The sequence below is a fragment of the Oncorhynchus clarkii genome, chromosome 7, assembly GCF_045791955.1.
Source record: "Oncorhynchus clarkii lewisi isolate Uvic-CL-2024 chromosome 7, UVic_Ocla_1.0, whole genome shotgun sequence".
Taxonomy (NCBI): domain Eukaryota; kingdom Metazoa; phylum Chordata; class Actinopteri; order Salmoniformes; family Salmonidae; genus Oncorhynchus; species Oncorhynchus clarkii.
In genome coordinates this window covers 13385470-13529648 of record NC_092153.1, presented here as the reverse complement: position 1 = coordinate 13529648, position 144179 = coordinate 13385470, and the positions used below count along the sequence as shown (strand labels likewise).

The window sequence follows — 144179 nt, the reverse complement described above, 5'->3', positions numbered from 1 at the left end:
GTTTGTCAGTCTCTCGGTTCCTGCTTTGATGCACCTGTACTGACCTCGCCTTCTGGATGATAGCGGGGTGAACAGGCCGTGGCTCGGGTGGTTGTTGTCCTTGATGATCTTTATGGCCTTCCTGTGACATCGGGTGGTGTAGGTGTCCTGGAGGGCAGGTAGTTTGCCCCTGGTGATGCGTTGTGCAGACCTCACTACCCTCTGGAGAGCCTTACGGTTGTGGGCGGAGCAGTTGCCCTACCAGGCAGTGATACAGCCCGACAGGATGCTCTCGATTGTGCATCTGTAAAAGTTTGTGAGTGCTTTTGGTGACAAGCCACATTTCTTCAGCCTCCTGAGGTTGAAGAGGCGCAGCTGCGCCTTCTTCACCACGCTGTCTGTGTGGGTGGACCAATTCAGTTTGTCCGTGATGTGTACGCTGAGGAACTTAAAACTTACTACCCTCTCCACTACTGTCCCGTCGATGTGGATAGGGGGGTGCTCCCTCTGCTGTTTCCTGAAGTCCACGATCATCTCCTTTGTTTTGTTGACGTGGAGTGTGAGGTTATTTTCCTGACACCACACTCTGAGGGCCCTCACCTCCTCCCTGTAGGCCGTCTCGTCGTTGTTGGCTAGGGTACACAGCTGTGTCCAGGGAATCCTCATCGGCTCCAGGTGGATTAAAAGGATCAAATAAATGACATATATGGTATTCTTTCATTTCACCCCAATGTCTCTTTCCCTAAGATTGCCTTCCGATCAATCTGTCCCTCACAGACAGCCAGACAGACAGACAGACAGAAGACTCACAGACAAGTCAGCCAAGACAAGACCAGACCTGATTCACACAGACTCTCTCTTTACAGCTATAAAAACTCCTCCAAACTAGAGAGCAGCTCATGTACTCTTCATCGCAGGCTAAACGAGCATCATTATCATAGGGACCGTCTTCTCTTCTCTCCGCAATTGATAGATCAGCAATCAGCCCCTGAACAGTCGACTCCCCTCTGGCTCCGGATCATTTTGTACCTTTTAACCTCGGAGCAGAGCAGCCCCAGCTTTTAGTTTGACAGGCAGTAAGAGCCAGGAGAGTCTGTGTAATGGGATGCTCACAGCAGGGTGGATCTGCCTGAGTCTGCCTGACTGTAGCAGGGGAACAGGGGAGAGGAGAGCGGACAGGAGAGAGAGGTAAGAGAGAGGGAGAAAGGGAGAGAGGGAGAGAGGACAGGAGAGAGGGGTAGGAGAGAGGGAGAAAGGGAGAGAGGGAGAGAGGACAGGAGAGAGGGGTAGGAGAGAGGGAGAAAGGGAGAGAGGGAGAGAGGACAGGAGAGAGGGGTAGGAGAGAGGGAGAAAGGGAGAGAGGGAGAGAGGACAGGAGAGAGGGGTAGGAGAGAGGGAGAAAGGGAGAGAGGGACAGAGGGCCCTGGCTGCATAATGTCATCTGACTGCAGGAGAATATGGATCAGAGGGAAGATGATAGAGTGGATAGGTCGAGAGCTTAAAACTGGCTCCTGTGGATGGTGAATGGAAGGGCTAGATGAGATGGAGGGAGGGAAGAGGGAGAGAGCGAGAGCTGTCTCACCTCAACTCAACTCTGTGGGGCCTCCAAGCCCAGAGATGACACGGCTCTTTTGTAGTTGAATATAAAAAGTGAGAGTGTACGCTAACCTGTCTTTCTTTTATTCGTTCTTTCTTCCTGAAGGAAAGGAGACGAGCAGAAGGATCCATTTCACACTATTGAGATGAACCGTGGGTAGAGAGAAAGCACTGTAACAGTTCCCATGTGCTGTGAAGTAACACTATCCCCTCTTGAGTGAAGAACCCATGAAATGTACCTATGGAGAACCACGACACAGGATGTCACCTAAGGTATTGAAACTGGCCAGGGAGTTGGAGACAGTACAGATATGGAAACGTATAGATCGCCCAACGTCAAGACTGATGTGTTACTCCACAATTGGCGTCTTCATAGTGCAGTGACTCTGACTGGGTAAACTCCCAGCCCCCGGCTTCTCTCTCTCTCTCTCTACACAACACTGGATCTGAGAAAAAGAGAAATATCTTTGTTTTGAATCTGATGATAACTGTTTATTTTCCAAGCTGTCGAGAAAAAGTCTCCCTCCTGACTTCCTCTTGGGGGTTTTTAGACACTCCTAAAGCGGTGCTATAAAACAACGCCTCACTTTCCTCTCATCACGGTGCTACTAACACACAGCCTGACAATAATGTGTGTGTTCACTGGTGATAAAACAACGCCTCATCACGGTGCTACTAACACACAGCCTGACAATAATGTGTGTGTTCGCTGGTGATAAAACAACGCCTCATCACCGTGCTACTAACACACAGCCTGACAATAATGTGTGTGTTCACTGGTGATAAAACAACGCCTCATCACGGTGCTACTAACACACAGCCTGACAATAATGTGTGTGTTCACTGGTGATAAAACAACGCCTCATCACCGTGCTACTAACACACAGCCTGACAATAATGTGTGTGTTCGCTGGTGATAAAACAACGCCTCATCACCGTGCTACTAACACACAGCCTGACAATAATGTGTGTACGCTGGTGATAAAACAACGCCTCATCACCGTGCTACTAACACACAGCCTGACAATAATGTGTGTGTTCGCTGGTGATAAAACAACGCCTCATCACGGTGCTACTAACACACAGCCTGACAATAATGTGTGTGTTCACTGGTGATAAAACAACGCCTCATCACGGTGCTACTAACACACAGCCTGATAATAATGTGTGTGTTCGCTGGTGATAAAACAACGCCTCATCACCGTGCTACTAACACACAGCCTGACAATAATGTGTGTACGCTGGTGATAAAACAACGCATCATCACCGTGCTACTAACACACAGCCTGACAATAATGTGTGTACGCTGGTGATAAAACAACGCCTCATCACCGTGCTACTAACACACAGCCTGACAATAATGTGTGTGTTCGCTGTTGATAAAACAACGCCTCATCACCGTGCTACTAACACACAGCCTGACAATAATGTATGTTGGTGATAAAACATAAAGCCTCCCGGTACTCCCCTGTGACTTCCTGACTAACACAGACAGCCAGAAGAGTCACATTCCACACAACGCTATCAATGAAATCATGTATTCTGCTTCTGTTTATCTTGTTTTGTTCTACTGCGCAATTTTGCATTTTTCTACTCCAACGTTAATTCCTAAGAAGATTAAAGAAAGTTAATTTAGTACATTTACCTTCTAGATATAAATTAGGACCACAGGAGGTTGGTGGTTCCTTAACTGGGGAGGACAAGCTTGTGGTAATGACTGGAGTGGAATCAGTGGAATGGTATCAAATCCATCACACACCTGGTTTCTATGTGTTTGATATCATTCCATTCGCTCCGTTCCGGACATTATTATGAGCTGTCCTCCCCTCAGCAGCCTCCTGTGATTAAGAACTAAAAGGTACCCATGCATCCATTCTTAAAAAAAATTAAAAAGGTTGGACCAACTGACAAAGAGGACTTAGGGTCTACTTGGACCTGCACTAGGCCTAGGTCCTACATCAATACATCAACACAAAGGAGTGGTCATTACATTAACTTTGAGCAGGGCCACTTCCTAATTAGTGATAAATAAGACCTAGGCATTCCCATACAGCCTTCTAATCAAGCGCTCCCAGTTGACGGTGTTATTGTTCGATGGTAGGACCGCCGCTTGGCTTTACTGGGTTCTGTTGTTCCACCACGACTAATTGCCTGATCGACGGCTCAGATAAACTCACGTTATCGGGACGTCGGGGGTGGCTAGGCTAACTACAGCCCACTCCATCTAATGAGCTAGAGGCCAGGTTAAAAAGACTTATCGGGGCATCGGGGGTGGCTAGGCTAACTACAGCCCACTCCATCTAATGAGCTAGAGGCCAGGTTGTAAAGAGAGAGTGAAGAAAGGGGTTTTATACTCCTAGACTTTATTTAGTGTGGTTATCAATTCTAATACTTATAAAGGGACAAAGACCTCCTCACCAATGTTTAGCTGACATTTTTATGTTAGGTTATATCACAGTTTAATTCACTTAGATTTGTTGATTTAGTCACTCTTCAACTACAGTATTTATTTGTGTAATAAACTTATATATAATGTTGTGTTGTTTCCGGTGGGTTGTTTCCGGTGGGTTGTTTAATCTGAGGTTTACCTGCCTGACTTGCATGACATTTGATGGTGATTGGCCTCACCTGTCCAGGTATCCCAGAGTTCCTGCTGTGGCCCTGGGACCGGGGCCAAGGCCTGTCAATCAGCTGTAATTTAATCCCGTGGGCCCGGTCTGGGCGGTGGATCGTGTTCAAGCTGGTGGGGATCTGCGCGGGGATCGGCGTGGCACCAAACCGCCAACACTATTTACAAGGCCAAACTTCAACAGGCTCATATTCACTGTGCTGCTGATGGGACTAGATAAAGCTGTTCTCCCTCCCAGCAGCCCAGCAGGTCAGCACTGAGACACACAGCCGCCCTGAAGGAAACTGACCCTCTAAGCTCATGTTGCTCAACAATATACTCTATACCCCACTCAGTGTTTTTCTCTCTCTCACTCACACACCCTGCTTCTCACTGTATCGCTCTCTCTGTCCTCTCTCTCCTTTATCTTCCACCTCTCTCTATGTCCTCTCTCTCCATTATCTTCCACCTCTCTCTCTGTCTCTCTCTCTCCTTTATCTTCCACCTCTCTCTACGTCCTCTCTCTCCATTATCTTCCACCTCTCTCTGTCTCTCTCTCTCCTTTATCTTCCAACTCTCTCTCTGTCTCTCTCCTTTATCGTCCACCTCTCTCTCTGTCCTCTCTCTCTCCTTTATCTTCCACCTCTCTCTATGTCCTATCTCTCCTTTATCTTCCACCTCTCTCTGTCTCTCTCTCTCCTTTATCTTCCAACTCTCTCTGTCTCTCTCTCTCCTTTATCTTCCACCTCTCTCTGTCTCTCTCTCTCCTTTATCTTCCACCTCTCTCTGTCTCTCTCTCTCCATTATCTTCCAACTCTTTCTCTGTCTCTCTCTCTCCTTTATCTTCCACCTCTCTCTGTCCTCTCTCTCCTTTATCTTCCACCTCTCTCTGTCTCTCTCTCTCCTTTATCTTCCAACTCTCTCTCTGTCTCTCTCTCCTTTATCGTCCACCTCTCTCTCTGTCTCTCTCCCTCCTTTATCTTCCACCTCTCTCTGTCTCTCTCTCCTTTATCTTCCAACTCTCTGTCTCTCTCTCCTTTATCTTCCACCTATATCCCTGTCTCTCTCTCTCTCCTTTATCTTCCACCTCTCTCTATGTCCTCTCTCTCCTTTATCTTCCACCTCTCTCTCTGTCCTTTTTCTCCTTTATCTTCCACCTCTCTCTCTGTCTATATCTCTCCTTTATATTCCACCTCTCTCTATGTCCTCTCTCTCTTTTATCTTCCACCTCTCTCTCTTTGTCCTCTCTCTCCTTTATCTTCCACCTCTCTCTCTTTGTCCTCTCTCTCCTTTATTTTCCACCTCTCTCTCTCTCTGTCCTCTCTCTCCTTTATCTTCCACCTCTCTCTCTGTCTCTCTCTCTCCTTTATCTTCCACCTCTCTCTCTGTCTCTCTCTCTCCTTTATCTTCCACCTCTCTCTATGTCCTCTCTCTTTTATCTTCCACCTCTCTCTCTTTGTCCTCTCTCTCCTTTATCTTCCACCTCTCTCTATGTCCTCCCTCTCCTTTATCTTTCACCTCTCTCTCTGTCCTCTCTCTCCTTTATCTCCCACCTCTCTCTGTTTCTCTCTCTCTCTCTGTCTCTCTCTGTCTCTCTCTCTCTCTGTCTCTCTCTGTCTCTCTCTCTCTCCTTTTTCTTACACCTCTCGCTGTCTCTCTCTCCATTATCTCCCACCTCTCTCTCTGTCTCTCTCTCTCCTTTATCTTCCACCTCTCTCTGTCCTCTCTCTCCTTTATCTTCCACCTCTCTCTGTCTCTCTCTCTCCTTTATCTTCCAACTCTCTCTCTGTCTCTCTCTCCTTTATCGTCCACCTCTCTCTCTGTCTCTCTCTCTCCTTTATCTTCCACCTCTCTCTGTCTCTCTCTCCTTTATCTTCCAACTCTCTGTCTCTCTCTCCTTTATCTTCCACCTATCTCCCTGTCTCTCTCTCTCTCCTTTATCTTCCACCTCTCTCTATGTCCTCTCTCTCCTTTATCTTCCACCTCTCTCTGTCTCTCTCTCCTTTATCTTCCAACTCTCTGTCTCTCTCTCCTTTATCTTCCACCTATCTCCCTGTCTCTCTCTCTCTCCTTTATCTTCCACCTCTCTCTCTTTGTCCTCTCTCTCCTTTATCTTCCACCTCTCTCTCTCTGTCCTCTCTCTCCTTTATCTTCCACCTCTCTCTCTCTCTGTCTCTCTCTCTCCTTTATCTTCCACCTCTCTCTATGTCCTCTCTCTTTTATCTTCCACCTCTCTCTCTTTGTCCTCTCTCTCCTTTATCTTCCACCTCTCTCTATGTCCTCCCTCTCCTTTATCTTCCACCTCTCTCTCTGTCTCTCTCTCTCCTTTATCTTCCACCTCTCTCTATGTCCTCTCTCTTTTATCTTCCACCTCTCTCTCTCTGTCCTCTCTCTCCTTTATCTTCCGCCTCTCATTTGTCCTCTATCTCCTTTATTTTCCACCTCTCTCTCTGTCTCTCTCTCTCCTTTATCTTCCACCTCTCTCTATGTCCTCCCTCTCCTTTATCTTTCACCTCTCTCTCTGTCCTATCTCTCCTTTATCTCCCACCTCTCTCTGTCTCTCTCTCTCTCTGTCTCTCTCTGTCTCTCTCTCTCTCCTTTATCTCCCACCTCTCTCTGTCTCTCTCTCTCCCTGTGTTTACACTAGCCTATGCTAACACGACCTGTGTTTACCCTAGTTGATGCTAACAAGACCTGTGTTTACCCTAGTTGATGCTAACACGACCTGTGTTTACTCTAGTTGATGCTAACAAGACCTGTGTTTACCCTAGTTGATGCTAACACGACCTGTGTTTACCCTAGTTGATGCTAACAGGACCTGTGTTTACCCTAGTTGATGCTAACAGGACCCGTGTTTACCCTAGCTGATGCTAACACGACCTGTGTTTACCCTAGTTGATGCTAACAGGACCTGTGTTTACCCTAGTTGATGCTAATAGGACCTGTGTTTACCCTAGCTGATACTAACAGGACCTGTGTTTACCCTAGTTGATGCTAACAGGACCTGTGTTTACCCTGGTTGATGCTAACAGGACCTGTGTTTACCCTAGTTGATGCTAACAGGACCCGTGTTTACCCTAGCTGATGCTAACACGACCTGTGTTTACCCTAGTTGATGCTAACAGGACCTGTGTTTACCCTAGTTGATGCTAATAGGACCTGTGTTTACCCTAGCTGATGCTAACAGGACCCGTGTTTACCCTAGTTGAGGCTAACATGACCTGTGTTTACCCTGGTTGATGCTAACAGGACCTGTGTTTACCCTCGTTGATGCTAACAGGACCTGTGTTTACCCTGGTTGATGCTAACAGGACCTGTGTTTACCCTAGTTGATGCTAACAGGACCTGTGTTTACACTAGTTGATGCTAACAGGACCTGTGTTTACCCTGGTTGATGCTAACAGGACCTGCGTTTACCCTAGTTGATGCTAACAGGACCTGTGTTTACCCTGGTTGATGCTAACAGGACCTGTGTTTACCCTAGTTGATGCTAACAGGACCTGTGTTTACCCTAGCTGATGCTAACAGGACCTGTGTTTACCCTAGTTGATGCTAACAGGACCTGTGTTTACACTAGCCGATGCTAACAGGACCTGTGTTTACACTAGCCGATGCTAACAGGACCTGTGTTTACCCTAGTTGTGTCACAAATGACACCCTATTGCCTATGGGCCCTGGTCATCTGTAGTGCACTACATAGGGAATAAGCTCCTATTTGGGATGCAAAGCCTCAGTTTTTCTAGATGTGATTTGTGTTCCTTGTTAACAAGGTGATGTGGATGATTTGGTTAAGAGGGACATAATGGAAATAATTATTTGGATCATGAACAGGAGTTAACTGATAAAGCATTGTGTGTAATATTTTGAAATGAAACTAAAGTGAACTAGCGAACTAACTACACTGTCTAACCACAGACCAGGTCTAGTTCCCAGGTCAGCCCTTAACCCCCTACTCTGAACCACTCCAGCCTCACAGTCACCTGTGTTTCGTGTCGCGGTGATCCACCATGGCAACTTAAAGGCTCTGCTAGAGGGCGTGGGCCATATCAATGGTCCCCGAAGTCAAAACCTTTAATTCAGCTGTATTGTTCTCCTAATCCTCTCCTGTCCATCATGGCTCAGTAAGTGTCTCTGCTGCTGGCCGCCCGCAAGAACGGGAGGAGGAGGAACTTTCATCTTGGATCGAGTGACTGGGAATGGAGGAATGCTCGGCCAAGGTACGGTGGCTGTGTGGCTGTCCCTGGGCTATAGGCACCCTCAGGACCCTCCCTCCTCCTCCCCTCCAGCGCTGGCTGCCTGCTGCCCGCTGCCCAGACAGACAACAAACTGAATTATCAGAGGTATCAGTGACTGTCGTCTGGACAATAGCCTGTGACCCCTCACCACCACAACTACAACAATCACCACCACAACTGCAACAATCACCACCACACACACACACACACACACATACACACACACACGCACGCACGCACGCACGCACACACACACATGCACACACACACACACACACACGCACGCACGCACGCACGCACGCACACACGCACACACACACACACACACACACACACACACACACACACACACACACACACACACACACACACGAAAACACAGTTTACATGGGCATAATAAAACAAATCAAAATATATATATATATAAAAAGGGGGATTAAATATGATGCTGCTAGTGTTATTTGATATTCTCCAATTCTATCTGCTAATGTCATAGCTGATCTATCCCCTAAACCACACAATCTACAGTATAGATACATCTTTACATCATCGTAGCCATGGATATAGAGCCCTGATATATTGTCTAAGATGGTAACAAACTAGATTTATGCTAGGATAACCTCTGCTGAATTCAGCCATTGTGTCTCTAGACTGAATCATCTTAAGTCCTCCAGAGCTCTGTAAAGTCTCTCTCACTCCCTCTCGCTCTCTCACCATCTTTCTCTCTCTCTCTTCCCCCTCTCTCACTCTCTCTCTCCCCCTCTCTTTCTCTCTCCCCCCTCTCTTTCTAACACTTTCTCTTCCCTCTCACTCTCTCTCTCTCTCTCTCTCCCCTCTCTTGGCTCCCTCTGTCCCTCTCTCTCTCTCCACATCCTCGCTACATCACTCAAGAGAGTACTGGATCGATGAGTGGATACTGAATGCACTGTCCAAGGCTGCTAGCAGATCAATCAATAGAGACCTTCTCTGGTTTGGCATCTCCTCCAGTACAAACAGAAGTCTTTATGATATTGTGGGTGCGAAGAGAAATGTCGGCTGTGTGTGGGAGAGGTGTTGGGGAACTTTCATCCTCGGAAGATGCAGAGATTCAACCTTGAGAAGGCGGAGACACGAAAGAGCGAGGGAGCGATGGAGAGAGCGAGAGAGAGAAAAGATCCAGGCCTTTGTCTTCAATTAAAAGCGGTGGAGCGCTAGCTGAAACCTGGCATGAATAGAGGGAAATAGCTCAACATGCCTCTCCAATCACAACAACTAGATATGAATGTAAAATATGTGCAAGGTTAGTAAACAGTGTCATCGTGTCTGGGCCGTGAATGTCTTGTATTATGCTGCTAAAGTCACATTTAGAAGTCTGGATTTCCTGGCTAATGAGTTCAGAACCTCTCCTCCTCCTCCACCTCTCATCGATCCTCTCTGTCGCTCCTGTTGTTCTTCAGCCACTTCTTCTTTCAGGGCAACAGGAGAGAAAAGGTTGTGGCCTCAGATGCCGTGGCCTTGCTCTCTGTTTCCCTCTCTTTCTAGCTGTTTCTCTTCCTGAAACGGACGGATGAGGGGCTCTTTGGGAAACAACGCTCAACATTGAATATTCAGTACAGACTGACTGCTTGGAGATACAAAATACCCATGATGATTAAAAGAAAGAAGAGATTGTACATCTTTGAGGTCCAGACAGACTGCATATACAGCTAACTAACCCCTCAACCTGGCCACTGTTCTAGCTTGTCAGTCAAAGATTGTGCGTTCAATAAGGTCCTCCTGGATTCCACCGCAATTATGTTTTTGTCAAATATCTGCCATCTCAAAGGTTGAATAAAGGTTAAATGAAACAGAATTGAAATAGAGCATATGCCACAAAACTGTTCTTCCTAAACACACCAATATCCACTCAGGTCAGATGTCAACTGCTACAGGATGTGATGGAAAGACGAGAAAAATCTTCAATAGTAGGGTGGAAGAGAAGGGTGCTGGAGAGGGGTGGGGGTTGGGGGGTGGAAAGGGCTGGGGGAATTTAGGGGAGCTGGAGAGGGTTGTTGGGGGAAGGGGGGTTACTCTCAGCACCTGGTAATTAAAATATCTAATCACAAGCAATTAGCGATGCCAGAGAGACTTCCCCGTGTCCTAACTGGGCGCCCCAACAACCCTTCATTTTGGGGAGGTGAAGAAGAAGAAAAGAGAGGAGAATAATTGTGGTTATCTCCTGAGGAGGAGCATTCAGGAGGAGAGAAGCCACCCAGTGTTTAGTCCTGAAGAGGAGCAGAGCCACAAAGGAGGAAGAACATCTGCTGGAGGTTTCTGGTGGAGTGTGCCAAGAGAGCACCGGGGCCAGGTGCAAATGTTTAGGAGGGGGGAAGAATCTGTACTGGGATGGAGGTCCTTTTTCTCTCTGTCTCTCTCATTGTTTCTGTGTGTCTCTGTCTCTCTCTCTCCCTCGCTCTCTCCCTCTGTCTCTCGCTCTCTGTCTCTCGCCTCTCTCTCTCTCTCTCTCTCTCTCTCTCTCTCTCTCTCTCCCTCTCTCTCTCTTGCCTTTCTCTCTTTTGCCTTTCTCTCTCTCTCTCTCTCTCTCTCTCTCTATCTCTCTCTCTCTCTCTCTCTCTCTCTCTCTTGCCTTTCTCTCTCTCTCTCTCTCTGTCTCTCACTACTCTCTCTCAACACATTCTCATCATCCTCTTTTTCTTTGTTTCAGTCAGACTGAGCATGTAGGCAGCCCAGGTGGGATATGCATCCTGCCCTGGCCTCTGCTGTGTGCGTGCCAAGCACAATTTGTAAGTCATTTCTTACATTTATGAATAGTCAAAAATGAATGAACTCTCAAGCGCTCAGTGTGAAGCACATAGTGTAGACTACTGGTGTCTACAAACCCCTGGGGGTCTGCTGACAGATCTCAACATGCAGTTGAAGTTGGAAGTTTGCATACAGGTTGGAGTCATTAAAACTCATTTTTCAACCACTCCAAAAATGTCTTGTAAACAAACTATAATTTTGGCAAGTCGGTTAGGACATCTACTTTGTGCATGACACAAGTAATGTTTCCAACAATTATTTACAGACAGATTATTTCACTTGTAATTCACTGCATCAGAAGTGTACATGGGTCAGAAGTGTACATACACTAAATTGACTGTGCCTTTAAACAGCTTGGAAAATTCCAGAAACTTATGTCATGGCTTTAGAAGCTTCTGATAGGCTAATTGACATAATCTGAGTCAATTGGAGGTGTACCTGTGGATGTATTTCAAGGCCTACCTTCAAACTCAGTGCCTCTTTGCTTGACATCATGGGAAAATAAAAAGAAATCAGCCAAGACCTCAGAAAAAAATTGGAGACCTCCACAAGTCTTGTTCATCCTTGGGAGCTATTTCCAAACGCATGAAGGTACCATGTTCATCTGCACAAACAATAGTACGTAAGTATAAACACCATGGGACCACGCAGACTGCTCAGGAAGGAGATGCGCTCTGTCTCCTAGAAATGAACGTACTTTGGTAAAAGACCTTGTGAAGATGCTGGAGGAAACAGGTATAAAAGTATCTACAGTGCCTTGCGAAAGTATTCGGCCCCCTTGAACTTTGCGACCTTTTGCCACATTTCAGGCTTCAAACATAAAGATATAAAACTGTATTTTTTTGTGAAGAATCAACAACAAGTGGGACACAATCATGAAGTGGAACGACATTTATTGAATATTTCAAACTTTTTTAACAAATCAAAAACTGAAAAATTGGGCGTGCAAAATTATTCAACCCCTTTACTTTCAGTGCAGCAAACTCTCTCCAGAAGTTCAGTGAGGATCTCTGAATGATCCAATGTTGACCTAAATGACTAATGATGATAAATACAATCCACCTGTGTGTAATCAAGTCTCCGTATAAATGCACCTGCACTGTGATAGTCTCAGAGGTCCGTTAAAAGCACAGAGAGCATCATGAAGAACAAGGAACACACCAGGCAGGTCCGAGATACTGTTGTGAAGAAGTTTAAAGCCGGATTTGGATACAAAAAGATTTCCCAAGCTTTAAACATTCCAAGGAGCACTGTGCAAGCGATAATATTGAAATGGAAGGAGTATCAGACCACTGCAAATCTACCAAGACCTGGCCGTCCCTCTAAACTTTCAGCTCATACAAGGAGAAGACTGATCAGAGATGCAGCCAAGAGGCCCATGATCACTCTGGATGAACTGCAGAGATCTACAGCTGAGGTGGGAGACTCTGTCCATAGGACAACAATCAGTCGTATATTGCACAAATCTGGCCTTTATGGAAGAGTGGCAAGAAGAAAGCCATTTCTTAAAGATATCCATAAAAAGTGTTGTTTAAAGTTTGCCAAAAGCCACCTGGGAGACACACCAAACATGTGGAAGAAGGTGCTCTGGTCAGATGAAACCAAAATTGAACTTTTTGGCAACAATGCAAAACGTTATGTTTGGCGTAAAAGCAACACAGCTGAACACACCATCCCCACTGTCAAACTTGGTGGTGGCAGCATCATGGTTTGGGCCTGCTTTTCTTTAGCAGGGACAGGGAAGATGGTTAAAATTGATGGGAAGATGGATGGAGCCAAATACAGGACCATTCTGGAAGAAAACCTGATGGAGTCTGCAAAAGACCTGAGACTGGGACGGAGATTTGTCTTCCAACAAGACAATGATCCAAAACATAAAGCAAAATCTACAATGGAATGGTTCAAAAATAATCATATCCAGGTGTTAGAATGGCCAAGTCAAAGTCCAGACCTGAATCCAATCGAGAATTTGTGGAAAGAACTGAAAACTGCTGTTCACAAATGCTCTCCATCCAACCTCACTGAGCTCGAGCTGTTTTGCAAGGAGGAATGGGAAAAAATTTCAGTCTCTCGATGTGCAAAACTGATAGAGACATACCCCAAGCGACTTACAGCTGTAATCGCAGCAAAAGGTGGCGCTACAAAGAATAATTTTGCATGCCCAATTTTTCAGTTTTTGATTTGTTAAAAAAGTTTGAAATATCCAATAAATGTCGTTCCACTTCATGATTGTGTCCCACTTGTTGTTGATTCTTCACAAAAAAAATGCAGTTTTATATCTTTATGTTTGAAGCCTGAAATGTGGCAAAAGGTCGCAAAGTTCAAGGGGGCCGAATACTTTCGCAAGGCACTGTATATCCACAGTAAAACAAGTCCTATATCGACATAACCTGAAAGGCTGCTCAGAAAGGAAGAAGCCACTGCTCCAAAACCACCATAAAAAAGCCAGACTACGGTTTGCTACTGCACATGTGGACAAAGACTGTACTTTTTGGAGAAATGTCCTCTGGTCTGATGAAACAAAAATAGAACTGTTCGGCCATCATTATGTTTGGAGGAAAAAGGGGGAGGCTTGTACGCCGAAGAACACCATCCGAACCGTGAAGCACGGGGTTAGCAGCATCATGTTGTGAGGGTGCTTTGCTGCAGGAGGGACTGGTGCACTTCACAAAATAGATGGCATCATGAGGTAGGAAAATTATGTGGATATATTGAAGCAACATCTCAAGACATCAGTCAGGAAGATAAAGCTTGGTCGCAAATGGGTCTTCCAAATGGGCAATGACCCCAAGCACACTTCCAAAGTTGTGGCAAAATGGCTTAAGGACAACAAAGTCAAGGTATTGGAGTGGCCATCACAAAGCCCTGATCTCAATCCTATAGAACATTTGTGGGCAGAACTGAAAAAGCGTGTGCGAGCAAGGAGGCCTACAAACCTGATTCAGTTACACCAGCTCTGTCAGGAGGAATGGGCCAGAATTCACCCAACTTATTGTGGGACGCTTGTGGAAGGCTCCCCAAAACGTTTGACCCAAGTTAAACAATTTAAAAGCAATGCTACCAAATACTAATTGAGTGTATGTAAACTTCTGATCCACTGTGAATGTGATGAAAGAAATAAAAGCTGAAATAAATCATTCTCTCTACTATTATTCTGACATTTCTCATTCTTAAAATAAAGTGGTGTTCCTAACTGACCTAAAACAGGGATTTTTTACTAGGATTAAATGTCAGTTATTGTGAAAAACTGAGTTTAAATGTACTTGGCTAAGGTGTATGTAAACTTCCGACTTCAACTGTATGTTTTAAAAAATATGATTTTTTTTGTACTTGTCATTACTTTGTAATGAATATTGCCAGGACAGATTAAACATGTTTTGGACACAGGATCCGTGGTAAAAGATTAGACGGTGCAATGTAATATTATTCATCCACAGTTTATGCTCTTATCTCTTAGATGCACCACATGGGCCTGGGATAACAAGGATATTGGTATCCAAAGTACTCCATGTTTGTATTCCCCCAAATTGTTGTTTTGAACATAAATGTACTGTAATTAAAGCTTCAAATCTGCAAATGGTACACTCTACCCCATGGCAAAATGTGTAGAATAGCAAGAAATGTGCTTTAAAACTGCAACATTTTCTCTCTGCCTAATGCTAAATGTGTAGAATTTCAGGAAATTCATTTTAAAACAGACTTATTTTATTTTTTATCTCTGATGCCAAGAGGAGGGCCTTTAAAATGTTATTTCCCAGGGCCCAAAAGTTGATTGTTCCGTCCTACAGAAGTCATAGTAAAACTGCGTGTATGATATTTGTATCGCCCTAATAAAGTAAGAGTTGTGTTCTGACAATGAGGGGGTCCTTGATGGATTTGCTATCACAAACGGGGTCGTTGACACAAACAAGTTTGGCCCCGGTCTACTGGACCTACAGGTTGTCGCCATACAGACAACAAAGCAACAGAAGTAGCCTATGTAGCTTCATGCAGACATGGACAGGCAGAGTGTGGAGATGTTAGAGGAGGTTGGAAGGGCCTTGTGTAAGGGTTGAGTATGGGTTGTGTAAGGGCTTTGTAAGGCTTGAGTAAGGGTTGAGTAAGGGTTGTGTAAGGGTTGAGTAAGGGTTGTGTAAGGGTTTTGTAAGGGTTGAGTGAGAGTTGAGTAAGGTTTGAGTATGTTGCATTTGGGGGGCGTGACGGGGCTAGACTGGGTAACAATCACTCCCGCTGTCCCTCAGAGCCCCAGCCCGTTGACCTGGCTTAATTAGCCGTGTAATGATCTCGACCCGAGGGGGCCCGCGAGAGAGAGAAAGAGAGAGAGAGAGAGAGAGAGAGAGAGAGAGAGAGAGAGAGAGAGAGAGAGAGAAAGCTGTCCCGGTTCCCACAGACGCGAGCGGACAGTGCCAATCTAGCCTCTCGCTGAAAGACTGGTGTAAAGAAAAGCGACACCAGGCACAACGGTATGGAGAGACGTGGGTAACATATTTCACCCACTAATTAGGCAAGACCTGTTTCCATAGCTACACATGGCCCAGCGGGCAGCCAGGACCGGAAGAGAGGGGTGGAGAGAGAGAAAGGTGGAGAGAGAGAAACAGAGAGTGGTGGAGGTGGAGAGAGAGAGAGAGGTGGAGAGATAGAGAGAGAGAAAGAGAGGGGGGGGGGGGGGTTGAGGTGACTGAGGCCTGGCTGGACCAACTGTGCATGGTGCTGATTATGGCATTGTTCCTCTATGTTGTTATTGCTGTATAATTGTAATGGCCACTGTGCCCCATCCTCCCTGTGTAGGTCAGTAGGATCTCTCTCTCTCTCTCTCTCTCTCTCTCTCTCTCTCTCTCTCTCTCTCTCTCTCTCTCTCTCTCTCTCTCTCTCTCTCTCTCTCTCTCTCTCTCTCTCTCTCTCTCTCTCTCTCTCTCTCTCTCTCTCTCTCTCTCTCTCTCTCTCTCTCTCTCTCGGATAATTTGTTTCCATGGTAGATATTATTTATTCATGAGTTATAAGATCCAGTTTGTGAGGGACATACTAATGAGTTGTTTGGTCCTGACTTTGGAGAGAGGTTGGTAGAACAGTGAGGGTGATGAACTGTACTGGGAGGTCAAGGCTACTTTTAGATGGGGGATTATGTTCCCATCAATCAACTGCACTTTATATTACAATTGCATAGTAAATGGTGATTTACCAATTCATTACACAATATTTGCATAGTAATAACAATCATCATTTGTTTCTTATAAATTAATAGGAACAAGCACCACTCTGGTGTATATCAGATTTCACTAAACTGGGTTTGCCAAAAAAGTTGTCTCTTTTTCTCTGTCCTTAGTTATTTCTGGTGCTGGTTTAGCTATACCTGCCATCGAGTAAAACAACGCCCCCCACTGGCAGAGGAGAGATGGCAACCATCCCCCCATCCCTCTATCCCTCCATCCATCATCAGGCCTTCAGGGGTCAGGGCTTTGAACAGTGAGGCGAGGAGGACAAGGTAATTGATGATCGATAGCATCAAATATGAAACCATGCAAGGCCAGGCTCCTGAGCCATCCAGCCGTGCACCCAGCCATGCACCTAGCCACCCAGCCCCCTACCTACAGAGCCACCCAGTTACCCAGCCACCCAACCCCCTAACTACAGAGCCACCCAACCCCCTAACTACAGAGCCACCCAACCCCCTAACTACAGAGCCACCCAACCCCCTAACTACAGGACCACCCAGTTACCCAGCCACCCAACCCCCTAACTACAGGACCCCCCCAGTTACCCAGCCACTCAACCGCCTAACTACAGAGCTACCCAACCCCCTAACTACAAAGCCACCCAACCCCCTAACTACAGAGCCACCCAACCCCCTAACTACAGAGCCACCCAACCCCCTAACTACAGAGCCACCCAACCCCCTAACCACAGAGCCACCCAACCCCCGAACTACAGGACCACCCAGTTACCCAGCAACAGCAGGACCAGGATGGAGAGAGGAATGACATACCAGATAACCCAGGCAAATGAGACCCATGTTAACCTATACCATGATTGTAGGAGGGACGCATATTACAGACATATTACAGACATATTACAGATATATTACAGATATATTACAGACATATTACAGACATATTACAGATACATTACAGATACATTACAGATACATTACAGATACATTAGAGATATATTACAGATATATTACAGATATGTTACAGACATGTTACAGACATTTTACAGACATATTACAGATATTTTACAGACATATTACAGATATATTACAGACATATTACAGATATATTACAGATATATTACAGATATATTACAGACATATTACAGACATATTACAGATATATTACAGACATATTACAGACATATTACATATATATTACAGATATATTACAGATATATTACAGACATATTACAGACATATTACAGATATATTACAGATATATTACAGACATATTACAGCCATATTACAGATATACTACAGATATATTACAGTACCATAAAGACTCTCTAATGAATTGTTGAGCAAAACCATTGTGGCGTGTTAACATTGAGATACAACGTGTGTGTGTGTGTGTGTGTGTGTGGTTATCATTGAGATATAATGTGTGTGTGTGTGTGTGTGTGGTTAGCATTGAGATATAACGTGTGTGTGTGTGTGTGTGTGGTTAGCATTGAGATATAACGTGTGTGTGTGTGTGTGTGTGTGTGGTTAGCATTGAGATATAATGTGTCTGTAGGCATTTGTGCATGTTTACACACACCAAATGGTCTAGATAACCTGGATAAATCAAAGTTAAAAGTATGGAACCCTTTTGATCCCTCTTTGAGTTGTTGATCTGAGGAACACCGTGCAGGTCTTCCCTTATTGTTCCCTCCTGTCTGCTGTCTGTACACTGTCTGATCCCTGTCTGTCTGTACACTGTCTGATCCCTGTCTGTCTGTAAACTGTCTGATCCCTGTCTGTCTGTACACTGTCTGATCTCTGTCTGTCTGTACACTGTCTGATCCCTGTCTGTCTGTACACTGTCTGATCCCTGCCTGTCTGTACACTGTCTGATCCCTGTCTGTCTGTACACTGTCTGATCCCTGTCTGTCTGTACACTGTCTGAATCCTGTCAGTCTGTACACTGTCTGATCCCTGTCTGTCTGTACACTGTCTGAACCCTGTCAGTCTGTACACTGTCTGATCCCTGCCTGTTTGTCGGATCCCTGTCTGTTTGTACACTGTCTGAACCCTGTCTGTCTGTACACTGTCTGTCTGTACACTGTCTGATCCCTGCCTGTTTGTCGGATCCCTGTCTGTTTGTACACTGTCTGAACCCTGTCTGTCTGTACACTGTCTGTCTGTACACTGTCTGATCCCTGCCTGTTTGTCTGATCCCTGTCAGTCTGTACACTGTCTGATCGCTGTATGTCTGCACATTGTCTGATCCCTGTCAGTCTGTACACTGTCTAATCCCTACCTGTCTGTACACTGTCTGATCCCTGTCTGTCTGTACACTGTCTGATCCCTGCCAGTTTGTCTGATCCCTGTCTGTCTGTACACTGTCTGTCTGTACACTGTCTGATCCCTGTCTGTCTGTACACTGTCTGATCCCTGCCAGTTTGTCTGATCCCTGTCTGTCTGTACACTGTCTGATCCCTGTCTGACTTTACACTGTCTGATCCCTGTCTGTCTGTACACTGTCTGAACCCTGTCTGTCTGTACACTGTCTATCTGTACACTGTCTGATCCCTGCCTGTTTGTCTGATCCCTGTCTGTCTGTACACTGTCTGAACCCTGTCAGTCTGTACACTGTCTGATCACTGTATGTCTGCACACTGTCTGATCCCTGTCAGTCTGTAAACTGTCTGATCCCAAGCTGTCTTTACACTGTCTGATCCCTGTCTGTCTGTACACTGTCTGATCCCTGTCTGTCTGAACACTGTCTGATCACTGTCTGTCTGAGCACTGTCTGATCCCTGTCTGTCTGCACACTGTCTGATCCCTGTCTGTTTGTCTGATTCCTGTCTGTCTGTACACTGTCTGATCCCTGTCTGTCTGTACACTGTCTGATCCCTGCCAGTTTGTCTGATCTCTGTCTGTCTGTACACTGTCTGTCTGTACACTGTCTGATCCCGGTCTGTCTGTTACACTGTCTGATCCCTGTCTGTCTGTACACTGTCTGAACCCTGTCAGTCTGTACACTGTCTGATCACTGTATGTCTGCACACTGTCTGATCCCTGTCAGTCTGTACACTGTCTGATCCCTACCTGTCTGTACACTGTCTGATCCCTGTCCGTCTGTACACTGTCTAATCCCTGTCTGTCTGCACACTGTCTGTCTGTACACTGTCTGATCCCTGCCAGTTTGTCTGATCCCTGTCTGTCTGTACACTGTCTGTCTGTACACTGTCTGATCCCTGTCTGTCTGTACACTGTCTGAACCCTGTCAGTCTGTACACTGTCTGATCCCTGTCTGTCTGTACACTGTCTGATACATGTCTGTCTGTACACTGTCTGAACCCTGTCTGTCTGTACACTGTCTGTCTGTACACTGTCTGATCCCTGCCTGTTTGTCTGATCGCTGTATGTCTGCACACTGTCTGATCCCTGTCAGTCTGTAAACTGTCTGATCCCAAGCTGTCTTTACACTGTCTGATCCCTGTCTGTCTGTACACTGTCTGATCCCTGTCTGTCTGCACACTGTCTGATCCCTGTCTATTTTTCTGATTCCTGTCTGTCTGTACACTGTCTGATCCCTGTCTGTCTGTACACTGTCTGATCCCTGCCAGTTTGTCTGATCCCTGTCTGTCTGTACACTGTCTGTCTGTACACTGTCTGATCCCTGTCTGTCTGTACACTGTCTGAACCCTGTCAGTCTGTACACTGTCTGATCGCTGTATGTCTGCACACTGTCTGATCCCTGTCAGTCTGTACACTGTCTGATCCCTACCTGTCTGTACACTGTCTGATCCCTGTCTGTCTGTACACTGTCTGATCCCTGTCTGTCTGCACACTGTCTGATCCCTGTCTGTCTGTACACTGTCTGATCCTTGTCTGTCTGTACACTGTCTGATCCCTGTCTGTCTGCACATTGTCTGATCCCTGTCTGTCTGCACACTGTCTGATCCCTGTCTGTTTGTCTGATTCCTGTCTGTCTGTACACTGTCTGATCCCTGTCTGTCTGTACACTGTCTGATCCCTGCCAGTTTGTCTGATCCCTGTCTGTCTGTACACTGTCTGTCTGTACACTGTCTGATCCCTGTCTGTCTGTACACTGTCTGATCCCTGCCTGTTTGTCTGATTCCTGTCTGTCTGTACACTGACTGATCGCTGTATGTCTGCACACTGTCTGATCCCTGCCAGTTTGTCTGATCCCTGTCTGTCTGATCCCTGTCTGACTGTACACTGTCTGATCCCTGTCTGTCTGTACACTGTCTGTCTGTACACTGTCTGATCCCTGTCTGTCTGTACACTGTCTGATCCCTGTCAGTCTGTACACTGTCTGATCTCTACCTGTCTGTACACTGTCTGATCCCTGTCTGTCTGTACACTGTCTGATCCCTGTCTGTCTGTACACTGTCTGATCCTTGTCTGTCTGTACACTGTCTGATCCCTGTCTGTCTGCACACTGTCTGATCCCTGTCTGTCTGCACACTGTCTGATCCCTGCCAGTTTGTCTGATCCCTGTCTGTCTGTACACTGTCTGATCCCTGCCTGTTTGTCTGATTCCTGTCTGTCTGTACACAGTCTGATCCCTGTCTGTCTGTACACTGTCTGATCCCTGCCAGTTTGTCTGATCCCTGTCTGTCTGATCCCTGTCTGTCTGATCCCTGTCTGTCTGCACACTGTCTGTCTGTACACTGTCTGATCCCTGCCTGTTTGTCTGATCCCTGTCTGTCTGTACACTGTCTGAACCCTGTCAGTCTGTACACTGTCTGATCGCTGTATGTCTGCACACTGTCTAATCCCTGTCAGTCTGTAAACTGTCTGATCCCAAGCTGTCTTTACACTGTCTGATCCCTGTCTGTCTGTACACTGTCTGATCCCTGTCTGTCTGAACACTGTCTGATCCCTGTCTGTCTGCACACTGTCTGATCCCTGTCTGTCTGCACACTGTCTGATCCCTGTCTGTTTGTCTGATTCCTGTCTGTCTGTACACTGTCTGATCCTTGTCTGTCTGTACACTGTCTGATCCCTGCCAGTTTGTCTGATCCCTGTCTGTCTGTACACTGTCTGTCTGTACACTGTCTGATCCCGGTATGTCTGTACACTGTCTGATCCCTGTCTGTCTGTACACTGTCTGAACCCTGTCAGTCTGTACACTGTCTGATCCCTGTCTGTCTGCACACTGTCTGATCCCTGTCTGTCTGCACACTGTCTGATCCCTGTCTGTTTGTCTGATTCCTGTCTGTCTGTACACTGTCTGATCCTTGTCTGTCTGTACACTGTCTGATCCCTGCCAGTTTGTCTGATCCCTGTCTGTCTGTACACTGTCTGTCTGTACACTGTCTGATCCCGGTATGTCTGTACACTGTCTGATCCCTGTCTGTCTGTACACTGTCTGAACCCTGTCAGTCTGTACACTGTCTGATCCCTGTCTGTCTGCACACTGTCTGATCCCTGTCTGTCTGCACACTGTCTGATCCCTGTCTGTTTGTCTGATCCCTGTCTGTCTGTACACTGTCTGAACCCTGTCAGTCTGTACACTGTCTGATCCCTGTCTGTCTGCACACTGTCTGATCCCTGTCAGTCTGTACACTGTCTGATCCCTGCCTGTTTGTCTGATTGCTGTCTGTCTGTACACTGTCTGATCCCTGTCTGTCTGTACACTGTCTGATCCCTGCCAGTTTGTCTGATCCCTGTCTGTCTGTACACTGTCGGATCCCTGTCTGACTGTACACTGTCTGATCCCTGTCAGTCTGTACACTGTCTGATCGCTGTCTGTCTGTACACTGTCTGTTCCTTGTCTGTCTGTACACTGTCTGATCCCTGTCTGTCTGCACACTGTCTGATCCCTGTCTGTCTGCACACTGTCTGATCCCTGCCAGTTTGTCTGATCCCTGTCTGTCTGTACACTGTCTGTCTGTGCACTGTCTGATCCCTGTCTGTCTGTACAATGTCTGATCCCTGCCTGTTTGTCTGATTCCTGTCTGTCTGTACACTGTCTGATCCCTGTCTGTCTGTACACTGTCTGATCCCTGCCAGTTTGTCTGATCCCTGTCTGTCTGATCCCTGTCTGACTGTACACTGTCTGATCCCTGCCTGTTTGTCTGATCCCTGTCTGTCTGTACACTGTCTGAACCCTGTCAGTCTGTACACTGTCTGATCGCTGTATGTCTGCACACTGTCTGATCCCTGTCAGTCTGTACACTGTCTGATCCCTGTCTGTCTGTACACTGTCTTATCCCTGTCTGTCTGTACACTGTCTGATCCCTGCCTGTTTGTCTGATTCCTGTCTGTCTGTACACTGTCTGATCCCTGTCTGTCTGTACACTGTCTGATCCCTGCCAGTTTGTCTGATCCCTGTCTGTCTGTACACTGTCTGATCCCTGTCTGACTGTACACTGTCTGATCCCTGCCTGTTTGTCTGATCCCTGTCTGTCTGTACACTGTCTGAACCCTGTCTGTCTGTACACTGTCTGTCTGTACACTTTCTGATCCCTGTCTGTCTGTACACTGTCTGATCCCTTGTATGTCTGTACACTGTCTGATCCCTGTCTGTCTGCACACTGTCTGATCCCTGTCTGTTTGTCTGATTCCTGTCTGTCTGTACACTGTCTGATTCCTGTCTGTCTGTACACTGTCTGATCCCTGCCAGTTTGTCTGATCCCTGTCTGCCTGTACACTGTCTGTCTGTACACTGTCTGATCCCTGTCTGTCTGTACACTGTCTGAACCCTGTCAGTCTGTACACTGTCTGATCGCTGTATGTCTGCACACTGTCGGATCCCTGTCTGTCTGTACACTGTCTGATCCCTGCCAGTTTGTCTGATCCCTGTCTGTCTGATCCCTGTCTGACTGTACACTGTCTGATCCCTGTCTGTCTGTACACTGTCTGTCTGTACACTGTCTGATCCCTGTCTGTCTGTACACTGTCTGATCCCTGTCAGTCTGTACACTGTCTGATCCCACCTGTCTGTACACTGTCTGATAGCTGTCTGTCTGTACACTGTCTGATCCTTGTCTGTCTGTACACTGTCTGATCCCTGTCTGTCTGCACACTGTCTGATCCCTGTCTGTCTGCACACTGTCTGATCCCTGCCAGTTTGTCTGATCCCTGCCTGTCTGTACACTGTCTGTCTGTGCACTGTCTGATCCCTGTCTGTCTGTACACTGTCTGATCCCTGCCTGTTTGTCTGATTCCTGTCTGTCTGTACACTGTCTGATCCCTTTCTGTCTGTACACTGTCTGATCCCTGCCAGTTTGTCTGATCCCTGTCTGTCTGATCCCTGTCTGAGTGTACACTGTCTGATCCCTGCCTGTTTGTCTGATCCCTGTCTGTCTGTACACTGTCTGAACCCTGTCAGTCTGTACACTGTCTGATCGCTGTATGTCTGCACACTGTCTGATCCCTGTCAGTCTGTACACTGTCTGATCCCTGTCTGTCTGTACACTGTCTGATCCCTGCCTGTTTGTCTGATTCCTGTCTGTCTGTACACTGTCTGATCCCTGTCTGTCTGTACACTGTCTGATCCCTGCCAGTTTGTCTGATCCCTGTCTGTCTGTACACTGTCTGATCCCTGTCTGACTGTACACTGTCTGATCCCTGCCTGTTTGTCTGATCCCTGTCTGTCTGTACACTGTCTGAACCCTTTCTGTCTGTACACTGTCTGATCCCTGTCTGTCTGTACACTGTCTGATCCCTTGTCTGTCTGTACACTGTCTGATCCCTGTCTGTCTGTACACTGTCTGATCCCTGTCTGTCTGCACACTGTCTGATCCCTGTCTGTTTGTCTGATTCCTGTCTGTCTGTACACTGTCTGATCCCTGTCTGTCTGTACACTGTCTGATCCCTGCCAGTTTGTCTGATCCCTGTCTGTCTGTACACTGTCTGTCTGTACACTGTCTGATCCCTGTCTGTCTGTACACTGTCTGAACCCTGTCAGTCTGCACACTGTCTGATCCCTGTCAGTCTGTACACTGTCTGATCCCTACCTGTCTGTACACTGTCTGATCCCTGTCTGTCTGTACACTGTCTGATCCCTGTCTGTCTGCACACTGTCTGATCCCTGTCTGTCTGTACACTGTCTGATCCTTGTCTGTCTGTACACTGTCTGATCCCTGTCTGTCTGCACATTGTCTGATCCCTGTCTGTCTGCACACTGTCTGATCCCTGTCTGTTTGTCTGATTCCTGTCTGTCTGTACACTGTCTGATCCCTGTCTGTCTGTACACTGTCTGATCCCTGCCTGTTTGTCTGATTCCTGTCTGTCTGTACACTGTCGGATCCCTGTCTGTCTGTACCCTGTCTGATCCCTGCCAGTTTGTACACTGTCTGATCCCTGTCTGTCTGCACACTGTCTGATCCCTGTCTGTTTGTCTGATTCCTGTCTGTCTGTACACTGTCTGATCCCTGTCTGTCTGTACACTGTCTGATCCCTGCCAGTTTGTCTGATCCCTGTCTGTCTGTACACTGTCTGTCTGTACACTGTCTGATCCCTGTCTGTCTGTACACTGTCTGATCCCTGTCCGTCTGTACACTGTCTAATCCCTGTCTGTCTGCACACTGTCTGTCTGTACACTGTCTGATCCCTGCCAGTTTGTCTGATCCCTGTCTGTCTGTACACTGTCTGTCTGTACACTGTCTGATCCCTGTCTGTCTGTACACTGTCTGAACCCTGTCAGTCTGTACACTGTCTGATCCCTGTCTGTCTGTACACTGTCTGATACATGTCTGTCTGTACACTGTCTGAACCCTGTCTGTCTGTACACTGTCTGTCTGTACACTGTCTGATCCCTGCCTGATTGTCTGATCGCTGTATGTCTGCACACTGTCTGATCCCTGTCAGTCTGTAAACTGTCTGATCCCAAGCTGTCTTTACACTGTCTGATCCCTGTCTGTCTGTACACTGTCTGATCCCTGTCTGTCTGCACACTGTCTGATCCCTGTCTATTTTTCTGATTCCTGTCTGTCTGTACACTGTCTGATCCCTGTCTGTCTGTACACTGTCTGATCCCTGCCAGTTTGTCTGATCCCTGTCTGTCTGTACACTGTCTGTCTGTACACTGTCTGATCCCTGTCTGTCTGTACACTGTCTGAACCCTGTCAGTCTGTACACTGTCTGATCGCTGTATGTCTGCACACTGTCTGATCCCTGTCAGTCTGTACACTGTCTGATCCCTACCTGTCTGTACACTGTCTGATCCCTGTCTGTCTGTACACTGTCTGATCCCTGTCTGTCTGCACACTGTCTGATCCCTGTCTGTCTGTACACTGTCTGATCCTTGTCTGTCTGTACACTGTCTGATCCCTGTCTGTCTGCACATTGTCTGATCCCTGTCTGTCTGCACACTGTCTGATCCCTGTCTGTTTGTCTGATTCCTGTCTGTCTGTACACTGTCTGATCCCTGTCTGTCTGTACACTGTCTGATCCCTGCCAGTTTGTCTGATCCCTGTCTGTCTGTACACTGTCTGTCTGTACACTGTCTGATCCCTGTCTGTCTGTACACTGTCTGATCCCTGTCTGTCTGTACACTGTCTGAACCCTGTCAGTCTGTACACTGTCTGATCCCTGTCTGTCTGCACACTGTCTGATCCCTGTCTGTCTGCACACTGTCTGATCCCTGTCTGTTTGTCTGATCCCTGTCTGTCTGTACACTGTCTGAACCCTGTCAGTCTGTACACTGTCTGATCCCTGTCTGTCTGCACACTGTCTGATCCCTGTCAGTCTGTACACTGTCTGATCCCTGCCTGTTTGTCTGATTGCTGTCTGTCTGTACACTGTCTGATCCCTGTCTGTCTGTACACTGTCTGATCCCTGCCAGTTTGTCTGATCCCTGTCTGTCTGTACACTGTCGGATCCCTGTCTGACTGTACACTGTCTGATCCCTGTCAGTCTGTACACTGTCTGATCGCTGTCTGTCTGTACACTGTCTGTTCCTTGTCTGTCTGTACACTGTCTGATCCCTGTCTGTCTGCACACTGTCTGATCCCTGTCTGTCTGCACACTGTCTGATCCCTGCCAGTTTGTCTGATCCCTGTCTGTCTGTACACTGTCTGTCTGTGCACTGTCTGATCCCTGTCTGTCTGTACAATGTCTGATCCCTGCCTGTTTGTCTGATTCCTGTCTGTCTGTACACTGTCTGATCCCTGTCTGTCTGTACACTGTCTGATCCCTGCCAGTTTGTCTGATCCCTGTCTGTCTGATCCCTGTCTGACTGTACACTGTCTGATCCCTGCCTGTTTGTCTGATCCCTGTCTGTCTGTACACTGTCTGAACCCTGTCAGTCTGTACACTGTCTGATCGCTGTATGTCTGCACACTGTCTGATCCCTGTCAGTCTGTACACTGTCTGATCCCTGTCTGTCTGTACACTGTCTTATCCCTGTCTGTCTGTACACTGTCTGATCCCTGCCTGTTTGTCTGATTCCTGTCTGTCTGTACACTGTCTGATCCCTGTCTGTCTGTACACTGTCTGATCCCTGCCAGTTTGTCTGATCCCTGTCTGTCTGTACACTGTCTGATCCCTGTCTGACTGTACACTGTCTGATCCCTGCCTGTTTGTCTGATCCCTGTCTGTCTGTACACTGTCTGAACCCTGTCTGTCTGTACACTGTCTGTCTGTACACTTTCTGATCCCTGTCTGTCTGTACACTGTCTGATCCCTTGTATGTCTGTACACTGTCTGATCCCTGTCTGTCTGCACACTGTCTGATCCCTGTCTGTTTGTCTGATTCCTGTCTGTCTGTACACTGTCTGATTCCTGTCTGTCTGTACACTGTCTGATCCCTGCCAGTTTGTCTGATCCCTGTCTGCCTGTACACTGTCTGTCTGTACACTGTCTGATCCCTGTCTGTCTGTACACTGTCTGAACCCTGTCAGTCTGTACACTGTCTGATCGCTGTATGTCTGCACACTGTCGGATCCCTGTCTGTCTGTACACTGTCTGATCCCTGCCAGTTTGTCTGATCCCTGTCTGTCTGATCCCTGTCTGACTGTACACTGTCTGATCCCTGTCTGTCTGTACACTGTCTGTCTGTACACTGTCTGATCCCTGTCTGTCTGTACACTGTCTGATCCCTGTCAGTCTGTACACTGTCTGATCCCACCTGTCTGTACACTGTCTGATAGCTGTCTGTCTGTACACTGTCTGATCCTTGTCTGTCTGTACACTGTCTGATCCCTGTCTGTCTGCACACTGTCTGATCCCTGTCTGTCTGCACACTGTCTGATCCCTGCCAGTTTGTCTGATCCCTGCCTGTCTGTACACTGTCTGTCTGTGCACTGTCTGATCCCTGTCTGTCTGTACACTGTCTGATCCCTGCCTGTTTGTCTGATTCCTGTCTGTCTGTACACTGTCTGATCCCTTTCTGTCTGTACACTGTCTGATCCCTGCCAGTTTGTCTGATCCCTGTCTGTCTGATCCCTGTCTGAGTGTACACTGTCTGATCCCTGCCTGTTTGTCTGATCCCTGTCTGTCTGTACACTGTCTGAACCCTGTCAGTCTGTACACTGTCTGATCGCTGTATGTCTGCACACTGTCTGATCCCTGTCAGTCTGTACACTGTCTGATCCCTGTCTGTCTGTACACTGTCTGATCCCTGCCTGTTTGTCTGATTCCTGTCTGTCTGTACACTGTCTGATCCCTGTCTGTCTGTACACTGTCTGATCCCTGCCAGTTTGTCTGATCCCTGTCTGTCTGTACACTGTCTGATCCCTGTCTGACTGTACACTGTCTGATCCCTGCCTGTTTGTCTGATCCCTGTCTGTCTGTACACTGTCTGAACCCTTTCTGTCTGTACACTGTCTGATCCCTGTCTGTCTGTACACTGTCTGATCCCTTGTCTGTCTGTACACTGTCTGATCCCTGTCTGTCTGTACACTGTCTGATCCCTGTCTGTCTGCACACTGTCTGATCCCTGTCTGTTTGTCTGATTCCTGTCTGTCTGTACACTGTCTGATCCCTGTCTGTCTGTACACTGTCTGATCCCTGCCAGTTTGTCTGATCCCTGTCTGTCTGTACACTGTCTGTCTGTACACTGTCTGATCCCTGTCTGTCTGTACACTGTCTGAACCCTGTCAGTCTGCACACTGTCTGATCCCTGTCAGTCTGTACACTGTCTGATCCCTACCTGTCTGTACACTGTCTGATCCCTGTCTGTCTGTACACTGTCTGATCCCTGTCTGTCTGCACACTGTCTGATCCCTGTCTGTCTGTACACTGTCTGATCCTTGTCTGTCTGTACACTGTCTGATCCCTGTCTGTCTGCACATTGTCTGATCCCTGTCTGTCTGCACACTGTCTGATCCCTGTCTGTTTGTCTGATTCCTGTCTGTCTGTACACTGTCTGATCCCTGTCTGTCTGTACACTGTCTGATCCCTGCCTGTTTGTCTGATTCCTGTCTGTCTGTACACTGTCGGATCCCTGTCTGTCTGTACCCTGTCTGATCCCTGCCAGTTTGTACACTGTCTGATCCCTGTCTGTCTGCACACTGTCTGATCCCTGTCTGTTTGTCTGATTCCTGTCTGTCTGTACACTGTCTGATCCCTGTCTGTCTGTACACTGTCTGATCCCTGCCAGTTTGTCTGATCCCTGTCTGTCTGTACACTGTCTGTCTGTACACTGTCTGATCCCTGTCTGTCTGTACACTGTCTGATCCCTGTCCGTCTGTACACTGTCTAATCCCTGTCTGTCTGCACACTGTCTGTCTGTACACTGTCTGATCCCTGCCAGTTTGTCTGATCCCTGTCTGTCTGTACACTGTCTGTCTGTACACTGTCTGATCCCTGTCTGTCTGTACACTGTCTGAACCCTGTCAGTCTGTACACTGTCTGATCCCTGTCTGTCTGTACACTGTCTGATACATGTCTGTCTGTACACTGTCTGAACCCTGTCTGTCTGTACACTGTCTGTCTGTACACTGTCTGATCCCTGCCTGATTGTCTGATCGCTGTATGTCTGCACACTGTCTGATCCCTGTCAGTCTGTAAACTGTCTGATCCCAAGCTGTCTTTACACTGTCTGATCCCTGTCTGTCTGTACACTGTCTGATCCCTGTCTGTCTGCACACTGTCTGATCCCTGTCTATTTTTCTGATTCCTGTCTGTCTGTACACTGTCTGATCCCTGTCTGTCTGTACACTGTCTGATCCCTGCCAGTTTGTCTGATCCCTGTCTGTCTGTACACTGTCTGTCTGTACACTGTCTGATCCCTGTCTGTCTGTACACTGTCTGAACCCTGTCAGTCTGTACACTGTCTGATCGCTGTATGTCTGCACACTGTCTGATCCCTGTCAGTCTGTACACTGTCTGATCCCTACCTGTCTGTACACTGTCTGATCCCTGTCTGTCTGTACACTGTCTGATCCCTGTCTGTCTGCACACTGTCTGATCCCTGTCTGTCTGTACACTGTCTGATCCTTGTCTGTCTGTACACTGTCTGATCCCTGTCTGTCTGCACATTGTCTGATCCCTGTCTGTCTGCACACTGTCTGATCCCTGTCTGTTTGTCTGATTCCTGTCTGTCTGTACACTGTCTGATCCCTGTCTGTCTGTACACTGTCTGATCCCTGCCAGTTTGTCTGATCCCTGTCTGTCTGTACACTGTCTGTCTGTACACTGTCTGATCCCTGTCTGTCTGTACACTGTCTGATCCCTGCCTGTTTGTCTGATTCCTGTCTGTCTGTACACTGTCTGATCGCTGTATGTCTGCACACTGTCTGATCCCTGCCAGTTTGTCTGATCCCTGTCTGTCTGATCCCTGTCTGACTGTACACTGTCTGATCCCTGTCTGTCTGTACACTGTCTGTCTGTACACTGTCTGATCCCTGTCTGTCTGTACACTGTCTGATCCCTGTCAGTCTGTACACTGTCTGATCTCTACCTGTCTGTACACTGTCTGATCCCTGTCTGTCTGTACACTGTCTGATCCCTGTCTGTCTGTACACTGTCTGATCCTTGTCTGTCTGTACACTGTCTGATCCCTGTCTGTCTGCACACTGTCTGATCCCTGTCTGTCTGCACACTGTCTGATCCCTGCCAGTTTGTCTGATCCCTGTCTGTCTGTACACTGTCTGATCCCTGCCTGTTTGTCTGATTCCTGTCTGTCTGTACACAGTCTGATCCCTGTCTGTCTGTACACTGTCTGATCCCTGCCAGTTTGTCTGATCCCTGTCTGTCTGATCCCTGTCTGTCTGATCCCTGTCTGTCTGCACACTGTCTGTCTGTACACTGTCTGATCCCTGCCTGTTTGTCTGATCCCTGTCTGTCTGTACACTGTCTGAACCCTGTCAGTCTGTACACTGTCTGATCGCTGTATGTCTGCACACTGTCTAATCCCTGTCAGTCTGTAAACTGTCTGATCCCAAGCTGTCTTTACACTGTCTGATCCCTGTCTGTCTGTACACTGTCTGATCCCTGTCTGTCTGAACACTGTCTGATCCCTGTCTGTCTGCACACTGTCTGATCCCTGTCTGTCTGCACACTGTCTGATCCCTGTCTGTTTGTCTGATTCCTGTCTGTCTGTACACTGTCTGATCCTTGTCTGTCTGTACACTGTCTGATCCCTGCCAGTTTGTCTGATCCCTGTCTGTCTGTACACTGTCTGTCTGTACACTGTCTGATCCCGGTATGTCTGTACACTGTCTGATCCCTGTCTGTCTGTACACTGTCTGAACCCTGTCAGTCTGTACACTGTCTGATCCCTGTCTGTCTGCACACTGTCTGATCCCTGTCTGTCTGCACACTGTCTGATCCCTGTCTGTTTGTCTGATTCCTGTCTGTCTGTACACTGTCTGATCCTTGTCTGTCTGTACACTGTCTGATCCCTGCCAGTTTGTCTGATCCCTGTCTGTCTGTACACTGTCTGTCTGTACACTGTCTGATCCCGGTATGTCTGTACACTGTCTGATCCCTGTCTGTCTGTACACTGTCTGAACCCTGTCAGTCTGTACACTGTCTGATCCCTGTCTGTCTGCACACTGTCTGATCCCTGTCAGTCTGTACACTGTCTGATCCCTGCCTGTTTGTCTGATTGCTGTCTGTCTGTACACTGTCTGATCCCTGTCTGTCTGTACACTGTCTGATCCCTGCCAGTTTGTCTGATCCCTGTCTGTCTGTACACTGTCGGATCCCTGTCTGACTGTACACTGTCTGATCCCTGTCAGTCTGTACACTGTCTGATCGCTGTCTGTCTGTACACTGTCTGTTCCTTGTCTGTCTGTACACTGTCTGATCCCTGTCTGTCTGCACACTGTCTGATCCCTGTCTGTCTGCACACTGTCTGATCCCTGCCAGTTTGTCTGATCCCTGTCTGTCTGTACACTGTCTGTCTGTGCACTGTCTGATCCCTGTCTGTCTGTACAATGTCTGATCCCTGCCTGTTTGTCTGATTCCTGTCTGTCTGTACACTGTCTGATCCCTGTCTGTCTGTACACTGTCTGATCCCTGCCAGTTTGTCTGATCCCTGTCTGTCTGATCCCTGTCTGACTGTACACTGTCTGATCCCTGCCTGTTTGTCTGATCCCTGTCTGTCTGTACACTGTCTGAACCCTGTCAGTCTGTACACTGTCTGATCGCTGTATGTCTGCACACTGTCTGATCCCTGTCAGTCTGTACACTGTCTGATCCCTGTCTGTCTGTACACTGTCTTATCCCTGTCTGTCTGTACACTGTCTGATCCCTGCCTGTTTGTCTGATTCCTGTCTGTCTGTACACTGTCTGATCCCTGTCTGTCTGTACACTGTCTGATCCCTGCCAGTTTGTCTGATCCCTGTCTGTCTGTACACTGTCTGATCCCTGTCTGACTGTACACTGTCTGATCCCTGCCTGTTTGTCTGATCCCTGTCTGTCTGTACACTGTCTGAACCCTGTCTGTCTGTACACTGTCTGTCTGTACACTTTCTGATCCCTGTCTGTCTGTACACTGTCTGATCCCTTGTATGTCTGTACACTGTCTGATCCCTGTCTGTCTGCACACTGTCTGATCCCTGTCTGTTTGTCTGATTCCTGTCTGTCTGTACACTGTCTGATTCCTGTCTGTCTGTACACTGTCTGATCCCTGCCAGTTTGTCTGATCCCTGTCTGCCTGTACACTGTCTGTCTGTACACTGTCTGATCCCTGTCTGTCTGTACACTGTCTGAACCCTGTCAGTCTGTACACTGTCTGATCGCTGTATGTCTGCACACTGTCGGATCCCTGTCTGTCTGTACACTGTCTGATCCCTGCCAGTTTGTCTGATCCCTGTCTGTCTGATCCCTGTCTGACTGTACACTGTCTGATCCCTGTCTGTCTGTACACTGTCTGTCTGTACACTGTCTGATCCCTGTCTGTCTGTACACTGTCTGATCCCTGTCAGTCTGTACACTGTCTGATCCCACCTGTCTGTACACTGTCTGATAGCTGTCTGTCTGTACACTGTCTGATCCTTGTCTGTCTGTACACTGTCTGATCCCTGTCTGTCTGCACACTGTCTGATCCCTGTCTGTCTGCACACTGTCTGATCCCTGCCAGTTTGTCTGATCCCTGCCTGTCTGTACACTGTCTGTCTGTGCACTGTCTGATCCCTGTCTGTCTGTACACTGTCTGATCCCTGCCTGTTTGTCTGATTCCTGTCTGTCTGTACACTGTCTGATCCCTTTCTGTCTGTACACTGTCTGATCCCTGCCAGTTTGTCTGATCCCTGTCTGTCTGATCCCTGTCTGAGTGTACACTGTCTGATCCCTGCCTGTTTGTCTGATCCCTGTCTGTCTGTACACTGTCTGAACCCTGTCAGTCTGTACACTGTCTGATCGCTGTATGTCTGCACACTGTCTGATCCCTGTCAGTCTGTACACTGTCTGATCCCTGTCTGTCTGTACACTGTCTGATCCCTGCCTGTTTGTCTGATTCCTGTCTGTCTGTACACTGTCTGATCCCTGTCTGTCTGTACACTGTCTGATCCCTGCCAGTTTGTCTGATCCCTGTCTGTCTGTACACTGTCTGATCCCTGTCTGACTGTACACTGTCTGATCCCTGCCTGTTTGTCTGATCCCTGTCTGTCTGTACACTGTCTGAACCCTTTCTGTCTGTACACTGTCTGATCCCTGTCTGTCTGTACACTGTCTGATCCCTTGTCTGTCTGTACACTGTCTGATCCCTGTCTGTCTGTACACTGTCTGATCCCTGTCTGTCTGCACACTGTCTGATCCCTGTCTGTTTGTCTGATTCCTGTCTGTCTGTACACTGTCTGATCCCTGTCTGTCTGTACACTGTCTGATCCCTGCCAGTTTGTCTGATCCCTGTCTGTCTGTACACTGTCTGTCTGTACACTGTCTGATCCCTGTCTGTCTGTACACTGTCTGAACCCTGTCAGTCTGCACACTGTCTGATCCCTGTCAGTCTGTACACTGTCTGATCCCTACCTGTCTGTACACTGTCTGATCCCTGTCTGTCTGTACACTGTCTGATCCCTGTCTGTCTGCACACTGTCTGATCCCTGTCTGTCTGTACACTGTCTGATCCTTGTCTGTCTGTACACTGTCTGATCCCTGTCTGTCTGCACATTGTCTGATCCCTGTCTGTCTGCACACTGTCTGATCCCTGTCTGTTTGTCTGATTCCTGTCTGTCTGTACACTGTCTGATCCCTGTCTGTCTGTACACTGTCTGATCCCTGCCTGTTTGTCTGATTCCTGTCTGTCTGTACACTGTCGGATCCCTGTCTGTCTGTACCCTGTCTGATCCCTGCCAGTTTGTACACTGTCTGATCCCTGTCTGTCTGCACACTGTCTGATGCCTGTCTGTTTGTCTGATTCCTGTCTGTCTGTACACTGTCTGATCCCTGTCTGTCTGTACACTGTCTGATCCCTGCCAGTTTGTCTGATCCCTGTCTGTCTGTACACTGTCTGTCTGTACACTGTCTGATCCCTGTCTGTCTGTACACTGTCTGAACCCTGTCAGTCTGCACACTGTCTGATCCCTGTCAGTCTGTACACTGTCTGATCCCTACCTGTCTGTACACTGTCTGATCCCTGTCTGTCTGTACACTGTCTGATCCCTGTCTGTCTGCACACTGTCTGATCCCTGTCTGTCTTTACACTGTCTGATCCTTGTCTGTCTGTACACTGTCTGATCCCTGTCTGTCTGCACACTGTCTGATCCCTGTCTGTTTGTCTGATTCCTGTCTGTCTGTACACTGTCTGATCCCTGTCTGTCTGTACACTGTCTGATCCCTGCCTGTTTGTCTGATTCCTGTCTGTCTGTACACTGTCGGATCCCTGTCTGTCTGTACCCTGTCTGATCCCTGCCAGTTTGTCTGATCCCTGTCTGTCTGATCCCTGTCTGTCTGTACACTGTCTGAACCCTGTCTGTCTGTACACTGTCTTATCCCTGTCTGTCTGTACACTGTCTGATCCCTGCCTGTCTGTACACTGTCGGATCCCTACCTGTCTGTACACTGTCGGATCCCTACCTGTCTGTACACTGTCTGTCTGTACACTGTCTGATCCCTGTCTGTCTGCACACTGTCTGATCCCTGTCTGTCTGTACACTGTCTGATCCCTGCCTGTTTGTCTGATCCCTGTCTGTCTGTACACTGTCTGATCCCTGTCTGTCTGTACACTGTCTGAACCCTGTCTGTCTGTACACTGTCTGTCTGTACACTGTCTGATCCCTGCCTGTTTGTCTGTACACTGTCTATCTGTAAACTGTCTAATCCCTGCCTGTTTGTCTGATTCCTATCTGTCTGTACACTGTCTGATCCTGATCCCTGTCTGTCTGTACACTGTCTGAACCATGTCTGTCTGTACACTGTCTGATCCCTGCCTGTTTGTCTGATCCCTGTCTGGCTGTACACTGTCTGATCCCTGTGTGTCTGTACACTGTCTAAACCCTGTCTGTCTGTACACTTTCTGATCCCTGCCTGTTTGTCTTATCCGTTTGTCTGATCCCTGTCTGTCTGATCTCCATCTGTCTGTACACTGTCTAATCCCTGCCTGTTTGTCTGATCCCTGTTTGTCTGTACACTGTCTGAACCCTGTCTGTCTGTACACTGTCTGAACCCTGTCTGTCTGTCTGATCCCTGTCTTTCTGTACACTGTCTGAACCCTGTCTGTCTGTCTGATCCCTGTCTGTCTGTACACTGTCTGAACCCTTTCTGTCTGTACACTGTCTGTCTGTACACTGTCTGATCCCTGTCTGTCTGTACACTGTCTGAACCCTGTCTGTCTGTACACTGTCTTATCCCTGTCTGTCTGTACACTGTCTGATCCCTGCCTGTCTGTACACTGTCGGATCCCTACCTGTCTGTACACTGTCTGATCCCTGCCTGTCTGTACACTGTCTGATCTCTGCCTGTCTGTACACTGTCTGATCCCTGTCTGTCTGTACACTGTCTGATCCCTGCCTGTCTGTCTGTACACTGTCTGATCCTTGCCTGTCTGTCTGATCCCTGCCTTTCTGTACACTGTCTGATCCCTACCTGTCTGTACACTGTCTGATCCCTGCCTGTCTGTACACTGTCTGAACCCTGTCTGTCTGTACACTGTCTTATCCCTGTCTGTCTGTACACTGTCTGATCCCTGCCTGTCTGTACACTGTCGGATCCCTACCTGTCTGTACACTGTCTGATCCCTGCCTGTCTGTACACTGTCTGATCTCTGCCTGTCTGTACACTGTCTGATCCCTGTCTGTCTGTACACTGTCTGATCCCTGTCTGTCTGTACACTGTCTGATCCCTGCCTGTCTGTACACTGTCTGATCCTTGCCTGTCTGTCTGATCCCTGTCTGTCTGTACACTGTCTGATCCCTGTCTGTCTGTACACTGTCTGATCCCTGTCTGTCTGTACACTGTCTGATCCCTGCCTGTCTGTACACTGTCTTATCCTTGCCTGTCTGTCTGATCCCTGTCTGTCTGTACACTGTCTGATCCCTGCCTGTCTGTACACTGTCTGATCCCTGTCTGTCTGTACACTGTCTGATCCCTGCCTGTCTGTACGCTGTCTGATCCTTGCCTGTCTGTCTGATCCCTGCCTGTCTGTACACTGTCTGATCCCTGTCTGTCTGTACACTGTCTGATCCCTGCCTGTCTGTACACTGTCTGATCCTTGCCTGTCTGTCTGATCCCTGCCTTTCTGTACACTGTCTGATCCTTGTCTGTCTGTCTGTCTGTCTGTCTGTCTGTCTGTCTGTCTGTCTGTCTGTCTGATCCCTGCCTGTATGTCTGATCCTTGCCGGTCTGTCTGTCTCTGTCTGTGAGAGGGGAGGCGTAGCCCCTCAAAGACAACATTGTTATTTGACGACGCCTGCTCCTCTTGATAAGAGGAGGCGTAAAATCAATCAACTTGATTGGGGGCCAAGAGGGAGAGGGAAGAGAAGGACGGAAGAGATGGGAGAGGGTTTGAGACAGAGGTAAGAGAAGGAAGGAAGAGGAGGGAGAGGGTTGGAGACGGAGGGAAGAGAAGGAAGGAAGAGGAGGGAGAGGGTTGGAGATGGAGGGAAGAGAAGGAAGGAAGAGGAGATAGAGGGTTGGAGATGGAGGGAAGAGAAGGAAGGAAGAGGAGGGAGAGGGTTGGAGACGGAGGGAAGAGAAGGAAGGAAGAGGAGATAGAGGGTTGGAGATGGAGGGAAGAGAAGGAAGGAAGAGGAGATAGAGAGTTGGAGATGGAGGGAAGAGAAGGAAGGAAGAGGAGATAGAGGGTTGGAGATGGAGGGAAGAGAAGGAAGGAAGAGGAGGGAGAGGGTTGGAGATGGAGGGAAGAGAAGGAAGGCTGTCCTTATTCCTAGCAGACAGCCTCATTCTAATCTTTGAAGAGAGAGAGAGGAGAGGAGAAAGAAGAGAGCACACTTAAGATGTTGGCGGTCCAGCATGAAAAAAATATGTACACTACCGTTCAAAAGTTTGGGGCCACTTAGAAATGTCTTGTTTTTGAAAGAAAATCACTTTTTTGTCCATTAAAATAACATCAAATTGATCAGAAATACAGTGTAGACATTGTTAATGTTGTAAATGACTATTGTAGCTGGAAACGGCTGATTTCTTATGAAATTTTATTAAATGTTTGATAGCTCCTGCCTCGACCTGGTCTCACTTGAAAAACACATCAGGAAAACACATTCTTTACCACATTTAACCAGAAAATATAATTGAGATAAAGGTTAAGTGAATATAAATGCATGGGTCTCCCGTACGCAGAACTCTGTCATCATTTATTTAATATCCAGGTCTGGCTCTTCTGATTTCAAAGTGTCCTTTCTGATCGGTGTGATTAGAACTGAATTGGCATATTACATTTTCAACGTGGTCTCATAACTGTAGAGCTTCTGAAAAAAATGCTTCCAAATCGCGTGGGCTTTCATCTTGATCCTCCCTGTCTTCTTACATTACAGTAAAATAGTCCCCTAACATGATTAACAATAGAAATTGCATGTCTTTTTCTCCTTATTAGAATGGGAATAAATAGCAATATGTTGCTACTGGCACTTGGAAGTCATTCAACATTCTGGAATGGAACTAAATACAAATAGGATTTAGGGAGTTGTGATTCTAATAGAACACTTAGAAGGGACGAACAAACTCCTCGTTGGGTAGAGTTGAGGGAATATTGTCATCCTCCGTTTGTCATGAATAACCCCCATGGTTCTTACCATTCAATCAACCCACTGATCTAACTTTGAATAGAGCCACAGTACGCAGCCTCCTGTCTCCTTTCCCCTGAGACATGTATCAGCCTCATTGAAATACTGATTATTTCATTCGGATCATAATATCTTTCAGAATGTGTAATAATGATGGCATAGTGATATACAGAACAACAGGGCTGTGTTTTGTAGAAACGTGTTTTGTCCAGCAATGTAAAACTGATGCGGCTAAATCACGTGTCAAATGACAAAAGCTCTGTATGGTTATTGTCAAATTGTATTAGTCCTTATACAGTACATCTCTCACATTCGTGGTGAGACAAAGGGGATGTCATGGTATAATATAGAATTAATGAACAGTATGGATGTATCTATAGGCTTACATAGAGTGAGAGGCATGCACAGTACAATGAGGACGTATGGACTGTAATTGTGCTATTTTGCTCTCAACGAGTCCCTCTTAAATTGCTCCTTATAGGGGAATAATAAAGTTGTATTGTGTTGTATTGTGTTGTGTAGTCACATCGAGATGAGCTCCCAAAGGCTATGGAATGGAATTTCTGCACAATTGACTCCATCAAGGCGGGAGGTTAGAGGTGTTGTGAAGCTTTCTGCTCCTGCTCCCATTCTAGTCACTTCCTGATTTGAGTAAGCGTTCAGGGGCCATCGTGTCGGGCTCTCAGAATCACAGGTGTCATAGTAACTGTCAGAGGCTCCGCCTTAATGGCTCCTGGGGTGAGACGGGTCATACAGCTTCATCTGGAGTCAACACACCCAGGCCGCATCAGGTCACCCTCGTTTGGGTGGAGGTAGAGAGTTTGGATTGGAGGGACTTTATTCAAATGCAAACCATTACTGCGATATACTACTGTGTTGCTTGTCTGGTGTTGGGGAAGAGTGTGGTCTGGATATCTGGTTTTATATAGAGCGTCATTTAACCTTATCTCAATGATTTGGGTTTGTTTTATTTACTGAACGGTGTGTTGTGCTCGCTTCACATAGACTCAATAAGTCAATCGTGTTTGCATTGAATAAAAATCCCCCCTCCTACAAAATAAAAAATAAAAATAGTTTCTCTAGTAGCTGAAGGTCTTATAACAACTGTCCCTAGATGTATACACTAAAAGTGGAGTTCTGGTAAAACCCACCGCACCACTACTCGACTCAGTGTGAACTGATCCGTTATTAAAACACCATTAGAAGTCAGTAATGAACAGGCAATTCCACAGACAAAGAACAAAAAGTCTAATGATTCATAAACAATCTTAGCAAATAACAGCAATTTCAGACCTAATTCTGAGATTTCACGTCTGAATGCCTCGGCAGTACACACTCCATTAAACATTGTGAATAGCAGCCTTGCTTTAAGATCTCTACCTCAGCAAGCCTCTAGAACTGAGATAGCACTGTAGATGGTCCTTCAGTGCTTATTAGGATTAATTACTTTAATCCAGTATGTTACAGAATAATCAAGTCTACCCGCGGTGAATGGTGTGCTTTTACAACAGGTGACAAAATGTTTGTCAAAAACAGCTGAGAATTCATTAATCAAATGCCTGGCTTGTCAAGTCAGTTCGACTCTGTTATTAGCATGGATACACACAGGCTGACAACTCTAAGGGCAGAACATGTGCTGTATTATAATGTACCCATGAAACTTCGACAGGCTATAAAGGCTCCATTAGTGATATTCCAAGATGGGTATTTGGGTAGATGCTAAAAGATGCCATGGTTTTGTACTAACAAATGTCAGACAAAAAGCAGAGACTTCTATAGATGCAAGTCACCAATCGTTCATTACTACCTTAATTTTCCTGGACTCCAGGAAGAGTAGCTGTTGCCTTGGCAGGAACTAATGGGGATCCTTAATAAACTCCAGGAAGAGTAGCTGTTGCCTTGGCAGGAACTAATGGGGATCCTTAATAAACTCCAGGAAGAGTAGCTGTTGCCTTGGCAGGAACTAATGGGGATCCTTAATAAATACAAATATATGACATGCTAGATCGCTATGTTGCAATTAATCTGGGTTTATTCTCATGTACTGCAGCAGGAGGTCTCTCCCTTCTACCTGAAGATCTCCTAAGGCTCAGGTTGTTCTTTACCCCTCCACACACACACACACACACACACACACATATGCAGGTTATCAAGTATTCACACACGTGTGCAAAACACACAAACACACGTGCATACACACACATGAGCACACACGCACACACTTCTCTAATCAGAGGTATTACACCATGTATACTGGGACGTGAGAGCCACTCCAAACACCCCCTGATCACGATCCACACACCCCGATCACATGTCATATTACCAGACATCTGATGCCATTTCAATAATTACATAACATGGTCTACAGATTGAATAATACACATGGAAGTTTTTACAGGCCTACTGGGAGTCCAGCTTTCTTCTCTCTACTCTTTCCATCGCTCCTCTATTTATCCCTCTCTCCTCTATCTTTCCGTCTCCTTCTCCCTTACTCTGGCTTCCTCTCCTTCCACATCCCTCCATCTCCATCTCTCAGTTCTGGGTAAATCCTATTTTCCGCCAGACATCCATCCTCAGGGATGTGAGGAGCTGAGAGCGTTTTTAAGTGTACGTTAAAACCTTCTCCTGGCACACAGCGGCGCAGGGACCGCTCTAAAGAGGACAACCCCTCCGCCTGCACATAGCCGTGTTCATGTTCAGCACATTCAAAAACACCACAAGTGTTTCCCCCAATACCACTTACAAGGGACGAAATATAAGGGTCCTAGGAATAATGTGCTGGATAATTCATGTTTGAAGTGTGAAAATAAATGTAAGGATATAGACTTAGTTCACTGTGTCTTTTTCCTCTTTAAATTAATATGAGCCTAACAGCTAATTTCAACAGCATAAAAGCATCACAAATACAGGATTCTGGAAGTCTTAAATTCTGCCATAAAGCACGCTGGCCTAGATACTCTTTATCCGTGACAGACAGATTGACAGATCTCAGATCCAGAAGCCCGAGGACGGTAGAGGATACACAATTGACGGAAACTGAAAAGGATGTCCAAATCAAATCAAATCAAATCTCACACAGTCGTTCTAATCATTATGACATCTTGAACATTAATGAGTTATCCCAGTCTCTGTTCAACGCTAAGGGTGGTCTTGGGCATACAGCCCATAATAAGGCATACTGCAGCACCACCATCTGGCTGTTGGGTGAAGTGTAAATGTTGTGCATGATGGAAAAATGTCTGAAAGTTGAATATAATATTATAATAGTAAGGCTAATAACACGGGACGATTAATGGTTCTTTCATAATCTTCTTTCAAAAACAACAAACTCATGTTTCATTTTTGGTTTTATTACAAGCACATGTACAATTAGTTGTTTGCCATTGATAGCTACAGAAAGGCTGGCAAAAATCCACATATATCTACAGAATTCAATCTGTTAAAAACTGTATAGAAAAAGACCCCAAAACTGTACATGAATTACCTTTACTGCATACAGTAATATATATATATACACCTTAAAGAGTGTACAGAAGTATACATATATGTAAATATAGTCAAAGTTATGAGTGATGTCATAACGCTATGTGCCGATGCATTGTAAAAGAGAAATACACATTCTGTTAAACTGTAAAGGCTGGCTGTAAAGTTCAAGCCTCACTAAGTCAGTAAAGTTATATATTAGAACAATAAACATCTACTATAGTTATTCATTTGGTCACACCTTAAACCATAGTCATGGCTTTCAAAGTATCTTTAAAAACAAACCCATATTTCATGCGAGAAACATGTATTATTTCAGTGCAGGAACACAGAAGAGACAATTGTACTTGGATATCTTAGTATATTAATTGACAGAAAGCAGAATTGTAAAGCTATATTGTTTCATTTGCGTGATGTCTCTCTTCCCCGTGACAGTTGCAAAGATGGTGGCTAAATTAAGATAGTTCACTCAGGCTGTTTACCGTTGGAAAAAAAAAGTAACAAAACAGGATTTTTCCAAGATATACAAAAATACCTAAATGAGAGAATTCTGATCAGAACAGGGTCGCTGCCTGAAAAACACTACATTCTTACTACGTGTCAGTATTTGGTGATCGTTTCCGTTCTGGATCATGGAAATGTTCTGATGTACTGCAGTGGTTTGTCCAACATAATTCTAACAGCAACAAGCCAGCTCACAGTTGAACACGTGGGAGTTTTGTTCAATAGCATCCATCCTTGTTTGCTGATATTACTAAGATCCTAAAACACAGATATCTGTCATAATGACAGGCTTTAAGGAGTAGGCTTCATATACATTCAATATTCTGAAGCATAGCCAGCAACACCTACAGGACTAAAACAGTAAAATGCACATACTCTCTCTTTCTCCATCTTTCTGAGGGTTTGTCGCTCACAAAACCAACATTTTCCTCCAAACCAACTGACATTTGAGTTGAGCTCTAGGCCTTTACAAACAGGAAACCAAACAGAGACAAAATGCTACACAGAATATCAAACAAAGAATCTCAATACAATCAATTCTAGACAACACAGTCAACTTATAATAGCGTAGTTTGCTTCAAGTTTTCAAGCTTTTATGGAATAGGTTTTGACTGGACTAGACCTCAAAGCAATTAAGAGAGAGAGAAGTCATATTTCAGTTTGGAGAGTGTTGAACTGTCAGAGAAAGAGAAGTTATGCTTGTTTGATTCATAAACTCACAGAGAAGCTCATTACATCCAGTGGTATGACAGAGGCAGAGCATGCAAACAAGTCAGTCAACATTATAAACAATCCTAAACGACTGTCTAAGTACCAGTCTCATTCATCCTCTAACTAATTAACAGATGACCGCAGAAGTGCTGATAAAAACACTAGTTCTCACCATTTTTGGAGTCATCCACTTCCTTACAGCCGGTCACTCATCATTTAGTCATCCATTGTAATCATTCATTCATGAATCATTCACTAATTCATTCATTATTTGTACACCTTGTCATAGCAATGTCCAGTGTTATAGTTCTGACTGTGGTGTAATGTCCAGTGTTATAGTTCTGACTGTGGTGTAATGTCCAGTGTTATAGTTCTGACTGTGGTGTAATGTCCAGTGTTATAGTTCTGTCTGTGGTGTAATGTCCAGTGTTATAGTTCTGACTGTGGTGTAATGTCCAGTGTTATAGTTCTGACTGTGGGGTAATGTCCAGTGTTATAGTTCTGACTGTGGTGTAATGTCCAGTGTTATAGTTCTGACTGTGGTGTAATGTCCAGTGTTATAGTTCTGACTGTGGTGTAATGTCCAGTGTTATAGTTCTGACTGTGGTGCAATGTCCAGTGTTATAGTTCTGACTGTGGTGTAATGTCCAGTGTTATAGTTCTGACTGTGGTGTAATGTCCAGTGTTATAGTTCTGACTGTGGTGTAATGTCCAGTGTTATAGTTCTGACTGTGGTGTAATATCCAGTGTTATAGTTCTGACTGTGGTGTAATGTCCAGTGTTATAGTTCTGACTGTGGTGTAATGTCCAGTGTTATAGTTCTGTCTGTGGTGTAATGTCCAGTGTTATAGTTCTGACTGTGGTGTAATGTCCAGTGTTATAGTTCTGACTGTGGTGTAATGTCCAGTGTTATAGTTCTGACTGTGGTGTAATGTCCAGTGTTATAGTTCTGACTGTGGTGTAATGTCCAGTGTTATAGTTCTGACTGTGGTGTAATGTCCAGTGTTATAGTTCTGACTGTGGTGTAATGTCCAGTGTTATAGTTCTGTCTGTGGTGTAATGTCCAGTGTTATAGTTCTGACTGTGGTGTAATGTCCAGTGTTATAGTTCTGACTGTGGTGTAATGTCCAGTGTTATAGTTCTGACTGTGGGGTAATGTCCAGTGTTATAGTTCTGACTGTGGTGTAATGTCCAGTGTTATAGTTCTGTCTGTGGTGTAATGTCCAGTGTTATAGTTCTGACTGTGGTGTAATGTCCAGTGTTATAGTTCTGACTGTGGTGTAATGTCCAGTGTTATAGTTCTGACTGTGGTGTAATGTCCAGTGTTATAGTTCTGACTGTGGTGTAATGTCCAGTGTTATAGTTCTGACTGTGGTGTAATGTCCAGTGTTATAGTTCTGACTGTGGTGTAATGTCCAGTGTTATAGTTCTGACTGTGGTGTAATGTCCAGTGTTATAGTTCTGACTGTGGTGTAATGTCCAGTGTTATAGTTCTGACTGTGGTGTAATGTTTAGTGTCTTTACATTTCAGTGAAGATTCATAATACCACCTAATAACAGATGACCATCTTAAATATCATTGCTGCTTTCAAATAAACAGATATCTGCACACACACACACACACACACACACACACACACACACACACACACACACACACACACACACACACACACACGCACACACACACACACACACAGTGTATTACAACATCCCTTTCTATATATGGGACATCAATATACTTTTGTTCCTCTTGGTTTGAACAGATCCCACAATGCACCACAGGACCACAAGAAATCTAAATGTGTCTAGAAAAATCTTGGTTTTGGTACAGTCCCCCCTCCATCTCCCTTTCTCGTTCTCTTTCTCCTTACACCCACCACACAGACTGTGTTCTTAGGAGACGGATGGAGGGATGCATGACCGGATGAAGGAGTGAATGGATGAATGGATGAGAGGAGGAGAGGAGGATGAGAGGAGGCGGCAGTGAGGAGGAGGAGATGTAGTGAGGCTCGAGAGGACAGATCCACACGAGCATCACTTCAAAAGGAACAAGTGGAGAAATGGTAGAGGTAAAAAAAACACATGAAGAAAGAAAATGAAACATAAAAGCATCAGAGAGGATCTGAGGGAGGGAGAGAGCACACATTGACAGATGAGATGTTAAGACCCCTGACAGACTCTTGTGATAGAATTATAACACACTTATAACACCTTCATGAGGCTCTCACGCATCGTGTGAGACTTCTATGGGTATGTTCTATATTATTTATGCCAAGGGACAGAGCAAAGCAGCTGAGCATAATGTCTACATTCTACATGTTGTATTTCTCTAACAGAGATCCACTGCTCTTTAAAGGCTTCAGATCTGAGTGTGAGAGATGCTAGATATCTACATGGACAATGTTAAAGCCCAGAAACAAAGTAGGTTCTCTCTCCTATCTAATACTGTCCACCAATCCTGGTGTGGTGTAAGGCAGAATTTCTCTTCCTCTGTCCCACCCAGTCTCAGTGTAAGGCAATAACCAGCAAGGCAAGACATTGAAAAAGTATTTTCTGAGCCTTTGGTTCCAGACTACTGTGTATTTCAAAGGAAACACTGTGTAGATGTTAAGGCGGAAAAGGATTCCCATGCATACTGGTTTCCCACTGTGGGTCCTTAGCACTACGTGAGGCAGGATGCCTCAGCTTCCATGTCAGGAAATGGGACGGTTACAAGGGGGAATGGAGGTATAATCACATCACTCCACAGTAGACACAAGGACAGTCTATGACACGGGATGCTACACACACAGAACTGTCTCTAGTCCAGTAGAGATAAACCACTATCACGGCCTAGCCACTTACAACTGAACTGGAAAAGACTAGTGTCTTATGCCGTGTTCCTGGATAAGAGATATGCACAGAGGCAACACCAGTTTGTTCTATAGAAAGCAGGACAGAAAGAGAGAGGAAGAGAGGAAAAGACAAGACAAAAGAAAAACAGGAAAGTGTGGTCAGTTAAAGCACATGCAATACCTCTGAACATCTTCCATTCATACTGGGCATCCCTGCTTTATGACACTTCAAATGAAATCATCACTGACAGACAGTTGACAGTCGGCCGGGAGATACGGGGGAGTGACATCCTTCATGACAAACACTTTAAATGACATCATCACTGACAGACAGTTGACAGTCGGCAGGGAGATACGGGGGAGTGACATCCTTCATGACAAACACTTTAAATGACATCATCACTGACAGACAGTTGACAGACAGATACGGGGGAGTGACACACACACACACACACACACACTGCAGGGTGGGTCTGAGGGTTCGGACCCACAGTAGACATTAATGGGTGGAGCCAAGGCCCTTTCCACCAATCCACAGGCACTGCTTGCCTGGAGCCAAGTCTGTTCAGTTCACTCAGCTCCTTGTGCTAACACAACACAGCAGTAGGACTGTGGATCATGTGGATCGTCCTTCTGTGTGTATTTGGTGTTTGTTTGCTTTTTCACAATGACATTGGTAACTGTACGCGTCTAGATTAGGTATCTATTGTCTAGAGGACAGATTGTTCCAGTGGTCAATTGCTCAACACTGAAATCTTGGTCTAGACTTCCAGTGTAAATCAGACTAAACTCCATTCTAGACTACACCGAGGTCTCAGGCCCTGCCCCATTGTGGGCATAGCCAGCCCCAGAGTGACGGGAGTTGCCGGCGAATCGGAGGAGTGGGGTGAAAGTGCAGTAGTCGGGCCCGCCCCTCCAGTGGGTGAACATGAGTTTTTTGGTGAAGGGTTCAGACCTTCTGGGAATGGGGTTCTGGTGGTCGGCCCTCCTGCGCGTGGGCGCGTGGAGAGATGCCAGCGGGGTGAACTCCGATAGCTGGCCGTTATACAGCTTGTCTGCATTCTGTAAGGGAGGGATGGAGAGATGGGAGGAGAGAGAGGAAAGAGGGAGAGAACAGAGGAGTTATTATCTGGATCAAGGGAAGTGGTAGCCAATTCAGGTCCTCAAAGGTGTGGTGTGTGAAGGGTTTTGTTCCAGCCCAGCATTAACCTGATTCAACCATTTCAACTTATCGTGGTCTTTAATTTAAAAAACATTTTATTTAATCCAGTGTGTCTAAACTGGGTAGGAACAAAAGCCTGCATACGACACTCTGCTGTCTGCCAGAACCAGGATTGACCACATGGTGGACCCAGAAGACGACAAACCCCACCACTACCCCTACCCCAAAACAACATCAACACAAACACACCAGACCCTGTTAGCAAAAGATGTCAGGGAGCAAAACATAAGCAAACTGAAGAAGTGAACGGTCGGTCGGTCAAAGCATGCAGCATGTCCTCAGTGAACATCAAGGTGAATACGGCTGTTCAGTCTCAGACAAACACTCTGCCGAGCTTATAACTGGATTCACTAAACATCAATCAAACCTATTGTGGATTGGTGAAAGCTAGATTCTAAACCTCGCTTTCACCTATCCAGCCATACACAATTCAGTGCTTACTACCTCTAGGCGGAGGAACAAATTCAGGATGTATTCGAAATGTATAGGAACAGGGCCCAAGCCAGACCATATGGTGTTAGGCAGGGGAGGGAGATCCTAGCAGTATGAGCCTTCTGCTTAACTCAGTTGGGACTTTGGGATAGATTGAGAATTGGTCTGGTCAGGACAGGAGTCTAGCCTCACAGGCTAAACAGACGGACTACATGGTTTAATTAAGGAGAGGTCTGGCCCAGAGACTTAGTACACTACAGGGGAGCCACGCATCTCCTGACATCCTACTCATTTAGCTGATGCCGATTGTGTTACCTTGAGCTCGTTACTAAACACAGACTGCAGTACCTTCTGTAAACACTGGAGGGGGTAAGTGCTCTACTTTAAAATAGTACAGCCCTTCACCCCACTCTTCACCCCACTCTTCACCCCACTCTTCACCCCACTCTTCACCCATCCCTTCACCCCACTCTTCACCCCACTTTTCACCGCACACAGAGTCGGTCCCTCCTGTCTTTACCGTGGTGAGGCTAGGCCTCTGAGGTGGACAGGGCAACCCCCCCATCTAGCAGGGAGTCCCGGCTGTAGGTCATAACTCCATCAAAGTTTCTATCAGCCCTCATTCGCTGTGGACAGCAAGATACACACGCTCAACATAGACAGATCTGCACAAACACACACATACCAAGACTGACACTTGCCATTTTGAAGGGGCTTCAAATATCTGTTTCATGTCAGATACGTTGTTTCTGTATTTATGAATGAGCATTCTAACCAACGCTCTTTCAAGGTACACTTAATGCACGGCATGGACATGCAAGTCAACAGGCACCTGTAAGCATTCACCACTACATGTCCATGCAGAGACACAGAGGGAGGAGAGGGCATGCGGATAGGTTGAGAGAGGGTCACCTGACCTCCTAGTCAGGTGGTTGGGTTAGAAACTGAGTCTGCTTGAAGTCTGGGAGAGCATAAAGATGGTGGACTGCTCAGAGGTAAGACATGGCCGCTTTGTCTGCCGTTCCCAAGGAGACAGGTCAGAGGGGTCAGAGGGTAGAGGTTAAAGGTCACACAGACCAGTAGAGAGGGCAGGCAGGGACAGAGGAGAGGAGAGAAGGGTTAAAAGGAACACTTTGTATCTTAAAAAACACTTGATGTTCACCATCAATCACTATTTCAGGAAGAGAAATTAGAACGGTGTTGGAAGCTCTTCCAGGTCATGGGGAGGTGAACCGAGGTCAGTAGGGAGAGGTCAGAGGAATCACTGCACACAGTAGAGACAAATGGCTCATTCAGTAGTGAGAGAAATGACAGAAATACAACTCTCAGCCTTTCAGAATGGGTAACAGGTTATACAGTGTTTCCCTCCAGATGAGTTGTTTGAGAAGAAGAAGTGAACACTACACACTGATTCAACAGCTCACTTACTTGAAGAAGACCTGGAATATATCCACACGCAGCATACAGCTAAAGTCACAGTGATACATATATATATGATATACCATATATACAGAATGCACATTTAATCCTCTGATTTTAAACATACAACCAAGAGTGTGTATTAGAGGTCGACCGATTAATCGGAATGGCCGATTAATTAGGGCCGATTTCAAGTTTTCATAACAATCGGAAAACGGGATTTTTGGGCGCCGATTTGCCGATTAAAAAAAATATATATATTTATTTTTTTTACACACCTTTATTTAATCTTTATTTAACTAGGCAAGTCAGTTAAGAACACGTTCTTATTTTCAATGACGGGCTAGGAACGGTGGGTTAACTGCCTCGTTCAGGCGCAGAATGACAGATTTTCACCATGTCAGCTCTGGGGATCCAATCTTGCAACCTCACAGTTAACTAGTCCAACGCAATAACGACCGTTGCACTCCACAAGGAGACTGACTGCCTGTTATGCGAATGCAGTAAGCCAAGGTAAATTGCTAGTTGGCATTAAACTTATCTTATAAAAAACAATCAATCATTCATAATCACTAGTTAACTACACATGGTTGATGATATTACTAGTTTATCTAGCGTGTCCTGCTTTGCGTATAATCTGACTGAGCATACAAGCATACAAGTATTTAAGCATCTGACTGAGCGGTGCGCGTAAACACTCATTCAAACAGCACTTTGGTGCGTTTTGCCAGCAGCTCTTCGTTGTGCGTCAAGCATTGTGCTGTTTATGACTTCAAACCTATCAACTCCCGAGATGAGGCTGGTGTAACCGAAGTGAAATGGCTGGCTAGTTAGCGCGCGCTGATAGCGTTTCAAACTTCATTCGCTCTGAGCCTTGGGGTGGTTGTTTCCCTTGCTCTGCATGGGTAACGCTGCTTCGAGGGTGGCTGTTGTGTTGCTGGTTCGAGCCCAGGGAGGAGCGAGGAGAGGGATGGAAGCTATACCGTTACACTGGCAATACTAAAGTGCCTATAAGAACATCCAGTAGTCAAAGGTTAATGAAATACAAATGGTATAGAGGGAAATAGTCATATAATTCCTATAATAACTACAACCTAAAACTTATTACCTGGGAATATTGAAGACTCATGTTAAAAGGAACCACCAGCTTTCATATGTTCTCATGTTCTGAGCAAGGAACTGAAACATTAGCTTTCTTACATGGCACATATTGTACTTTTACTTTCTTCTCCAACACTTTGTTTTTGCATTATTTAAAACAAATTGAACATGTTTCATTATTTATTTGAGGCTAAATTGATTTTATTGATGTATTTTATTAAGTTAAAATAAGTGTTCATTCAGTATTGTTGTAATTGTCATTATTACAAATACAAATACGATTAATCGGTATCGGCTTTTTTGGTATCGGCTTTTTTGGTCCTCCAATAATCGGTATCGGCGTTGAAAAATCATAATCGGTCGACCTCTAGGGTGTATGCAAATGTAAGCATGTACTTCTGTGCATTGTGTGTGTGTGTGTGTGTGTGTGTGTGTGTGTGTGTGTGTTCGCCCACCTGGATGCGTTCTGTGGTGGTGGGCCACAGGGCCCTGCAGACGACCTTCTTGACCACGTCAGGCAGCAAACTGATGACGATGAGCAGGATGATGCTGAGCCAGGCCGGACCGCTGGACAACATCTGAATAAACACATAGTACATTCTCTGGTAGTTCAGGAAGGGCCTGAGGAGAGGAGAGAGGATCAATGAACACATAGTACAACCTCTGGTAGGGAGACCGAGAAGACAAGATCTATTTCACCTATATCTATGTTTATAAAATCTGCATAAACACATAGTACTTCCCCTGGTAACATGGAGAACAGAAAACAATAAGATATACTAATACATACCAAATGATGCCTCCCCAAAGCAGAGAGAAGATGACGAAGAAAAGCAGCGAGCCCCAGATGACAAAGTGGTTGATCCACGTCCAGTAGTGTGTGTCCAGGGCGAGCTGTGAGATGGAGAGAGACAGAGACAGAGACAGAGAGAGAGAGAAAGAGAGGTGGAGAAAGACCATCGACTGGTAATTAATTCAAACAGTAGAATTCACTCTAATATCGAGTCCCTTTAACATCTAGCATAAAGTAGTGCCTTAGAGGTAGTGATGAGTAGGATGTTACTGTAAAGTAGTGCCTTAGAGGTAGTGATGAGTAGGATGTTACTGTAAAGTAGTGCATTAGAGGTAGTGATGAGTAGGAGGTTACTGTAAAGTAGTGCCTTAGCGGTGGTGATGGGTAGGATGTTACTGTAAAGTAGTGCCTTAGCGGTGGTGATGAGTAGGATGCTACTGTAAAGTAGTGCCTTAGCGGTGGTGATGGGTAGGATGTTACTGTAAAGTAGTGCCTTAGCGGTGGTGATGAGTAGGATGTTACTGTAAAGTAGTGCCTTAGCGGTGGTGATGAGTAGGATGTTACTGTAAAGTAGTGCCTTAGATGTAGTGATGAGTAGGAGGTTACTGTAAAGTAGTGCCTTAGAGGTAGTGATGAGTAGGAGGTTACTGTAAAGTAGTGCCTTAGCGGTGGTGATGGGTAGGTTGTGACTGTAAAGTAGTGCCTTAGCGGTGGTGATGGGTAGGATGTTACTGTAAAGTAGTGCCTTAGCGGTGGTGATGGGTAGGATGTTACTGTAAAGTAGTGCCTTAGCGGTGGTGATGGGTAGGATGTTACTGTAAAGTAGTGCCTTAGCGGTGGTGATGGGTAGGATGTTACTGCAAAGTAGTGCATTAGCGGTAGTGATGAGTAGGATGTTACTGTAAAGTAGTGCCTTAGCGGTGGTGATGGGTAGGATGTTACTGTACCTTTAAGGTGACTGTGAACACCAGCACTGTGAAGACCAGAGTCCCAAACGTCCAGTTACCAAACATCTGTGGAGAGGAAGGTATTACAGAGAGAAATCTCACTATTAGATATGCAGCCATTTCAGAGGACAGTATGCTACTGTAATTACAGTCAGCCTGGACTAACTCACTTCCTTTGCATTACTACATATGTTTGTTGCTATGTTTAGCTTTTAAAATGAGCAATTATCCAGGATTAATCAATACAAAAATCACACAGTTTAGTTGTATTTTCCAGAGATGTTTTTTTCATTCAGTTATATGAAGTCAAACCAGTGCAGAGATGGAAAATGGATATTAAACTATTTTCAAGCTGCTTCAAACAACAACAATATGTGCACTATTTCTCTTAATTCTGCATTTAAAGTACAGAATAACCTGAAATGACCTACATGTGTCTCTAAAATAAATATTCTTTACAAATAAAACATGTTCTGTACGTTCAAATAGCTTGTGATGTTGATGGAATGCTAATACCCAAACCAACGGTGATGAGGGTCAACAACATGAAGATACCTACCAACACATAAACCCACCTGCTTTCCTCAAGGGGCCTTAAAGGGGCAAATCACCCCAATGTATGAATACACCAGACAAACTTTGACTGAGGGAGAACTATCCTTTTAAAATGAGCTGCTTCTTTAAAACTACTGCAAGGGCCAATGAAATTCAGTGATAGAAGAGAACCTTGAAAAACAGACTCCTTCTGTCTGTGTTGTTTATACTTCCTGTTTTCACCCTTTCCTTTTTTCTGCCAAATATTCCACCAAAACAATAAGTTAGATAGAAGTCTAGTCTGCCCACAGAGGGTCATTTTGTTTCAAATTGCATAACTATGAAATATCCAACCTGACATGTCCTATACAACAATATCCGTCAAATGTACTTGGCCATTCATTTCCTTTGTCACATACTGTAGTCTATAGTGTACGGGTGGAACAGTGTGAACCCTGAGCTCTAATACCCTGATGCCTGACCCAGTCTTACAGTCTTCAGCCTTGCGTTCTGACAGGAGATGACATCTTAGAGTAGGGGTAGCCAATCCTGGTCCTGGAGGGTTGCGGCGTGTACAGGCTTTTGTTCCAGCCCAGCTCTAACACACCAGATCAATTGTGTTATAGATCAATACCATTTGTTGATTATCTACAACAGGTGTGTTAAAGCTGGGCGGAAACAAAACCCTGACCTAAAGACTCAATATGAGCCGTTCCCTACCACCCACCATGGTGGATGTCTACTAGCAGAAACCACTGTTGTACCGGACACACAAACAACATGAGGAAGTCTGGACTACGGCAACTACACAACGAGACAAGAGTGGAGTTGGAGTATGGGTTTACTATTACTACACTGATATACCTACAGCTCATTGGCCTATACAGGCAGTAGGGGTTGGATATGAGGGGATACCTATTGGATGAGATGATGACGGGCGGTTTGGTTACGCAATGTGACGGGCAGTGGAGGGGGGGGGGGGGGGGGGGAACAGTCCAACTAAAACTAAACCAGGGTGACAGACAGATAGGGACAGGCTTACCATCTGTGTGTTGGTTGTCATTAGCTGAGGAGAGGACGAGAAGCATAAAGAACAAGCAACATAAAGGTAAGAGGAGAAGAAGAGGAGGAGGAAGAAGAGGAGGAAGAAGAGGAAGAAAATAAAAGAAAGAACTGGAAGCCAGAAAACTAAAACATCTGATATTCAAAGGAAATAAAGCAAAAACAGGCAAATCAAAGCAATCCAACAGGTTAAAGTGATATAAAGGAAGAGATATAAAAGGAGAAACAGACAGCACAGAGAAAGATGTCTGCAGACTCAACATGCTTTCCTTTCATAGATATGAATGGGAGATCCGGTCATGGTTTTATGCAAAGGATCACAGGTGAATCTGCAGGCCAGGAGATCTTATGTCATCCATTTACCTAAAATCACCACACCTTCCACAGACGACAGCTGTTCTGACTGAAGTTTTAGAATGTTGTTCACTAACATGAATTCAATGTCAAATGAACTCAAAGGTCCATGTTGAATTGTGGGTAAAAGCTGGGTCAAATGTACATTGATGACAATTACGTTTTCCACGTTGACAAACCGTGGAAACAGCGTCGATCCAACCTGTGTGTGACCAGTGAACTCACTCATAACCCACAGTCACAATCAGCCACTCCACATCACAATCCCTGGACACTCCTTCACGGCGGGAACATAAACACTTGACATGGGCTTAGAGAAGTGCGGTATGATCAGACGATCATTATATACATCACACCAACATATACTCTTTAACGCAGTACTCCAGTAGCCACGGCGACGGTGTCTTTACCTGTCCATTGCTGGTGAAGGTGCTGTTGTTGAACAGGAAGTAAGAACCAAAGAAGAAGACGACGGCGTCGAACACCCCCAGGAAGGTCCAGTAGATGAAAATGGGCCAACGCAGGAGAGAGTTCTTAGCTATGTCCCTGTAGAAAGGAAACATTACAGTACACATTATATACAGTAAATATAGGAGGGAGTTCTGAGCTATGTCCCTGTAGAGAGGAAACATTACAGTACACATTATATACAGTAAATATAGGAGGGAGTTCTGAGCTATGTCCCGGTAGAGAGGAAACATTACAGTACACATTATATACAGTAAATATATGAGGGAGTTCTGAGCTGTGTCCCTGTAGAGAGGAAACATTACAGTACACATTATATACAGTAAATATAGGAGAGAGTTCTGAGCTATGTCCCTGTAGAGAGGAAACATTACAGTACACATTATATACAGTAAATATAGGAGGGAGTTCTGAGCTATGTCCCTGTAGAGAGGAAACATTACAGTACACATTATATACAGTACATATAGGAGGGAGTTCTGAGCTATGTCCCTGTAGAGAGGAAACATTACAGTACACATTATGTGTACCGTAACTGTCGTTCTGCCCCTGAACAAGGAAGTTAACCCACTGTTCATAGGCCGTTAATTTGTTCTTAATTGACTTGCCTAGTTAAATAAAGGTAAAATAAAAAATAAATAAAAATATACAGAAAATATAGGAGGGAGTTCTTAGCTATGTCCTTGTAGAGAGGAGACAAGAGAACCATGTTATCTGATGACCAGACACCTGAGCATAATGCTTGCATTACATTAGTCTATATACCATGTATTTTTGGATTTAATTAGATGGTTATGTTTTCCCATTCATCTATAGATTCCTTTCAATTCATTTTGGGGTGAATTGTCCCTTTCACCAGAAGAATTCCAAGCTACCATCAATCTCACTTTCTATTAGTCTCCAGAGCTAAAACAGCATTCCTCCACCACAAACGTTAGCAAGGCAGCATTGATTTAACAGTTAGCTGACAAATCCAGGCATGGAGGAATGACCTGACACCAGTCAGATGCCTTTCTGCCTGCTGCATTGTTAGTCTAAATTTTCCACACAATTACCCATAGGTAGCTAGCAGGAAAATGGACTATTGATTGTCACCAGGCAGAGAGAGGAAAAGCAAACAAAAACATCAAGCATTTACTGGCAACACCACTGAACAATGTGAGCTTTACACTGTATATATGGATTCACAAACAAGTGTGTCTACGTGATTCTATTATTATCTTGTAACGTCTTACAACATCTTGAGAATGTGAATGTGGCTGTTGTTTAGTAACAGAGTTCATATGAGGAGAGAGATGGCAGTCACAGTTTGCCAAGAGCTGATAGGATTTTACAATTATCTGCTCAGTATGATCTGAGGAAACGCTGTGGAAGAGATCAACTGAGGAACATTCCCAATGTGAGATTTTCTAACAGTCAACACAAATGTATCACATCACACTATTGCATGCTGGGACAGGCAGTTGATGGGTAGCACCTACACTATATTTACAAAAGTATGTGGACACAACTTCAAATGAATGGATTCAGCTATTTCAGCCACACCTGATGCTGACAGGTGTAAACCGGAGTACACTACCGTTCAAAAGTTTAGGGTCACTTAGAAATGTCTTGTTTTTTAAAGAAAATCACTTTTTTTGTCCATTAAAATAACATCAAATTGATCAGAAATACAGTGTAGACATTGTTAATGTTGTAAATGACTATTGTAGCTGGTAACGGCTGATTTTTTATGGAATACCTACAAAGGCGTACAGAGGCCCATTGTCAGCAACCATCACTCCTGTGTTCCAATGGCACGTTGTGTTAGCTAATCCAAGTTTATAATTTTAAAAGGCTAACTGATCATTAGAAAACCCTTTTGCAATTATGTTAGCACAGCTGAAAACTGTTACTGATTAAAGAAGCAATAAAACTGTCCTTCTTTAGACTAATTGAATATCTGGAGCATCAGCATTTGTTGTATATTCCATTTACAACATTAACAATGTCTACACTGTATTTCTGATCAATTTGATGTTATTTTAATGGACAAAAAAAAAGTGATTTTCTTTCAAAAACAATACATTTCTAAGTGACCCCAAAGTTTTGGACGGTAGTGTATATAATCAAGCACACAGCCATGCAAACTCCATAGACAAACATTGGCAGTAGAATGGACTTACTGAAGAGCTCAGTCACTTTCAACGTGGCACCGTCAAAGGATGCCACCTTTCCAACAAGTCAGTTAGTCACATTTCTGCCCTGATGGAGCTGCCCCGGTCAACTGTAAGTGCTGTTATTGTGAAGTGGAAATGTCTAGGAGCAACAACGGCTCCGTCACAAAGCGGTAGGCCACACAAGCTCACAGAACAGAACGGCCGAGTGCTGAAGCGCGTAGCACATACAAATAGTCTGTACTCGGTTGCAACACTAAGTACCGAGTTCCAAACTGCCTCTGGAAGCAACATAAGCACATTAGCTGTTCGTCAGGAGCTTCGTGAAATGGGTTTCCATGGCCGAGCAGACGCAAGATCACCGATTGATGGTAGCTGAAGGATGGGATTAAAAACAAACTAAATATAACTATTGTAAAATACATTGTGTCCGTATAATTGATATAGTATGTATAACCTGGAAGTAGAAGCCTAAGTGTTGTTGTCCAATAGTTTACTCCAATTAAGGTAGGGGTGGTAGGGTTAAGGGAAAATAATAAAGGAAAATATATTTTGAAAAATATGTATACAAAAATATATATGGGGGGTTTGAAATGACGCAGACAATTACATTGATAAAAGCTACAATCTGCAGTATTACAGCTGACATCACCGATTACCAAGCATCGGCTGGAGTGGTATAAAGCTTGCCGCCATTGGACTCTGGAGCAGTGGAAACACGTTCTCTATAGTGATGAATCACGCTTCACCATCTGGCAGTCCAACGGAGGAATCTGGGTTTGGAGGATGTCAGGAGAACGCTACCTGCTAGAATGGATAGTGACAACTGTAAAGTTCAGTGGAGGAATAATGGTCTGGGGCTGTTTTTCATGGTTTGGGATAGGCCCCTTAGTTCCAGTGAAGGGATAACTTAACGCTACAGCATACAATGACATTCCAGAGGATTCTGTGCTTCCAACTTTGTGGCAACAGTTTGGAGAAGGCCCTTTCCTGTTTCAGCATGACAATGCCCCCGTGCACAAAGCGAGGTTCAAACAGAAATGGTTTGTCGAGATCTGTGTGGAAGAACTTGACTGGCCTGCACAGAGCCCTGACCTCAACCCCATCAAACACTTTTGGGATGAATTTGAACGCCAACTAATACTCTGGCTGAAAGGAAGCAAGTCCCTGTAGCAATGTTCCAACATCTAGTGGAAAGTCTTCCCAGTAGAGTGGAGGCTGTTATAGCAACAAAGGGGGGACCAACTCCTATTAATGCCCATGATTTTGGAGTGAAATGTTTGACAAGCAGGTGTCCACATAGTTTGGTAATGTAGTGTACCTGTAGAGGGAGGGGTCTTTCTTGAGGATGTCCATGTTGATGTGCTGCTCGATGAGGCTGAAGAGCAGGATGGGTAGAGAGGTAAAGCTGATATTGTACAGTGTCAGATAGGCTGTGTCATACAGCGGCTGGAGAGAGACAGGATGGTAGAGAACAACCAAGATCAGTCATTTAAAACAATATTTATATCTTACTCATTTGTCATGCATTCTTAACCAGAGAAAAACAATTCAAACTTCTCCACAACGTCATGGTTTAAAGTACTACAATTTTGGGCACATATTTTATGTACCTGTTGGGAGAAGCCACAGAAGAACTGGTAGAGGAACTGAGGGAAGATGAAGGCGACATTCTGAGGAAAAAGAAAATAATGTTTTAATGCTTAATCATCAGTAGTCCTAAGTTACATTTAGTGAGAAAACACTCACTTTGTAGAAGAAGTACTGGACAAGCTCTGAGATGCGGATGTAGTAGTAGTGTCCGTGAACCAGCAGCATCTTCTTCAGGTGTTTGAACTTTGGGATGGCATAGTCGCTGTTCCGCGCTGCCTGGCGACCCTCTTTACCCATGATGCCTTAGGGGAGGACATGACTGAGCGCTTTTACCATTTGTTATGCAAGTCATATTCAGTGCCTTGCGAAAGTATTCGGCCCCCTTGAACTTTGCGACCTTTTGCCACATTTCAGGCTTCAAACATAAAGATATAAAACTGTATTTTTTTGTGAAGAATCAACAACAAGTGGGACACAATCATGAAGTGGAACGACATTTATTGGATATTTCAAACTTTTTTAACAAATCAAAAACTGAAAAATTGGGCGTGCAAAATTATTCAGCCCCTTTACTTTCAGTGCAGCAAACTCTCTCCAGAAGTTCAGTGAGGATCTCTGAATGATCCAATGTTGACCTAAATGACTAATGATGATAAATACAATCCACCTGTGTGTAATCAAGTCTCCGTATAAATGCACCTGCACTTTGATAGTCTCAGAGGTCCGTCAAAAGCGCAGAGAGCATCATGAAGAACAAGGAACACACCAGGCAGGTCCGAGATACTGTTGTGAAGAAGTTTAAAGCCGGATTTGGATACAAAAAGATTTCCCAAGCTTTAAACATCCCAAGGAGCACTGTGCAAGCGATTATATTGAAATGGAAGGTGCATCAGACCACTGCAAATCTACCAAGACCTGGCCGTCCCTCTAAACTTTCAGCTCATACAAGGAGAAGACTGATCAGAGATGCAGCCAAGAGGCCCATGATCACTCTGGATGAACTGCAGAGATCTACAGCTGAGGTGGGAGACTCTGTCCATAGGACAATAATCAGTCGTATATTGCACAAATCTGGCCTTTATGGAAGAGTGGCAAGAAGAAAGCCATTTCTTAAAGATATCCATAAAAAGTGTTGTTTAAAGTTTGCCACAAGCCACCTGGGAGACACACCAAACATGTGGAAGAAGGTGCTCTGGTCAGATGAAACCAAAATTGATTTTTTTGGCAACAATGCAAAACGTTATGTTTGGCGTAAAAGCAACACAGCTGAACACACCATCCCCACTGTCAAACATGGTGGTGGCAGCATCATGGTTTGGGCCTGCTTTTCTTCAGCAGGGACAGGGAAGATGGTTAAAATTGATGGGAAGATGGATGGAGCCAAATACAGGACCATTCTGGAAGAAAACCTGATGGAGTCTGCAAAAGACCTGAGACTGGGACGGAGATTTGTCTTCCAACAAGACAATGATCCAAAACATAAAGCAAAATCTACAATGGAATGGTTCAAAAATAAACATATCCAGGTGTTAGAATGGCCAAGTCAAAGTCCAGACCTGAATCCAATCGAGAATCTGTGGAAAGAACTGAAAACTGCTGTTCACAAATGCTCTCCATCCAACCTCACTGAGCTCGAGCTGTTTTGCAAGGAGGAATGGGAAAAAATGTCAGTCTCTCGATGTGCAAAACTGATAGAGACATACCCCAAGCGACTTACAGCTGTAATCGCAGCAAAAGGTGGCGCTACAAAGTATTAACTTAAGGGGGCTGAATAATTTTGCACGCCCAATTTTTCAGTTTTTGATTTGTTAAAAAAGTTTGAAATATCCAATAAATGTCGTTCCACTTCATGATTGTGTCCCACTTGTTGTTGATTCTTCACAAAAAAAATACAGTTTTATATCTTTATGTTTGAAGCCTGAAATGTGGCAAAAGGTTGCAAAGTTCCAGGGGGCCGAATACTTTCGCAAGGCACTGTACATGAATAAAAAACTATAAAACTATATTCAAATATACATATAAAATCAACCAATCTAAATTGTATTCAAATAACTTCATTGAAAAGGGGTCCATTTACGAGGGCCTCCCGGGTGGCGCAGTGGTTAAGGGCGCTGTACTGCAGCGCCAGCTGTGCCATCAGAGTCCTGGGTTCGCGCCCAGGCTCTGTCGTAACCGGCCGCGACCGGGAGGTCCGTGGGGCGACGCACAATTGGCCTAGCGTCGCCCGGGTTAGGGAGGGCTTGGTCGGTAGGGGTGTCTCATCGCGCACCAGCGACTCCTGTGGCGGGCTGGGCGCAGTGTACGCTAGCCAAGGTGGCCAGGTGCACGGTGTTTCCTCCGGCGCATTGGTGCGGCTGGCTTCCGGGTTGGACGTGTGCTGTGATAAAGAAGCAGCGGCTTGGTTGGGTTGTGTATCGGAGGACGCATGACTTTCAACCTTCGTCTCTCCCGAGCCCGTACGGGAGTTGTAGCGATGAGACAAGATAGTAGCTACTACAACAATTGGATACCACGAAACTGGGGAGAAAAAGGGGTAAAAAAAAAAGAAAAAAAAAAAGAAAAGGGGTCCATTTACAGTGAACAGGATAATACTAACCGATCCCCACGTGAGCCTCCAGGATCATGCTAACATCATTAGCCCCATCTCCAATGGCTAGCGTGATGGGGTGTTCTGGAGACGATTTGATCAGCTTCACAATCTGGTAACACAACATTTCAGGATCAGTGAGATAACCGTTTTTTAAAATCTGTAATTCATCAAAGAAGATATGTCTAATACAGACAATCTTTGTAAAGAGAGTTAGAGCTAAACCTACAGACATTGTTATATGAACCTAACCACTGTATATTAACGTGACAGAGAGGATGCATGTAGTAGTAAGACTTCCTATGTGAATGTCAGTACATATTACATCACATCCCATATTCCTCTGCCTCCTAGCACAGTGGAGGAGAACTAGACGGAATAGTGGTATTTTGCAGTAAGAGATAGTGACGGTCATATCAGACAGAGCTCAATAGAACTCCTCAGTATGAGATAGTGACAGTCATATCAGACAGAGCTCAATAGAACTCCTCAGTAAGAGATAGTGACAGTCATATCAGACAGAGCTCAATAGATCTCCTCAGTATGAGATAGTGAGTCATATCAGACAGAGCTCAATAGAACTCCTCAGTATGAGATAGTGAGTCATATCAGACAGAGCTCAATAGAACTCCTCAGTATGAGATAGTGAGTCATATCAGACAGAGATCAATAGAACTCCTCAGTAAGAGATAGTGAGTCATATCAGACAGAGCTCAATAGAACTCCTCAATATGAGATAGTGACAGTCATATCAGACAGAGCTCAATAGAACTCCTCAGTAAGAGATAGTGACAGTCATATCAGACAGAGATCAATAGAACTCCTCAGTAAGAGATAGTGAGTCATATCAGACAGAGCTCAAAATAACTCCTCAGTATGAGATAGTGAGTCATATCAGACAGAGCTCAAAATAACTCCTCAGTATGAGATAGTGAGTCATATCAGACAGAGCTCAATAGAACTACTCAGTAAGAGATAGTGAGTCATATCAGACAGAGCTCAATAGAACTACTCAGTAAGGGATAGTGAGTCATATCAGACAGAGCTCAATAGAACTCCTCAGTAAGAAATAGTGACAGTCATATCAGACAGAGCTCAATAGAACTCCTCAGTATGAGATAGTGAGTCATATCAGACAGAGATCAATAGAACTCCTCAGTAAGAGATAGTGAGTCATATCAGACAGAGCTCAATAGAACTCCTCAGTAAGAGATAGTGAGTCATATCAGACAGAGCTCAAAAGAACTCCTCAGTATGAGATAGTGAGTCATATCAGACAGAGCTCAAAAGAACTCCTCAGTAAGAGATAGTGAGTCATATTAGACAGAGCTCAATAGAACTCCTCAGTATGAGATAGTGAGTCATATCAGACAGAGCTCAATAGAACTCCTCAGTATGAGATAGTGAGTCATACCAGACAGAGCTCAATAGAACTCCTCAGTATGAGATAGTGAGTCATACCAGACAGAGCTCAATAGAACTCCTCAGTATGAGATAGTGAGTCATATCAGACAGAGCTCAATAGAGCTCCACGGTATGAGATAGTGAGTCATATCAGACAGAGCTCAATAGAACTCCTCAGTATGAGATAGTGAGTCATATCAGACAGAGCTCAATAGAACTCCTCAGTATGAGATAGTGAGTCAAACCAGACAGAGCTCAATAGAACTCCTCAGTATAAGATAGTGAGTCATACCAGACAGAGCTCAATAGAACTCCTCAGTATGAGATAGTGAGTCATATCAGACAGAGCTCAATAGAACTCCTCAGTATGAGATAGTGAGTCATATCAGACAGAGCTCAAAATAACTCCTCAGTAAGAGATAGTGACAGTCATATCAGACAGAGCTCAATAGAACTCCTCAGTAAGAGATAGTGACAGCCATGTCAGACAGAGCTCAATATAATATACTGTAACTCCTCAGTACCAAAAAATGTCTGCTATGACAGGTGGGGTCTAATGTGAGCGAAAGAGAGCGAGAAGAGAGGGAGACAGAAAGATAATAGGTCGGAGAGAAATAGAGTGGAGAGAGAGCGAGAGAGGGAGAGAGGGGCAACAGTCTGGAGTGGCACTAATTGGTGACCAGAGAACAGAGGTGTGGGGAGGGGGGAGGTAGTGGAGTCCAGTAGAGAGGTGAAACATCAACCAGCTCAACACTCCATCAGACTGTGTCAGTGCTTCCTTCACTTAACCTAGCCGTGACGGATCACATGACACCAAAGTCATGTTGGTCAGAAATAGGTGTGTAAACGTGTCGTTTGAAATAACTCGGCCTGTTAGGCTACCTGTGCTTTCTGGAGGGGAGCCATGCGGCAGCAGAGCACAGCGCTGCAGTTCCTACAGATCTCCAGGAAGATCTCCTTGTAGTTCCCCTGACTGGAGTCCTCCTGACTGGGCTTCAGCACCGCAGACAGGGTGGCCCCGTCGATGATCAGACCGTAGTCCACACAGTCAGCAGAAAGACTGGGGACACACACACAGAGATACACACGTTAACACACACAGTCTTTAACTAACCTTGTGGGGACACACAATTTATAACCATTCAAAATCCTATTTTCCCTAACTCCTAAAACTAAACCTAACTCTAACCCTAACCCTAACCGTAACCCCAAAACCTAACCTAACCCCTAACCCTAAACCTAATTCTAACCCCAATTATACCTTAACCCTAAACTCCCTAGACTAACAAAATGTCCCCAGTTGGTAAAATGTCTGTATGTTTACTATTCTTGTGGGGACTTCTGGTCCCCACAAGTATAGTTAAACACATCCAGGTGCACGTGTGTGTGTGTGTTGGGATCCCGGCACCCACCCTGAGAAGGTGTCTCTGGTCATGCTACCATGCTGTCTGAGTACAGTTTTACTCAGGTCAAACAGAACGTCATGTAGACTCTGTTCCTCGGTGCGTTTGGTGGTCAGCTCCAGTATCTGTGTGGAACGGCGGAACAGCTTGCTAGCGTAACAAGTAGCCGCCGCCGTCTCCATCTTGTCTCCGGTCAGCACCCACACCTTCATCCCAGCCTTCTGGAGAGACTCGATGGTGTCTGCTGCCTTGTCCTGGAGCCTGGAGAACAGGCAACATAAAGTCAGGCAGCAGTCAATGGAGCAACGCTGTTCATGGTCATCAGCAGTCAATGGGGCAACGCTGTACATGGTCATCAGCAGTCAATGGGGCAACGCTGTACATGGTCATCAGCAGTCAATGGGGCAACGCTGTACATGGTCATCAGCAGTCAATGGGGCAACGCTGTACATGGTCATCAGCAGTCAATGGGGCAACGCTGTACATGGTCATCAGCAGTCAATGGGCAACGCTGTACATGGTCATCAGACTGAATGCTGCATTCTGTCAATCTTTCAATAGTTTTTCTAAATCTCTAATTCTACCACATCCATACAGAGCAGAGATGATTTGTTCAGGTTTACAATAAAAGCAGAATGGAATGGTACAGACACAAACAGTTTAGAATAAAAGTAGAATGGAATGGTGCAGACACAAACAGTTTAGAATACAAGTAGGATGGAATGGTGCAGACACAAACAGTTTAGAATAAAAGTAGAATGGAATGGTGCAGACACAAACCGTTTAGAATAAAAGTAGAATGGAATGGTGCAGACACAAACAGTTTAGAATATAAGTAGGATGGAATGGTGCAGACACAAACCGTTTAGAATTAAAGTAGAATGGAATGGTGCAGACACAAACAGTTTAGAATAAAAGTAGGATGGAATGGTGCAGACACAAACCGTTTAGAATTAAAGTAGAATGGAATGGTGCAGACACAAACCGTTTAGAATTAAAGTAGAATGGAATGGTGCAGACACAAACCGTTTAGAATTAAAACAGAATGGAATGGTGCAGACACAAACAGTTTAGAATACAAGTAGAATGGAATGGTGCAGACACAAAGAGTTTAGATTAAAAGCAGAATGGAATGGTGCAGACACAAACAGTTTAGAATACAAGTAGAATGGAATGGTGCAGACACAAACAGTTTAGAATAAAAGTAGAATGGAATGGTGCAGACACAAACAGTTTAGAATAAAAGTAGAATGGAATGGTGCAGACACAAACCGTTTAGAATTAAAGCAGAATGGAATGGTGCAGACACAAACAGTTTAGAATACAAGTAGAATGGAATGGTGCAGACACAAACAGTTTAGAATAAAAGCAGAATGGAATGGTGCAGACACAAACAGTTTAGAATAAAAGCAGAATGGAATGGTGCAGACAACAAACCGTTTAGAATAAAAGCAGAATGGAATGGTGCAGACACAAACAGTTTAGAATAAAAGTAGAATGGAATGGTGCAGACACAAACCGTTTAGAACACAAGTAGAATGGAATGGTGCAGACACAAACAGTTTAGAATAAAAGCAGAATGGAATGGTGCAGACACAAACCGTTTAGAACACAAGTAGAATGGAATGGTGCAGACACAAACCGTTTAGAACACAAGTAGAATGGAATGGTGCAGACACAAACAGTTTAGAATAAAAGTAGAATGGAATGGTGCAGACATAAACAGTTTAGAATACAAGTAGAATGGAATGGTGCAGACACAAACCGTTTAGAATAAAAGCAGAATGGAATGGTGCAGACACAAACTGTTTAGAACACAAGTAGAATGGAATGGTGCAGACACAAACAGTTTAGAATACAAGTAGAACCAACTATCACCAGTAAGATACCGTTGTCAAAATGTAGTGTTGTTCTGTTTTACATTGTAAAAGTATCACTCACTATCTAAATGTAGTTAAGTCCAGTATAGTCGTGGCCAAAAGTTGAAAATGACACAAATATTAATTTTCACAAAGTTTGTATGATGGCAATTTGCACATACTCCAGAATGTTATGATGAATTCAGATGAATTGCAATTAATTGCAAAATCCCCAAAAAACATTTCCACTGCATTTCAGCCCTGCCACAAAAGGACCAGCTGACATCATGTAAGTGATTCTCTCGTTAACACAGGTGTGAGTTTCGATGAGGACAAGGCTGGAGATCACTCTGTCATGCTGATTGTGTTCAAATAACAGACTGGAAGCTTCAAAAGGAGGGTGGTGCTTGGAATCATTGTTCTTCCTCTGACAACCATTTTTACCTGGAAGGAAAAATGTGCTGTCATCATTGCTTTGTACAAAAAGGGCTTCACAGGAAAGGATATTGCTGCCAGTAAGATTGCATCTAAATCAACCATTCATCGGATCATCAAGAACTTCAAGGAGAGCGGTTCAATTGTTGTGAAGAAGGCTTCAGGGCGCACAAGAAAGCCCAGCAAACATCAGGACCGTCTCCTAAAGTAGATTCAGCTGCGGGATCGGGGCACCACCAGTGCAGAGCTTGCACAGGAATGGCAGCAGTGCATCTGAGTGCACAGTGAGTGCATGAGTGAGTGCATCTGCATGCACAGTGAGGCAAAGACTTTTGAAGGGTGGCCTGGTGTCAAGAAGGGCAGCAAAGAAATCACGTCTCTCCAGGAAAAACATCAGGGACATACTGATATTCTACAAAATGTACAGGGATTGGACTGCTGAGGACTGGGGTAACGTCGTTTTCTCTGATAAATCCCTTTTCCGATTGTTTGGGGCATCCGGAAAAAAGCTTGTCCAGAGAAGACGAGGTGAGTGCTACCATCAGTCCTGTGTCATGCCAACAGTAAAGCATCCTGAGACCATTCATGTGTGGGGTTGCTTCTCAGCCAAGGGAGTGGCCTCACTCACAATTTTGCCTAAGAACACAGCCATGAATAAAGAATGGTACCAGCACATCCTCCGAGAACAACTTCTCCCAACCATCCAGGAACAGTTTGGTGACGAACAATGCCTTTTCCAGCATGATATAGCACCTTGCCATAAGGCAAAAGTGATATCTAAGTGGCTCGGGGAACAAAACATCGATATTTTGGGTCCATGGCCAGGAAACTCCCCAGACCTTAATCCCATTGAGAACTTGTGGTCAATCCTCAAGAGGCGAGTGGACAAACAAAACCCCACAAATTCTGACAAACTCCAAGTATTGATTATGCAAGAATGGGCTGCCATCAGTCAGGATGTGGCCCAGAAGTTAATTGACAGTATGCCAGGGTGGATTGCAGAGGTCTTGAAAAAGAAGGGTCAACACTGCAAATATTGACTCTTTACATCAACTTCATGTAATTGTCAATAAAAGTTTTTGACACTTATGAAATGCTTGAAATTATACTTTAGTATTCTGTAGTAACATCTGACAAAAATATCTAAAGACACTGAAGCAGCAAACTTTGTGAAAATTAATATTTGTGTCATTCTCAAAACCTTTGGCCACAACTGTACACAGGAGGCTGGTGGCACCTTAATTGGGGAGGACGGGCTTGTGGTAATGGCCGGAGCGGAATTAGTGGAATGGTATCAAATACATGAAATGTGGGGTTTCCATTCTCTCTGTTAGAGCCAATATTATGGGCCGTCCTCCCCTCAGCAGCCTCCGCTGGCACAGTCAATTGGCTTTGGGGTGTTGAGCTGGAATGGGTTTGGGGAGATGGTTTGTTGCAGCAGCAGTCCAACGTCACCGAGCAGGGAAGTCTATAACGAAGCTGCAGTGCAGTTAGGATTCACAGCTCCCTACACCGCTGCTGCCTGCCAACCAGCTAATTACTACCACAGCCCAGGAGTCACAGACAAACACACAGACGGACGGAAAAACAAACGGACAGAAAGCTAGAAAAACACACACGTGCACGCATCAACATGCACACACACACACACACGTGCACGCATCAACATGCACACACACACACGTGCACGCATCAACATGCACACACACACACACACACACACGTGCACGCATCAACATGCACACACAAAGACAGATGTAAAGGAAGATGGTGAGACTAAAACACTACACACTCACTAACACACAGATAGACAGATAGAGAAGTGTGTGAGAGAAAGGCAAAGTGATGGGCTGTGACTGACTCTATTAAATGGGGCAGAAGCCGACCTGACACCAGAGTAAAACCTCTGGTGCTTCAGCATGACGTCTGTGCTGACAGACAGAAGAGCAGCAAGAGACCCCACTTCATCAGCTGCTATGGATGTCTGGCAGAGATCAATAACAGTGGAACTCTAATGTGGTTATCTGCTCATTAGCTGGCTGCACTGGGGACTGACACACACAACATATTGACTGACTGATTACTGAAGCTACTGTTCATGTTAAGCCTGAGAGACTGCAGCTAACTAATATTACTGGTTCACAGGCTGCTTTGGGAAAGAACACGAACCATCATTACAGGAATGGTCAGCCCTATAGTTCAACAATGCGATTCGTTCAATAGCTAACATCATTACTGGAATGGTCAGCCCTATAGTTCAACAATGTGATTCGTTCAATAGCTAACATCATTACAGGAATGGTCAGCCCTATAGTTCAACAATGTGATTCGTTCAATAGCTAACATCATTACTGGAATGGTCAGCCCTATAGTTCAACAATGTGATTCGTAAAATAGCTAACATCATTACAGGAATGGTCAGCCCTATAGTTCAACAATGTGATTCGTTCAATAGCTAACATCATTACTGGAATGGTCAGCCCTATAGTTCAACAATGTGATTTGTTCAATAGCTAACATCATTACAGGAATGGTCAGCCCTATAGTTCAACAATGTGATTCGTTCAATAGCTAACATCATTACAGGAATGGTCAGCCTAATAGTTCAACAATGTGATTCGTTCAATAGCTAACATCATTACAGGAATGGTCAGCCCTATAGTTCAACAATGTGATTCGTTCAATAGCTAACATCATTACAGGAATGGTCAGCCCTATAGTTCAACAATGTGATTCGTTCAATAGCTAACATCATAGACCGGGTCAGTGAGTCCGATTGTCATTCATTAACTATGCAAACCAGGGCTTGGAGAGTGAGGTTGACTTTCAGTTGAATCAAATCAAATTGTATTAGTCACATACAACAGTGAAATGCCCCTAACCAACAGTGCAGTTTCGAAAAATATGGAAAAGAATAAGAGATAAAAGTAACAAGTAATTAAAGAGCAGCAGTAAAATAAATACTCTACAGTTGCTAATCTACTCCGTCTCTCTAGCCCCATACATTGTTAGCTCTAAAGAGAGTTACCATTAATATAACTCTTCTGTCCAGAATATAGAAATATAATTAGTAGAAGCAATAGATCTAAAATCCACAAGATAGTGGTTCTGATTCTACATTGTGATTCTAGATCGGTACCTGTCCTCGACAGCGGTGGCCCCATGAATATATAAATAGAATTGGGTAGAAAAGACAATGTAGATTGTATGATTCTATGCTGCTGTGGTTCCAGAACGTTACCTGTCCTCCACGGCGGTGGCCCCCAGCAGTACGAAGTCCTTCTCAATGAGGTCATAGGCCTCGGCCAGCTTCCTGTCTCGGTCCTGCAGGGCCAGCTTGGCGCTGTTCAGCAGGTGACACGTCTCCTCATACTGAGCCACGCTCAACTTTCTGTACGCCACACACAGTGTCCGTAGGCCCTCCTGAAGAGAGAGAGAAATAGAGAGAGCGAGAGATAATTATGTTATGCTTTAATATGATTACTGGACACTGATGTTGCAGTTGACAATCCGATAATAACAATTATTCCACTGTTCTGTTAGCTTTTTTCCCCCATTAAAAACCGTCAATGACATCACTGACAGAGCAGTGGGTTATAAAAAGCTGCAGTTTGCACAGACTGGCATCGAGGGATGTCCCACTGGGCAGAGTTTACATACCACTTTAGTCTGTGGCAGTAGATTTTTTATCCGTACACACATGCATACATATACACATATATACAGACACATACCTATATAGACATACATACCTTTGTAAGAATGTACCTTTATTATTATTCCCTGCAAACCCTACCACCCTTCCCCCAATTGGAGTAAACTAATAAACACTTCGGCTTTTACCTTCAGTTTATTCATCTTATACACATTTTACAAAAATCTACAAAAATCTCTGAAACTGGAAACACTTATCTCCCTCACTAGCTTTAAGCACCAACTGTCAGAGCAGCTCACAGATTACTGCAACTGTACATAGCCCACCTATAATTTAGCCCAAACAACTACCTCTTTCCCTACTGTATTTTATTTATTTATTTATTTTGCTCCTTTGACTATGGCTTTTCAAATCACCCAGTATTGCTGTCTGTAGTGTTAGTTCTAGGCAAATGTTGCTATTATTCAGCCATTCATGGACCTGTGACCAAAAACGAGCTACATATGGAGAATACCAAAATAAATGATCTAATGACTCCTACCCCTCACAGCAGAATCTGCAGAGCTGGGAAGATTGTATTCCCCATATATATAACATTCTATTAGTTGCAAGAATTTTGTATAGTAATTTAAATTGAAAAATGTGAAGTTTTGCATCCGGCGTTGTTTTGCGTATCAATTCATAAACCATGTGCCATGGAATGGGTACATCGATAATCTCTTCCCAACTATTTTGCAATTTATACGGCACAGCTGTCAGTTTTTTGGTCCTTAAATTAAATTGGTATATGTTTTTATTTATCACACTTTTCTTTAACCATTTATATTCTGTAATACATGGCCGACATACAAGTTCCTTACTTTTTTCCCCTTCTACTTGCCTCTTCCATTTTTGTGGTAATGCTGCAATTAGTTGGTTGTAATTTTGGGTAGAGCAGACATTTCCATATGTCTGTGTTAGCTGCATGTGTGACATAACTCCACCAGTCCTATTTATGATATCATTCACTAAAATTATACCTTTTTAAAAATGTATTGGAAAAATACAGTTTTTTTTATCAATTAGTATATTTGAATTTAACCACAATATTTGTTGTATTATTTGTTCTGTCTTTTCAGGTGGATTAAACTGAAATTGCAACCAACTTTCTAAGGCTTGTTTAAAAAATAAAGTTTTTGGAGATTATTTCCTTAACCAACATTTGAAAGTGGGCCAGTGTAATCTGAATAAAGGGGAAAAGGCCCTTCTTGAACATAGGATGAAACATTCGTACCAATTTACTAGAGACCCAGTTTGGATTTAAGTATAACTTTGTATGACTGAAGCCTTTAGTGAGAGGTCTAATGCTTTAATATTTAATCATTTCTGCCCACCGAGTTCATATTCATTATATAAATAGGCCTGTTTAATTTTGTCTGGTTTATCGTTCCAAATAAAATTGAATATTTTTTTGTTCATATAATTTAAAAAGCAGGTCACTAGGTGTAGGCAAAACCATAAGCAAATAGGTAAACTGTGATATAACTAAGGAGTTAATCAGGGTGATTTTTCCACAAATAGACAGGTATTTTCCTTTCCATGGTAGCAAGATCTTATCTATTTTTACTAACTTTCTATAAAAATGTATTGGAGTGAGATCATTTCTTTCTTTTGGGATTTGTATACCGAGTATGTACACATCTCCGTCAGACCATTTTATTGGTAAACTACATGGTAATGTAAAATTTGATTTTTTTTAGTGATCCAATACGTAATATTAGCATAATTTGGTTTTAATGCAGAGAGAATAGCAAAAGTATCTAGATCCTCAATGAGACCGTGGAGAGACTCTAATTGTGGTTTTAAAAGAAAACACAAATCATCAGCGTACAATGACACCTTGGTTTTTAAGCCACAGCTTTCTAATCCCTTAATATTATTGTTTGATCTAATCTTAACAGCTAACATTTCGATGGCAATAATAAATAGATATGCAGATAGTGGACTACCTTGTTTTACTCCTCTAGAGAGTTTAAAACTTTCTGAGATGTAGCCATTATTTACTATTTTACACCTAGGGTTACTATACATAACCGTAACCCATTTTACAAGAGATTCCCAAAAATTGAAATATTCTAGGCATTTATATATAAACTCCAGTCATACTTTATCAAAAGCCTTTTCAAAATCAGCTATGAAAACCAGTCCTGGTGTCCCCGATATTTCATAGTATTCTATTGTTTCCAGTACTTGTCTTATATTATCTCCAATGTATCGTCCATGTAAAAAACCTGTATGATTAGGATGAATAATATCTGACAATACGTTTTTAATTCTATGCGCCAAGCATTTTGCTAGGATTTTTGAATCACAACACTGAAGTGTATGAGTTCTCCAATTTTTTAAATGAACTGGATCTTTATACATTGGGGAGAACAAGTATTTGATACACTGCCGATTTTGCAGGTTTTCCTACTTACAAAGCATGTAGAGGTGTGTAATTTTTTATCATAGGTACACCTCAACTGTGAGAGTTCTAAAACAAAAAAACGGAATCTAAAACAAAAATCCAGAAAATCACATTGTATGATTTTTAAGTAATTAATTTGCATTTTATTGCATGACATAAGTATTTGATCACCCACCAACCAGTAAGAATTCTGGCTCTCACAGACCTGTTAGTTTTTCTTTAAGAAGCCCTCCTGTTCTCCACTCATTACCTGTATTAACTGCACCTGTTTGAACTCGTTACCTGTATAAAAGACACCTGTCCACACACTCAATCAAACAGACTCCAACCTCTCCACAATGGCCAAGACCAGAGAGCTGTGTATGGACATCAGGGATACAATTGTAGACCTGCACAAGGCTGGGATGGGCTACAGGACAATAGGCAAGCAGCTTGGTGAGAAGGAAACAACTGTTGGCGCAATTATTAGAAAATGGAAGAAGTTCAAGATGACGGTCAATCACCCTCGGTCTGGGGCTCCATGCAAGATCTCACCTCGTGGGGCATCAATGATCATGAAGAAGGCGAGGGATCAGCCCAGAACTACACGGCAGGACTTGGTCAATGACTTGAAGAGAGCTGGGACCACAGTCTCAAAGAAAACCATTAGTAACACACTACGCCGTCATGGATTAAAATCCTGCAGCGCACGCAAGGTCCCCCTGCTCAAGTCAGCGCATGTCCAGGCCCGTCTGAAGTTTGCCAATGACCATCTGGATGATCCAGAGGAGAATGTGGTCTGATGAGACAAAAATAGAGATTTTTGGTCTAAACTCCACTCACCGTGTTTGGAGGAAAAAGAGGGATGAGTACAACCCCAAGAACACCATCCCAACCGTGAAGCATGGAGGTGGAAACATTATTCTTTGGGGATGCTTTTCTGCAAAGGGGACAGGACGACTGCACCGTATTGAGGGGAGGATGGATGGGGCCATGTATCGCGAGATCTTGGCCAAAAACCTCCTTCCCTCAGTAAGATCATTGAAGATGATCACAGCATGACAATGACCCGAAACACACAGCCAGGGCAACTAAGGAGTGGCTCCGTAAGAAGCATTTCAAGGTCCTGGAGTGGCCTAGCCAGTCCCGAAACCTGAAGGATCTGGAGAAGGTCTGTATTGAGGATTGGGCCAATATCCCTGCTGCAGTGTGTGCAAACCTGGTCAAGAACTACAGGAAACGTATGATCTCTGTAATTGCAAACAAAGGTTTCTGTACCAAATATATATCTGCTTTTCTGATGTATCAAATACTTATGTCATGCAATAAAATGCAAATGAATTACTTAAAAATCATACAATGTGATTTTCTGGATTTTTGTTTTAGATTCTGTCTCTCACAGTTGAAGTGTATCTATGATAAAAAATTACAGACCTCTACATGCTTTGTAAGTAGGAAAACCTGCAAAATCGGCAGTGTATCAAATACTTGTTCTCCCCACTGTATATACCACTTGGGTCCTGTTTCAGTAATAATGATATCAGACCTTCTTGTTGCGTGTCTGATAATCTACCATTTATATAGGAGTGGTTAAAACATGCCAATAATGGTCCTTTGAGTATATAAAAAAAGTTTTGTATACTTCCACTGGTATGCCATCCAGCCCTGGAGTTTTCCCAGCGTTAAAGGCCCCAATTGCATCAAGCAGTTCCTCCTCTGTAATTTGGCCTTCACATGAGTCTTTCTGTACAGATGTTAATTTTACAATATTATTAGGAAAAAAATCCATACAATTAGTTTCAGTTAGTGGAGATGGAGGAGCCTGAAATGAAAACTTATTCTTAAAGTACTTTACTTCCTCTTTCAAAATATAATTTGGTGAATCATGCGTGACTCCATTTGTAACAAGTTTTAATAAAAGAAAATTGGTAGCATTTCTAAATTGAAGATTGAAAAATAATTTGGTTTATTTTTCCCCATATTCCATCCAGTTTGCTTGATTTTTATAATATATTACACTGGATCTTTCTTGAATAAGTTCCTCCATTTCTTTTTGTTTTTCCTCTAACTTATTCTGTGCCTCTATGGTACAGTTTTTATTGCCATCTAACTGTACTGTTAGTCCTTCAATTTCCTTTGTTAATATGGACTCTTGATCTAAATTGCTTTTGTTTTATAGATGAGTACTGTATTGCATTGCCTCTAAAGGCACACTTAAAAGTGTCCCATACAGTAAGGGGATCTGCTGTACCTATGTTATGTCTGAAAATGCCCGTTATAAATTCTTCTGTCCTAGATCTAAACAATTTATCATCTAGTAGGCTTTGATTAAATTTCCAATATCCTCGCCCACGTGGAAATTCTGTAAGAGTAATATATATGCCAATTATGTGATGATCCGACCGCATTCTGTCCCCTATCAACACTTTTTAAAACTTTTGGTGCCAGAGAGAATGGCATAAGAAAGTAGTAAAGACGACCAGCTTGATTAAGCCTCCGCCATGTATACCTCACTAGTTCAGGGTATTTAAGTCTCCATATATCCACTAATTCCAATATATCCATGACATTCATGATTTCCTTAAGTGCCTGAGGGTGATAGTTTGTAGTGTGATTTCCTTTCCTGTCCATAGAGGTATTTAAGACCATATTAAAATCTCCCACCATAATAATAGAGTCTAGTGTTGCTTGTAGAGTTGATACATTTTGATATATATATTCAAAGAAGCTTGGATCATCATTATTCGGACCGTATAGGTTAATAAGCCATATCTGTTTATTGTCCAATAACATATTTAAAATAATCCATCTACCTTGAGGATCTGTTTGGACAATTTGCACATTTGGATCAAAATTACTGTTAATTAAAACCATCGCCCCTTTTGAATTTCTTTGCCCATGGGAGAATTACGGTCCCCCGTATTGACCATATTCCCAAGCATATCCATGCAGTCAGACTTTTGATTTTGTGCCACCAGGGTCACAATAATATATCCCCTCTCTGAATGTCCGAGTGTGACCCCCTCCCCATGGGTTACTGCAGCTAGTGTTGCCAGCACTGCCACTGCCTGGGTGGAGGCACCCCACCGGAATCCCCACCGGCGAGGTACAAGGTCGTCAAGGTTCTCATTAGCAGCTTTGAGAATGTCCTTGTGTAGTATGCTCTCCCTTTAGGGGGCTTTGGCTTTGCAGGACCAACCCTGCCAAGCAGGCTCAGAATCTAGAGTGGGCGGTGCTGCTCTTGGTCTCTGACCGCATTTTGGCTGCATACATACCGCTTTCAGCAGGCCATAAAACAGTTAGGTACTTCTCCTTAGTATCCGGATCATTCAGGTGGGTGTCTAGGGTATAGGGTTGTGGACCGTACCATTAAACTAGGATCATAAATAAATAATTAGATATCATTTATTTTAAAAATGTAGTTCCCCATGATAGAACAATAAATAAATCAAATGTATAATTTAATTTTAAAACTGTTCCACCATGATAGGACAATAAATAAATAAGACGTATAATTAATTCTAAAAGTACATCCATCATCTGAACAACATTGAAAGCTCTCTCATACCCCGGCTCACAGCAATACATTGGTTCTGGGATATGTGGCAGTAGAATTATGACCTTGACCTTTCACATAAGCAAACACACGCACACACACACACACACAAACACGCACACAAACACGCACATGAACAGTGAGACCTCAGTTCTGACATTCTCTCAGCGCCAGTCTGGTTCACACCAGCATCACCGCTGGCCATCCCATTGTAACGTAACCAGGGAAACACATTCTCCCTGACAGTCAACAGAAACGGGTCGGCACCGCTGCCAACGGCAACCCAAACTGCATCCACAATTATGTCATCCTTGGCAACCAGCCTGTCCTGATTCTGTCAGTGTGGCGTTGGAGAGATTGGGCCAGAGCCACGGACACACAGGAATCAGTAGACTACCCCCACGTTGGCACCAAACACTCCATAATGACAGTCAATCACCATCTCAGTTACATTCCATATACAACTTGGAACTTTTGGTGGCCAACATCTTAAGTAAGGACACTACCACTAAAGGATACAATAATCAGTTAGCATTTAACAGGGTCTACCATACAGCCATATGACAATATACACCTCAAGCAAAGCAAAAATGAAAGTCAAAAATGCATTTGAGGTCAGAAACTCTGAAAGTCTGATTTTGGAGCTACTTTATGACAACGGCCTCTAGTGTCTGATAGTGGCTGTATGTATGTGTGTGTGTGTGTGTGTATGTGTGTGTGTGTGTGTGTGTGTGTGTGTGTGTGTGTGTGTCCTTACCACAGCGTTGTGCTCCACTCTGGCTTTGACCTGCTCCACCTTGCCAGAGATCACCCTGGGGAAGATGGAGGAGTCGGCCCCTTTACAGAACAGGTAGTACTCCCCTGTGGACAAACACACAGTTAAAACAGGTTCCTCATTAGCAGAGAGAAGCATCATTAGTTTGCAGCAGTGTGTGGCAGACAACACTAGAGATGTTCCTCAGTGAGACTGACTCTACCGTCATTAGTATGCCTTCTGCCTGTTGACCTCCTAGCACATATACACACACGCACACGCACAGAATAATGACTGGGTTACCGTAGTAATGACTGCTTTCATCTATAAAAAGCACCAGCCACTCCCATACAGATACATCTAGTTTCTGTGTTCTAGTATCATAATGGTAGTAATTGTACTATAGTACAGTAACATCTAGTTTCTGTGTTCTAGTATTATAATGGTAGTAATTGTACTATAGTACAGTAACATCTAGTTTCTGTGTTCTAGTATTATAATGGTAGTAATTGTACTATAGTACAGTAACAACTAGTTTCTGTGTTCTAGTATTATAATGGTAGTAATTGTACTATAGTACAGTACCTGTGGTGGACCTGACGATAACACTCATTCTCCTTCTCACAGAGTCAAAGGTCAATACCTCCAGCAGCTCAAACCTAGATGCAAGAGAGAGAAAGGGAGAAAGAGGTTGGGTTACTGACCACACACACACACACACACACACACACACACACACACACACACACACACACACACGAACACACACACGAACACACACACGAACACACACACACGTACACACACACACGTACACACACACGTACACACACAAAGATAAACTGATGCCCACAGGCCATGGCTGGAGTAATGGACACACACTGACCTCTCGACCTCATCCTCCCTATTAAGAATCTCCATGTGACTGTCCTTCAGCCGCAGATAGGTGAAGCCAAGCCTGAGGGAAAGAGGAATATACCATTACTGTCAGAACAGGGGAGCAGGTTAAACTGCAGTTAAATGTATTCTGTACAGTGCATTCTGGAAAGTAATCATACCCCTTGACTTTTTCCATATTTTGTTTCGTTACATACAGCCTTATTCTAAAATAGATTACATTTATGTAAATAAGGTATTTTTGTTATTTATTTATAATAAAAACCTGTTTTTGCTTTGTCAGTATGGGATATTGTGTGTAGATTGATGAGAAAAAACTATTATTTAATCAATTTTAGAATAAGGCTGTAACATAACAAAATGTGGAAAAAGGGAAGGGGTCTGAATACTTTCCAAATACACTGTATATTATCTATCTATCTAGTTCATTTCAAATGGCTGGGAGGAGGAAAGACGTTCTGCCTTTGTGTGTGTGTGCACAAGTCAGTGAGTGATTGAGCGACAGTGATTGAGTGAGTGAGTGATTGTGATTGGGTAATTGGGTGAGTGAGTGATTGATTGAGTGAGTGGGTGATTGAGTGAGTGATTGAGTGAGTGGGTGATTGTGATTGGGTAATTGGGTGAGTGAGTGTGTGATTGAGTGAGTGAGTGATTGAGTGAGTGGGTGATTGAGTGAGTGATTGAGTGAGTGGGTGATTGAGTGATTGAGTGAGTGGGTGATTGAGAGAGTGGGTGATTGAGAGAGTGAGTGATTGAGTGGGTGAGTGATTGAGTGAATGAGTGAATGAGTGATTGAGTGAGTGATTGGGTGAGTGATTGAGTGAGTGATTGGTGAGTGATTAAGTAAAAGAGTGAGAGTAATTGGGTGATTGAGTGAGTGATTGAGTGAGTGAGAGTGAGTGATTGGGTGAGTGAGTGATAGTGATTGGGTGAGTGAGTGAGTGTCAAGCCAGTCACCTCTTCATGCCCTCCACCAGTGCCACCTCGTCAGGAGAGGATGATATGTAGAAGGAGGTGGCCTTGTTCTGGTGGATACCCATCTTGATGCCATCCACTGTCTCCTCCTCCTTCACCTGTACCGTGTGGCACAGACACAACGCCCGGAAGAACAACTCCTCAGACTCCTGACAAGCCAAGCACAGAGAACACGTCACACAACACACACACACGTATCAACACATAAATACAGGAAACATACATGTTTGAATACATCATTTGGATCCATAGTAAAACACAATGCATGTTTCCTGAAGGTCATGTTTCTTAGTCCCCGTACACACAGACACACAGAAGACAAAGGAATGGCACAGGCTGGTCACCGGAGTGAAGCGGCCCTCTCTAGTCCTGGCACACAATGTGTGTGTGTGTGTGTGTGTGTGTGTGTGTGTGTGTGACACTGGATCCCTGGGTGGATGAATGTGTCATCCTTAGAGAAGGTATCAGTGTCACTCTGAGTTTAGGGTTCACCCAGGACATCCAGGTAAAAGCTGTTAGTATCCAGCTGGTCTTCATAGGGTTAGGGTTCACCCAGGACATCCAGGTAAAAGCTGTTAGTATCCAGCTGGTCTTCATAGGGTTACGGTTCACCCAGGACATCCAGGTAAAGACTGTTAGTATCCAGCTGGTCTTCATAGGGTTACGGTTCACCCAGGACATCCAGGTAAAGGCTGTTAGTATCCAGCTGGTCTTCATAGGGTTACGGTTCACCCAGGACATCCAGGTTAAAGCTGTTAGTATCCAGCTGGTCTTCATAGGGTTACGGTTCACCCAGGACATCCAGGTAAAGACTGTTAGTATCCAGCTGGTCTTCATAGGGTTAGGGTTCACCCAGGACATCCAGGTAAAGACTGTTAGTATCCAGCTGGTCTTCATAGGGTTACGGTTCACCCAGGACATCCAGGTAAAAGCTGTTAGTATCCAGCTGGTCTTCATAGGGTTAGGGTTCACCCAGGACATCCAGGTAAAGACTGTTAGTATCCAGCTGGTCTTCATAGGGTTAGGGTTCACCCAGGACATCCAGGTAAAGACTGTTAGTATCCAGCTGGTCTTCATAGGGTTAGGGTTCACCCAGGACATCCAGGTAAAGACTGTTAGTATCCAGCTGGTCTTCATAGGGTTAGGGTTCACCCAGGACATCCAGGTAAAGACTGTTAGTATCCAGCTGGTCTTCATAGGGTTACGGTTCACCCAGGACATCCAGGTAAAGACTGTTAGTATCCAGCTGGTCTTCATAGGGTTAGGGTTCACCCAGGACATCCAGGTAAAGACTGTTAGTATCCAGCTGGTCTTCATAGGGTTACGGTTCACCCAGGACATCCAGGTAAAAGCTGTTAGTATCCAGCTGGTCTTCATAGGGTTAGGGTTCACCCAGGACATCCAGGTAAAGACTGTTAGTATCCAGCTGGTCTTCATAGGGTTAGGGTTCACCCAGGACATCCAGGTAAAGACTGTTAGTATCCAGCTGGTCTTCATAGGGTTAGGGTTCACCCAGGACATCCAGGTAAAGACTGTTAGTATCCAGCTGGTCTTCATAGGGTTAGGGTTCACCCAGGACATCCAGGTAAAGACTGTTAGTATCCAGCTGGTCTTCATAGGGTTAGGGTTCACCCAGGACATCCAGGTAAAGACTGTTAGTATCCAGCTGGTCTTCATAGGGTTAGGGTTCACCCAGGACATCCAGGTAAAGACTGTTAGTATCCAGCTGGTCTTCATAGGGTTAGGGTTCACCCAGGACATCCAGGTAAAAGCTGTTAGTATCCAGCTGGTCTTCATAGGGTTAGGGTTCACCCAGGACATCCAGGTAAAGCTGTTAGTATCCAGCTGGTCTTCATAGGGTTAGGGTTCACCCAGGACATCCAGGTAAAGACTGTTAGTATCCAGCTGGTCTTCATAGGGTTAGGGTTCACCCAGGACATCCAGGTAAAGCTGTTAGTATCCAGCTGGTCTTTATAGGGTTAGGGTTCACCCAGGACATCCAGGTAAAGACTGTTAGTATCCAGCTGGTCTTCATAGGGTTAGGGTTCACCCAGGACATCCAGGTAAAGCTGTTAGTATCCAGCTGGTCTTCATAGGGTTAGGGTTCACCCAGGACATCCAGGTAAAGACTGTTAGCATCCAGCTGGTCTTCATAGGGTTAGGGTTCACCCAGGACATCCAGGTAAAGCTGTTAGTATCCAGCTGGTCTTTATAGGGTTAGGGTTCACCCAGGACATCCAGGTAAAGACTGTTAGTATCCAGCTGGTCTTCATAGGGTCACGGTTCACCCAGGACATCCAGGTAAAGCTGTTAGTATCCAGCTGGTCTTCATAGGGTTACGGTTCACCCAGGACATCCAGGTAAAGACTGTTAGTATCCAGCTGGTCTTCATAGGGTTAGGGTTCACCCGGGACATCCAGGTAAAGACTGTTAGTATCCAGCTCATCTTCATTGGGGAATGAAACAATGTCTGACTCTGCATCAGTGGTTAGGGAGGGGTAACTTGTCCTGTACATATTCGTACAGTCCATCAAGTGACAGTGAGGCTCTCTGTCTCACCTTGCCCCCTGGTCCAGGTGAGGAGTCGATCATGTCCATGCTGGTTGACCCTGGCATGACCTGCCCATTACAGATGGCATCAGGGACGTAAACATAGCCGTCCACACAGCACTCTATAAACTCCATGTTGTTCTCTGTCAGGGTGCCTGTCTTGTCTGTAAACACGTACTCCACCTGGAAAACACACACATTCAGGTAAGAGTGGTGAGTGTGTGTGTACTGTGTGTACTGTGTGTACTGTGTGTATAGCCTACCTGTCCCAGTTCTTCATTGAGGTCAGATGTGTTAACCTGAGCCCTCTCTCCCAGTTCCTCGTCAAACATCTCATCATCCCACATGATGAAGTAGGACCCCAAGAACTTCTGCATCTCCACGGTAACGTACATGGACACAGGGATGATGTAATTAAACAACACCATAAAGGCCAGGAAGTCTGTGAACGCCCGGATCAACTGGAGAGAGAGAGGAGGGAGGTATGAGGAGGGAGAGGGGGAGGAAGGACAGTCAGAGGTGACAGGGAGAGAGAGAGGAGGGAGGGAGGTATGAGGATTGAGAGGGGGGAGGAGGGACAGTCAGAGGTGACAGGGAGAGAGAGAGGAGGGAGGTATGAGGAGAGAGAGGGGGAGGAGGGACAGTCAGAGGTGACAGGGAGAGAGAGAGGAGGGAGGGAGGTATGAGGAGGGAGAGGGGGAGGAAGGACAGTCAGAGGTGACAGGGAGAGAGAGAGGAGGGAGGGAGGTATGAGGAGGGACAGTCAGAGGTGACAGGGAGAGAGAGAGGAGGGAGGTATGAGGAGGGAGAGGGGGGAGGAGGGACAGTCAGAGGTGACAGGGAGAGAAAGAGGAGGGAGGGAGGGAGGTATGAGGAGGGAGAGGGGGAGGAGGGACAGTCAGAGGTGACAGGGAGAGAGAGAGGAGGGAGGGAGGTATGAGGAGGGAGAGGAGGGAGGAGGAACAGTCAGAGGTGACAGAGAGAGAGAGAGGAGGGAGGGAGGTATGAGGAGGGAGAGGGGGTGGAGGGACAGTCATAGGTGACAGGGAGAGAGAGAGGAGGGAGGGAGGTATGAGGAGGGAGAGGGGGAGGAGGGACAGTCAGAGGTGACAAGGAGAGAGAGAGGAGGGAGGGAGGTATGAGGAGGGAGAGGAGGGAGGAGGAACAGTCAGAGGTGACAGAGAGAGAGAGAGGAGGGAGGGAGGTATGAGGAGGGAGAGGGGGAGGAGGGACAGTCATAGGTGACAGGGAGAGAGAGAGGAGGGAGGGGGGTATGAGGAGAGAGAGGGGGAGGAGGGACAGTCAGAGGTGACAGGGAGAGAAAGAGGAGGGAGGGAGGTATGAGGAGGGAGAGGGGGGAGGAGGGACAGTCAGAGGTGACAGGGAGAGAGAGAGGAGGGAGGGAGGTATGAGGGAGAGGGGGAGGAGGGACAGTCAGAGGTGACAGGGTGAGAGAGAGGAGGGAGGGAGGTATGAGGAGGGAGAGGGGGAGGAGGGACAGTCAGAGGTGACAGGGAGAGAGAGAGAAAGGGAAAGTGAGAGGTAAAAAAACATCAGCTATTGCATAAAAATGATTGTAGTTTTATAACCTACTATATGGCGTTGCCTCTCTGTGTCAGTCTTCTGGTTGTAGAAGGGCTCGTCTTTGTCCGGGTCAGCCTGCCACACATACTTCAGCACTGTGTTGATCAGAGCCTTGCTGATCAGGATGCACAGGTACACTATCAGATACGCATTCATTGACCTGGAGGGGGGAGACAGAGAGGGGGGAGAGACAGAGAGGGGAGGAGAGACAGAGAGGGGGGGTGAGAGGAGAGATGACAGAGAGGGGGAGAGATGACAGAAAGGAGGGGTGGCAGAGAGGAGGGGAGACCGATGCAGAGGAAATGACATAAGAATGTCTTCAGGAAGGGTGGACGGTCTGAACAGGTCTTTATGGGGAAATGGATATGATGTAATTAGATGGCAATCAATGTTAAGTGAACCTGTCTGGAAACATGGTAAACACGCATCATAAAGTGGAAAACACAACCATGTTGGTGGGCCTTACTTCTCCACTGCAGAGCGTTTCTGGGACTTGGACTGGTAGTTGAGCGCCATCTTGGTCTCCATACCAGTGTAGATGGCAACAGCTAGGAGACACAAACCAGAGGGTCAACTTGGGGAGACATTTCACATCTGTGAAGATGAAGGAAAGAGCCTAGGAAAGGGAACGACTTTGTAATATTGAGATGCAGCCCTGATGACAATAATATCAGTCAGATCTGACAAGTCTCTGTCAGTACTGAATACTGTCATGGTGTCCTACAATTATCTGTGAAATCAACTCCCATCACACTCATCTGATTTCATAATAAGACGTGGCTTGCAGTCATGTCATCTCATGCAGTGTACTGACTGCATTCCTGCTTGACAGTTTGTAATATTCTCACTCATACAGGTCTGTACAGGCCTCAGCAGCTGGCCTCAATATGCAACCCACAGTGTGAACACAGGAACTTAATGATTTGGAAAGGAACCTCTAAACATTCCAAACCCATTATATGAATGAAAACTAGGAATCCATTTTAGATTCTATAACTGATGTCATTACAAGGTCGCCCAGTGTAGCGTCTTTAGATTCTATTAGTGATGTCATTACAAGGTCACCCAGTGTAGTGTCTTTAGATTCTATTAGTGATGTCATTACAAGGTCACCCAGTGTAGTGTCTTTAGATTCTATTAGTGATGTCATTACAAGGTCACCCAGTGTAGTGTCTTTAGATTCTATTAGTGATGTCATTACAAGGTCACCCAGTGTAGTGTCTTTAGATTCTATTAGTGATGTCATTACAAGGTCACCCAGTGTAGTGTCTTTAGATTCTATTAGTGATGTCATTACAAGGTCACCCAGTGTAGTGTCTTTAGATTCTATTAGTGATGTCATTACAAGGTCACCCAGTGTAGTGTCTTTAGATTCTATTAGTGATGTCATTACAAGGTCACCCAGTGTAGTGTCTTACCATATATGTGCTGTGTGTTTTTCAGTGTCGCCCCTCTGAGAAGTAGGTTCTCAGATCCTAAAGGCCTGAAGAAAACACAGAACACACTTCTCTGTTAGAATTTTTTTGTTTTGTTGTGCAAACACACGAGCAATGACTTCCTGAATTTGGAGTCAATTTCCTGGGTATGGATTTACCTCGCGATGGGCTCGTTTCTGTCCGAATAAATATTGATTCGGCCCACGAATCTGTCCAAGGAGAGAGGGAATGCATGTGTGAGTTGGTGTGTTTGGCGTTGTTTTTCTCTATACAACCAGTTCTGATTGTCTGGATGCAGTGTTGTGTGCAGGGTTGTCACTCACTTGTAGAGGTCTGGTTGTGGTTGTTCACATTCAATAGAAGCCTGTAGAGTATCGAAATCCTCCTCTGTGATGAAGGCCTTAGTGTCCTGCACAGCATAGTAGGTCTTTGTGGAGGGATGGAGGGATGGAGAGAGTCACAGCGAGATCAGGAACACACCGAGCCAAGACGCATCTTACACTACCCCTCTAATGCAACAGAATAGAAACTCTCTCTCTCCATTTCGCTCCATCTCTCTATATCCCTCACATACACACTCACCCCTCTCTCTCACTCACTCTTTCCCCTCTGTCCCCCGTCTCCCATGCTCTCTCTCTATTTCACTCTTCTGTTCTCCCTCAACTCTATCCCATTCTTTCTTTATCTCTGCCTCAGCCACCTCTCCCATCTCCCTCCTCCTCTCTCTCAGTCAGAGTGTAGTGTTACCTTGTGACTGGACTCCCCGTCCAGACTGGCTGTGGTGACAAAACAGGTCCCGTCCTCCCTACTGGTGGAGAGAAGGATGAGGTCACAGGGGAACGTCTCATCTTCCTTGATCAGCACCACATCACCCACCTGGGAGAGAGGGAAGGAAGGAAGGAAGGAAGGAAGGAAGGAAGGAAGGAAGGAAGGAAGGAAGGAAGGAAGGAAGGAAGGAAGGGTGAATGGGTGGGTTGGAAGGTAGAGCGTGAGAGAGATGTCTTTAGCTCAATAGGATAACACAGTCTTGAGTTGTCTAAAGCAGTGGTTCCCAAACTGTGGGTCGGACCCACTTGTGGGTCACTGAGGGTCCAGGTTGGTTGCGGGAAGACCTTTGCTGTGCATTGCAAAACATTTTACTTAAAAAATTGGAAAGTAAACAACTAAAACCAAATTAGAAAGTGTGTAGAAAAGATAATGGACATATATATATATTTTTTTATAATAGTCTAGAATCTTTGAGAACTTACAATCAACAAAATAAAACTAGATAGATTGTTTTAGAATGTTTTGAGTATAATAACACAGCATTAGCCATGCATAAAATATGCAGGAAATGTGCTTAAAAATTGCACAACTTTCTCTCAGCTCCATGAAAAAATGTGTAGAATTGCAGGAAATTAGCTTTAAAATTGAAAAATGTTCTCTCCGCTGCCAAAATGATATTTGGTACTTATTATTTGGTCTGTTTATGTTTTTTTTCTCTACTCAACCCTTATGGTGGGTCGTGACTCCAAATTAATGTATATTTTTGGGTCACGAAGCAAGAAAGTTTGCCAACCCCTGATCCAAAGAACCCAGGTTTGATCCCTGGTCATTTTCAGTTGTAGGATGATACGTACCCTCAGCTTACGACTCTGTTTCCTGATCACCTTCCCATGCTGCACCTCGTGCACAGGACACTGGTTAATAGCATTGTCTGCTTTGTGCCTGAGCCAGTCCTCATAGCCCTGTTTGATGGCCGTGACAGTGATGACAAAGAAGAGAGGTAGTCCGCTGGTGATGGGACTGGTGGGAGTGTCAATTATCAACTGAAGAGGGCGGGAGAGAAAGAGAGAATGATCTATTGTCATCTGAAACTTCTGCGTTTGCCAGATTTATATTTCTTGCCAACAAAACCTTAAATTGACTCAAATTGAATCTACCAGTCAAGATCTGACCTGGACAAGAAATATGATGAGGAAGTAGAAATTGGCAATTCTTCTAAACTGCTCAAACAAATTCTTCGGAACAAAATTCCAGAAGGTGTACTGTGGAAAGGGAAGCAACAGCAAATGGTATAACATGGTTGCAATGTGGTTATAACATGGTTGTAACGTGGTTATAACGTGGTTGTAATGTGGTTATAACGTGGTTGTAATGTGGTTGTAGCATGGTTGTAATGTGGTTATAACGTGGTTGTAATGTGGTTGTAGCATGGTTGTAATGTGGTTATAACATGATTGTAATGTGGTTATAACGTGGTTGTAACGTGGTTGTAACATGGTTGTAATGTGGTTATAACATGGTTGTAATGTGGTTATAACGTAGTTGTAATGTGGTTGTAATGTGGTTATAACGTAGTTGTAATGTGGTTGTAGCATGGTTGTAATGTGGTTATAACATGGTTGTAATGTGGTTATAACGTGGTTGAAATGTGGTTGTAGCATGGTTGTAATGTGGTTATAACATGGTTGTAATGTGGTTATAACGTGGTTGTAATGTGGTTGTAGCATGGTTGTGGTTCTCACCTTGGAGGAGATGATGCGGTTGTCGGGGTACCTCTGGGGAATGTAGGCATCTGCTCCCGGTGGGGGCTCCTTGTTTCCGATGTACACTGTCCTGGTGTCCACCCAGTTCTCCTCTCCAGCACACTGCACAGAGGTCAAGACATCAAAGGTCAATGCCAGGTCAGCACACAGGTCAGGTTAGATCATGACAGGACAAATCAGGGCAGGTCAGGAGAAGACACAGGGGCAACAAATGTAGCCTCATTGCCTGGGGGCCTGACTGGCTGGTTGTCAGGCAGTTGCTTCCTGCTCCAGCCAACATGTCTTTGTCTCACCAAACTTGGTTAGTGTTGTTGAATGCAGAGACAGTCTGTCAGACACAATAGCATTACAGTCGCAAACGGAATAAATGACTGTGTTGAGTGTAATAAAGTGGCGACCTAACAAACACAACACAACAGACCTCCAGTAGCAGTGAGTAAGGGCTCTGAGTCATGTAACCGGGTGGGGAATGATAAATGAGTGTTGGCTACAAGCCTTTCACCTTACAATAACTCTCCCATTCAACACTAACTATGACACACGCCTATATACAAAGACTCACCAACACACACCACAACACCATAGGAAGGTCAACCCACTGATTTCACACCTGTCTGGAATAGTCAAATAGAATAGAAGCTAATCAAACAGAATCAAATATAAAAAGAAGGAAATCAAATAAAGTATAATATCATCTTAAAGTAATTTCCTTACTCGCTGAGCCTTAAGTAACTAAATGGGTTGCGTCCAGTAGAGTGCTACATGTTTGCCCATGTCTGTTTATCACCAGTGAGCTGGCTCAAGAAGCTGGACAAGCCCAAACAGAGAGACACTGAGGGGATTTGATTAATCCCCTGGGCATGCCCCAAGTCAACTGGGTTAGCATTGACTGCATTCCATTTAGAACCGGGCTGCCTCCCGGGTGTGAGCCGGGTGCCCCGTTCTGGGCGTTCCAACACTAACTTTCTAGCCTGTATTGCCAATCAGAGCATGTATATAATGCTATACTTTCCTTAGAATACCTCCTTCATCTGAATATAGTGTATATCCTGAGTTCCATAGATATTGGTCATGTCTTATGTTTGGTTAGCATGTTATACTTTGTATGTCTCCTTAGTTCTGACAATTTGTCTTGTATGTGAATGTGTTGTATCCATGTCCCCTTTGTATTCCCTCCAGACCAAAACCTTACCTACCGGCCTTTCAAGCCATTCCATATCGCCATGTGTGCTCATGTGTCCATTTGCGGTGCCTTTTTTAATGAGTTGATAAATACCCTGAACTGGAAACCTTGTCTTCGACCATTATTCCTGTATTCTTACAAATGCATCATAGTGGCAATATCACTCCTCAACCTAGCCTAAGATACAGTCAACCTAGCCTAAGATACAGTCAACCTAGCCTAAGATACAGTCAACCTAGCCTAAGATACAGTCAACCTAGCCTAACATACAGTCAACCTAGCCTAAGATACAGTCAACCTAGCCTAAGATAGTCAACCTAGCCCAAGATACAGTCAACCTAGACCAAGATACAGTCAACCTAGCCTACGATACAGTCAACCTAGCCTAAGATACAGTCAACCTAGCCCAAGATACAGTCAACCTAGACCAAGATACAGTCAACCTAGACCAAGATACAGTCAACCTAGCCTAAGGTAAAGTCAACCTAGCCTAAGGTAAAGTCAACCTAGCCTAAGGTACAGTCGACCTAGCCTACGATACAGTCAACCTAGCCTAAGGTAAAGTCAACCTAGCCTAAGGTAAAGTCAACCTAGCCTAAGATACAGTTCAACCTAGCCTAAGATACAGTCGACCTAGCCTAAGATACAGTTCAACCTAGCCTAAGGTACAGTCAACCTAGCCTAAGATACAGTCGACCTAGCCTAAGATACAGTCAACCTAGCCTAAGATACAATCAACATAGCCTAAGATACAGTTCAACCTAGCCTAAGATACAGTTCAACCTAGCCTAAGATACAGTCGACCTAGCCTAAGATACAGTCAACCTAGCCTAAGATACAGTCAACCTAGCCTAAGATACAATCAACATAGCCTAAGATACAGTCCGACCTAGCCTAAGATACAGTTCGACCTAGCCCAAGATACAGTCCGACCTAGCCTAAGATACAGTCCGACCTAGCCTAAGATACAGTTCCACCTAGCCTACGATACAGTCCGACCTAGCCTAAGATACAGTTCCACCTAGCCTAAGATACAGTTCCACCTAGCCTAAGATACAGTTCCACCTAGCCTAAGATACAGTCCGACCTAGCCTAAGATACAGTTCCACCTAGCCTACGATACAGTTCCACCTAGCCTACGATACAGTCAGACCTAGCCTAAGATACAGTCCGACCTAGCCTAAGATACAGTTCCACCTAGCCTACGATACAGTCCGACCTAGCCTAAGATACAGTTCGACCTAGCCTAAGATACAGTCCGACCTAGCCTAAGATACAGTTCCACCTAGCCTAAGATACAGTCCGACCTAGCCTAAGATACAGTTCCACCTAGCCTACGATACAGTTCCACCTAGCCTACGATACAGTCCGACCTAGCCTAAGATACAGTTCCACCTAGCCTAAGATACAGTCCGACCTAGCCTAAGATACAGTTCCACCTAGCCTAAGATACAGTCCGACCTAGCCTAAGATACAGTCCGACCTAGGCTAAGATACAGTTCCACCTAGCCTAAGATAGTCAACATAGCCTAAGATACAGTTCCACCTAGCCTAAGATACAGTTCCACCTAGCCTATGATACAGTTCCACCTATCCTAAGATACAGTTCCACCTGGCCTAAGATAGTCAACATAGCCTAAGATACAGTCCGACCTAGCCTAAGATACAGTTCCACCTAGCCTAAGATACAGTTCCACCTAGCCTAAGATACAGTTCCACCTAGCCTATGATACAGTTCCACCTTGCCTAAGATACAGTTCCACCTGGCCTAAGATAGTCAACATAGCCTAAGATACAGTTCCACCTAGCCTAAGATACAGTTCCACCTAGCCTATGATACAGTTCCACCTAGCCTAAGATGCAGTTCCACCTAGCCTAAGATACAGTTCCACCTAGCCTAAGATAGTCAACCTAGCCTAAGATACAGTTTCACCTTGCCTAAGATACAGTTCCACCTAGCCTATGATACAGTTCCACCTAGCCTAAGATACAGTTCCACCTGGCCTAAGATAGTCAACCTAGCCTAAGATACAGTTCCACCTAGCCTAAGATAGTCAACCTAGCCTAAGATACAGTCCGACCTTGTTCTTTCTATAGACGCACTCACTGGAGCCAGACAGAGGCTGCAGGGAATGATCTTATCAACACCTGAACGGTTGCTACTCTGCATACCTAATCAATCAAACCTCAGCTATTAAAAAGGTCAGAGTGGCCAGTGTGGTTTTTCAGTATGACCTGTAAGACAAGCAAATGTGTTCAGCCATCCAGGCTCTGGTAAGCTGTGGTTCATAAGAGGCCAGTGTGAGGTGATGAGTGTGGTTTCCTAGTATGGCCGGTGAAACTACTCTCAGAATGCCCCTACCGCACCACGGGTCCACCCATCCATCCCGTTAGACAGGGATTACATTGAGCCAGCATGTGTAGCATTAGCATCTTTAGCTAGCGGTTATGTAAGTGGGGCGAGTACAGGCTAACATCCCTTTAGATATTATTTTTACCCACAGAGGGCACTGTGGTATATCGGCCAAGCAGATTAAAAATCCGTTAGCTCTTATTAATTAATTAGTCCTTTGTCGTTCAGTTGGCAGAGCATCGCGATTGTAACACCAGGGGTGTTTGATTCCCGGGACCCGGGTTTGATTCCCGGGACCACCCAATCATAGAAATGTCTGCACGCATGACTGGAAGACACTTTGGATAAAAGTGTCTTCTAAATGGCACAGGGACAATCGGGCTTACAGTTTCATCATACAGTATATTTGTTTTGCTTTAATGTACTGTAACAAAACGTAACCTTCTAACTTATCTTGTCCTGGGCAGTGTATTTCTCTTATAAAACATTCAGCCCGAGTTCTCTACATGATTTCATTCATAGAAACATATTTTAATTCAATAAAAGTTTAATTTTTTGGAGAAAATAGGAAATAGGAGTCAATCGGAAGTCAACACGTTAGTTTGTATTTAGCTAGGGTCTAACGAGCTAGCAGAATACCAGAGATTCAGTATTAAAGTGAATTACTCACTTTTCTCGTCCCTGAATAAGTTCTCCTGTTACCTTGGTTGGCTGCTGAGCACAAGCCTGTGTCTCACAGGGGACTGCAGCATAAAGACTGAACAAAGAACACACGCACACACCTACAGATAACTAACACCTGAGAGCCTACGAGTCATCAGACAAGATCCTTCTCTTTTTCATTCCCTCTCTACTCTTTCTCCCTCGCTCTCTCTCTCCCTCTCCTATTTCCCTACTCTTCCCCTCTCTCTCTGTAATAAAGTGGCTAGTAGCCTCATGCTGTAGGCTCTACAACAGCTGGTGAGGGGCCGTGTGTCCACTGAGCCTCTCACAGCAGACCTCCCACCCTGCTCTACACCATAGTATTACTATACTACAGCTGTCTCCATACCATAGTATTACTATACTACAGCTGTCTCCATACCATAGTATTACTATACTACAGCTGTCTCCATTCCATAGTATTACTATACTACAGCTGTCTCCATTCCATAGTATTACTATACTACAGCTGTCTCTACACCATAGTATTACTATACTACAGCTGTCTCCATACCATAGTATTACTATACTACAGCTGTCTCCATACCATAGTATTACTATACTACAGCTGTCTCCATACCATAGTATTACTATACTACAGCTGTCTCTATACCATAGTATTACTATACTACAGCTGTCTCTATACCATAGTATTACTATACTACAGCGTCTCCATTTCATAGTATTACTATACTACAGCTGTCTCTATACCATAGTATTACTATACTACAGCTGTCTCCATTCCATAGTATTACTATACTACAGCTGTCTCTACACCATAGTATTACTATACTACAGCTGTCTCCATTCCATAGTATTACTATACTACAGCCGTATCTATACCATAGTATTACTATACTACAGCTGTCTCTACACCATAGTATTACTATACTACAGCTGTCTCCATTCCATAGTATTACTATACTACAGCTGTCTCCATTCCATAGTATTACTATACTACAGCTGTCTCTACACCATAGTATTACTATACTACAGCTGTCTCCATACCATAGTATTACTATACTACAGCTGTCTCCATACCATAGTATTACTATACTACAGCTGTCTCCATACCATAGTATTACTATACTACAGCTGTCTCTATACCATAGTATTACTATACTACAGCTGTCTCTATACCATAGTATTACTATACTACAGCTGTCTCCATTTCATAGTATTACTATACTACAGCTGTCTCTATACCATAGTATTACTATACTACAGCTGTCTCCATTCCATAGTATTACTATACTACAGCTGTCTCTACACCATAGTATTACTATACTACAGCTGTCTCCATTCCATAGTATTACTATACTACAGCCGTATCTATACCATAGTATTACTATACTACAGCTGTATCCATACCATAGTATTACTATACTACAGCTGTCTCCATTCCATAGTATTACTATACTACAGCTGTCTCCATACCATAGTATTCCTATACTACAGCTGTCTCCATACCATAGTATTACTATACTACAGCTGTCTCCATTCCATAGTATTACTATACTACAGCTGTCTCCATACCATAGTATTACTATACTACAGCTGTCTCCATACCGTAGTATTACTATACTACAGCTGTCTCCATATCGCAGTATTACTATACTACAGCTGTCTCTATACCATAGTATTACTATACTACAGCTGTCTCTATACCATAGTATTACTATACTACATCTGTCTCCATACCATAGTATTACTATACTACAGCTGTCTCCATTCCATAGTATTACTATACTACAGCTGTCTCCATACCATAGTATTACTATACTACAGCTGTCTCTACACCATAGTATTACTATACTACAGCTGTCTCCATTCCATAGTATTACTATACTACAGCTGTCTCCATTCCATAGTATTACTATACTACAGCTGTCTCCATTCCATAGTATTACTATACTACAGCTGTCTCTATACCATAGTATTACTATACTACAGCTGTCTCCATACCATAGTATTCCTATACTACAGCTGTCTCCATACCATAGTATTCCTATACTACAGCTGTCTCCATACCATAGTATTACTATACTACAGCTGTCTCCATACCATAGTATTACTATACTACAGCTGCCTCTATACCATAGTATTACTATACTACAGCTGTCAACAATGCTCTCTTTACTAGAGTGGCTTATAGCCACTGCGTCAGTTTGTTGCTGTTGGCAACTCATTGTGATTGGTTTGTTGTTTGATATGAGTTAGTATCTTCTCCTGAGTAAAGATAGCATGGATGTTATAACAACATTCACAGGATGAATAGTGAAATCATTATCACACTGACCTCCTCTTGCCCAGACAAACAGACATTACACACACATCTCCTGATGCAGTATAAAAAGAGGTGACGGTAATCCCTGTCCAGGGAATAGGATTGTTTTCCCCTAGCAATGTACCCTAGTTTTCAGCCATGTCTCGCGGGGTTAATTCACTGAGCACTCCTAGTCTCCAGCCATGTCTCGCGGGGTTAATTCACTGAGCACTCCTAGTCTCCAGCCGTGTCTCGCAGGGTTAAGTCACTGAGCACTCCTAGTCTCCAGCCGTGTCTCGCAGGGTTAAGTCACTGAGCACTCCTAGTGTTCTAGACTACTCTGGTCACCCCCACTAGTGCTCAGCTATTTTGAGCTCACCTGTCCTATACACACCTCAGACAGGATAGGAGGAGACTCCACCTCTGGATCATTGAGCCTAAGTAGGTTTGAATTGGTCTTATCTGACTTGAAACAGGCCATCCATGGGTGCATCTCAGTAGTCTATAGCAACACCCTCTTCTAGTCTCCTTACCCTTTGACTGGTGATTCTGGGGATAGATCCCAAAAGTCTATAGTGGCAAAGTCTTCTAGTATCATGATGCTGGTTCATCAATCAAAGTGTTAAGGGTGGAGAAGAGGATGCCACTATAGACTATTGAGATGCAACCGTAGCTGGCCTGCTTCAGTGATCTGAGAGATGAGAGAAGACAGAGCATGAGGAAGAGAGATGAGAGAAGAGCAGCCTTCTGTTCTGTGTGTATCAGCAGCAGACTGGGAACAGCTGGGATCTCCTCTCCCCAGATAAGAGCTGGTCCACTCTCTCTCACGGTCAGCCCACACTCTTGCTTTCTCTTTTCTTTTCACAATCCCTACATTTATCTTGCTCACTCAGCTCACTCTCAGACATACACCACTCCCTATCTCAGATGAGTCACGAGAGAAAGAGCGGGTGTGAGAGTGAGAAAGAGAGAGTGTTTATTGTTCAGGAGCAGAGGAGGCAGCTTCTACCATGAACACTGCATTGTCCTCTGCCTGACAGAGGAAAGGGAGTCACCCTCAACCAGAGAAACAACGGGTACAGACCGCAGCCATTGAGACATCCACACAACTAGAACCAAATGAACCTATTGACTTTATGGATGATAAAGATGTATTCTATATTCTATTCTAAAAAACAACCCTTTTCCAAAACAGATCTTTTTCCCAGGCTTTAAAATATATCCTCTAAGAAATAGCACATCAAAGACACAAACTCATGTTCCTGTTAGAACATGAGGCGGGGCAACGTTAATGAGGGTACAAGCCCACGCATAAATACTGCACATCCTCCCTCCCTGCCTGACGAGAACCAGTAAACACTGACGTAACATGACAGGATAGGTGAAAATAAGAGTCCTCTACATTGTTTTCACCCATCCAGTAAGGTGTGGAATCTGTGATTATACTTCTAAGTGGTGGAGAAAGAAAGAGTGCCTTTAGTATTGGTACAGGACCAATATCTCTTGTACATGGCGTATCATCATGGCATGTCTGCTGATAGTACACAGTCTGTTCTGGTGCTCTCATGGAGGAGAGAAGAGGAGAGCACGTACAGTATAGATAGACTGGTTAGCTTGAGTCTGGAGATGCTGACAACACTCTCGTCTCGCCCACTCCTCTCTCTCTATCTATCTCCTGCAATCTTCTCGCCCACTCCTCTCCTCTCTGTCTGCCCTCTTCTCCCACACATCTCTCTATCTATCTATCTCCTGCAATATTCTCGCCCACTCCTCTCCTCTCTGTCTGCCCTCTTCTCCCACACATCTCTCTATCTATCTCCTGCCCTCTTCTCGCCCACTCCTCTCCTCTCTCTCTGCCTCCTGCCCTCTTCTCCCACACATCTCTATCTATCTATCTCCTGCCCTCTTCTCGCCCACTCCTCTCCTCTCCATCTGCCTCCTGACCTCTTCTCCCACACATCTCTCTCTATCTATCCCCTGCCCTCGTCTTGCCCACTCCTCTCCTCTCTGTCTATCTCCTGCCCTCTTCTCCCACACATCTCTCTATCTATCTATCTCCTGCCCTCTTCTCGTCCACTCCTCTCCTCTCTGTCTGCATCCCGCCCTCTTCTCCCACACATCAATTCAATTCAATTAAATTCAATTCAAGGGGCTTTATTGGCATGGGAAACATGTGTTAACATTGCCAAAGCAAGTGAATAATATATCAAGTGAATATATAAAGTGAAATAAACAATAAAAATTAACAGTAAACATTACACATACAGAAGTTTCAAAACAATAAGGACAATCCAAATGTCATATTATATATATATACAGTGTTTTAACAATGTACAAATGGTTAAAGGACACAAGATAAAATAAATGAGCATACAGTGCCTTGCGAAAGTATTCGGCCCCCTTGAACTTTGCGACCTTTTGCCACATTTCAGGCTTCAAACATAAAGATATAAAACTGTATTTTTGACATTTATTGGATATTTCAAACTTTTTTAACAAATCAAAAACTGAAAAATTGGGCGTGCAAAATTATTCAGCCCCTTTACTTTCAGTGCAGCAAACTCTCCAGAAGTTCAGTGAGGATTTCTGAATGATCCAATGTTGACCTAAATGACTAATGATGATAAATACAATCCACCTGTGTGTAATCAAGTCTCCGTATAAATGCACCTGCACTGTGATAGTCTCAGAGGTCTGTTAAAAGCGCAGAAAGCATCATGAAGAACAAGGAACACACCAGGCAGGTCCGAGATACTGTGGTGAAGAAGTTTAAAGCCGGATTTGGATACAAAAAGATTTCCCAAGCTTTAAACATCCCAAGGAGCACTGTGCAAGCGATAATATTGAAATGGAAGGAGTATCAGACCACCTAAAATCTACCAAGACCTGGACGTCCCTCTAAACTTTCAGCTCATACAAGGAGAAGACTGATCAGAGATGCAGCCAAGAGGCCCATGATCACTCTGGATGAACTGCAGAGTTCTACAGCTGAGGTGGGAGACTCTGTCCATAGGACAACAATCAGTCGTATATTGCACAAATCTGGCCTTTATGGAAGAGTGGCAAGAAGAAAGCCATTTCTTAAAGATATCCATAAAAAGTGTCGTTTAAAGTTTGCCACAAGACACCTGGGAGACACACTAAACATGTGGAAGAAGGTGCTCTGGTCAGATGAAACCAAAATTGAACCTTTTGGCAACAATGCAAAACGTTATGTTTGGCGTAAAAGCAACACAGCTGAACACACCATCCCCACTGTCAAACATGGTGGTGGCAGCATCATGGTTTGGGCCTGCTTTTCTTCAGCAGGGACAGGGAAGATGGTTAAAATTGATGGGAAAATGGATGGAGCCAAATACAGGACCATTCTGGAAGAAAACCTGATGGAGTCTGCAAAAGACCTGAGACTGGGACGGAGATTTGTCTTCCAACAAGACAATGATCCAAAACATAAAGCAAAATCTACAATGGAATGGTTCAAAAATAAACATATCCAGGTGTTAGAATGGCCAAGTCAAAGTCCAGACCTGAATCCAATCGAGAATCTGTGGAAAGAACTGAAAACTGCTGTTCACAAATGCTCTCCATCCAACCTCACTGAGCTCGAGCTGTTTTGCAAGGAGGAATGGGAAGAAATTTCAGTCTCTCGATGTGCAAAACTGATAGAGACATACCCCAAGCGACTTACAGCTGTAATCGCAGCAAAAGGTGGCGCTACAAAGTATTAACTTAAGGGGGCTGAATAATTTTGCACGCCCAATTTTTCCGTTTTTGATTTGTTAAAAAAGTTTGAAATATCCAATAAATGTCGTTCCACTTCATGATTGTGTCCCACTTGTTGTTGATTCTTCACAAAAAAATACAGTTTTATATCTTTATGTTTGAAGCCTGAAATGTGGCAAAAGGTCGCAAAGTTCAAGGGGGCCGAATACTTTCGCAAGGCACTGTAAATATGGGTTGTATTTATAATGGTGTTTGTTCTTCACTGGTTGCCCTTTTCTCGTGGCAACAGGTCACAAATCTTGCTGCTGTGATGGCACCCTGTGGAATTTCACCCAGTAGATATGGGACTTTATCAAAATTGGATTTGTTTTCGAATTCTTTGTGGATCTGTGTAATCTGAGGGAAATATGTCTCTCTAATATGGTCATACATTGGGCGGGAGGTTAGGAAGTGCAGCTCAGTTTCCACCTCATTTTGTGGGCAGTGAGCACATAGCCTGTCTTCTCATCTCTTATCTTCTCTCACATCTCTCTCTATCTATCTCCTGCCCTCTTCTCGCCCACTCCTCTCCTCTCTGTCTGCCTCTTGCCCTCTTCTCCCACACATCTCTCTATCTATCTATCTCCTGCCCTCTTCTCGCCCACTCCTCTCCTCTCTGTCTGCATCCTGCCCTCTTCTCCCACACATCTCTCTCTCTCAATATAACTCCTGACCACACATCTCTCTCTCCATCTGCCTCCTGACCTTTTCTCCCACACATCTCTCTCTCTCACCCCATCTGCTTCCTCCCAGCTGGCACTTTTGGTTCCTTAGAAGTTGAGAGAACAAAGCCATACGTTTCCTGATGATTAAAACGGATTTCATTTTTTACCATTCTGAGAATGGAAGTGAACATTTTGCCTGTTCTGGGAACATACATTTTTAGGTTTCAGGGAGGTTCTGAGAATGTTTATCTATGGTTCCCTGAAAGTTTTCCTGGGAGGTTTTATTAACGATCTGAGAACGGAAATTCTAGGTTATTTGAAGGCAATTAAATAACGTTCTAAAAACATGTTTCAATAAGACTTTCAATAGCACTGCTAGCTTAATGGTTTTGAACTGCCAGCACAGATAGGACACATGGAAATGAATGTGCTTAGGCATTATTCATGCAAACACATTCATTTTTTATTGTGGCATGGCGTCAGTGAGATTCAAACCTATGATCTTCTGTTCTCTATCCATGGAATTAGTCCACTGCGCCACCAGGATGCAGCTAGCATGCCATGTGTTTTTTATCTCATACAAAGCTGTTCATTTTAGACTATTCAAACCCTATTTCAAAGGAAACACGCACTCATTTAAATCACTTAAGATAGAGGACCGATTCAAATTGTTTTGTTGACGCTGAGAACGGAATGTAAATGTTTTTAAATAACATTTCTACAACGTTCTTTGAGCGTTACTAATGTTTTCTTGTTTTTTATGGAATTGTTTCTTAATATTCTGAGAACATGACTTTTAATACAACCATGAGGAAAACTGGAGAAAACCTTATGTAGAAGTACTGAAATTCCCATAGAGGAACGATACTTCTTAACGTTCTCTGAACAATTTGAGAACATTACTTTTAATAGAATCATGAAGAAGTCTGTAGGAAACATTATGGGAAGGTTTAATGCTAAATATCCATAGGACAACCACGCTCTCACCAAGCTCTAAGAAACGTATGGTTCTCAGAACGTTATGTGCTAGCTGGGCTTCCTCCATTCTAAAGAAGACAACACTGTTGCTACAGTACAGGACCTCTCAGTCCAACCAAGGAGCATGGAATGAGGAACAAACATAAAACATATCTAGTAATGAGGGCAGTTGGGGGTCTAAGACAGTTGGGGGTCTACAACAGATGGGGGTCTACGCCAGTTGGGGGCCTACGACAGATGGCGGTCTAGAATAGTTGGGGGCCTACGACAGATGGCGGTCTAGAATAGTTGGGGGTCTAAGACAGTTGGGGGCCTACGACAGATGGCGGTCTAGAATAGTTGGGGGCCTACGACAGATGGCAGTCTAGAATAGTTGGGGGTCTAAGACAGTTGGGGGTCTAAGACAGTTGGGGGTCTTGCTTTCTGAGGCATCAAGTGGGAGAGGTATACAGATTCAGTAACCATTGACTGCCACTAGCACAGTCAGTGTAGTCAGCTCAGCTATCACCATTGAGACCGTGTCTGTGCCTCGACCTAGGTTGGGCAAAACTAAACATGGCGGTGTTCGCCTTAGCAATCTCACTAGGATAAAGACCACCTCCATTCCTGTCATTATTGAAAGAGATCAGGATACCTCACATCTCAAAATAGGGCTACTTAATGTTAGATCCCTTACTTCAAAGGCAATTATAGTCAATGAACTAATCACTGATCATAATCTTGATGTGATTGGCCTGACTGAAACATGGCTTAAGCCTGATGAATTTACTGTGTTAATGAGGCCTCACCTCCTGGCTACACTAGTGACCATATCCCCCGTGCATCCCGCAAAGGCGGAGGTGTTGCTAACATTTACGATAGCAAATTTCAATTTACAAAAAAAAAAATGACGTTTTCGTCTTTTGAGCTTCTAGTCAAGAAATCTATGCAGCCTACTCAATCACTTTTTATAGCTACTGTTTACAGGCCTCCTGGGCCATATACAACGTTCCTCACTGAGTTCCCTGAATTCCTATCGGACCTTGTAGTCATAGCGGATAATATTCTAATCTTTGGTGACTTTAATATTCACATGGAAAAGTCCACAGACCCACTCCAAAAGGCTTTCGGAGCCATCATCGACTCAGTGGGTTTTGTCCAACATGTCTCTGGACCCACTCACTGTCACAGTCATACGCTGGACCTAGTTTTGTCCCATGGAATAAATGTTGTGGATCTTAATGTTTTTCCTCATAATCCTGGACTATCGGACCACCATTTTATTACGTTTGCAATTGCAACAAATAATCTGCTCAGACCCCAACCAAGGATCATCAAAAGTCGTACTATAAATTCACAGACAGCACAAAGATTCCTTGATGTCCTTCCAGATTCCCTCTGTCTACCCAAGGACGCCAGAGGACAAAAATCAGTTAACCACCTAACTGAGGAACTCAATTTAACCTTGCGCAATACCCTAGATGCAGTTGCACCCCTAAAAACAAAAAACATTTCTCATAAGAAACTAGCTCCCTGGTACACAGAAAATACCCGAGCTCTGAAGCAAGCTTCCAGAAAATTGGAACGGAAATGGCGCCACACCAAACTGGAAGTGTTCCGACTAGCTTGGAAAGACAGTACTGTGCAGTACCGAAGAGCCCTTACTGCTGCTCGATCATCCTATTTTTCTAACTTAATTGAGGAAAATAAGAACAATCCGAAATTCCTTTTTGATACTGTCGCAAAGCTAACTAAAAAGCAGCATTCCCCAAGAGAGGATGACTTTCACTTTAGCAGTGATAAATTCATGAACTTCTTTGAGGAAAAGATTATGATTATTAGAAAGCAAATTTCGGACTCCTCCTTAAATCTGCGTATTCCTTCAAAGCTCAGTTGTCCTGAATCTGCACAACTCTGCCAGGACCTAGGATCAAGAGAGAAGCTCAAGTGTTTTAGTACTATATCTCTTGACACAATGATGAAAATAATAATGGCCTCTAAACCTTCAAGCTGCATACTGGACCCTATTCCAACTAAACTACTGAAAGAGCTGCTTCCTGTGCTTGGCCCTCCTATGTTGAACATAATAAACGGCTCTCTATCCACCGGATGTGTACCAAACTCACTAAAAGTGGCAGTAATAAAGCCTCTCTTGAAAAAGCCAAACCTTGACCCAGAAAATATAAAAAACTAATCGGCCTATATCGAATCTTCCATTCCTCTCAAAAATTTTAGAAAAGGCTGTTGCGCAACAACTCACTGCCTTCCTGAAGACAAACAATGTATACGAAATGCTTCAGTCTGGTTTTAGACCCCATCATAGCACTGAGACGGCACTTGTGAAGGTGGTAAATGACATTTTAATGGCATCGGACCGAGGCTCTGCATCTGTCCTCGTGCTCCTAGACCTTAGTGCTGCTTTTGATACCATCGATCACCACATTCTTTTGGAGAGATTGGAAACCCAAATTGGTCTACATGGACAAGTTCTGGCCTGGTTTAGATCTTATCTGTCGGAAAGATATCAGTTTGTCTCTGTGAATGGTTTGTCCTCTGACAAATCAACTGTACATTTCGGTGTTCCTCAAGGTTCCGTTTTAGGACCACTATTGTTTTCACTATATATTTTACCTCTTGGGGATGTTATTCGAAAACATAATGTTAACTTTCACTGCTATGCGGATGACACACAGCTGTACATTTCAATGAAACATGGTGAAGCCCCAAAATTGCCCTTGCTAGAAGAATGTGTTTCAGACATAAGGAAGTGGATGGCTGCAAACTTTCTACTTTTAAACTCGGACAAAACAGAGATGCTTGTTCTAGGTCCCAAGAAACAAAGAGATCTTCTGTTGAATCTGACAATTAATCTTAATGGTTGTACAGTCGTCTCAAATAAAACTGTGAAGGACCTCGGCGTTACTCTGGACCCTGATCTCTCTTTTGAAGAACATATCAAGACCATTTCAAGGACAGCTTTTTTTCCATCTACGTAACATTGCAAAAATCAGAAACTTTCTGTCCAAAAATGATGCAGAAAAAGTAATCCATGCTTTTGTCTCTTCTAGGTTAGACTACTGCAATGCTCTACTTTCCGGCTACCCGGACAAAGCACTAAATAAACTTCAGTTAGTGCTAAATACGGCTGCTAGAATCCTGACTAGAACCAAAAAATTTGATCATATTACTCCAGTGCTAGCCTCTCTACACTGGCTTTCTGTCAAAGCAAGGGCTGATTTCAAGGTTTTACTGCTAACCTACAAAGCATTACATGGGCTTGCTCCTACCTATCTCTCTGATTTGGTCCTGCCGTACATACCTACACGTACGCTACGGTCACAAGACGCAGGCCTCCTAATTGTCCCTAGAATTTCTAAGCAAACAGCTGGAGGCAGGGCTTTCTCCTATAGAGCTCCATTTTTATGGAACGGTCTGCCTACCCATGTCAGAGACGCAAACTCGGTCTCAACCTTTAAGTCTCTACTGAAGACTCATCTCTTCAGTGGGTCATATGATTGAGTGTAGTCTGGCCCAGGAGTGGGAGGGTGAACGGAAAGGCTCTGGAGCAACGAACCGCCCTTGCTGTCTCTGGCCGGTTCCCCTCTTTCCACTGGGATTCTCTGCCTCTAACCCTATTACGGGGGCTGAGTCACTGGCTTACTGGGGCTCTCTCATGCCGTCCCTGGAGGGGGTGCGTCACCTGAGTGGGTTGAGTCACTGATGTGGTCATCCTGTCTGGGTTGCCCCCCCCCCCCCTTGGGTTGTGCCGTGGCGGAGGTCTTTGTGGGCTATACTCAGCCTTGTCTCAGGATGGTAAGTTGGTGGTTGAAGATATCCCTCTAGTGGTGTGGGGGCTGTGCTTTGGCAAAGTGGGTGGGGTTATATCCTTCCTGTTTGGCCCTGTCCGGGGGTGTCCTCGGATGGGGCCACAGTGTCTCCTGACCCCTCCTGTCTCAGCCTCCAGTATTTATGCTGCAGTAGTTTATGTGTCGGGGGGCTAGGGTCAGTTTGTTATATCTGGAGTACTTCTCCTGTCCTATTCGGTGTCCTGTGTGAATCTAAGTGTGCGTTCTCTAATTCTCTCTTTCTCTCTTTCTCCCTCTCGGAGGACCTGAGCCCTAGGACCATGCCCCAGGACTACCTGACATGATGACTCCTTGCTGTCACCAGTCCACCTGGCCGTGCTGCTGCTCCAGTTTCTTTCAACTGTTCTGCCTTATTATTATTCGACCATGCTGGTCATTTATGAACATTTGAACATCTTGGCCATGTTCTGTTATAATCTCCACCCGGCACAGCCAGAAGAGGACTGGCCATCCCACATATGCTCTCTCTAATTCTCTCTTTCTTTCTCTCTCTCGGAGGACCTGAGCCCTAGGACCATGCCCCAGGAATACCTGACATGATGACTCCTTGCTGTCCCCAGTCCACCTGACTGTGCTGCTGCTCCAGTTTCAACTGTTCTGCCTTATTATTATTCGACCATGCTGGTCATTTATGAACATTTGAACATCTTGACCATGTTCTGTTATAATCTCCACCCGGCACAGCCAGAAGAGGACTGGCCACCCCACATAGCCTGGTTCCTCTCTAGGTTTCTTCCTAGGTTTTGGCCTTTCTAGGGAGTTTTTCCTAGCCACCGTGCTTCTACACCTGCATTGCTTGCTGTTTGGGGTTTTAGGCTGGGTTTCTGTACAGCACTTTGAGATATCAGTTGATGTACGAAGGGCTATATAAATAAATTTGATTTGATTTGATTTGATACTTGTAATTCCATACATGGTCATCCCCAACCAGGGGTCATTCTGGTTAGCAGAGTAAGTGGTATAATGCTATGCAAATGGAAGGCTGAAAGAGGTCAGCCTGACTGCAGTCAGAGAGATCAAATCAATGACTGTTGTGGGCTTCCTTACCTAGTATAGTCCAATGTTTCCCATCTCCAATACCCCCAACAGTACATATTTATATTGGAGCCCCAGACACGCAGACCTTATTCAGCTTATCAACTAATCATCAGGCCCTCAATGAGATGAATCAGGTCTGCTTGTCTGGGGCTACAACACAAATGTATGTTGTTGGGGGTACTGGAGGACTGGACTAGAGGAACGCTGGTGAGAATGTCCACAACAATCACTGATTAGATCTCTGACTGCAGGGTCAGCCTGACCTCTTTCAGCATTCCATTTGGAACTTAGGCACTGCATGCCATTATACCACTGGCCTTGTATAGTCTCTTCACTGGGTTTTAATCAAGCCCTCTCCTCGTGTTCTAACACACTCCTCTGTTCTCTCACACTAGGCCCCGTGGCCCGCTACTGACCTCTTCTAATCACTCCATTTGCCTGTTCATGGTCGGCTCAGTTAAACATATGGTCCTGTTTGTCAGTGACGGATACTCTAAATCATGCTGGTAAATATTCAAACAAATTTGGCACGGTCAAATCCATTTGTAATATCAAGATTTGAATGGAGTTAGATGGTGTCATTTCTCATTCGCCTGAGGCCTGAAACATTTAGGTATTTACTGTAGACTTGGATGGAGTTAGATGGTGTCATTTCTCATTCGCCTGAGGCCTGAAACATTTAGGTATTTACTGTAGACTTGGATGTATGAAAAACATCTGAAAACCTTTATGTCTGGGTGAACTCTGACCCTGTAAGTGCCACTCATTGCTTTTGCTTTTATATTTGTATTTATTAAGGATCTCCATTAGTTCCTGCCAAGGCAGCAGCTACTCTTCCTGGAGTTTATTAAGGATCCCCATTAGTTCCTGCCAAGGCAGCAGCTACTCTTCCTGGAGTTTATTAAGGATCCCCATTAGTTCCTGCCAAGGCAGCAGCTACTCTTCCTGGAGTTTATTAAGGATCCCCATTAGTTCCTGCCAAGGCAGCAGCTACTCTTCCTGGAGTTTATTAAGGATCCCCATTAGTTCCTGCCAAGGCAGCAGCTACTCTTCCTGGGGACCAGTGAAATTAAGGCAGTTATATACAATTTTTAAAAAACATTACAATACATTTCACAACACATTACATGTGTGCCCTCAGGCCCCTACTCTACTACCACATATCTACAACACAAAATCCATGTGTATGTGTGTGTATAGTGCGTATGTTATCATGTGTGTGTATGCGTGTCTGTGCCTGTGTGTGTGTGTCTCTTCACAGTCCAGCTGTTCTATAAGGTGTACAGTGTGGAATAGAGTTCCACGTAGTCATGGTTCTATGTAGTACTGTGCGCCTCCCGTTGTCTGTTCTGGACTTGGGGACTGTGAAGAGACCTCTGGTGGCATGTATTGTGGGGTATGCATGGGTGTCTGAGCTGTGTGCTACTAGTTTAAACAGACAGCTCAGTGCATTCAGCTTGTCAACGCTTCTTACCAAAACAAGTAGTGATGAAGTCAATCTCTTCCACTTTCAGCCAGGAGAGATTGACATGCATATTATTAATGCTAGCTCGCTGTCTACATTTAAGGGCCAGCCGCCCTGCCCTGTTCTGGGACAATTGTAATTTTCCTAAGTCCTTCTTTGTGTCACCTGACCAAACAACTGGACAGTAGTCCAGGGATGACAGAACTAGGGCCTGCAGGACCTGTCTTGCTGATAGCGTTGTTAAGAAGGCAGAGTAAGGCTTTATTATGCACTTTATCATACTGTAGATGACAGTTCAATCGTCTTCCCAGGAACTCAGTGTTCTGTAATGTCGCCTCCCCAGGTAATGCATCTCTAACCTTATTTGAGTCTCTGTTCCAGCCCAGCCCCTCTCTCTCTCCCGCCACAGACAACCGTTTATATAGTGCTAAGCCGACAACATTCTTTTACTGATTACATTTAAGCTTTTAGAGTTTTAAGACATTTTGCATTAAGACCGGTCTGCGTCTAATAAAATCAAAGTCCCACGATTAAGGCCGACTTCTGATCCAGTCAGATGTAATACTAGACTTCTTCTATTCTAGAGGTTTTAATAGTTAGTGCTGGGTCAGGTTTCAGGACGGGAGCGTATTTATAGTTAAAGGGAAAAACATGGGGAGACAAAAATCAATGGAGAACCTTTTGCTATTAGACATAAAGTGGCTGCCTTTTCTCTGTCGTCGTCACTTAGTGGACGCATTGACTTTCTCCCTGCTTCTCACTGACCGCCCCTTTAAAGGATCAGTCACCGCTTCCTTTTGATAACCAAGGACTTCCTGTCACTGTTTAGTAGCAGGAGGATACATTTAGCCTCATTCCCTAATGGTGAGTACGCTATTCCCAGAAGCCTTTTGTGAATTCATTGGCAGTGATTGTTTTGATATGGTTTATCTGAAGTAGTTTCCTGTGACCTTCCAAGTCAACCAGAATCACATTTCTAACCAGTTTCCAGTCCACAATCTCATTCCAAAAGTAATCAGTCAAACTCAATTAAGGTTACCCCCAACCCACCAATTTGTGAACCACTGTTCTATGGGATATACAGTACCAAATCAAATGTTATTGGTCACATACACATGGTTAGCAGATGTTAATACGACGGTAGCGAAATGCTTCTAGTTCCGACCGTGCAGTAATATCTAACAAGTAATCTAACAATTCACAACTACCTTATACACACACAAGTGTAAAGGAATGAATAAGAATATGTATATTAAAATATATGGATGAGCGATGGCCGAACAGCATTGGCAAGATGCAGTAGATGGTATAGAATACAGTATACACATGAGATGAGTAATGTAGGGTATGTAAACATTATATAAAGTGGCATTGTTTAAAGTGAATAGTGATACATTTATTATATCCACTTTTGTATTATTAAGTGGCCAGAGATTTGAGTCAGTATGTTGGCAGCAGCCACTCAATGTTAGTGATAGCTGTTTAACAGTCTGATGGCCTTGAGAAAGAAGCCGTTTTTCAGTCTCTCGGTCCCTGCTTTGATGCACCTGTACTGACCTCGCTTTCTGGATGATAGTGGGGTGAACAGTCAGAGGCTCGGTGGCTGTTGTCCTTGATGATCTTTTTGGCTTTCCTGTGACATAGGGTGGTGTAGGTGTCCTAGAGGGCAGGTAGTTTTCCCCCGGTGATGCGTTGTGCAGACCTCACTACCCTCTGGAGAGCCTTATGGTTGTGGGCGGAGCAGTTGCTGTACCAGGCGGTGATACAGCCCGACAGGATGCTCTCGATTGTGCATCTGTAAATGTTTGTGAGTGATTTAGGTGACAAGACAAATTTCTTCAGCTTCCTGAGGTTGAAGAGGTGCTGTTGCGCCTTCTTCACCACACTGTTTGTGTGGGTGGACCATTTCAGTTTGTCCGTGAACTTAAAACTTAAAACTTTCCACCTTCTCCACTACTGTCCCATCGATGTGGATAGGGGGCTTCTCCCTCTGCTGTTTCCTGAAGTCCAAGATCATCTCCTTTGTTTTGTTGACGTTGAGTGTGAGGTTATTTTCCTGACACCACACTCCGAGGGCCCTACCACTGTGGTGTCGTCTGCAAACTTGATGATTGAGTTGGAGGCGTGCATGGCCACGCAGTCATGGGTGAACAGGGAGTGCAGGAGAGGGCTGAGAACGCACCCTTGTGGGGCCCCAGTGTTGAGGATCAGCGGGGTGGAGATGTTGTTTCCTACCTTCACCACCTGGGGGCATCCCGTCAGAAAGTCCAGGACCCAGTTGCACAGGGTGAGGTCGAGACCCAGGGTCCGAGCTTGATGACAAGTTTGGAGGGTACTATGGTGTTAAACGCTGAACTGTAGTCGATGAACAGCATTCTTACATAGGTATTCCTCTTGTCCAGATGGGTTAGGGCAGTGTGCAGTGTGATTGTGATTGTGTCGTCTGTGGACCTATTGGGGCGGTAAGCAAATTTGAGTGGGTCTAGGGCGTCAGGTAGGGTGGAGGTGATATGATCCTTGACTAGACTCTCAAAGCACTTCATGATGACGGAAGTGAGTGCTACGGGGCGATAGTCGTTTATCTCAGTTACCTTAGCTTTCTTGGGAACAGGAACAATGGAAGCATGTGGGAACAGCAGACTGGGATAGGGATTGATTGAATATGTCCATAAACACACCAGCCAGCTGGTCTGCGCATGCTCTGAGGACGCAGCTAGGGATGCCGTCTGGGCCGGCAGCCTTGCGAGGGTTAACACGTTTAAATGTTTTACTCACGGTGAAGGAGAGCCAGCAGGTTTTGGTAGCGGGCCGTGTCGGTGGCACTATATTGTCCTCAAAGCGAGCAAAGAAGGTGTTTAAGTTTGTCTGGTAGCAAGATATCGCGGTCCGCGACGGGGCTGGTTTTCTTTTTGTAGTCCGTAATTGACAGAAGACCCTGCCACATACCACTCGTGTCTGAGCCGTTGAATTGCGACTCTATTTTGTCTCTATACTGACGCTTAGCTTGTTTGATTGCCTTGCGGAGGGAATAGCTACATTGTTTGTGTTTGGTCATGTTTCCGGTCGCCTTGCCATGATTAAAAGCAGTGGTTCGCGCTTTCAGTTTTGCGCGAATGCTGCCATCAATCCACGGTTTCTGGTTGGGGAAGGTTTTAATAGTCGCTGATGGGTACAACATCACTGATGCACTTGCTAATAAACTCGCTCACCGAATCAGCGTATACATCAATGTTGTTGTTCAACGCTATCCGGAACATATCTCAGTCCACGTGATCGAAGCATGTTGAACAGACCTGAGCACGGGTGTTTCCTGTTTAAGTTTCTGTCTATAGGCTGGGAGCGACAAAATGGAGTCGTGGTCAAAATATATTTTACATGTAGTAACCAAAAAAGTGAAAAAAAATTCAAATCTAAATAGATTTTATATTTGAGATTCTTCAAATAGCCACCCTTTGCCATTATGACAGCTTTGCACACGCTTGGCATTCTCTCATCCAGCTTCATGAGGTAGTCACCTGGAATGCATTTCAATTAACAGGTGTGCCCTGTTAAAAGTTAATTTGTGGAATTTCTTTACATCTTAATGCGTTTGAGCCGATCAGTTGTGTTATGACAAGGTAGGGGTGGTATACAGAATATAGCCCTATTTGGTAAAAGACCAAGTCCATATTATGGCAAGAACAGCTCAAATAAGCAAAGAGAAATAACAGTCCATCATTACTTTAAAACATGAAGGTCAGTCAATATGGAACCTTTCAAGAACTTTGAACATTTCTTCAAGTGCAGTCGCAAAAATCATCAATAGCCATGGCTCTCATGAGGACCACCACAGGAAAGGAAGACCCAGAGTTACCTCTGCTGCAGAGGATAAGCTCATTAGAGTTACCATTCTCAGAAATTGCAGCCCAAATAAATGCTTCACAGAGCTCAAGTAACAGACACATCTCAACATCAACTGTTCAGAGGAGACTGCGTGAATCAGGCCTTCATGGTCAATTTTCAAAGAAACCCCTACTAAAGGACACCAATAAGAAGAAGAGACTTGCTTGGGCCAAGAAAAATGTGCAATGGACAATAGACCAGTGGAAATCTGTCCTTTGGTCTGATGAGTCCAAATTTGCGATTTTTGGTTCCAACCACTGTGTCTTTGTGAGGCGCAGAGTAGGTGAACGGATGATCTCTGCATGTTTGGTTGAAGCAGGGGAAAAGGAGGTGACGGTGTAGGGGTGCTTTGCTGGTGACAGTGTTGGTGATTTATTTAGAATTCAAGGCATACTTAACCAGTATAGCTACCACAGCATTCTGCAGCGATACTCCATCCCATCTGGTTTGCACTTAGTGTGACTATCATTTGTTTTCCAACAGGACAATGACCCAACACACATCCAGAGTGTATAAGAGCTATTTGACCAAGAAGGAGAGTGATGTAGTGCTGCATCAGATGACCTGACCTCCACAATTACCTGACCTCAACCCAATTGAGATGGTTTGGGTTGAGTTGGACCCTAGATTGATGGAAAAGCAGCCAACAAGTGCTCAGCATATGTGGGAACTCCTTCAAGACTGCTGGGAAAGCATTCCAGGTGAAGCTGGTTGAGAGAAATGCCAAATGTGTGCAATGCTGTCATCAAGGCAAAGGTGGCTACTTTGAAGAATCTAAAATACATTTAGATTTGTTTAACACTTTATTGGTTTTTACTTTCATAGTTTTGATGTCTTCACTATTATTCTACAATATAGAAAATTGTACAAATAAAGAAAAACCCTTGAATGAGTAGGTGTGTCCAACCTTTTGACTGGTACTGTAAGTGTAGGAATGTGTTTAGTGAATTACAGTTACTATACTAGACAGTGACAGTAACAGTTACACTGGTGGAAACAGTGCTGTAATTGTCGTAAACAGGAAGTGCAGGACAACCCATCCCCCACTGCTGGGACAATTCCTGGATTCTAATGCACAGGCACTTAGATGTTGTAAAGCCTCCTCAGTAGAGAGCGAGCAAAATAAAGAAGGGAGACGCCGTGTTAATATTTGATGGGAAGCACCAATGAAGACACCGGCTGACTATCGACAGCAACATTAAGGGGGAGAGTGGGGAGAGGAGGGAGTGAGGGGGAAATAGGGGTTTAACGGGGGAGATTACATTTCAGCCTCTCTCCCTCTTGGACATGACTGCCTGCTGGTCCATTTGCAGTCACACAGAGAGACCAGGGGCCAATCCAACAACACTCACTGGGCAAGGAGCAGCACAGTGGTTAGACGGGTTTCAGATAAAAACAGGCAGTTAAAGTGTGTTACTGTCCACCACTACACAAGGTTGTGTGAAAGCGTGTGAAAGATAAGTGTGTTGTACAATACACCCACACTTCCGGCCATATAGCCATAGCAGAAACGCTAGCTCGAGAACTGATAAAAACAGATACAAGTGGTGATCTATTTATGTCATCATCACAGAGGGTGAAACACTAGGTAGCTAGGAACAATGGAACAGAGAATAGAGATTGTCATTTAATGTCAGTTCTGAGGTAGAGAGATAAGGAGAATCTCTACTGTCCAGTCCCCAGCTCTTCAATAGCTGACCTGCTCACAGGCTTGAAATATCAGGGAGGAAGACAGGCAGAGACAAGAGCTGGTTAAATAGCATTGTCACATTGGCAACAAGTCAAACAATATGCTGGCACACAACACAGTGTGTGTGCGTGCGTGCGCATTAGAGGTCTACCGATTTATCGGAATGGACGATTAATTAGGGCCGATTTCAAGTTTTCACAACAATCTAAAATTTGTATTTTTGGGCGCCGATTTTTTTTATACCTTTATTTAACTAGGCAAGTCAGTTAAGAACACATTCTTATTTTCAATGACGGCCTAGGAACAGTGGGTTAACTGCCTCGTTCAGGGGCAGAACGACAGATTTTCACCTTGTCAGCTCTGGAGATCCAATCTTGCAACCTTACAGTTAACTAGTCCAACGCAATAACGACCTGCCTCTCTCTCGTTGCACTCCACAAGGAGACGGCCTGTTACGCGAATGCAGTAAGCCAAGGTAAGTTGCTAGCTAGCATTAAACTTATCTTATAAAAAACAATCATAATCACTAGTTAACTACACATGGTTGATGATATTACTAGATATTATCTAGCGTGTCCATATTATCTATCTGAGCATACAAGCATACAAGCATACAAGTATCTGACTGAGTGGTGGTAGGCAGAAGCAGGCGCGTAAACATTCATTCAAACAGCACTTTCGTGCGTTTTGCCAGCAGCTCTTTGTTGTGCGTCAAGCATTGCGCTGTTTATGACTTCAAGCCTATCAACTCCCTAGATGAGGCTGGTGTAACTGAAGTGAAATGGCTGGCTAGTTAGCGCACACTAATAGCGCTTCAAACGTCACTCGCTCTGAGCCTTCTAGTAGTTGTTCCCCTTGCTCTGCATGGGTAACGCTGCTTCAATGGTGGCTGTTGTCGTTGTGTTGCTGGTTCGAGCCGAGGGAGGAGCTGTAACGGTTTTCTTGGTGAGAAGGAGAGTCGGACCAAAATGCAGCGTGTAGATTGCGATCCATGTTTATTCAACAAACGAAACACAAATCTAAATACAAACACTACAAAGCAATAAACGTAACGAAAACCGAAACAGCCTATACTAGTGTAAACTAACACAGAATAATGACATCAAGACACTAAGGACAATCACCCACGACAAACTCAAAGAATATGGCTGCCTAAATATGGTTCCCAATCAGAGACAACAATAAACACCTGCCTCTGATTGAGAACCACTCCAGACAGCCATAGACTTTGCTAGATAACCCCACTAGCTACAATCCCAATACATACACACCAAAACCCCCAGACAAAACACACCACAATACAAAAACCAGATGCCACACCCTGGCCTGACCCAATACATGAAGAAAAACACAAAATACTTAGACCAGGGCGTGACAGGAGCGAGGAGAGGGACTGAAGCTATACTGTTACACTGGCAATACTAAAGTGCCTATAAGAACATCCAATAGTCAAAGGTTAATGAAATACAAATGGTATAGAGAGAAATAGTCCTATAATTCCTATAATAACTACAACCTAAAACTTCTTACCTGGGAATATTGAAGACTCATGTTAAAAGGAACCACCAGCTTTCATATGTTCTGAGCAAGGAACTGAAACGTTAGCTTTCTTACATAGCACATATTGCACTTTTACTTTCTTCTCTAACACTTTGTTTTTGCATTATTTAAACCAAATTGAACATGTTTCATTATTTACTTGACTTGATTTTATTGATGTATTATATTAAGTTAAAATAAGTGTTCATTCAGTATTGTTGTAATTGTTATTAATTGTTTCGGTATCGGCATTGAAAAAACATAATCGGTCGACCTCTAGTGCGCGTGTATGGGTGTGACTGCATGAATGAGTGTGTGCATACATATGCGCATTTGTGTGTGTGTGTGTGCCCATGTGTGTGTGTGTGTGTGGCCGTGTGCGTATGTGTGTGCGATTCTGGTCTCCCTGTTGCTCCAGAGATTAGGAGAGGAATGTGTTGGCAGGCAAGGGAAGCCAAGGAGAAATTTTCACCACAGACTGCTTCCAAGGTACCTGTGGTCCTCTGTTGTCTCCGCTCTCTCTTTTCTCTCTGTCCGAGCCATTTAGAACTTACTGTAAATCACCAGATCTCCAGGGAGTCCTGCTCAAGATGACTAGAATCTTGATAACTCCTGAGAAAACCGTAACCTTTCCGTTTTTCAGTCCAAGCTTTGGAAAAGTTCTGTGGTTCCAAAACAATCAAATTGTAGAGGGACCACTTAGAATGTTATTCTCATGGAACGTTCCGAGTCAAAATGGAGGATAGTTAGCTGAACTCTGTAGCTCTGCAGATGGGCCTCACTGTACTCTGTCTGTGGGTTGATTACACCCCACAGATTACACCCCTGCTGTGCTCTCCATCTGTCCATCCATCGTCTTGTACTGCCTGGAGATAAACAGCCCTACCAAACAAGCTCAGACTGATCCACAATACATCAACTGCCTTACTGCCACGGCCTCAGGGTCACTGTGTATAAAAACATGATGCAAAACAACATGAAGCTAATATGCGGTCACTACTCTTTACCATGTGGCTCTTTCACATACTGTACATCTACCCATTGGAGTGATTTGCAAAGGGAAAAGGGAATGCAAAACAGGCCTGATCTACCATGGTGTTTCTGTCTATTCCTTCTTCCCCTCTCTGTGGGACCATAGGGGCCAGCTCCCTGGTCCTGGTAACACAGCTAATAGGCTTTACTGAGCCCAGGAGCATGGTAGGCCAGATGTGCAGGGTGTGTGTGCTAGTGTTACCGATGTGAAATGGCTAGCTAGTTTGCGGGGTGCGCGCTAATAGCGTTTCAATCGGTGACGTCACTCCCTCTGGGACCTTGACGTAGTTGTTCCCCTGCGGCTTTTGTGGAGCGATGGGTAATGATGCTTTGAGGGTGGCTGTTGTCGATGTGTGCAGAGAGTTCCTGGTTTGAGCCCAGGTCGGGCGAGGAGAGGGACAGAAGCTATACTGTTACACTAGTGAGGATGTGTGTTTGTGTGCGTGTGCATAGCCAGTGTTGTTGGCCAGATGTTTCAGCAGCCATTAACCCAGTGTGTGAGAGAGAGAGGGAGAGGCCATGTAAAGAAGACAACATCAAACTATAATCACTTAAAACCCTGAGAGCCAAGCAGAGCAGAGGCAGGCAGCCAGGCAGGCCAGTCTATAAGACTCAATCTGGACAAGCGGCCAGGCTGACCATGTGAGATCTTTGTCGTCCCTCACTGACTGTTGCATTTTGAAAGTGTGACCGTGCCAACGTGTTGAGAGATCAGGCCTCCCCAGCCCCCTGTACCTTCATATGGCTGTTCCTGCTATTATAGTAACCATCAGGCTATGTCTGGAGGCCAGGCTGATTTTCAAAACTACCAACCAAGATGTTAGCGTGTCAGAATGGTGTTCCATGTACGGGGTGAACTGAGATGGTTGGTGTGACTCATTCTAGGCGACCGTGTGGTAATCTGAAATCAACACCCTCTCCACCGTGTAGAACAACAGTCCCCGAGCATACGTGCCTGTGTCAGTGTGTTTGGTTTGGCTCCACCAGTTGAGAGATCTCAGGCTGACTACGTGTTCAGCTCCAGTCCTGCACCTGTGTTGTGACCTCACCTGACCTCACCTCTGTAGAAACATAACATCAACTGGCTAGAGAGAGAGAGGGGGAGAGAGAGAGAGAGAGAGAGAGAGAGAGAGGGGGGGGGCAAGAGAGTCAAAAGGAGAGAGAAATGCAGAGGGAGAGATGAATAAAGAAAGAGTAACTGAGAAAGAAGGAGAGGGGAAATGAATAGCCAATCGCTTCTCCAGCGCCAGCCTGAACTGGAGGACTGTAGTAATTGATACATAGAGAGGCAGGATGGTAATGATCAATGTGCAGAGGTAATAGAAGGTAATATAATTTCTGTCATCCCCAGTGCTCTCGAGCGGCTAGATGTTCTTTACCATTCGGCCATCAGATTTGTCACCAATGCTCCTTATAGGACACATCACTGCACTCTATACTCCTCTGTAAACTGGTAATCTCTGTATACCCGTCGCAAGACCCACTGGTTGATGCTAATTTATAAAACACTCTTAGGCCTCACTCCCCCCCTATCTGACATACCTACTGCAGCCCTCTTCCTCCACATACAACACCCGTTCTGTCAGTCACATTGTGTTAAAGGTCCCCAAAGCACACACATCCCTGGTCGCTCCTCTTTTCAGTTCGCTGCAGCTAGCGACTGGAACGAGCTGCAACAAACACTCAAACTGGACATTTTATCTCAATCTCTTCATTCAAAGACTCAGTCATGGACACTCTTACTGACAGTTGTGGCTGCTTTGCGTGATGTATTGTTGTCTCTACCTTCGTGCCCTTTGGGCTGTTGTCTGTGCCCAATAATGTTTGTACCATGTTTTGTGCTGCTACCATGCTGTGCTGCTGCCATGCTGTGTTGCTGCCTTGCTATGTTGTCGTCTTAGGTCTCTATTTATGTAGTGTTGTCTCTCGTCGTGACGTGTGTTTTGTCCTTATATATATGTATGTATGTATGTATGTATGTATGTATGTATGTATGTATGTATGTATGTATGTATGTATGTATGTATGTATGTATGTATATATATATATATATATATATATATATATATATATATATATATATATATATATATATATTTTATCGCAGCCCCCATCCCAGCAGGAGGCCTTTTGCCTATAAATACGCTGTCAAATAAAGGTTTAATAAAATAAATATAATGTCGACCTAGGAGCTACTACATGCAACAGCAGGTACACTCTCATCTCCTCCTCTCCTCCCCTCCCGTCCTCTCCTCCCCTCCCGTCCTCTCCTCCCCTCCCCTCCCCTCCCGTCCCGTCCTCTCCTCCCCTCCCGTCCTCCCCTCCCGTCCCGTCCTCCCCTCCCGTCCCGTCCTCTCCTCCCCTCCCCTCCCGTCCTCTTCTCCTCTCCCGTCCTCTCCTCCTCTCCCGTCCTCTCCTCTTCTCCCATCCTCTCCTCTTCTCCCATCCTCTCCTCTTCTCCCATCCTCTCCTCTCCTCCTCCCCTCCCCTCCCCTCCTCTCCGCCCGCTGTTACTGTGGGAGACAGAGCGCTGAGCCCAGAGAACTATAGTACTACCAGCTGAGTCACTCATTACACAGAGACACACTTGAGTTTTCCAGTTGAATGGTATTGCATGACACCGCACTGTTTCCCAGCCATGAGCTAACAGTGAACTAAGGAGTGTAAACAGTCCATGAGAGATTGTCTTTGGAGGAAACATCTCGCCTGTCCCAGTTGTTTCATCTCGCTGAAGAGGAAAGGAAAGGAGACAAGGAGAGGAAGCCAGGGTGTGGCTATTACATAATACCTGCTCCAGGTTCCCATTAGTCTTTATGTCACACTGAACCAGCCCAACTATGGAATGCCATAACTACACTGCTGACATATCATCAATACTCCTGCACACTGGTGACTGTTGCATTAAAAAGCGTTGCTATACAAACCACATATGTTCCCTATTTGTTTTTGTGGCTTAACGCTACAACATAAACTCTACATCAGCACCGTATTATTACCATGCCGGTTATTCACTGGGGACAGAGTTTCATACAGAAAGATATTCACCTACTTCTGTGTCTATCGGGGTCACCGGGGCAGAACACAGTAGCAGCAGCTCTTTATAAAAGCCCACCTGACAGAGGTAGAGGGATCTGTCTATAGAGCCTTATGCTGAGGGAGGCTACAGTAACTCAGCGTACATATCCACTCCTGTCCTATTCAATCAAAACCAATGGTCACACTACATTTTTACATTATTATAGTTGCACATACAGCAAGTCCTTTAGTCAGCTACGTATACGTAATTGTAATGTTGCAGTGAAATGACATTTGGGGCATGACGAAACATAGGCCTAGGTACTAACTGCATTCCACACATGTGGTTCATAGAATGTGTAGCCTAGTGTTAATTAAATAACACCTCATCCATGCAGTAGTCTGCTGTAAGACTCAGTACAGGACAGCTCCAGTGCTGCTAGGTGACCTAAACTGGGACATGCTTAACACCCCAGCCATCTTACAATCTAAGCTTGATGCCCTCAATCTCACACAAGCTATCAATGAACCCACCAGGTACAACCCCAAATCCGTAAACACGGGCACCCTCATAGATATCATCCTAACCAACTTGCCCTCCAAATATACCTCTGCTGTTTTCAAACAAGATCTCAGCGATCACTGCCTCATTGCCTGCATCCGTAATGGGTCTGCGGTCAAACGACCACCCCTCATCACTGTCAAACGCTCCCTAAATCAAATCAAATCTAATTTTATTTGTCACATACACATGGTTAGCAGATGTTAATGCGAGTGTAGCGAAATGCTTGTGCTTCTAGTTCCGACAATGCAGTAATAACCAACAAGTAATCTAACTAACAATTCCAAAACTACTACCTTATAGACACAAGTGTAAGGGGATAAAGAATATGTACATAAAGATATATGAATGAGTGATGGTACAGAGTGGCATAGGCAAGATACAGTAGATGGTATTGAGTACAGTATATACATATGAGATGAGTATGTAACAAAGTGGCATAGTTAAAGTGGCTAGTGATTCATGTATTACATAAAGATGCAGTAGATGATATAGAGTACAGTATATACGTATACATATGAGATGAATAATGTAGGGTATGTAAACATTATATTAGGTAGCATTGTTTAAAACACTTCAGCGAGCAGGCCTTTCTAATCGACCTGGCCCGGATATCCTGGAAGGTTATTGACCTCATCCCGTCAGTAGAGGACGCCTGGTTATTCTTTAAAAGTGCCTTCCTCATCATCTTAAATAAGCATAAGCAAAATAAGCAAAATTTTACCAGGTTCTCTCCAGACCAGACTGCCCTTGACCAGCACAAAAACATTCTGTGGCGTTCTGCATTAGCATGGAATAGACCCCATGATATGCAACTTTCCAGGGAAGTTAGGAACCAACATACACAGGCAGTTAGGAAAGCTAAGGCTAGCTTTTTCAAGCAGAAATTTGCATCCTGTAGCACAAACTCAAAAACGTTCTGGGACACTGTAAAGTCCATAAGAGTACCTCCTCCCAGCTGCCCACTGAACTGAGGCTAGGAAACACTGTAACCACCGATAAATCCACTATAATTGAGAATTTCAATAAGCATTTTTCTACGGCTGGCCATGCTTTCCACCTGGCTACCCCTACCCCGATCAACAGCCTTGCACTCCCCACAGCAACTCGCCCAAGCCTCCCCATTTCTCCTTCACCCAAATCCCGATAGCTGATGTTCTGAAAGAGCTGCAAAATCTGGACCCCTACAAATCAGCCGGGCTAGACAATCTGGACCCTCTCTTTCTAAAATTATCTGCCGAAATTGTTGCAACCCCTATTACTAGCCTGTCTAAGGTCTTCGAAAGCCAAGTTAACAAACAGATTACCGACCATTTTGAATCCCACAATACCTTCTCCGCTATGCAATCTGGTTTCAGAGCTGGTAATGGGTGCACCTCAGCCACGCTCAAGGTCCTAAACGATATCATAACCGCCATCGAGAAGAGACATTACTGTGCAGCCGTATTCATCGATGTGGCCAAGGCTTTCGACTCTGTCAATCACCACATTCTTATCGGCAGACTCAACAGCCTTGGTTTCTCAAATGACTGCCTCGCCTGGTATACCAACTACTTCTCTGATAGAGTTCAGTGTGTCAAATCGGAGGGCCTGTTGTCCGGACCTCTGGCAGTCTCTATGGGGGTAGCACAGGGTTCAATCCTCGGGCCGACACTCTTCTCTGTATACATCAATGATGTCGCTCTTGCTGCTGGTGATTCTCCGATCCACCTCTACGTAGACAACACCATTCTGTATACCTCTGGCCCTTCTTTGGACACTGTGTTTTAACTAACCTCCAGACGAGCTTCAATGCCATACAACTCTCCTTCCGTGGCCTCCAACTGCTCTTAAATGCAAGTCAAATGAAATTCATGCTCTTAAACCGATTGCTGCCTGCACCTGCCCGCCAGTCCAGCATCACTACTCTGGACGGTTCTGACTTAGAATATGTGGACAACTACAAATACCTAGGTGTCTGGTTAGACTGTAAACTCTCCTTCCAGACTCACATTAAGCATCTCCAATCCAAAATTAAATCTTGAATCGGCTTCCTATTTCGCAAACAAAGCATCCTTCACTCATGCTGCCAAACATACCATCGTAACACTGACCATCCTACCGATCCTCGACTTTGGCGATGTCATTGACAAAATAGGCTCCAACACTCTACTCAATAAATTGGATGCAGTCGATCACAGTGCCATCCGTTTTGTCACCAAAGCCCCATATACAACCCACCACTGCGACCTGTACGCTCTCGTTGGCTGGCCCTCGCTTCATACTCGTCACCAAACCCACTGGCTCCAAGTCATCTACAAATCTCTGCTAGGTAAAGTCCTGCCTTATCTCAGCTCACTGGTCACCATAGCAGCACCCACCCGTAGCACGCGCTCCAGCAGGTATATCTCACTGGTCACCCCCAAAGCCAATTCTTCCTTTGGCCGCCTTTCCTTACAGTTCTCTGCTGCCAATGACTGGAACGAACTGCAAAAATCGCTGAAGCTGGAGACTCATATCTCCCTCACTAGCTTTAAGCACCAGCTGTAGAGGCAGATCACAGATCACTGCAACTGTACATAGCCCATCTGTAAATAGCCCATTCAACTACCTCATCCCCATACTGTATTTATTTATTTATCTTGCTCCTTTGCACCCCAGTATCTCTACTTGCACATTCATCTTCTGCACATCTACCATTCCAGTGTTTAACTGCTATATTGTAATTACTTCACCACCATTGCCTATTTATTGCCGTACCTCCCTTATCCTACCTCATTTGCACACACTGTATATAGACTTTTTCTACTGTATTATTGACTGTATGTTTGTTTTACTCCATGTGTAACTCTGTGTTGTTGTGTGTCAAACTGCTTTGCTTTATCTTGGCCAGGTCACAGTTGTAAATGAGAACTTGTTCTCAACTAGCCTACCTGGTTAAATAAATGTGACGTTTTAAAAAATTAAGGAAAAAAATGCATGGTGTCATACAGTAGTCTGCTGTAAGGCTCAGTACAGGACAGCACCATGCATGGAGTCATTCAGTAGTCTGCTGTAAGGCTCAGTACAGGACAGCACCATGCATGGAGTCATTCAGTAGTCTGCTGTAAGGCTCAGTACAGGACAGCACCATGCATGGAGTCATTCAGTAGTCTGCTGTAAGGCTCAGTACAGGACAGCACCATGCATGGAGTCATTCAGTAGTCTGCTGTAAGGCTCAGTACAGGACAGCACCATGCATGGAGTCATTCAGTAGTCTGCTGTAAGGCTCAGTACAGGACAGCACCATGCATGGAGTCATTCAGTAGTCTGCTGTAAGGCTCAGTACAGGACAGCACCATGCATGGAGTCATTCAGTAGTCTGCTGTAAGGCTCAGTACAGGACAGCACCATGCATAGTGTCATAGTCTACTGTAAGGCTCAGTACAGGACAGCACCATGCATAGTGTCATAGTCTACTGTAAGGCTCAGTACAGGACAGCACCATGCATAGTGTCATAGTCTACTGTAAGGCTCAGTACAGGACAGCACCATGCATAGTGTCATAGTCTACTGTAAGGCTCAGTACAGGACAGCACCATGCATAGTGTCATAGTCTACTGTAAGGCTCAGTACAGGACAGCACCATGCATAGTGTCATAGTCTGCTGTAAGGCTCAGTACAGGACAGCACCATGCATAGTGTCATAGTCTACTGTAAGGCTCAGTACAGGACAGCACCATGCATAGTGTCATAGTCTGCTGTAAGGCTCAGTACAGGACAGCACCATGCATGGAGTCATACAGTAGTTAGCTGTACGGCTCAGTACAGGACAGCACCATGCATGGTGTCATACAGTAGTCTGCTGTAAGGCTCAGTACAGGACAGCACCATGCATAGTGTCATAGTCTACTGTAAGGCTCAGTACAGGACAGCACCATACATGGTGTCAGTCTAATGTAAGGCTCAGTACAGGACAGCACCATACATGGTGTCAGTCTAATGTAAGGCTCAGTACAGGACAGCACCATGCATAGTGTCATAGTCTACTGTAAGGCTCAGTACAGGACAGCACCATGCATAGTGTCATAGTCTACTGTAAGGCTCAGTACAGGACAGCACCATGCATAGTGTCATAGTCTGCTGTAAGGCTCAGTACAGGACAGCACCATGCATAGTGTCATAGTCTGCTGTAAGGCTCAGTACAGGACAGCACCATGCATGGAGTCATTCAGTAGTCTGCTGTAAGGCTCAGTACAGGACAGCACCATGCATGGAGTCATTCAGTAGTCTGCTGTAAGGCTCAGTACAGGACAGCACCATGCATGGAGTCATTCAGTAGTCTGCTGTAAGGCTCAGTACAGGACAGCACCATGCATGGAGTCATTCAGTAGTCTGCTGTAAGGCTCAGTACAAGACAGCACCATGCATGGTCATTCAGTAGTCTGCTGTAAGGCTCAGTACAGGACAGCACCATGCATGGAGTCATTCAGTAGTCTGCTGTAAGGCTCAGTACAGGACAGCACCATGCATGGAGTCATTCAGTAGTCTGCTGTAAGGCTCAGTACAGGACAGCACCATGCATGGAGTCATTCAGTAGTCTGCTGTAAGGCTCAGTACAGGACAGCACCATGCATAGTGTCATAGTCTACTGTAAGGCTCAGTACAGGACAGCACCATGCATAGTGTCATAGTCTACTGTAAGGCTCAGTACAGGACAGCACCATGCATAGTGTCATAGTCTACTGTAAGGCTCAGTACAGGACAGCACCATGCATAGTGTCATAGTCTACTGTAAGGCTCAGTACAGGACAGCACCATGCATAGTGTCATAGTCTACTGTAAGGCTCAGTACAGGACAGCACCATGCATAGTGTCATAGTCTGCTGTAAGGCTCAGTACAGGACAGCACCATGCATAGTGTCATAGTCTACTGTAAGGCTCAGTACAGGACAGCACCATGCATAGTGTCATAGTCTGCTGTAAGGCTCAGTACAGGACAGCACCATGCATGGAGTCATACAGTAGTTAGCTGTACGGCTCAGTACAGGACAGCACCATGCATGGTGTCATACAGTAGTCTGCTGTAAGGCTCAGTACAGGACAGCACCATGCATAGTGTCATAGTCTACTGTAAGGCTCAGTACAGGACAGCACCATACATGGTGTCAGTCTAATGTAAGGCTCAGTACAGGACAGCACCATACATGGTGTCAGTCTAATGTAAGGCTCAGTACAGGACAGCACCATGCATAGTGTCATAGTCTACTGTAAGGCTCAGTACAGGACAGCACCATGCATAGTGTCATAGTCTACTGTAAGGCTCAGTACAGGACAGCACCATGCATAGTGTCATAGTCTGCTGTAAGGCTCAGTACAGGACAGCACCATGCATAGTGTCATAGTCTACTGTAAGGCTCAGTACAGGACAGCACCATGCATAGTGTCATAGTCTACTGTAAGGCTCAGTACAGGACAGCACCATGCATAGTGTCATAGTCTACTGTAAGGCTCAGTACAGGACAGCACCATGCATAGTGTCATAGTCTACTGTAAGGCTCAGTACAGGACAGCACCATGCATAGTGTCATAGTCTACTGTAAGGCTCAGTACAGGACAGCACCATGCATAGTGTCATAGTCTACTGTAAGGCTCAGTACAAGACAGCACCATGCATAGTGTCATAGTCTGCTGTAAGGCTCAGTACAGGACAGCACCATGCATGGAGTCATACAGTAGTTAGCTGTACGGCTCAGTACAGGACAGCACCATGCATAGTGTCATAGTCTACTGTAAGGCTCAGTACAGGACAGCACCATGCATAGTGTCATAGTCTACTGTAAGGCTCAGTACAGGACAGCACCATGCATAGTGTCATAGTCTACTGTAAGGCTCAGTACAGGACAGCACCATGCATAGTGTCATAGTCTACTGTAAGGCTCAGTACAGGACAGCACCATGCATAGTGTCATAGTCTACTGTAAGGCTCAGTACAGGACAGCACCATGCATGGAGTCATACAGTAGTTAGCTGTAAGGCTCAGTACAGGACAGCACCATGCATAGTGTCATAGTCTACTGTAAGGCTCAGTACAGGACAGCACCATGCATAGTGTCATAGTCTACTGTAAGGCTCAGTACAGGACAGCACCATGCATAGTGTCATAGTCTACTGTAAGGCTCAGTACAGGACAGCACCATGCATAGTGTCATAGTCTACTGTAAGGCTCAGTACAGGACAGCACCATGCATAGTGTCATAGTCTACTGTAAGGCTCAGTACAGGACAGCACCATGCATAGTGTCATAGTCTACTGTAAGGCTCAGTACAGGACAGCACCATGCATAGTGTCATAGTCTGCTGTAAGGCTCAGTACAGGACAGCACCATGCATAGTGTCATAGTCTGCTGTAAGGCTCAGTACAGGACAGCACCATACATGGTGTCAGTCTAATGTAAGGCTCAGTATAGGACAGCACCATGCATGGAGTCATACTGTAGTCTGCTGTAAGGCTCAGTACAGGACAGCACCATGCATGGAGTCAGTCTGCTGTAAGGCTCAGTGCAGGACAGCACCATGCATGGAGTCAGTCTGCTGTAAGGCTCAGTACAGGACAGCTGCTGAATCAGTATGTAAATAAACTCCTTTCTCCATGCTACAGAGGGTAGGACAGAGGAAGAGGCAATGCTAAGCTATACTAGCCCAAACTTCCTGGGCCTTCGCTACACCATCTCCTCATAAATCATCTTCTCACGTCCTCCTTTTGTTCCAGGAGACACTACACACACAGACCATGGCACAAGATGATATCGTATCTTAGAGGTATCACATGGGGAACCCACAGTGATAAGTGATAAACTATTGTGTTGGCGGCTCATAGTGTTTTCTGGGATCTGCTCAGCTGATTGGGGTTAGCAGTAAACAACTGATGTGTGGTAGGAAAGTGTTCTACCTGTAACCCTCTAGCATAGTCAGAGATACTGTAGTCAGCAGGGAATGACATGAGCACAGAGTGATAGGAAACAGCAACACCTAAGTCCCAGCGTCCCAGGCTATTTGTTATTGTAGAGGCCGACTTGTCCCAGTCCCAGGGATATAAGTCAGTCCACCCAGAGCTGAGTGTTCCCAAGGCTGTGTTTTGTCCCAGGCAGGACCAGACAGGCTCCAGGGGGTGTGAAGTGGTGGATATTAGGCTGTAGCAGGATGGAACCAGACTAATTAGTCTATTTCCATGAATTGCTGACTGGCCGTCTGCTACATGGTGAGAAGACTTATCATATTATACTACTGATTCATGGCACACTGTGACAGACGCTGTTTAACTGTCAATGCTTGGACGGGAAACAAAAATGCTGTTCCTCAAAGTATGATTCATTACTAATGTCAAGTAATGAAGCAATCTGTATTATCACAGACGGAGAGGTTCACAAACTCAATACAAGCCTGATGAGACTTTAAAGGAGAGTTCCGAGTGGCGCAGTAGTCTAAGTAGCTGTGCCACTAGAGATCCTGGTTCGAGTCCAGGCTCTGTCGCAGCCGGCAGACGCATGGGGCGGCACACAGTTGGCCCAGCGTCGTCCGGGGTGGTTATGGCCGGCTGGAATGTACTTGTCCCATCGCAGTCTAGCGTCTCCTGTGGCGGGCTGGGCGCCATGCACGCTGACACAGTCGCCAGGTGTACAGTGTTTCCTCTGACACATTGGTGCGGCTGGCTTCCGGGTTAAGCGGGCATTGTGTCAAGAAGCAGCGTGGCTTGGCTGGGTCGTGTTTCGGAGGGCGCACGGCTCTTGACCTTCACCTCTCCCGAGTCCATACAGGGGTTGCAGCGTTGGGACAAGACTGCAACTACCAATTGAATATCAAGAATTTGAGGTGAAAAAGGGGTAAAACAATTCTTTAAAAAAATACTGCTACACAAACAAGTCACATAAGCATGGTTGGTTCCTGCATGACTGATACCAGAACAACTTACCTTGAAACTGAGATACTCCTTTTGGTTCCCAGAGCAATGTTCTGGGCATACTGCCAAATTGACTAAGCAATCTGTCACTCGCATAAACCCAACCAAGACAGGTTATTAGAAAGCAGCATTATTCTAAACATGATTGGATACACACAGAACATTTCCATCACAATGCATTACTAACGTCAAGTGGAAAAGGTGCAGAGTAACAAAGGTGCAGGTTATCAGTGTGTTCATGTGGCTTCATAAGCAGTATGACTCCCAGGATGGCTGTGTGACGTCGTCTGTAGAGTGGTGCCAGGTTTGGTCTTCTCCTCTCTGTCTCTCTTCCTGCTCGGTCTCCCCAGCTATCGTCTCTGTTTCTGTGTGTGTGTGTGTGTGTGTATGTGTGTGTGTGTGTGTGTGTAGGTGGAAATCTTCTCCTCACCTAACGCCAAACAGCATTACTACGCATTAGATCAAAGTTCAGGGGGGCTCGAGCTTTTTGTGACTAACTAACCCAGTGCGTACTGCATCCAATGGGTTGCCTTCCTCTCTCCCTCTACTCACTGTCACGCTGTCTAATAGACACCATTGATGCCCATCAAAAGTTACAGTATGTTATTCAATAGTCATGTACAGTGCCTTGCGAAAGTATTCGGCCCCCTTGAACTTTGCGACCTTTTTCCACATTTCAGGCTTCAAACATAAAGATATAAAACTGTATTCTTTTGTGAAGAATCAACAACAAGTAGGACACAATCATGAAGTGGAACGACATTTATTGGATATTTCAAACTTTTTTAACAAATCAAAAACTGAAAAATTGGGCGTGCAAAATTATTCAGCCCCCTTAAGTTAATACTTTGTATCGCCACCTTTTGCTGCGATTACAGCTGTAAGTCGCTTGGGGTATGTCTCTATCAGTTTTGCACATCGAGAGACTGACATTTTTTCCCATTCCTCCTTGCAAAACAGCTCGAGCTCAGTGAGGTTAGATGGAGAGCATTTGTGAACAGCAGTTTTCAGTTCTTTCCACAGATTCTCGATTGGATTCAGGTCTGGACTTTGACTTGGCCATTCTAACACCTGGATATGTTTATTATTGAACCATTCCATTGTAGATTTTGCTTTATGTTTTGGATCATTGTCTTGTTGGAAGACAAATCTCCGTCCCAGTCTCAGGTCTTTTGCAGACTCCATCAGGTTTTCTTCCAGAATGGTCCTGTATTTGGCTCCATCCATCTTCCCATCAATTTTAACCATCTTCCCTGTCCCTGCTGAAGAAAAGCAGGCCCAAACCATGATGCTGCCACCACCATGTTTGACAGTGGGGATGGTGTGTTCAGCTGTGTTGCTTTTACGCCAAACATAACGTTTTGCATTGTTGTCAAAAAGTTCAATTTTGGTTTCATCTGACTTCATTCTTCTTCCACATGTTTGGTGTGTCTCCCAGGTGGCTTGTGGCAAACTTTAAACAACACTTTTTATGGATATCTTTAAGAAATGGCTTTCTTCTTGCCACTCTTCCATAAAGGCCAGATTTGTGCAATATACGACTGATTGTTGTCCTATGGACAGAGTCTCCCACCTCAGCTGTAGATCTCTGCAGTTCATCCAGAGTGATCATGGGCCTCTTGGCTGCATCTCTGATCAGTCTTCTCCTTGTATGAGCTGAAAGTTTAGAGGGACGGCCAGGTCTTGGTAGATTTGCAGTGGTCTGATACTCCTTCCATTTCAATATTATCGCTTGCACAGTGCTCCTTGGGATGTTTAAAGCTTGGGAAATCTTTTTGTATCCAAATCCGGCTTTAAACTTCTTCACACCAGTATCTCGGACCTGCCTGGTGTGTTCCTTGTTCTTCATGATGCTCTCTGCGCTTTTAACGGACCTATAAGACTATCACAGTGCAGGTGCATTTATACGGAGACTTGATTACACACAGGTGGATTGTATTTATCATCATTAGTCATTTAGGTTAACATTGGATCATTCAGAGATCCTCACTGAACTTCTGGAGAGAGTTTGCTGCACGGAAAGTAAAGGGGCTGAATAATTTTGCACACCCAATTTTTCAGTTTTTGATTTGTTAAAAAAGTTTGAAATATCCAATAAATGTCGTTCCACTTCATGATTGTGTCCCACTTGTTGTTGATTCTTCACAAAAGAATACAGTTTTATATCTTTATGTTTGAAGTCTGAAATATGGCAAAAAGTCGCAAAGTTCAAGGGGGCCGAATACTTTTGCAAGGCACTGTATGTAGTGAAGTAGTGTGTGTGTGTGTTTTCCAGGCCTAAGAGGCAGTGTGTCTGAGAGAGCAACATTAATCCCAGGACGGCCACACCACACACACACACACACACACACACACACACACACACACACACACACACACACACACACACACACACACACACACACACACACACACACACACACACACACACACACACACACACACACACACACACACACACACACACACACACACACACACACACACACACGATGCACTGCATTCCAGAGACAGGAAAACATCCAACTCAACTCCATTCAAGTCTACCCGACAACACTCAAAACACACTCAGAACAAGTGCACATAAAAACTCTAAATGTTGTCGCCAAAAGATTTTAGCCTTTGGAATCCGCTGAACACAGATATGAATCCTAACAAAGCTCCTCATGACTGATCATCTACATGGTCACACTAGTGAGCATGTTACACCATAGAGGCAGTTATGTTCTGGGCTAAACAGTCACATGATCACACAGGCCTTAGTCATGTGATGGGGGACTGACTGTGTTGTGGGATCAGACCAGCTGACCCTTCAGCAGGGGTAAATATGTTAAGACCTAATCTGCTCAGCTCTACTGAACACAGGCACTGTGAGGAACACCTCAGAACTCTGTGCTCAGCCAGGTTTGATTATACCTCCACTCCCATCAATTCAAACTTTATAAACTACACAAGCTTCCAACATATAAATGAATGAGATACCAAACCCGTTCACAGGGTTGGTTAACTCTTCAGATTCCTCAGGTCTCCATGGAATTAGGTAAATCCACTTTTAGTTCTCGCGCTCCACAAAATGTATTACATTTAGATTCCCTGGTGCCACTAGGGCAGTTTGAAATCCTGATGATGAATGAGTTCACAGAGGTGTGCAATAGTTTTGACTGATTGATTTAGTAGCTTGTTAATGAAGGCTGTGATGTTGCTGATGTTCTAATGTAATGTACTTGTTATTGGATATTTCTTTAAATCTTTTGCTTTGTGGTCTCAGGCCACCATTGAAAATGAATCCTGGTCTCAACTGGACTCCACTGACTAAATAAAAGTAGCTAAGAATGTATCAAATGACAATAGAACAGACGCCAGAACAGAAATGCCAAAAAAATAGACCTGTCAATTCCAGGGCTGTGTTCAAAAACCTAGCGGAGGTGTAAGTGTGAGCGTCACAGTGAAAGTGTCTCTCTGGTCTCAGTGTAAAAGGTTACATCGCCGTGCACCGACCACGTATTGCAACAATGAGGAGGGCTCGTAAAAGCTCCGCATTGACATGATTGGGACTTCCTGTATAAACACAAACACTTCTTTGACAACTTCCTTCACAACAGCTCTGCTCCGCGAAGCGTAAGAAGTATACATGCCCTGACTTCTGCAGAGGCCGTATCTCAGTAAATGCTGTACAGCCACTGCAGACCTCAGATTGACCATACAGAGGCTTTAAGGCTGTCTGTCTGTGGTGCTATCTAATCCTCCAGACTAGAGCCAGGCGTGTGTGTGTGTTGGCCCTGTGGCATCACTTCACTACACTCTCACCTTAGCAGCACCAGTCAATCTCCTACTACCTATAAAACATTCACCAGCTAAAGCCAGGACCAAAAATAGCATAGACCTGTCAGGAACCTCACTGTCATAGAGCTAGGAGCCAGCCAGGGGACAACACAGACCCCAGTCACAGCTCTGACTCCTTTAACCCTTTATTTCGTTAGTTTTGAATGAAAACATTGAACATCGATACCAGTGAAAGTTTTGAACGGAGAGAGTTGAGGTTATTTTTTTCTGACTTGAAGCTGAATTGTTCTGACTAGCAGAAATCTCGCTCACACTCACTCAACAACCCAATACCTCTCCGTCAGATCACTGACAGCAGCCTGATAGCAGCCTCGCTCTTCTCTCCTAAACGCTTCAAATCGATCTGTGGGCACATTGTATCCACTCACCTCAGCAGGCGTTTGATAGACAAAAGGCTGCCAGCAAGAGCCAGCCATCTTTAAATAGATCATTTAGCAGATTACAGGCCTAGACTGAGGGATTTCTAAGCACGCAGAGACAAAAGGACATGGTAGGGAAGTGATACGGAAACAATGGAAATCTGTTCTGAAGTTCACGGAGCTCGCAAAGTAAAAGTTGAAAAATAATGTATTTGTGAGATCAGATTAGGCAATTTGTAATACTTGTGTCATTACGGTGCCTCAGCCCACTCACAATGTGGACAACGAACACGATCATGTGTGATATTTGATCACAGGATATGACAGATATACACACACATACATACACTGAATGTACAAAACATTAAGGTCACCTGCTCTTTCCATGACAGACTGACCAGGTGAATCAAATCAAATGTTATTGGTCACATACACATGGTTAGCAGATGTTATTGGTCACATACACATGGTTAGCAGATGTTATTGGTCACATACACATGGTTAGCAGATGTTATTGGTCACATACACATGGTTAGCAGATGTTATTGGTCACATACACATGGTTAGCAGATGTTATTGGTCACATACACATGGTTAGCAGATGTTATTGGTCACATACACATGGTTAGCAGATGTTATTGGTCACATACACATGGTTAGCAGATGTTATTGGTCACATACACATGGTTAGCAGATGTTATTGGTCACATATACATGGTTAGCAGATGTTATTGGTCACATACACATGGTTAGCAGATGTTATTGGTCACATACACATGGTTAGCAGATGTTATTGGTCACATACACATGGTTAGCAGATGTTATTGGTCACATACACATGGTTAGCAGATGTTATTGGTCACATACACATGGTTAGCAGATGTTATTGGTCATACACATGGTTAGCAGATGTTATTGGTCACATACACATGGTTAGCATATGTTACTGGTCACATACACATGGTTAGCAGATGTTATTGGTCACATACACATGGTTAGCAGATGTTATTGGTCACATACACATGGTTAGCAGATGTTATTGGTCACATATACATGGTTAGCAGATGTTATTGCGAGTGTGGCAAAATGCTTGTGCTTTTAGTTCCTACAGTGCAGCAATATCTAACAATTCCCCAACAATGACCTAATACACACAAATCTAAGTAAAGAAATGGAATAAGAATATAAATATATGGATGAGCAATGACAGAGCAACATTGGCAAGATGCAATAGATGGTATAGAATACAGTATATACAGTGCCTTGCGAAAGTATTCGGCCCCCTTGAACTTTGCGACCTTTTGCCACATTTCAGGCTTCAAACATAAAGATATAAAACTGTATTTTTTTGTGAAGAATCAACAACAAGTGGGACACAATCATGAAGTGGAATGACATTTATTGGATATTTCAAACTTTTTTAACAAATCAAAAACTGAAAAATTGGGCGTGCAAAATTATTCAGCCCCTTTACTTTCAGTGCAGCAAACTCTCTCCAGAAGTTCAGTGAGGATCTCTGAATGATCCAATGTTGACCTAAATGACTAATGATGATAAATACAATCCAATCAAGTCTCCGTATAAATGCACCTGCACTGTGATAGTCTCAGAGGTCCGTTAAAAGCGCAGAGAGCATCATGAAGAACAAGGAACACACCAGGCAGGTCCGAGATACTGTTGTGAAGAAGTTTAAAGCCGGATTTGGATACAAAAAGATTTCCCAAGCTTTAAACATCCCAAGGAGCACTGTGCAAGCGATAATATTGAAATGGAAGTAGTATCAGACCACTGCAAATCTACCAAGACCTGGCCGTCCCTCTAAACTTTCAGCTCATTCAAGGAGAAGACTGATCAGAGATGCAGCCAAGAGGCCCATGATCACTCTGGATGATCACTCTGGATGAACTGCAGAGATCTACAGCTGAGGTGGGAGACTCTGTCCATAGGACAACAATCAGTCGTATATTGCACAAATCTGGCCTTTATGGAAGAGTGGCAAGAAGAAAGCCATTTCTTAAAGATATCCATAAAAAGTGTTGTTTAAAGTTTGCCACAAGCCACCTGGGAGACACACCAAACATGTGGAAGAAGGTGCTCTGGTCAGATGAAACCAAAATTGAACTTTTTGGCAACAATGCAAAACGTTATGTTTGGCGTAAAAGCAACACAGCTGAACACACCATCCCCACTGTCAAACATGGTGGTGGCAGCATCATGGTTTGGGCCTGCTTTTCTTCAGCAGGGACAGGGAAGATGGTTAAAATTGATGGGAAGATGGATGGAGCCAAATACAGGACCATTCTGGAAGAAAACCTGATGGAGTCTGCAAAAGACCTGAGACTGGGACGGAGATTTGTCTTCCAACAAGACAATGATCCAAAACATAAAGCAAAATCTACAATGGAATGGTTCAAAAATAAACATATCCAGGTGTTAGAATGGCCAAGTCAAAGTCCAGACCTGAATCCAATCGAGAATCTGTGGAAAGAACTGAAAACTGCTGTTCACAAATGCTCTCCATCCAACCTCACTGAGCTCGAGCTGTTTTGCAAGGAGGAATGGGAAAAAATGTCAGTCTCTCGATGTGCAAAACTGATAGAGACATACCCCAAGCGACTTACAGCTGTAATCGCAGCAAAAGGTGGCGCTACAAAGTATTAACTTAAGGGGGCTGAATAATTTTGCACGCCCAATTTTTCAGTTTTTGATTTGTTAAAAAAGTTTGAAATATCCAATAAATGTCGTTCCACTTCATGATTGTGTCCCACTTGTTGTTGATTCTTCACAAAAAATACAGTTTTATATCTTTATGTTTGAAGCCTGAAATGTGGCAAAAGGTCGCAAAGTTCAAGGGGGCCGAATACTTTCGCAAGGCACTGTACATATGAGATGAGTAATGCAAGATATGTAAACATTATTAAAGTTACATTATTAAAGTGACTAGTGATCTATTTATTAAAGTGGCCAATGATTTCAAGTCTGTGTGTAGGCAGCAGCCTCTCTGTGTTAGTGATGGCTGTTTAACAGTCTGATGGCCTTGAGATAGAAGCTGTTTTTCAGTCTCTCGGTCGCAGCTTTGATGCACCTGTACTGACCTCGCCTTCTGGATGGTAGCGGGGTGAACAGGCAGTGGCTCGGGTGGTTGTTGTCCTTGATGATCCTGTCACATCAGGTGCTGTAAGTGTCCTGGAGGGCAGTTGGTTTGGGAAAGGGGGATACCTAGTCAGTTGTACAACTGAATGCATTCAACTGAAATGTGTCTCCCGCATTTAACCCAAACCCCTCTGAATCAGAGAGGTGTGGGGGGCTGCCATAATCAACATCACCCATGGCCACGCAGTCATGGGTGAACAGGGAGTACAGGAGGGGGCTGAGCACACACACTTGTGGGGCCCCAGTGTTGAGGATCAGCGAAGTAGAGATGTTGTTTCCTATCTTCACCACCTGGGGACGGCCCGTCAGGAAGTCCAGGACCCAATTGCAGAGGGCGGAGTTCCGTATAGCTATAATGATTGGTCGACGGTAGGAAGGGGGCAGGAGTTACTGTATAAACACAAACTCACTTCTTTCCTTCACAGCAGCTCTGCATGAAAGCTATGATCCCTTATTAATTTACTTGTTAAATCCTCCTCAATTAGTGTAGGTGAGGAGACAGGTTAAAGAAGGATTTTTAAGTATTGAAAATGGATTGTGTATGTGTGTGTGTGGGGGGGGGGGGGGGGGGGGGGCAACTCAATATTAGGAAGGAGTTCCTAATGTTTTGTACACTCAGTGTATATTTATGCCTACTTTAGTTAGTGGTGACACAATGACCTCAGAAATCCCCCATTCCAGCACTTTCCATGCCCTTACAATCTACTCAACCACAGTTCAGAGCATGAAGAGATTGTTTTTATCACCCAGACAATTCAATTTGACTTCCATCACCACATTATTATAAAGCCTCTCTCTCATTCCCCCACCCCTTCTCTCTCTCATTCCCCCACCCCTTCTCTCTCTCTCATTCCCCCACCCCTTCTCTCTCTCATTCCCTAACCCCTTCTCTCTCTTGTTACCGGCTTCAGTTGGCGAAACCTTTCCCCTTTTCCTGTGTGTGTGTGTAATGCTGCTGTCTCACCCCAGGCATCCTGGCTGGTGGGCGGTCACATGATGATCCAATGATCCAGTACTCCAGGGAAACAAAATCCCTCTGTCTACACTGAGGTCTTCCTCTATGAGACTGAGGTCTTCCTCTATGAGACTGAGGTCTTCCTCTATGAGACTGAGGTCTTCCTCTATGAGACTGAGGTCTTCCTCTATGAGACTGAGGTCTTCCTCTATGAGACTGAGGTCTTCCTCTGATGATCAGAGACAACAAAGTTGTAGCAGGATCTTGTTATAACATGTTACAATTCAGGAAAATATCATTATCTTTGATTAATTTCAAAACAGAATGACACTTTGACACTATCAGATTTCTGCTGCAGAGAACACATCCTATATTGATAAAGACCAAAGTTAAAATTCAGACTGCCATGTCTTTGTTCTAGTTTTCAGACGACCTTTCTTGTACATTATGTATGACAGACAAACCATAGACAGTCAATCACATGAGTGTTTAACATGTTTTCTATGACGACAACCAATGTTGAAAGGTCAGAGGTCACAGCCTAAACACATCAGCAGCGTGACGTCTATAGAACCAACCATTAACTTCTAATCAAACTAGTCTTTGTGCTCCATTATAACCCTGAAAAGGGTTTTTTAAAAGGGGATCACACACTGGTTTTCCGCTCCGCTCGTCCGGACACGGGCCAGAGAGCTGGGTGCATGAGCCCTGATGTCCTTGGTCATCACTGTGGGAACAGGAGGAGGATCTATATTATGGTACGCTGCACCACGGCTCTCACCTATGGTGTTGACACAGTGGATAAAATAGTACTACGCCTCAGTGTGTTTCATTAGCTCCCTATCAGCCGTGAAATAAAGCTGCCACCTGTGCCCTCAGCCACTCCCCCCTCTCTTTCATCTCCTCTCTCCATCTCTTCCTCTTTTACTCAGTGACAGTCTGTTTCAAGGAGGCTCAAGACCCCCCCCCCCCCTCTCTGTCTTACACTCATTCACACAAGTTATTCCAAGGACAGAGTGTGTCTCCAAGTTGTCATGGCACATTCTTCAAGAATTCTGACAATTATTTAACCATTAGCTCACCATTTCCATCCCAGCTGGGGACCGTGAGGAGGGACGTCCTGTTTTAACTAGTCGCTCGTCATTAATCTGATTAATATCAGTCATAATAGAGCAAAGGGAATGTCAAGCTCTCTCTATCTCTCATAGTGTATTTCCAGGCTGAGCGTGCAGTTCATCAAGTCTAGAAGTTGAGAATCTCTCCTATTCGAACAGTGAGGACTTTCACGCTTCACTTCACTAAGGTCCTATCAAACTGACAAACGCTCATCCACCATCCATTGCTATTACATCACCACTGTCTGCTGTGCTAGGCTGGCTCATTCTCCTCTGACACTGCTGTGGATAGGTAGAGGGGCTCTGTTCTCTAGGACAGAATGTCCTGAACGATCCATCCACATAGAAATGTATTGTGTAGAATGGACAATGTTCTATCAGACAGTGTTCTATCACATTTCTATCTACATTCAGTTGTATGAATGTGTGGTGCTGGGCTGCTTTCATCCTGACATCACTGTAGATTAGAACCGTTTCAGTTGGATCACATGGAACAGGTTTTGAGCAGCTCCCTCTGGGCTCTGGGACCAGTGACCTAATAACAAAACACTGCTAAAAGAAAGGGAGTACTGTCATTGAGATTGGATTGAATTGAGCCCAAAGCCATTTCAACCTTTTGAGATACACCTGAGCGATGTTCCTGTCTCTGTGTGATCTCTAAAGAATGAGTGTGTGCTGTGTAGTGTAGTGAGATCTGATTCTCTGAGGGGGACGGCATTAAGGGTTATGCCCCCCTTTATCAGCACACTTTAGTGTTCCTATCCAAGGGCCCGGAACCAACACGTGGAACATTACCAAGTTCAAACACTCACTGGCTCAATCTCTCCTGATGTGGCCCTTTCTGCTCCATTAAATCACTGCAATCCATCATCAGCCTCTTGGTCCACAGGGCCCTCCCTGTGTAGGTTGATACTCAGCAGTACGGTTGGTAATACTGGAGCTGTAGCAGCTCAATAGTTATAGGCAGGGCCAAAGATATACAGAGTTTGGTGGTCAACTTGCTTTGAGATTCTAGAATTATGATGGGCACCATGTTGGAACCAAATGAATGGAAAGTAGAATGTTATTGTTATTGGATGGAAAGGAATTAACCGGATACTTAAAAGAGAGCAACAAGACAAAATGGATTAAGGAGCAGCTCAGTGGATCCCGGTTCAAGAAGTAGCCCAGTCTGTCCGCACAGAGAGGCAGACAGACACACGTACAGTATGAGGGTGTTAAGTCCTATGTTATTACCACCTGGCTGAAAGACCCTGGACCGAGAGACACAGAGGGTGGGTGCAGCGAGGTGTGATAACACTGTGATTACACAGCTCACACAGACATAATACCGCTATTTAACCTGGCTACAGTTAGATCAATACAGGAAGCTTTAGTCGAAGCTCTATGAGTGAGGTCTTCAGGGGAAATACGTACTCATGTCCATTGAGAGTTGCATAGTATTTTCATGCAGCAAGCCTACATCAAGGAAATGAGCTTTTTTTTCTTTATCTCAGACAAAATGGTTTTAAAGAGGCCAAGCATATTACATCACATTGTATTGTACAGTACAGCTTTTGAATTGATGTAATTTACACAACAACAACAACAAAAATATTTTTTGATCAGATAAAATGTTTGTGTGAACTTTAGAAACCCCTGACCGGATCCTAAGTCTAAACACTAACGACAAGTGGTGTCATGGCCCGTTATCCGTTTAGCTCAGATCCTACTAATCCCAAAACGTCCCTCCTGTCCCTAGAAACACAGCACAACAATCACAACACCATAGACAGTAGACAGTAGACCCTGTGTAAATATCCCACTGGTGGACACAGATGCTGTAGTACTGTATTACTGACTATCAGGAATAATGAAACACTAAGAACATGCTATACAGTACATCTAATGTAACAGAGTATAGGCTACTTTACATAATGGTAACATTACATGCTCATGAGTTTCCCTTTCAAAGCAAGTTAATTCAATATCTTTTGTCCCAGTTGGAGAGATCCATTGTGCAGTCAGATATGATCATTTACATGTCTGTATATTCACCTCTCAACAACATGACCCCATTATATCATGACGTGGTTCTAGTGTTTCATTAAGGTCCCTCCCCCTGGCGAGTATAAATGAGATGATCTATCTATGTGGACAGCCAGAGAGAGAGAGAGAGAGAGAGAGAGAGAGAGAGAGAGAGAGAGAGAGAGAGAGAGAGAGAGAGAGAGAGAGAGAGAGAGAGAGAGAGAGAGAGAGAGAGAGAGAGAGAGAGAGAGAGAGAGAGAGAGAGAGAGAGAGAGAGAGAGAGAGAGAGAGAGAGAGAGAGAGAGAGAGAGAGAGAGAGAGAGAGAGAGAGAGAGAGAGAGAGAGAGAGAGAGAGAGAGAGAGAGAGAGAGAGAGAGCTCCCCCACTCCTCACCTAATCCCCAGGAGACAGGAAGTCAGCAGGAGAGAGACTTCCTGTCCAGACGAGCTGATTAGTCAGCAGCCAAACAGCCACGGCCCGGGAGTTTCAGGCTCTGTCCCACCTTTCTAGTATTGACCAGTGTGTTACTGTTCCTATGTGCTTGTGTCTGTCGGTCGGTCGCCCAATCTGCTTCATACATGTTTCATCGCTCACCTTCGTGTTAATGAATAATGCATTACTGTCTCTATGCTGTTGTTGTTTCTATGTTTCTGTGTATGATTTTGTACTTGTGTTTTGAGTGAACCCTCAGGAATAGGGAAGAGTAGCTGCTCCGGGAACCAAATAATTGAATAGAGAACAGATGTCATTGGCTGAGACTGATGACAGAATCATTGATAATGTCCTGATTCCTGTGTCCTGGCTGATTTCCCCCGAGGCAGAACACAGGGAATTACCCCAAAGGAATAATGTATTCATCAGTAACAAACCATTGTCAGGGGATGAGCCTAAAACACAGTGCTACACACAGAAAAAAGTCTGTACAACGAGCCTCATCATTGTAAGAAACAGCAATTTCACTCACGGCTTCAGCTCTATGGATGAATTAGTATTTTGGTTTCATAACCCACCAATACATCATAGGCGAGGAACAGCGGGCACCTTGTGCAAACTGACAGCTACAAAGATTACAGTGCTGCCTTTGAACACTTTTGCGGGAATGACAATTGTCAACCTAAAAAAGGTACACTTGCATAACTGCGTGTGTGTGTGTGTGTGTGTGTGTGTGTGTGTGTGGAAATCTTCTCCTCTCCTAACGCCAGACTGCATTACTACGCATTAGATCAAAGTTCAGGGGGGCCCAAGCTTTTCGTGACTAACTAACCCAGTGCGTACTGCATCCAATGGGTTGCCTTCCTCTCTCCCTCTACTCACTGTCACGCTCTCTAATAGACACCATTGATGCCCATCAAAAGTTACAGTATGTTATTCAATAGTCATGTATGTAGTGAAGTCCTATGGGTGTAGGTTTGTAGCCAATCACCAAGACAACATCACTATTTGCTATTCTTTAATTCACGCCCATCATCTCTCAACAGAGCGAGGCTGTGTGAATCAGAGTCTGTCTGTCAGCCCGTCTGTTTGCTGATAAACACACATCTCAACACGCGGCTACAGTCATGGCCTTCAGAGGTGACGCGCTGGACGACTCGCATGTATACCCCGACTAATCCATTGATGTTCTGTGTAGTTTTTTAAAATGTATTTGATTTTTTTACCCCCTTTTTCTCCCCAATTTCTTGGTATCCAATTGTTAGAAGTTACCGTCATGTCTCATCACTACAACTCTCATACGGGCTCGGGAGAGATGAAGGTCGAGAGCCATGCGTCCTCCGAAACACAACCCAACCAAGCCGCATTGCTTGGCTACAGTAAGTAATATGTCCATAAGCTTCTCCAAATGCCTCGAACCCCGTGGGCTCATGGGAAAAGCCCTCTGGATTAGCGCCAAACACGCATTACTGTACTGAACTGGATAACCCACAGCCCATAGGCTCCAATGTAACCTATTGATTTCCCCAGCAGCACATATCAGCCCTAAAACCACTGGATTACGTAATTCTCCACACAACTACGCTAGTCATATGGTCTGTGTAAAGAAGAAAAAAGGAGTGTTTGTTTGCTTTAGGTAAGCCAGAGGAGGCTGGTGGTCTAATGTCTAAAGAAAAAAGGAGTGTTAGGTAATCCAGAGGAGGCTGGTGGGAGGAGCTATAGGAGATGGGCTCATTAGCTGAAATAGCTGAAATAGAACAAATGGAACGGTATCAAAACACATCCAACATATGGAAACCATGTTTGAATCTGTTCCATTTATTCCATTCATTACAATGAGCCTGTCCTCCTATAGCTCCTCCCACCAGCCTCCTCCCACCAGCCTCCTCTGATGTAAACTTATGAGCAGGTGGTTTATGGACATCTGTAATATTTTTTGCTTCATCTTTTAACATGCAACACAGAACATAAATAAATTGGTAGAAGTGTGTATTTGCACTGTTGGGTTGTTGTTGTTTTACATAACTTTACCAGGGGTCGCTACCTCATGAGTTCAATTCCATTATTGTTATGTTTACATTTCAGTCAATGATTCAGTTTTCAATCATTATTCTGTCATTGCGTGCATCAGTTTGACTTTAGCCTATCTGCCGACCAATGTGCGCTTATATCATAATCTATTTCATGAAAAAGACATGAGGTGACATTGATGCTGTATCAGCAGTCAGCACAGGTTCCTGGTGATGTCAGAAGAAAAATATATATCAACAAATGATTTTGTCAGCAACTAGGCTGTAAATTAAAATATACAATAATAATAGGCTACAAGTGAATACTCTGCCAAGCTCGAAGAAGGAACTGAATTGTAGAACCCTATAGACTTAAATTGTGGTTTAAATGCAACTGTGATGATTTGCTCTTTTCGTATTCTAAGCTGAGTCCATACTTCACCTTACAGTCAAGACGATAGTGACATTGTGCAATTCAAAAAGTTTAAACCAACCAATTACAATCTCTTTGCTTAATTATTTAACTTTTTATGATGTAGCCCATTTAACCACATTCAGTAACCTGATAAGACTATTCCTGGAAAATGTGGGGTAAGTGCAACATAAAACAAAAACATTACAAGGGTTTGAGTGAGAGGACTAACTGGTGTCTCCAATTCGCCACACCTCTCCAAAGTGTGCACATTTCCTAAGCAGTTTCAATGCACTTTTAATGACTCAAAGAAGAGTCTTCAACTATAAGGTACCTTTTTTGCTCTCCTAGCTGTGACGTTGAGGAACTAGAGCAAGCACACCTGTATTTTTTTCATTTGTTAAACAACCCTGAATCGCCGGCATCACACAATTACTGTTGTTGTTTACACAACCCCAAAACGGCCCGTTATAAATCGCAATCTGGGTCAGGTGGGCATGATTTGAAAGCTTGTTCTAGTGCCATCATGACTAGCTAAATTATAAAATACGATCTAACAGCTTTCACAAGGCAATTCAGAGAAACAGATCGTAATTTTGGTGTACATAGAAATGAGTCATTAGTGCATTCGGGTGCGTGTGCCACGACACATTTTCTTCACAATAAACAAAGTCTCATTCTGTTTAGAACAACATAGGGTATGACGACATGTCATCTTGTAACTGTACATAAAACATAATGATCATAAACGTTGACACTGTATAGTTTTATTTCGAAATGTGAAGTTCACATTTGGACTCACTGTTTGGCTTGCTTGTATGACATCAAAGCGGTATTTACTATAATCCTCAATGTCTCATCTTTCAAAATACATAAAGTCATCTTAATTTATTCAGAGAACAAAAAATGTGCAAAATGTTGCCCAATTAGAGGGTGGGTTAGGGGTAACTTTTTGTCGTGCGTGGTACTCAAATTCATAAAGGCTGTCAGTCAAAACCCACACAGCGCGGTGAAGTGCAGTGCCGGAGCTCTGACGTCATGTAATTGAGTGTTCCTGTACAGCCATTACCTTCCAAATGTATTTATTTATCCGTTGTTTTACCAGGTAAGTTTGAGAACACGTTCTCATTTGCAGCAACGACCTGGGTAATAGTTACAGGGGAGAGGAGGGGGATGAATGAGCCAATTGTAAACTGGGGATTATTAGGTGATCGTGATGGTTTGGGGGCCAGATTAGGAATTTAGCCAGGACACCAGGGTTAACACCCTTACTCTTATGATAAGTGCCATGGGATCTTTAATGACCTCAGAGAGTCAGGACACCCGTTTAACGTCCCTTCCGAAAGACGGCACCCTACACAGGGCAGTGTCCCCAATCACTGCCCTGGGGCATTGGGATATTTTTTTAGGAGTTTATTAGTGCCGTAATCTATCATTTTCATCCGGTATATGGGTACGAGTGTAAAGGGCAACACACAATTGTTCATAGAAACGCAACAATGTTTAATTGAGAATAGACTGTAAAACCGCAACAACCTGACCAACAAGTTGGTAGCCTACTATACCCCATATACTTTTGCTTTGGCACAAGCAAATCGATTCCAAGAAAGTAATTCAGTGCAATAGGCTACTTACCCATCTGGTGATCAATTTGCGAATAGAGCTAAAATCCATTATTTAACAGGTTCCAGATGCTCCGGGCAATTTCTTTTTTGCAGTCTTCTTTAATCTTTTGACGCTAGCTAATTTTTATTTCTACTCTATACTCCATGACTTTCGGACGGTCCCCCTTTTCTGCCTAAGAACTATAATAGTCTGGGTGCGACTATTGTAATCCTATACAATCAGTCAGTCACCTATTGGTCTCTCTATGAAAGATAAAGCTCAAATGCCCACGCGCTTTCATAGTTCTGGTTTCATTCATATGCTGACATGTTAGTCTATGATTCAGCAGCCAGTGCGGTATTCTTTTTCCCTAATGTTTCAGACGCAAAGTCGCCTACTTCTACTAGTCAGAAGTAGCGTCTTCTTTTCCCTCTCCTGCCTTCTCTCTCTCACCTTCCTCGCGCGGGTAATCTTCTTGGCTCTCGGCTGTGGGAAATAAACGTTTTTCTTCCATCATAGGCTACGTCACTGGGAGCCGTAAGCGCTTGCGCAATCTAGTGTCACACACTTGCCAACTGGAATGTATCAGTTTCGGTCAGGCATGCATGCTCATGTCTTTTCTCAGCAGAATCGCTTAAAAAACTTATTCGGGATTGGTGGGTCCACTGCGGACGGTTGAGCTAATGTAGGCTAATGCGATTAATATGAGGTTGTAAGTAACAAGAACATTTCCCAGGACATGGACATATCTGATATTGGCAGAAACCATAAATGATTGTTAATCTAACTGCTCTGTCCAATTTACAGTAGCTATTACAGTGAAAGAATACGATGCTATTGTTTGAGGAGAGTGCACAGTTTTGAACATGAAAAGTTATTAAAAAACAAATTAGGCACATTTGGGCAGTCTTGATTCAACATTTTGAAAATAAATACAATGGTTGCTTGGATCAGTCTCAAACTTTGCACACGCACTGCTGTCATCTAGTGGCCAACATCTAAATTGCACCTGGGCTGGAATAATACATTATGGCCTTTCTCTTGCATTTCAAAGATGATGGTACAAAAAAAATACAAAACAACAGTTTATTTTGTTTTGTATTGTCTTTTACCTGATCGAATGTGTTATATTCTCCTACGTTCCTTTCACATTTCCACAAACTTCAACGTGTTTCCTTTCAAATGGTACCAAGAATATGTATATCCTTGCTTCAGGGCCAGAGCTACAGGCAGTTAGATTTGGGTATGTTATTTTAGGCGAAAATTGAAACAAAGGGGCCAATCCTAAAGAGGTTCTTAACTAATTCACAAAACTTGCATACACTAAGAGTTAGAAACCAAATGGAATGGCAAATTCCCCATTAATGCATGGCAGCGCACCATGGTAAGGTTTTGGACCATAAAGCCTAATTCATTTTGGCATGTGCAGGCTATAATAAACTTAAATCAAAAAGTGTGTGTGTTTGTGAGAGGGAGAGAGTTCACAAACCTGTTCTACTAACACACTGACACCTTAGGACCAGAACATCCAACATATCAGATCAAACCAAATTAAAACACAGTCTGAGTTTGAGTTTGAGATTATTTTATTTTTTACAGGGACAGTGCACATTAATCAACGTTTCAGTAAAAGTGCCGGTTTTAGCCAGCCGGCTAATTTTCAACCGCAGTCCCTGGGCAGGTTATTAAAAACAATTACAATATAGACAATCATTGAGCAGTGAGCACACGCAGAGCAACATAGGACAAGCAAGACATAGCATACAGACAGAGCAACATAGGACTAGCAAGACATAGCATACAGACAGAGCAACATAGGACAAGCAAGACATAGCATACAGACAGAGCAACATAGAACAAAAAGCAGCAAGACAAAATTCATAAAAGCAACAAAGCGTTTCCACACCTCACAAGCCACAGACAACATGGAAAGCGGCAATACACAGCTAGGGATTATGATCACAAATCTGATTGACCTTTAGCCATGTATTCATACATTTTGTGAAAGTGTGATAGGTGGTGCAGTTATGTGTGTCTGAAGGCAGTGTATTCCAGACATGGGAAGCTCTCACAGAGAAAGCGCATTTACTAAAGGTTATTTTCCTTAAGGGAACTATACAGTCACCTCTCATGGCAGACCTTGTGGATCTGCTGCCATATGTTTGGGTTTTCTGTTTAACAAAAATACTGAGTGGAGGGGGAGCCAGGCCATTTAGGATCTTGAATACAAAACATGCGTCAGTGTATTGCACAAGAATTTCCCAACTCAGGAGCTCAAGCTTTCTGAGGATGTAACAGTGATGGTGGCTATTGGGCTTCCTATCAAGCACCTTGAGAGCCTGTTTGTAGACAGACTGAATAGGTTTTAATGTTGTACAGCAAGCTTGGGCCCAACTAGTCAAGCAGTATGTTAAGTGGGGGAGTATCATAGATTTGAGGTACAATTGTAGTCAAACAATTTCGTATAAATCGGAAATTAGCTAGGTTGAATTTGGTTATCTGAATGACCTTTTTCACATGCTTTTTTACAGTACAGACAGAAGGCAGATCATTAATGTACAGGCTGAACAGGAGGGGCCCCTAGTATTGACCCTTGGGGCATGCCCACATCATAGCTAAGAGTGGGCGACAGCTCATTGCTCACTCTGACACACTGAGTTCTGCCTTCAAGGTATGATTTCATCCATCTCAAGGCATCGGGGGAAAAGTTGAACTTGGACAATTTTGTGATGAGAATCTCATGGTTAACAGTATCAAAAGCCTTCCTTAGGTCCAGAAACACAGCCCCAACAATGCCCCCTTTGTCCATCTTGGACTTCACATTTTCCAGAAGAAAGCAGTTGGCCGTTTCTGTGGAGTGTTTCGCTCTGAAGCCAAACTGCATGGAGTGTAATGTTAAGGGGCTGTTGTTGAGGTTGGCAATGAGTTGTTCTGCTACACACTTTTCAACAACCTTTGACACCACAGGTAGTATACTAATGGGCCTGTAGTTACTCACGTCAGCAGGGTCGCCAGATTTAAAGATGGGCGTTATTATGGCCGACTTCCATACCCTTGGAAACACCCAGAGACCAATAGATGTGTTGGTGACCTTAGTAATGGGGCCAATGAGTGACTCTTTGTAGTTTTTAAGAAAGGTAGAGTCCAGCCCAAACACATCTTTGGCTTTAGAGTTCTTTAGTGAGCTAATCACCCTGTTCATCTTTGACTCAGAAACCTCCCTTATGATGAAGACAGGTTGAGCGTCATTCACTAGCACTGAGCCCAAGAAACCAGTGGAGGGGTTCTGTATCAGCACCCAGTCAAAACAAAACATGGCACCCTGCAGAGGAAAATCTGTGCAACCACTGCAACACAGCAGAACACAAAACAGAGCTGTATTTCCTGACAAAATGTCACAAATATAAAACAATTAGAGAGTGTCATTTCCCCAAATTTGAAACCCTTATTCAAGGTTTCAAAGACCTCTCTGATGCGGATAGGCTAACCATCTTGTTGCGGGAGGACACAGAGAGCTGTGGGTTGGCAGCGCACTACATTGCTACCTGCCATTTAATGAGGGACAGTGTCATGCCAATAAAGCTAATTTAATTTATTGAGAGAGAGAGACTTGAATCAGTTATAAAACCTATTCCCTTATTCAAGGTTTCAAAGACCTCTCTGATGCGGATAGGCTAACCATCTTGTTGCGGGAGGACACAGAGAGCTGTGGGTTGGCAGCGCACTACATTGCTACCTGCCATTTAATGAGGGACAGTGTCATGCCAATAAAGCTAATTTAATTTATTGAGAGAGAGAGACTTGAATCAGTTATAAAACCTATTGCCCTTTATGGTTGTGAGGTCTGGGGTTCGCTTTCCAACCAATAATTCACTAAATGGGACAAACACCAAATTGAGACTGCATGCAGAATTCTGCAAAAATATTCTCAGTGTACAACGTAAAACACCAAATAATGCATGCAGAGCAGAATTAGGCCGATACCCGCTAATTATCAAAATCCAGAAAAGAGACGTTAAATTCTACAACCACCTAAAAGGAAGCGATTCCCAAACCTTCCATAACAAAGCCATCACCTACAGAGAGATGAACCTGGAGAAGAGTCCCCTAAGCAAGCTGGTCCTGGGGCTCTGTTCCCAAACACAAACAGACCCCACAGAATCATGAGAAAACAAAAAGATAATTACTTGACACGTTGGAAAAAACTAACAAAAAAACTGAGCAAACTGGAATGCTATTTTGCCCTAAACAGAGAGTAGCAATAGTGGGTGGGGTTTTGCTGTATTGTTGGGTGGTTGGGTGGAGGTGGGAGGGAGGGAGGGGTTGGGTTTAATACGTATCAAAGTGCTAATGGTTTGGTCCTACCTGATATCTGTCTATGTGGTCATCCTGTTGTTGCGGCTGGTTATCTCTCAGCGTGGCCTTCTTACTGGGAACCTGTAGAAACACAACAGTCAAGGTTGAGTGAGAGAACGGTCCACAGGCTCAGCATACATAAACAACAGCCAAGTTTGATTGAGAGAAAGTTATTTCACACAAACAGAGATGGAGTGATTGGAAAGAATTTACAACAACAAAACAGAGCAAACTAGAATGCTATTTGGCCCTAAACAGAGAGTACACAGTTGCAGAATACCACTGTGACTGACCCAAACGTAAGGAAAGCTTTGACTATGTAAAGACTCAGTGAGCATAGCCTTGCTATTGAGAAAGGCCGTCGTAGGCAGACTTGGCTCTCAAGAGAAGACAGGCTATGTGCACACTGCCCAGAAAATGCGGTG

The 144179-nt window shown here is 44.5% G+C and overlaps 1 protein-coding gene across 3 annotated transcripts; it reads right to left on the bottom strand.

Moving 5' to 3' along the window:
• Positions 1-44081: 44081 nt before the first annotated feature.
• On the bottom strand, positions 44082-139855 carry LOC139412919 (phospholipid-transporting ATPase IH-like). 3 transcript variants are annotated; one of them, XM_071159789.1, is made up of 30 exons: positions 139429-139855; positions 85594-85716; positions 85024-85113; positions 84706-84894; positions 83831-83959; positions 83407-83510; positions 83242-83292; positions 83066-83130; positions 82114-82195; positions 81657-81807; positions 80327-80524; positions 80073-80246; positions 77496-77662; positions 76528-76599; positions 76227-76300; positions 75645-75748; positions 68490-68671; positions 62964-63215; positions 62434-62611; positions 60157-60259; positions 57717-57862; positions 57581-57640; positions 57289-57416; positions 53754-53889; positions 52970-52993; positions 51394-51459; positions 50444-50547; positions 50109-50274; positions 48562-48600; positions 44082-46541 (listed from the first exon to the last, which is right to left on the bottom strand). In XM_071159789.1, exons 1-30 carry the CDS (start codon positions 139465-139467, stop codon positions 46281-46283), a joined length of 3657 nt encoding a protein of 1218 aa, XP_071015890.1. In that variant the 5' UTR covers positions 139468-139855; the 3' UTR covers positions 44082-46280. The 3 variants fall into 3 exon arrangements, with proteins under 3 accessions (XP_071015890.1, XP_071015891.1, XP_071015892.1); XM_071159791.1 differs by lacking the exon at positions 48562-48600 and adding an exon at positions 47654-47759 and having other exon boundaries at positions 46400-46541; XM_071159790.1 differs by lacking the exon at positions 48562-48600.
• Between the last annotated feature and the right edge of the window lie 4324 nt (positions 139856-144179).

Excerpts from the sequence above, each read along its gene's own strand:
- LOC139412919 (XM_071159789.1), bottom strand. The coding sequence starts at position 139,467 with ATGGATTTTAGCTCTATTCGCAAATTGATCACCAGATGG. Across the intron at positions 63,216-68,489 it reads GCCACCGCCGTGGAGGACAG|GCTCCAGGACAAGGCAGCAG; the intron begins GTAACGTTCTGG and ends CCTGTTCTCCAG. Across the intron at positions 57,863-60,156 it reads GGAGGCTCACGTGGGGATCG|GCATCATGGGTAAAGAGGGT; the intron begins GTTAGTATTATC and ends TCCTCCCCTAAG.